General features: G+C 41.0%; 1 protein-coding gene across 1 annotated transcript; it reads left to right on the top strand.

Annotated features, from left to right (window-relative positions):
• Positions 1–15,552: 15,552 nt before the first annotated feature.
• On the top strand, positions 15,553–85,936 carry efna3b (ephrin-A3b). The gene is made up of 6 exons (XM_086038970.1): positions 15,553–15,988; positions 16,221–16,438; positions 71,572–71,864; positions 71,968–72,033; positions 73,850–73,927; positions 83,117–85,936. Exons 2-6 carry the CDS (start codon positions 16,329–16,331, stop codon positions 83,233–83,235), a joined length of 666 nt encoding a protein of 221 aa, XP_085895096.1. The 5' UTR covers positions 15,553–15,988; positions 16,221–16,328; the 3' UTR covers positions 83,236–85,936.
• Positions 85,937–121,896: the final 35,960 nt, after the last annotated feature.

Here is a 121,896-nt window from a genome sequence, read left to right as displayed (position 1 = left end):
CCCTCTTTCCCCGCCCTCCCTCCTAAAATAACACCGCGTGAAGCCCACCTGGACCAGTCCCGCTTTTACTTACTCATTCTCGCTCTCTCGCCTCCCTTTATCTTCCTCTTCTCGCCAGCCTTGTACTCTAACTGTAAGCATTCTTCGGTCACTTCACCTTGAGAAATAGCCCCTCCGTCTTTTGTTTTGCGTGCGTTGTGTAGCTGACTGTGTAAGTGTTCTGCCAGCAGCCCACCCGTGCAAGTCTCCAGAGTGGTGTATTGTGACAGCCCATTTAGTCATCCTCATCATTAATTTCAGCAGAAGGCTCAAGAATGAGCGGCAATACAAGGCCGCACCTGCTAAGTAGTCAAGTCAACATGCTTCCTCCCCCACCCCCCTCCCGAGCGGAGGTGTTGCTAAAAGAAATTGGGAACGACAGGAGACAAACCAAACAAGGAAACAAGGGAAAACGAGACGCGTGAAGAACTTCCCGTGGCTGTTGTGCTGTCTCTGCGATATGACAGCTAACGTGGTTTGGGGTAAAGGGTCTACGGAGGCGGGGTCGTTTCATGGCAAGGGCAAGCGGGGTGGTCGCCCAGCGCGCATAATTCTTGGGGGTGTAAAAGTTGAGGTTGCACAGCTCGGTATTTGACCAAAAGTTGGGCAAAGGCGTCAGTATTCTGGCTGCAGTCATGCAGGATGTCATGCAAGGCATCACGCAAGATGTCAGTTCAGCTAGCGTCATAGGATTGCATGTGTTTTGTGCTTTTTCTTTTTGTGGCCTTTTTCAACACTTCTTTCAAAAGATAGAGCAGCCTCTGGGCAGCACAACTGCCTCATAGTCCCCCCCAAAAATCTGGGTTCAAATGTCCATTGGGATATTTCTGTGTGCGATGCCTGCGTGGGTTTTCTCCCACATTTCGATAACATTGAATAGAAAACTCTAAATCAGTGATTCACAACCCATTAAAGCCTGAAGCCCCTCGTGAGACATCTCTCTAAAACCTACGCTCGTCTTTGGAGTCACCCTTGAAAACCTGACTTTGATTGACCTGATTTTCGCCACATACAAAATAATTAATATCTCAGCCCCTGTAGCGGATAGAAACATAATTCCAAAGAAATTTGAGAGCTTAGGTGAGGCTTGCACAAAGATGCAAGTGAAGCACTATTTTTAATTTTAAAAAAAATCGAGTGGTAATTACCATGCTGTATTCTCCTACAAAGACGTTGAAATCGGCATTGTTTACAAACATATATCTTAACCATACGTCACGTTTGGATGGGTTCACGGCTTTAAAGTCTGCCAGTGTGTCGTCTATATCACTGACTTATAGCAGAGCTTCCGCGATCGACGGCGTCCGCCATTACTCCTCAAAACAATTCTGGATATGCTTTGACAACTCATGACACCGTCACATGTATATTCTGATGCATTTCATTGGCTTAGAGACGAAAGAATTTGATTTAAAAAAGTCCAGTCATTCAATCCCAGGAACTTATTTATATTTTTTATCAAATTTTGTCAAACATTATAGTAAAAGAGGGTCTGAAAATGTCTGGCAGTGAATAAGTTAAATTTGTAAAATAATTACGTTTTCTTTGCAAATTTTCCTTGTAAATTTGTTTTATCCACCCATCCACCCATCCATCCATCCATCCATCCAATAAACCCCCCCCCAAAAAAAACATTTCAGTGCAGAATATGTTGGGGCTTCAAAATGTTGTGAAAAGAGCACCAGGAGTAACATTTTTTTCCATTGCAGTTAGTTGAGTGTAATTTTTTTTTTTTTTGTGATTGTCCAGTTTAGATGATATTGGTGTTTGGGCCTAAAAAAAAATAATAATAAAAATAAAAATCGGAATAAATTGGAAATCAAATAGCATCCAGATTGGATGTGTTCAATCTTATTGGTTCCATTAAAGCCATAGATAAAGTTTTCTCTGTTCTACATCCTGATTGTCGCCAATGGCCCCACAGTCCGTATCTTTGTTTATGTGAATGGGCAGACAGTTCTGTGATGGGACAATTAAATGGTGGGCCACAAAAAAAAGAAAAAAAAAATGCAGGATTTCTTGATAGGACTCTAAAGCTGTAAACTAAAGATACAAAAAGAGAAATAGTTGAAATGTTTGAATGCCGCTTTATTATAGTAGTGGCTCTTATGGTGACAATGTGATCATTCAATTAAGATTTGGAAAGAGCGAGACGTGTGGTTGTTGTAGAACCAGGGTGAAGATGCTGTGTATTGCGTAAACAGAGACCAGTCTGCAGTAGTTTTCCATCCTTTTAACAGTCACTCAGTGCTCCATAGTACACGGTTGCACATATGCAGTCATAAATATTCCACGCACGTGGGTAGCCATTACCCATTAGGTCCCATTGTTGAAAATAACACAGATGCTCTTCAAACTCAGTGCAAGATGAAATATGCTCTGTGTGTGTGTGTGTTTACATATTTGTGAATGCAGTTTGTGCTTTTAGCTACTGAGCGAGGCATAAATGATTTGTCATCTTCCATCACTCTCATCTTGCGGCCCCACTAAGAGCACCCACACAGCCGTAATACACCATCAGTACCCAGAATGCATTTCAGCCTTTACACGGCTTCATGGCTGTCAGCACAAGACCACATAGTCGTCCTGTAGTTCATACTCGTAGCAATTACGAATCAATTCATCGATCTAGGTTAGAGTGCAAATGGTGATAAAATGGGGAGGAAAAAACAATGGCATCCGTTGGGAATGTAACAACCTCCGCCTCCCTGCCCAGGTGTGATGTCATCATCTGTCGCCACATGGAGCGTCCTTGAAGGTGTGGAGGTTGTCTCTGCTTAAGACTCGGGGAATATGTAGCTTGCTGTAACCTTTCACAACAAAAGGAAATATGTAAATGTGACCTTAGGCGTCAGTTGCAAGTTCAACATCTTCCCGCTCATCCGATCCGGCTGCCCGCTCGGTTCGGAATCACATGCGTTGATGAGATGTGGATGTCACACTGCACCAGATAGATACAAGCGCAGTCTTTGTCCATTCTGGGTGACTGAGTGCCTGCACTTTCCTTTTCTTTATTTACCATTCTTTTAGATGCATGTTATACACTCAACGCAACCAAAAGAACAAAAAGGCCACTTGTTGTAAAATGGAGAGCGATTTCTTGAACCCAACCCCACCCCCCGCACCCCCACTTCCACGACTTCACTCATCAAATTTGACCTTAATACATATTTGAGCTGCAATGTGTGCTTAAAGCTCCACTGACTGGAATATATCCCACTGGGTCGTCACATGCCTTTTCCGCGCTGTGACAACGAGGCACTCTAAAGCAGCCACCCCAGCGCAAAGCCCCTGTCCGCACACTGGCTGTCACATTGAACTTTTTGAAAGCATTTTCCCATTACACTTGGACGCACTCATGGCCAACAGCGAGGCGCTCTAATGCAGCCATGCCAGCACAAAGTTGACTTTTGAGTTGGTTTTCCTCAAGCATGTGTAAACTATAGCTAATTCTCAGAATTCACTTTACAGGGCTTTTAAATAATGATGTACATGAATAGATGATAGTTTTACGACAAAATAAATGAAATTGGGTATTTCTTTATTTGTGGCACATCCGATGATTTCTCACTAGTTATGTATAATGTATTTATTGTCAATTAAATTATGGAAAAAAAACCTCATAATGCTTACTTTACATTTAAGACCAAAAGACATGAAAATAATTATTTCTCCTTCAATCTTTGTTGTTACAAAGATAGCAGACATCAGTCCTGAAGCGAAACGCATTGGTGTCATGTGATCATGAAACACTCTTGACGCAGCCAATCAAATTGCTCGGATGAGATTCCCTACACTCCTCATACCTGCTACCGGAAGCCTTTTTGCACATCATTTTTGCTATCATTTGTTGTGATTTATAAATAAACGTCATTTCACTCCACTGCTTCTTTTTTCTTCCCAAATCGGTGGCAGCATCAATATGCAGTATATAGCAATAATATGCATATAGTTATTGATTGCAGTGGAATGGAACAGCACTAAATTATTCTGAGGTGTTGTCGTATTGCAATACACGAGGGCCAAAATATTAGGGACATCTCTCTGTATTGATGCAGTGCAAATTGCAACCGTAATAGCAAACATTGTTGAATTCATTTCTCTCTGACAGTGTCAAGTCAAGTCAAGTTTATTTATATGGCCCTTAAAAAGAGTCTCAAGAGCTTCACGGGCCAAGTCACCAAAAGCCAGCGAGATAGGAAGCTGCTAAGCCTTTTAATATTTTATGAGTAATGAACAAAAACTTAAAATCACATCTTAGACAGACCGCAATCAACACGTCAGCATGTATTAAGTTGAATTGGCCAGTCTAGCTCAAATATAAGTAGCTGATTGGGTAATTAGTTAAGGTAACATGTTTTGTGTTGTTGTTTTGTAATATAATGCCTTTACATGTCCATAACTCCTCCGCTTCACTGACACAAACTCTCGGTGTGATTGATCATATTCTGATTCATCTCTGAGCAAAATTGCACAGTCACTGAATGCACCAGATTCTTATTACCTGGAAGAGCAGTAAAGGTTTTTTTTTTTTTTTTTCACTTGTGTATGCGTCATTCAGATACTTCTCTCAATGCTCTTGTTAAAAAGATTTCTTCTTAGGCCGAACTGGATATGAACATTCCCCGCAGGGCTGCAAAAGGAGGAAATGATTAAAGAAATAATGTAGAGAGGCGTATAACATCACCCCTTTTTAAAAATCTTATACAAGTGTCCACTGATCAGTTGGGGGTTAAGGGCTTTACATGAACAAATATTCCTTCGAGGGGTCTTAAAGATAAAATGGGAAACTCAGCAGCACTTCAAGTCTTGAAGGAAAAAGCGCTCCTCCATGAGCTTTCGTGCACCAGCTTCTGATGTACAAGTTAAATAAATAAAATCATTTCTTCATGGTAATTTTCGTCAAACCTGCCAAATGCTGCCTAAATATTTGACATGGAAGAAGACCAGATCAGTGAGGAGGGAGATCAAAGGAAGTGCACACGCGTGTGTACGCGGATGCGTGTGTGTGTGTGTGTGTGTGTGTGTGTGTGTGTGCACGCGTTGGGATTGTGCAAGTAGTGATGAAACATTCTGAAGTGTGATATTTTCAACACCATCAAATTCCCCTCCGTCTTCTATGCACATGGAAGTCATCTTAATGTCTTTGGCTTGTGTGCGTGTGTGTGTGTATGTGCGCGTGCATGTGTGTGTGTGTCCCGTCAACTGCTTTATTGTGAGCATGCTGCTAAAGCTGGTGTCTGTCTGAGCAGGGAATTCTAGCAAACGTAGCGAATTTGGGGTTTTCTTCCAAGGTTGCAAATCGTCGCTGTCCGGTGAAAAACACTTATGTATAAAAATGTTCGCGTTAATGCAATGTCTGTAACGCGGAAACACCATTCACGTAAAAATAAAACGAAAAAAATTGACGTGTTTTTCACGACAGCGACGAAATACTGTATGTTTGGAGACATACTTGCCGCAAACGTTTTTTCTTGTCGTAAGGAAATTTTGAGCATGTTCCTTTTACAAAGTCTGACGAAAACCCCAAATTCGCTGCATTCGCAAGTATTTGTCGCTCTGTGAGGTACCAGTTTAAAGGCTAAAATCTCTGAAGTCAGGTGTGCTGTTCATGGAGACACATTGTGACAGTCTACTTCTTTCTCTTGCAATTATTTGCTAGCCAACAGCCAATCAGGGTGAGCACTTGTCACAGACGGCCCATTCATTCAAATCAAATCTAAAAATCTCTTAATTCGTTTAATTAATTAGGTCTAAACGCTGCTTTTTTCTTAGATTTGTCCCGGCTTGTATTATGAGTGTGTTGAGCAAGGTTCCGCATATGTGTGCATTTTATTTTGGAAAACCCTGACTATGGATGGTATGACAAAAAATGACTTCAAAGTTACCAAAAGTGATGCGAGCATGCGTAACCTTATGAGCTAAGAATTGGAGTTTATCAAAACAAAGCTAACTTTAGCCTGAAGCTAGCTCATTGCCAGGAGTTATCAGGACACATTTAAGCTAACTACTTTTCACAGACAGCGAGTTGGAAGAAGACGAGGGTGGACAGTAAGTCCCATAGCACCATAGGCGTGGTGACTCAGGCGGTGTGATGGAAAATTCTGTAACACGAACCTCTTGTCTTTTCCCAACTTTGTACATACTTTATAAGCTAGCTCACTTTTCTCCCCATATTAGCTCACATTTTTTCAGAAAACTCTGGATTTATAAATTCCACTGTTATTTTAGTAAAATAATCAATGCATGAAAATGTTTAGCAAGATGCTGTGCTCATGTTCAATCACAAAAATGATGCGTATCCCGTACAGACACATCCAAAGGGGCGGCAGCAACTGTCGGTCTGAAATAAAAAAAAAACCCACTGCTGTGTATTTTTTTCAGAATGATTTTAACAGTTTAAAAAGCATCAGTTAGAGTACATCTGAAATATGATATTTTTTCCATAGTTTGGGACTCTCACCTCCTGCTTTCCAGGCAGAACAGAGAATATTTCTAGAGTGTGCGTTTAGTGTTGTTATTTTTTCACAAATATGGGAGTAGTCAAAAATTTCATTCAAATGCATCATTTGATGTAAAACAGACAGAATGTTCGGCCAGCCTGGCGGGTGGCTGTGTGGGGACCCAGTAAGATTTCTTTTCATGGCGCCCTAAATCGTATAATAGATAATATAAAACTGGAACTGTGTCATCTTGAGACTAATAAAAGCTTAGGGTTAGGGTTAGTATTGGTATTATAAATTGAATAATAATGATGATATCGACATGTTGACAAAAGCTTTTTGCTTATGAAGGAAAAAAAGAAATAAAAGGTGAAAAATAAAAGAAGAAAAATAGCAGAAAATAACATATTTTAAAACCCAGAGGATGTTTATCTGTGTTCTGGGGCTGCTTTGCCACATCGGGGATTGGGTGTTTTGAACCTGTGCAGAATACAACGGAAGCTCAAGACAACCAAGGCCTTCTGGAACTAGATGTGCTTCCTATTGCCTGAAAGCTTGGTCTCACTTGTATATACGTTCAACAGGATAAAAAGCCATAAAACCATTGTGTGTGCGTGTGCGTGTGCGTGTGTGCGTGTGTGTACGTGTGTGTGTCCATCCATCCACCCACCCGCTTCTATTCTTCCCAATTCCCGTCTTCTTCGCTCTCATTCTGCTCCAACAACAAACAACGCACAATTGTATTTGTCTTTATCAGAGGGTTCATTTTCTCCCACCCTCCTTCTTGTGTTCGCTCCTTTTCGTTCAATATTTCATGCTGTTGAGAACAGATCTATTCTGAGCTCTCTCTCTCTCTCTCTCTCTCTCTCTCTCTCTCTCTCTCTCTCACACACACAGTGCCCTCCACCTTTGATAAGAAAAAAAAAACTGCTGCCACACATCACTCTTGCTGTCCTCTCACTCCCCCCTCACTCTGTATATCTCATTGCATTCTTAATGGTCTGTGCCCCATCAAACTTTTTACGCCCCCCCCCCACGTCCGAATCCATCACCTCCAGCCGCCCCCTAGCCTCCCGTTGGCTGGGTTCGCGTGACTGTTCAAAAGTATCAGCTCCTCCTCCTTTCACTCCTTCTCTCCCCCTTGGATTCCTCTCCAACCAAAACACAGAGAAAGCCCTGTTCTCTCTTTTTTTGCACCTCCCCGCACAAGTCGCTGTCCCGCACTGGTCCATCTCTCGCTCCCTCCTCCTCCCTCCTCCTTTTGGCTCCCAGCCGGCACCGGTGTTGTTTTAGGCATAGCGGTGGAAGGTAAACAGTGAGATTGAAAATTCGTGTCAGTCAGTCGGCTGAGAGAGAGGTCCCGCGAAGGAGGGAGAGTAGCAGAGGTGGCGAGAGGTGAGGAGGAGGGGGGGGGGCCTGAGTATGTCAGTACAATTTACTAACACAACAGTGAACAGCGAGGCGGGCCAAGACGCGGAGCGAGAGGCGGGAGGCGAGCTAAGAAAGACTCCCAAGTTCACGCATGCCAGCTTACAATGTAGCCTACATTCACACGCAGGCCTCCTATGGCGACTTCATATGTGTATTGTTTATTTCCCCAGGCCCTGAGAAGGATATGAACTCTGCAAACGGGTGACAAAGCGGCGATTAGATTTCGAGGTTGCAAAAAAAAAAAAAAAAAGGAGCATTTGACAGATGTGCTGTTTGGCCGGCAACGGGGTGAAAATGTCATAAGAGCCTCCGTGTCACGGCGTGTGCACTCAGCACCAGCTCGTTTCTCATAATAAGCCCAACGCTAAAGTAATCCAATAGCACTGCAGCCCAAGTCCAAGCCGGCCGATTAGAATTGACAGGGGCGTTTGCTGGAACAAGTCCGTTTAAGCAAAACCAAATGGAAAAGCAAGAAGTGTTTTGGTATTGCAAGGAGGGGAAAAATGGTACCTTCTGCACCTGATTTACAATCTCTGTCAAAATGTAACCAAGCAGAATATTTACAAGGCAGGCTCCCCACAGTCGCTCGACCGTGCTCTTCAGGTGAAGCACATTTTCCCCATGTGCTTTCCTTTGGGAGAACCCGGTCATGCATTTTGAGTTTTAGCGTTGTATTTGCACACAAGGGGGCCCAAGAAGAGTTTCGTTAGCAGGGATTGGACAGTGACATGTAGTGTTCTTATGCAGAATCTGTTTCCAAAGAGCAGAGACCTTTTCCAAATCTTAACCAGGAAGTTGTTGTTGTTTTTTTACTATTGTTTTATATACTTAAATGATTGTTTAAAGGCGGAGTTTGTGATTCCCAAACCCCATTTTGTACCTCCCATTTTATTTTCAGACACAGAAGGCTTGATTGACGAGGTGTCAGTCATGTGTCGTGGACAGACACATAGCGGACACGCTCCTTCAGCCATGCACTGATCTGTAACCTTGTGCTTCGGGAGCTTTGCTAAAACTATGGTGGAATATCCCCCGCCGCAAAATGTTTATATAAATTGTCCATGCTTCTTTTGCCAACAACTAATCTTAGAACTAGCAAATAGATGCAGTGCAAAGGATTCAGAAGTGAAGCATTTCTGCTTGATAAGTGTATGACCCCTTTTTGATTTTTAATTGATGGTGCATTCCAGAATGTAAAACTTAAAAACATTCGTATTTAATGTTAAAATAACACTCCATTACGCATAAGTCGCACTACCATTGTAGCAGCCGTGGCTAACGTTGGCTTGTTTACAATGCTAATGCTAGTTAAGTATTGCTGGTACTGCTGTTTTGATGGAGCTAGCTATGCATTCCACGTGACATCTTATCACAGCAACACACTTCCATAGTTGGACACCTTGATGAATGGCAGTGTTTAAAAATCATGTTCGGGCACATAAGTGAGGGGCGTGGCTTTGGTCAGAGGTTTGATGGGGGCGGATCAGTGAAGTGGGGCTACATTCAAATATTGTTTAAACACCGCAAACTCCTCGTTTAAGTTTCAAGACCGCGCCGCCTTTTGGAATTAAGTAGGGATGGGAATCAATCGCCAAGCACCATTCAATTTGATTAGGATTCAAGAGGACAATAAAAGTGTTCAAATTGATTATTTGCATTAAGCAGGGAAAGAAAACAACAACACACATAGCCTACGGACAATCTGGCCTAATCTGATCATTTTTCCTTCCTTGAAATCAAAATCAGCAGAGGGACGATTCTCAGTTGTCTCCAAATGATTATCCTGAGCAATTATCCTGTGATGTGGGATGTGTTATGAGGGATTCTTCTTCCTTACCTCCAGTCCGTAAGCCTTCTCAATATTCACGATGGCAATCATTACGTGTGTGTGGTCAGTGGCCGTCGTCTGTGACTGTGAAGTGAAACGGAACAATAGTTGTTTAGGAATCTCGGGCTGTTTCCAGAGCAACTGGTTGTGGTGGGCGATTATATAATGTCACTCTTGAGTCATTTACCGCAGCAAAAATGACAAAGAAAAGTTTGCTAACACAATCTAGTTACCAGATAATCTAACAGTTAAAACTACTAGTTTTTCGTCTTTGTATTTTCAAGCAGTCAGGAAGCCTTATGATGCTCTTTTGTGATTAAGGGCTATACAAATAAAGTTGACTGGATAAGATTAATTCACACATCGCTAACATAAAAAAGAAAACAATACTACTTATCCTAATGCTCAATACGTGATGGTCGTTCAAATATTTCTGTGTGACTTTAAAGGGGAAACCAACTCCAATATTTTCTTTACAATATTATGTTCTATGGACACCTACAGTACTAGTCAAAACATTGTATTCTGGTTAATATTGTGTTTGTGGAAAATGAATTAAGCAGCAAAATCCACCCGTTTTTTCCCAACTCAGGCGGCAGCCATTTTGGCACTTGCTGTCGACTGAAAATGACATCATAGTTGCTCAGGGCTCAGGTGACGATCAATCGAGGCTCACCTGTTTTCTGTGTTTGTGAGGTTCATGAGCCATGTGACGTTCGCAAGCTAAACTGTGATACAATGACACACTATCAATCTGAATAAAGTGTTTAAACGAGTGGGGCCGTATGCAACACAATATTTTTGTTAAAAAAAAAATTTGAGTTGTCTTCCACTTAAAGTTATATTCTACGGAAAATTTTGATCAAATTGCAAATTCTACAACCTCGGGGTTCCTTTTACTTTCAAAGGAGGTTCAACTGTATCGACTCTAGCTAAGAGCTTGATGATGAGTAAAGCCAGCGTTTTTTTTTTTTTTTTTTTTAATCTTTATTTATTTTTTTTTTTTTGCTTGAATATGAAAACACAGCCAAGGGACATTGTCAACGATTTTCTTGTCTACTCTGTAAAAACAGGGGTTAAAGTTTCTCCAAAAACTTACCCCATGGCTTTTTTTATTCATCATTCTCTTCATGTTGGGCTACGGGCAACACAATCCCAGAGAAGATTCAAGTTAGTGCCACGACTCCGCTGCCACCAGCACTTGGTGATGAAATATTAAGCCTCTTGGTGGTTGGTCCATCAGGCTCCATGTAGAAATGCAATGATGGAGTGAGTGGACGAGAGAATTCCTCATTAAAAAAAGGAGAGAAGAAGAGGCGTGAGGTAGGACAGGCAAAGCAGGCGGAGGCAAAAGAGCAGCGCTAGCAGGAATGACGGAGTGAAGAAAGTTTGCGTTACGGGGGAAGCAGACGACGACGGTGGGATTCCCCGATGGCGTCTCATCCTTTCTCCTTTTGTTCCTTTCTTTTTTCACCCAATAAATCATTCTGTCTTCCCTTTATCCCAGCAGGCGACACAAAAACCCAACTTTTATTTTTGCCCACTCCTGCCTCCATCCACGTCTGCCCTCCCGCTCACGTAGACATCCACTGTGCAGCAAGGGAGGGAGGGCTAATTACTGAAGCTTTTACCAGGTCTCGGCAGGCAGGACGGAGTGCATTAATGTCTAACTGGGGGATAGACAGCCTGCGTGACAAAGTGAAGACTGTAATGAATGAGTTGAGAATTGACAATGGAGGGCAGCGGGGGTCAGGGAGTGGAAATGATTTGAATCATGCCGTCGCCTTTGCTGTCACGACACCCGAGCACCTGTGGGAAACGCGCTGGACAGGAACGGTAAATGAAGGAATGGCTGGGGTTGCTTCATCCTAACCTCGCGGGGCAGGCATTTAGAGTTGCAGTATATATCATTTTGGGAACCCATTTTGTGAAGCTTCAAACTAACCCCTCAGCGACCCACAAGGAGATAGAGGTGCTAGATAAAGGCGTTGCTTAGATTACACAAAAGCAAGTTTGTAAACAATGATGAGCCCTGAAGAGATTAGCCTAGATAAGCGGTTCTCAAACTTTTTTTTTTTTTTTCCTTTTACACTAAACACCGCCTCAAAAAATACTTGGCTCCACCAAGTACCAACATAATTACCAACATTAAAGCGTAGTGGACCCAAGTGTTTCATCAAAAACGAGAGAGAGATTTTAGTACTAAAACATGCATTTGTTATTTTTGTTAACCACTGTAGAATTACGCACAGTTTGAACATTAACATTGAGCTTGAATATAGAAAAATATGCAACTGAAATAATGACTTCATTAAATGTGTATATGTAAAACAAAAACAAAAAATCTAAATGATTTAATGCAAATGTGATGTATGTTAGAGTTGAATACAACTGAACAGTACTTCCAAATGTACCTGTCTGGATTAAAAAGAAATTGAAGCCACTGTATCATTGGGACACTTCGAACATTTCATTCAGTGAGTCTTTTGCGTCCCACTAGAGGGAGCCCTTGTGCCCCCTTCAGAATCACTGGGGATAATAATACACAGAATAACAGCAGTTTTGTCAATACTGGAAAACATTTTGCAATTAAACAAAATATAAGAACGAAGAGCACCGCAGAAGCCTTTGTCGATACAAACGCTGTTTCCTCTTTACTAAACATTTTCTTGTTAATGCTAAAGAGTGGTTCTTTTTGTTGGTTGATTTGGACACTGCTTTCTTCAGTTCATCCCTGAAGAAAGTTATCAATAGGGCCACACTGGGGGAAAAGAAGTATAATAATTACTCAGAATAATAGAACATAAGTTTTTTTGTTTGTTTGGTTTTTTGTTTCTGTCTTTCTTTCTTTTCCTTTTATAAGAAAAAAGTCACACTAATAGGATTAAAGTTGTCATTTTAACAAGCGGATGTCAAAATTCCCATTTCAACTTACACACAGTCTGAGACCTGCAGCCAGCATCTCTCTCTATAGCAGACATGTCCAAAGTCCGGCCCGGGGGCTAAATGCGGCCTGTGTTGAAATTTCTACCAGCCCGCAGCCTCTATCATAAAATGAATAATGAGTGGCACGTCAATAGTGTTGACATCAGTACAGTGCTTCCAGGACAAGTGGAAATTGTCAATTTTTTTCCACAGAAATACAAAAAAACAGTCTGTCTAGTTCGCTAAGCGACTGTGGCTTTTTCAAGGAATTCATTATCAAGCGTCACTACCAGACGAAACATGAAAACTACGACAAGGTGACTTGTAACAAATGCTGTGAAAAATTAAAGCAACTTGAAGCTGAATAGCCTCCTCCACAAATTCCCACCTCACCAAATCTGTCCGTCTTTGCAAAAAATGTGGACATGCCTTTATTACCGTTCTATATTACATCGATTTTTAACTGTTACACTTCATAAAATTGCACATTTGTTCTTATAAGATGCCATTTTTGGGCCAATTTTTTTTCTTGTAGCTTTACAATATGTATTGTTATAGTTTGATTATTTTTGTTAATTGATTTGCGCAGTCCTAAAGCTTTCAAGAACATTTTAATGATGAAAAGAATAAAAACAGTGAAAGCCTTGGCTTTCGTTTTAACAATGTCAATTCAAAAGTGACTCACATTGCAGATGTGCTTCACTAATTATATATAATTAGCAATTTGACATTCAACATCCCACAGAAATGGAAAACGATAAATTAAGCACTGTAATAAAGAACTGCTTTTGAATTGCATGTCCTTGTGCACATTTGTATCAATTGATTGGCATCACAAGGGGACGTGTAGTAGAAGGATGCTACATTCCATTTCAGACGCCGGTACCACACCCCAAGATGGCCGATAATACAGGCACTACATTTCCCAGCATGCCCGATAACCCCAACAGGTGTGGCTGCTTAAGCCACTTGATTGAAGCCGGCGTGGCTGGATTTAAAAAGGGGGAAATTAAGGAGCAGAGAGAGTGTGGGAGGACAACAGGAAAGAACCGGACAGAAGCAAGAGGAAGAACAGAGTCCATGTGGAGGAAAGTTGTATTTTTGAATTTTGAACAGTCTTTAGTTGGCGCCTTTTGTCATCTTCCAAACCGCTTATCCTATATAGGGTCGCGGGGAGTTGCTGGAGCCTATCCCAGCCGTCAATGGGCGAAGGCAGACTACACCCCGAACTGGTCGCCAGCCAGTCGCAGGGCACACATAGACACTGTCACTGAGCGGGAATCGATCCCACGCTGCCCGCACACAACTCAGGCGTGTGTACCACTACACTATCAGCGGACTGGCGCCTTTTGTATTTTTGTCAATTTTGTTTTTCCTTACACCAACTGACTGAAAGAAGATGATAAATCTTGATTTTTGTTGAAACTCTGGCCTAAGAAGTCTCCACTTGCCCTGTCAAACCTATCGATGTCCCAATATATATATATATATATATATATATATATATATATATATATATATATAAATGGAAAGTAATTTGTGTACTGTACTATGAATCTAATATGGGTTGCATGCATGCTTTACAAATATTGTGACACTTGGCCCTTGGAGGGGAAGTGAAAATGGAAATAAAAACACAGGCTTTTGTAGTACTGACAGCTTCCACTTTTCTGGGAAGATTTTCTACAAGATGATGGCGCATGTCTGTTGGAGTTTTCATTGAGAAGAGCATTTGTGAGGTCAGAGGACAGCGATGTTGGACAAGAAGGCTTGGCTATCATTTATGAAACTCCAGCCAGGGTGAAGAATTGCCAAAAATATGTTCCCAGCATTTGGATATGACTAAGACATGTCTTTGTTATTATTATTATTATTATTATTTTAACTTGACAGTATATTGCTCCTTACCGTTTAGAATATTATAATCACTACTAGTATACTAGTACTAAACATTTTGGGGGGGAGGGGCATCCACTTCATTGCCTCCTAACTGGAACACGTAAGAGGGAGCACATATTTTAACTCCTGGGTGGCTCCACTGGCTGCCTGTGCACTTTGCAGTTCAATTTAAGATTCTGTTATTTGTTTTTCAAATCTCTAAATGGTCTCATCTCGCTTTACCTGCTCCATCTCTACACTCCTTCGAGTGCTTCAGGTCAGCTGCTCAGATGTTCCTGGAACAATCTCGTGGTGCATATTGGAAAAGCCCTATCAATGCATGTCCATTCTTTTTAAAAAGCCGCCTTAAACCCTATGTTTATTCCATAAGGCGAAAGACTATGAGACTATGCCCTTGTTTTGTGTCTTATTTGTTTTTGTTTTTAACATTGTTGCTGTTTTTGTGTTTTTCAATTGTTATATTCGATTCTCTTGTGTTTTACGTTTATGTATAGCACTTTGTTTCAGCTGTGATTGTTATTAAGGTGCTCTATGAATAAAATTGAGTTGGGAACCGTACTTACACTTTATAAAACCAGTTATTTCTTCTCATACAGTTTTATTGTTTTTATACAATGCAGTGCTATTTTTCTTTTTCAAAAAACATTTCAAAATGGGGGCGTTTTTGGGTGGCTGGAATGCAATAATATCTTTTTTAAATTATTACAATGGGGGAAATTGCTTTGACAGAATAAATGGTGTTACGGAATGAATTAAACTCGAAAGTCAAGGTACCACTGTATTTTAAAACGTAATGGGTGAGTGAGTCAAGGTGTTTTTCCAGCCTTGAATATGTGTGTGTGCTTGTAGAGTGCATGTATTATGCATGTGTGTATGGTAGTAGGGGGCGTGACCATGATGAAAAATGGGCTCCAGATGTGTCCCTTGGCTGCAGTCAGACGTATCTGGCGGATGATGGGTGGAGTGGCTGACAAGAACTTGGAAGTGGCAGCCAGGCGATTCCCGATGTGCTTGCGCCACCACGTAGGAGGACTGCGCCTGTGACGTCGGCGGCGGTGGGCGGAGCCGGCAGAGTGTACGAGCGCTGGCTGCCAAAAAGGAGAGATACACGCGGAGGAGAGGAGCTGGAGGCAGGCGGGCTCACCGGAGGAAGCGATGCTTGTCGGATTGAGCCTGGGATGAATTGTTCCGCTGCTTTTGATTGATGGCAGAAAAGACAAATCAAAAAGCAGCATCTCGTTCAAAAGAACTTGATAAGGACTTTATTTTTTTTGAATGATTTTGACAACAGTGCCTAATTTCCACGTCAACTCTTTCGCCTTGGTTCCTGGAGCGTTCCATGCCCGGAGGAAGAACGACCTCCCTCGTTGAGCGTCCCCGGTCACCTGCGCTCCTCTGGCGGACTCAGCAGCAGCAGATCCCGGTGAGAGAAAGGAAGGACCACCTCCAGCTTTTTAAAACCTACACTCATACAACAGTACAGTGGATGATTGCTTTGGGAGTGTGTGTGTATGTGTGTGCGCGTGCCACTTCGCATCACAATAGACTTTTTTTTTTCCATGTATCAATTTTTGCGACACTCATTTAACCAAGAGCACATGCAGCACTCAGCTCGGTAAGCGATCATTTGATTTGCCCTTTTTGCTGTTTGACAGGCGTTAGCTGGGATGTTTGATTCGCGTTCTTTGGTGGGCTGAAGGCACCGAGCGAAAGAGAGAGAGTGAGAGTGTCCCGACACACCGAGGGGAGGGGGATCCGAGAGCATGGCTCTGGTACCGCTGTCTCTCTGGGTGCTAACGACTCTCACCTGGGCCAGCCCGCTCCAGGGGTCCGTCAGCAGGCATTCCATTTACTGGAATAGCTCCAACATTCAGTAAGACCTTTTTGCCTTCTTTGGTTTGTGTGCGTGCGTTTGTGTGCGTGTGTATGGAAGAGAAGGTTATTTATTGTCATCCTATTATAAAGAAGAAATGTGCTGGTTTTCTGCCCGTTCTTTTTTGCTTTATTATATCCCACTGGGATACTTTGGATTTATAGTTATTCATCCACTGCGTCCGCTGCAGAGGTTGTGTGTGCGCGCGTCTGTGTGCATAACAGTTTTATTTGCAACATGTCTCAAATAGGCCAAAACAATATACAAGAGAAACTCTAAGGTCAAAAAGCAATCCTTTGACATCCATTTTGTTAAAATTTAGAAAGAAATAGAAATGTTAAACTGGCGCCTGCATACTGTACACACATTTGAGTAAAATTTTAACATTAACTGTCATACAAGTGTAAAAAGAAGCTAAAACGCCTTCATTTTAATTCAACTGTCATTTAAAAAATCTAACTTGTCATGAAAGTGTAAAGAGAAATTAAAGAGGGAGAAAAAACCTTATTGAAAAAGTTAATATTGTACATGTGAAAAAAGATCATCCATCTCCGGCACAAATTTGTGCCTTTGATTTGATGAAAAAGAAAGGGCAAACAACAAACAATCAGAGACAAAGGCGTGACTTAGAGGTTTCAATCATTTGTCACGCACTTACAGGCACACCCCTGCGGCCTCGCAAAAATGAAAACTACAAACTGAAAATATCTAATGTACTACTGTCAAGTCATCTTGTCTGTTGTAACAAATGCAACAAAACATGTTTTTACCCAATTGAATCCTCCTTTAAACACATAAAATGTAAAAAAAAAAAAAAAAAAAATCTGATGTACTTTCGTTCGTGATTGTATATGCTGCTCCCTTTCAATGACACACCACAAAAGGCCAAAGAAAAAGCCACCAGACACCCCTACAGTTAACCCCCTGCTGCTTATTGAGCTAACGTCTCGCATGATGTCACACGGTTTGATCTCCAGAGCTTTGTGCGACATTAAAGTCTTGTGTTTTACTTTGCGATTATTGTACGACTTTAGCGGTTCCGCTGTATCCATGCGCCCCTTTTCCATATCCCAGCTAACCTTGAGAGAGGGGCGGGGCACATTCTAAATGACCACTCACTTGCACCTATGGACAATTGAGTACATGCACGGTCCACCTAGGAGATTGAACTACGAACCTTAGAGCAGCGAGGCAGACTTGATGACCACTCCTTCACTGTGTTGCCAGGTTCAGCTGAATGTAATCTGTGATGTGAGGTTCTTTTCAACCAGTTCTGCTTTCGTCCCTTTGGAATGTATGAAAAAATCCAGAAGTTGTCTCGTGGGATATATAGTGGTTCTCTACTACCATTCAATTGTAGTTTTTGCCTTAGTCTTTACATTTTTGTCCTGTTCTGGACCATTTCACTTGCACACACGCACACAGCTTTTGTCTTTTCCATATTCTTTCCTTCGCCATCCGCCACGCTCGGCCATGCAGGAAGAGAAAGACGAGCAAGAGTCTCTCTCGGCGTCGTCGCTATCTGGTTCAATTAGGAGCGCTTCTTGTGGCTGACCCCATTGTGTTGTAGCAGTGTCACTGTTCAGTCTCTCCTCTCGCTCACTCTCCTCATCTCCAACCCTCCTGTTCATGTCTACACTCACTCCGTTGTTCTTTTTGTTGTCCCGTTAATCCTCTCGCCCCTCGTCCCCTTCTCCATTTAAGTCATTCAGCTGTCTGTTTTTTTTTTTTTTTCCCCAACTTCAGCCTTGTCAGTAACACTAACATCATTCTTATCGTGAGTAACTAAAGGTGAGATTTGACACCAAAACAAGATAAGTTTTCCCGGCAAGGTCACAGAATATTTGAAAAAATCTAATTGAGTTTGAAGAGGTTCAAATATTCCTCCGTCTGCCCATGTGAGTCGCATTCTCCATCCTTCATATGTACTTGACTATTTCAGTTTGTTTGTACCTCCTCTGTGCTTTTATTGGGCCCCTAAGACAAAGAGATGAACTGCCGCTGTCAGTTTTTATGACTGCGCTTATTAAAGATGTAAACAATATGAAAACTCAGCTGGAAAAAAATCAGGCATTTAGTCGTCAGTCTTATCAGTCAGCCCTTTTCGTTTTACAACAGGAAATTTAGGCATAGGGGAAATGGACGTGGACTTTCTCAATTATTAACATGTTGTGTTGTCCGCATAGAACTAATAAAAACTCTCAACCAAATAGATGCTATTCTCACCCAGGAAAAAAAAACAAAACAAGTTTGCAATTACCTCAGTTCCTGGTTGCTATCGTTCACACGCTGACATTAAAAACAGAACTGCGGAACTGTTTTGGACCCTGTTGCTAACCAAAACAGCAGCACCTCCCAAACCGAAACATGTAAGCAGTCTCTCAGATGAAATACAGAGACGTATAGGGAGTCATAAACAAGTACCCTGTGCGGTATTTTGGAGCCTTTTAAATATGCAGGTATGACATTTTGAAGAACAATTAGCCTGGAGACTCTCATCATTGGTTGCGCCACAATACTGCGTGTGTTTATTTTCATGATCCAGATTGGGATGGACTAATTTCTTTGAACTATTGCTGGAGAAATTACACACCATTTTTTAAAATGACATTTTTGAATCTATCTGAATGTTCTGAACTCCTGTTTCCATGACAGTGTTGTATTGAGCAGAATGATATGCCAGGTTTTACAGCTGCGAAGTGGACAGTAGCAGCACGCCAGATTTTTCAAAGAATCCAGAATGTTCTGCTTCTTTTGACAGCAAACTAGTTGGGACTGAATCAAGTGTTAGTAGTTACTTTGTAGCGCTCTCCATTTTGAATTGACAAGCCAGTAAGTCACTCCCAAGTAAAGATTTCACCAGTCAAAAAATGCATCATGACGAAGAAAAAAACATACAGTAAAAATTGCGAATTTTATTTTACAAAAACAGAGACCATGAACTATAGAGCTCGGACCCGCACCCAAAATCCCAGTTCGCTAATCGTGGGTACGTTCGGAAATACGCTCCAAGCGCACAATGCTTTATTGTGACCGTTCGGAAACTCCAAGCATTGTTCAAATGTACCGTTTGGTTATTCAGAGCGCCCCCAAAAAAGAAGTGCCGGAACCCAGTGCATCAGGCAGTACAGATGGAAACGGTTCAAGCACGAGCTTCTGATTGGTTTATAACAGTCTGCCTTTGGATGTGAGTAAATAATGGCGAGTACCGATACTGCGCCTCTAGATACCCGATACTGGTATCGGTATTGGTGCATCCCAATTTAATAATGTTTTTTAAATGCCTGCCTCCTGTTAAACGGATGCCTTGTACTCTCTGTACTTGAGTAAATAAACTTCCAGTCCTTATCAGCTAATTGGTTGCATTTGAATGGAAACAACTGACATGGAATGGCAGGGAAAGTCGCAGCATATTTTATTGAATCCCACCAGCATAGTGGCTTCTAATACCTTCCTAATTCCTTATATTCTTGCAAGAATAGTTACACACACTGAGGTTCAGAGATGGGCACTTGACCCTTTTTTGCCGATCCGGCCGCGGCCCTCCACCCTTGACCTGGGTACCGTTGCGGCCGCGACCCTCCGGCCATATCCATAAATATTGTCGGCCCCCGTGGTGCATTCTCTCCTCAGTGTGGGAAACTGTATGTCATCGCAACATGTGACATAATGGACCGATCAGAGCAGAGTAGAAAGAAGCCTAAAAAGAAGCCTTTCACTGAGTAGGCTGAGATGAAATTTGGCCGCCTCGCAAGCACGTCACATGCATGAGGGCCGATTAGTGGGCCGGACTAAAATCCACTTCCGGCCATGCTTAGTCCAGCCCTTTTTTAAAATTTGTCAGCCCCTACCCCCCCGCCCCCAAAAATGGGCATCCGGCCGGGCTTGTTGGTCCGACCGGTCCGGCCCAGGGACGGACTGCCCAGCTCTGCTGAGGTTCTATAGCAAAAGACTTGAATACATGTTATTAAAAGTTCGATGTAATTGGGTGTCTTTCTTCACTGTGTGTATCACTTGGCTCTCAAACAAAGGCTATCAGAGAGCAGCTTAATCTGTAACCTGACCCTCCGGATTCCTGCGCTCTCTGCCAATCTTCCTCCCAGCGGTGTAGCCTCCTTCAGTATGTCTTTCAGAAAAAGACTGCGCTTAATTAAAGAACACTGCATCTCAGTAGACCTGCCTCATCCCTGATCTTCACGTCTTCCTGTCTCCTCCTTCCGTGCTGCGCACAGGCGCAGTCTCAATGTACAGTACGCACTGAGGGTGGCCATGAAATATATGAGATGTACAGAGATATATGTACTGTATATATATATATATATATATATATATCAACCAAACGCATCCTTTTTTCATACTTTTCTATTATCTTTTGCGTTGTTTATATGGACAAAAAAAAAAGGCTTTCTCCTTTTTTTTCTTTTCCTCGTTTCTAATTCACATAAAACTATCGGAACACCCCATGGCCCGAGGGGCGAATGACGAGGACGCTGCATAGACATACCTATCATCCCATCTATCTGCACACATAGACACATACGGTAGAGGTCCCTCTTAGCCAATGGGATGCCAGGAAGATGCTCGGCTAGCCAATGGCAGAGCAGCTATGAGTATGTTGCGTCCAGGAAACCCCGGAGTGGCAGCCCATACTCTATTTTTACCTTTCGTATCTTGAAATTCCATTCGTAACAAGAGGCAATATTTTCCTGTTGAGGCGTTCCGTAACTTGAAAATTTCGTATGAAGAGACGTTCGTAAGTAGAGGTACCACTGTACTTCGGTTTCCTCCCACATTCCCAAAACATGGATGGTATGTTAATTGAACACCCCAAATTGTCCCTAGGTATGATTGTAATTATGATATATTTGTGTAAAATCAGTTTGGCTTTAAAAGATGTGGATCAAATCGTTACATCTATATGTATATCGTTACATCTATATGTATATATATATATATACATATATATATATAAATGTAAACATTTACAGTACTTTCAAGTTCATTCACATCCAATCGTTCAACTTTAAAATCAAACTATGCCCGAATGTTATCGAGATACGTATCGAATGGTCTTTACTCTATCATCCATCCATCCATACTGTATATGCATATAGGCGCAGTGCGACTGAATGAGCGTTGCATATTGAGGATGGCCATGAAAGTGCAATGTAACCTGTCTCGTCTACTATTTCATACTACTGCTTCAACTCCCCTTTCAACAGCGCAATCCCATTTGCAGTATTTGTCGTATATATGCACTGGACTCCGCAACACCCACTTGCTGTAAAGGTTGTTGTCGGAGTGCGTGTGTCTCGCCGCCGGCGTTGTGGACTCTCAGGAGTTTCTTTCACTTGGCGGCGCGGCGTGGAGGTTTCCAAGGCCAATAATAAGCTGCGGTGTAGCTGTCAGTCGGTGCGGTAAACACACTGTAAAAGCTGCAGGCTCCTCATCCGCATTCTGACCCCCCCTGAGCTTTCTCATCAACCTCGTGAGACAGACTGTTACCGAGGATTAGCTGCTTCATAAATAGATACTACGTGTACTCGAATTCATGTCCGGCAATATGCTTCATTTCCTGCTTTTGCACAAAGCCTATCAGTCACTTGCCGCCATTGTCCCTGGGCGCATTCATTGCGTGATGGGTTGTGTGCACCGGCGTACGTGTGTAAGTTGGGTGTCGGCAGTTACAGATGTTGCTGCTCGCTGGCGGGTGACGGAAACCAAAACAAATCCATCAGTCCATTAAATCGTACATTATCTTCCACCACCTGGCAATTAGCCACCGCTGTGTTTGTGTGCGCGCGCCGCGTGTTTATGCGTGTGAGATCTAATAATGCCGGAGCTTACTCATTTGCATACCGGCTATCTGGTGATATCTCTTAATTTAGCATCGTTAGGAATGATTTCATTTTTTGGGGTGTTTGCGTGAAGTCACGTCACGCGTGCTGGTTTCCATTTTGTATTTATGAGGACCAACTTTCTAAAAGACATTTGAGCGGAACATATACACATACAGTGGTGCCTCGAGATAAGAGTTTAATTTATTATGTGACCACGCATAACTCGAAAGACTCGTATCGCAAATCTTCTTTCCCCGTTTAAATGAGTAGAAATGCCATTAATACGTTCCAGCCTCACCTAAAACTCAACAAAAACAATTGGAATGGGTTTTTAACGGGGAAAATAACACTTTTTAATATCGTACGTTATATGATTAAATAGTATGTGAAGAATTAAACAGTTTTTGCTCCATGATTAATTCATTATGGCTCCTTCTCATTTGTGCGACTTGGCCATCGGGGGGCGGTATAATAATGTCATGCAGACACAAAGAAAGAAGAGTTTCACATCGCATAATAATAGATTGTGATCAACTATATGAGGATGACTAAGCATCTTTGGATACTTTGAAAGGTGCCATACACAAATGAGTACAATCGAGATATGATATGCAATCGAAAAAATAATCAGAAAGTAATCACCAGTTACTCAATACTTCAGTAGTTTATTCCCTAATGGTGGTACTCACCCTTACTCAAGTAATCATTTGGAGGACTGCAGTTTACTTCCACTCGAGTCATTCTAAAGTATCTCTTTTATCTGGGTTACTTGAGTACATTTTTCGCTACTCCACCCTCCACCGTCTGTTTTTGACTAGCAACCAGTCCAGGACGTACTCTCGCCTCTCGCCTGAAGTCAACTGGGTCTAGGCTCCAGTTGCGCGCACGCCTAATGAGGACAAATGTTAGAAGATGGATGCACTGAACTGAACAAACTAACTAACCTAACCTTTCCTTAGTCGCAATGATTCTGTTTTAATCATAGCAAAGCTAAGAGCACCGTGATAATAATACTGATCGTGTTTGAACCAACGCAGTTATTCATTCACACTCTCGATTTAACACAATAGTGTTGATGTGTGTGTCTAGAAGTGTACCATAGACATTAAACAAGCCAATCAAGCAGCCTCCTGACAGCGGCGCAAGCAATCCGTCTCCCGGCCCCACTTAGCACAACAACATTTACATTTATGAATATGTGCACAAAGGAGACTATTACTCACACACTATCTTGTGGCGTCTGTGTTTTTGCGCGCGCATTAGTATGTACAAGCCATCCATCATGGACTTTTTGCACTGTTGCTAGATGTCAGATAGAACCTCTGTACGCACGCACGCACGCACACACACACACACGCGAGCTCAGCAATCATCATAGCAGTTATATAGATCCGGCCATGCGAGCGGTCATTAGTCACAAATAATAAGGCCTTGCAGCGTGCGAGGTTTGGAGTTGTTTAGGTTTTCGGGAGTAAAGTGTTAGTAGTTTTTGTTGTGCGCGTGGCGTGCCGCAGACACCTACAGCCGGGCGCCATTAATTAGAGACAATAGGGAAAACACCTGTGTGATGGATGACTGCTGTTGGCATAATAAGACACAGTGGTTTTCTAGCCACTAAATTTGGATGTGAGATGAGGAAAGGAGGGAAAGGAAGTCATCGTCTCGACTTCTGGACTTTGCGACGAAGGGGAGGAGTTAGAAGTTGCTCTTCCGTCACCATCTTATAACTATGAGAATGTCATCAAGTTGTCGCATTCGATTCGGGGCGAATCCACGAGTACATTTTTATTGGGTCACGATTGTCCTTTGGCACACCACCAAACAAAAATGTTACCAAAAATAAATATAGTGAAATAATTATTATGTGTGGTGTAAGCGGAAGAGCGTTTACATCACCAGCCATAGATAGATGAACAGAAGATGCTATTTGTAGGAAACAAAGAATTTTCAGACAGATTCAGTAGAATTGGATCATTTCCTTCAATGTTTGGGAATCACTGCTGTCAGCTACTTCATTCATTGTCAAGCACACACACAATTTCCCTAACAAATGGCTTTGGGTAACTTTTTTTACTGGTTCTGTCAATGATATGTTGCTGGTTTGGGTGCTAAATTTCTAATTTACCTCTCAAGATGGAGAAAGTTAAGAAAACTGTTGTTGTTTGTATGTGCGTGCCCTTTTAAGGCTACTTTTTGAAAATGTCAGCCAAGTGATTGACAGGTGATAAGTCCCGGGGTCCCGCCTCTCGCCCTAAATCAGCTGCCTCCATGACCCTAACGGGATTAACTTGTTTAGAAAATGAGTGGATTTAAAGCTACACTGACACCAAAACCACATTTTCCCACACTTTACAAAACATCTACTGTAATGGTATACACACAAAGTTAAAGGAAACCACCTCTCTCTCTCTCTCTCTCTCTCTCTCTCTCTCTCTCTCTCTCTCTCTATATATATATATATATATATATATATATATATATATATATATATATATATATATATAGAGGTGGTTTTCTTCAACTTTGCACATGGTGCAAATGGGATCTCCTTTTGTGTGCTCCTTACGTCACATCTAATTAACTTTTCCCTTAACAAGTCCTATATTATGCACACTTACACGAAAAACACTCACATTGATGTGAATAATAAGGAAAGCCGTAAAAATCCTGCTCTACTCGGTCTTAATTGACTGTTTCATTCCCTCCCGTGCTGATGAGTTCCTCATCAGAAGCACTTCAGTGAAAATGAAGTATTGATGTCCAATGCTAACTGTGATTGCTTTGAACTCAAACGTTGGCTCAGAAGGTTTAAATAATGTAAAGGCCATTAAATCTGGATTTGCAATTTGATTGGATGACAATTGAGAGCAAGGGACTGATTCAAGGACATCACGTTACAGTATTTGAAGAAACCAGGCAATTTTTGCTGAAATATTTGTGAGGAAGTTTGGGCTTCTGCAGCTCGAGTATAGAAGATCCACTGGGGAGACTTTCTACAAGATTTTGGAGTGTGTCTCTGGGATTCTTTGGTCCAAACCCACCCAAGCAATGCATTTACGGAACGTAGTTTGGGCAATGGACCTTCACCAAACTTTTCCAACAAAGTGAGAAGCATGAATAAAAGTGCGCGTACATGGGGACAACCTGCTTTTTTGGCTTCTGAGATGATTTCCTACTCTTCACATCGTTTTCGTACAGTTAATTTTATTGAGCATTTATACATTTTATTTCCTTTGGAGAAAAATGGCACTGATTTGATTCAGTAGAATGGTGCATTATATCGATTTTCCCGTAAGAGCATGTTGATCAGAACCAAACAATGTGGTTGTACTTAAAAGCGCAGCATGACAGAAAAGATGGATTGCACGTTTTTAAAATGCCTCAAACAAAAGAAGGATGGCCACATTTATTCGATGCTGTCACTAGTCATGCTACATACACATCAGTAAAAACTCCATGGCCTGAAGCACTTTTTTCCACCACTGACAGCCAAATCGACGACTGACCGCCTCTCCCTTACCCCTTTGTTTTCTGCCGCGTTTTAGCCGAAACGTGGGGTGAAACGGGAATTTATCTTCCCCACCCATGTGTTAAATTTGAACAAATTGCCCACAGAGAACAAATCCCACAGAAAAAGCCTGGAGGCAAATAAAACACACACACACACACACACACACCCGTTGTGAGTCACACATACACGAACACACACACACACACACACTTGTTGTCAGTTGAGCTCAGCTTCAGTGGCGTAATCAGGTGCTACTAACAAGGCCATGCTGTTTACAACCGGTTTTCAAAGCACTTTTATACATACATACATAACGTGTATGCATGTGTGCATGTGCTGTATATATGTAAGTGCCTGTGTGTGTGTGTGTGTGTGTGTGCGTTCCTAGCCACTGCTCTTTGAGCTTCTACACACATACGCACACAGCAGATGCTCATATGGCGTGTTTGCAGCGTGCAGGCTAATGATGGCAAGTCTGCAGCCTTATGCTGAGCCTGGTCACAACAGAGCTGACCGGGCTTGAGTTAATAAAGCCTACCGACACCACAATTAGGGTCCATCCTCTCGAGGAACGTAGACGTTGTCGTCCAAGCCACCTGCCCATCGAGAGGTGCAACTTAATGACACTTAATGGGGTGTGGTGGAAACCGAAAGGTTGCACACAATCTGTTTCCGTTTGCCGTTTCCTCTGGAAATGACGTTTCCCACGGGAGATAACAGAAATGAGAATGATCTGGTCTAAATCGGGGCCACCTTAAAACGTAATAACAGTACAGACAATGTTTAAAAGTGACATTTGACCCGTCATACACGTGTAAATCAGTTAGCACAGTATATGTGGCAACGTTTCTAAACAGACTTGAAAAACATGCAGATTGAGATTTACCGTGTATGCCTGGAAGTCTTCACCTAAAAAAAACGAATCAAATTTAGCGATTTTTCCCATTAGCTCTTGTGGATTTAGCCCATATTGTACTGAGCAGCACTCATGTTTGTGCCACTATTCTATGTCGCAGTCAGGTACATTTCCTGTTCTATGGTTACATATATTTTGTTATACAGTTAGTGCCTGTCAAAGTAAACATAAAACAAAGAGAATTACACCTGCATTTAAAACAACCTCATAGATTTGCCTTAATAAATTCATTTTAGGTTAATGCTAACAAACAATGCAAAACACCATTGAGGGGCTAACGAATAGCATCAGTGTCATGGTGTTTTACCCTTTTAACTCATTCACTGCCATTAGCGTATTTATTTGTCTTTTCACAGTCCGGCCTTGAAATCCAAGGAATTTATTTGCATTTTTTTTCAAAATTTTTTCAAACGTTAGGGTAAAAGTAGGTCTGAAAATGTCTGGCAGTGAATGAGTTAAGCAATGGATGTTTGAACACAAACAGTGGTGCAATGCATGTAGTCAGATAATATAACAGAAATAGAGTGACTCTAACTACCGGCAACAAAGTCCTTGTGTGTTTTAATATACATGGCCAATAAAGATGATTTTGATTTTGACACTTTTCCACTTTGCATTCACTGGCACTGTTCTGTGTGTGGTACACTGTAGTTTAAATGAAAGCCAAAGAAAAAGCAAGCTACACCTGGGAAGTTGATCTTCTTGGTGTTCATGTAACTAGGATATATTTGGAATAGTTAAAAAAGCCAAAGATGAGGTTCCTAAAGCTTTCTGGAGAATGCCAGTAGACTTTCAAATGGTCCAATTTTGGGGGGAATTTGAATTTTGAACTTGATCTGTATATGTTTGTATCTGCCTAATGGAGTCGGAAAGAGTAGAGCAATTTTGAGCGACACTTGATTATGAGGGCAACGGAGGTCCTCCAGTCAACAAACACACAGTATGCCGATTCTACCCGCAGAAAAAGCCGACGTCTTTAATTGAGGTTTTATCCATTTAAGCTGTCACAAAGAGACCAACGCTGAAAGCTTTTCAACCGCTCTCATCGCTTTAATGACGCACATCACAGAGTTAATGTGTCTGTGTCTGAGCTTTCTTTTTTTTTTTTTTTTCCTCCTCTGAGCGAAATGGCCTGGTAATTATGCAGAAATTGGGATACGGCTAAGTGAATTATGACCTTTTTTCAACGCCAGGATTTAACAAGTCACAGGCGAGGTCGGGCCAGGGCGGCGGGCCTGAAATGTTTGCCTGATGGCAAGCGACCATTACATTTGTTTGTAATTAGGAACAGAACTTTCACATGATAGTTTACTGCATCTTGGCCTCATGCATGTCGTGTCTTTGTCTCAGCATGCTTCTTCTTCTACTTTTGTTTCCGCTCTTGCTGTCTGTGTGTGTTAGCGCTGAATTCACTGACACCCTACACACAAACTCTCCTCTTCCTTTACGGCCCTAATGTTGGCTTCCCTGCATCACTTCCTCCTCTTCCTCCTCACTCTCCATCGCACGACTCTCAAGTCTCTCATCCGTTCAGACGATCGCTACTGTGTGTGTGTGTGTGTTTGTGTGTGTTTCAGTGATTCCTTCCTGCTTGTTTATGAGGGATTAAGGTTTTTGGCTTCCCATCCTGGAATCGATAAATCCCGCTGCACTTCAATAAAACTTTAGAATTTGCACACGTGTGAGTTTATTGGAGTCACTGCGGAAATCAATTTACAGCAAATTAACGTTTTTGTTGATGTGTTTTTTTTTTTAATTGTATATATTATACTCATTATGGTCCCTCAAGGGGGAATTTGACTCTGCGGTATATTTTGTGTTGCACAGCACACATAGGACTGAAAACCACAAATGTAGGGATGTCAGAGTGAAAGGGGCCTCTTGAGTTGGGGGATGCTTGCTCAAGGGCAATCCAGAAAGCAGATTAGCATCTCTCCAACAACCCGTTTTTACATTTTATCCGCAGTGGGACTCAAAGCTGTCTGTTTCAGATTGTTACATTTGTTGATAATTAGGGGTGTTTGATACCACTTTTCTTCAGACCGAAACCAGTACGAGTATTGAGTCTTTCAGTACACACTGATACAGAGTACCGATACCATTACTTTTGACGGATACAATTTAACACAATAACAAAACAGTATGAACAAAACCTTTGTTTTTGATGCAGAAGAAGCTTTGACAATGTGTCAAACTGCCGCAGTATAGCGCCAACTACTGCCGAGGAAGACTTACTCTGTGTCAGATTTTCTTTGCTTTAAGTATTGTTGGATGGTATCAGCAGCCTCCACGAGTACCCGATACCTAAAAATAAGGCAGTATCGGCCCAATACCCATACCTGGTATCTGTGCTTATTCGCCCATCTCTACTGATAATGACAATTTGCTTCCTTATTAGGGGCATGGCTGGAGTGTTGGACCAGATTGCACTCTTAAATATTTGATTAATAATACAGCAACGATTCAGTTGCAAAGTGAACATGTATAATTGACGTATTTCATCAAATGTTGTGGCCTCCGCGCTAATACAGGAAATGCCATGTGTCAATTGAAGTCATTCAAGTATCCCAGTGAGCAAGACTGAAATATAGCCACAAATGGGCTCATGGATTCTGCCTAGCGGCATTTAGAGGGGGGATGTTTATTTTTGTTTTGTTTTGTTTTTTAACTTAGACATGTTCAGATCCTCTTTTACCCTAACGTTTGAAAAATATTTAAAAATATATAAATAAGTTCCTGGGATTTAATGGCCCGACTGTGAAAAGACAAATAAATATCTCCTTGGCAGTGAATGAGTTAAATAAATATTGATTGATTAACTCTTTCAATCCCAAAGACATATTTATATGTCAGGATATATAAATATGTCTTTGGCACTGAATGAGTTAATTGATTGTGAAAGCAGCTCACATTTTTTTTGCCAAAGGGCTTTTGGATTCATGTTTGTGAAAATAGAATCATGTATTTTGTGTTATTTTATCATGAACTGTCTATATGTCCATTGGATATTCACCACTACTTTATTCCATATGAAATCATCCGAGACTGAAAATGCAGGATTTATCAGTTCTCTGACCTTAGTTTATTTTTTATGATTGATGACTGATGAGAAAAATGATCCAGTCAGAATCCATAATGTGGCATGCGCATATCCATAGCGGCTCTGTAAATTGAAATAATATATTTCGCCATAGATGGCTTGTGAATAAATGAGCTCTCACTCCTGTGAAATAACTGTGCGAGTGAAGCCAAAATAACATTACCGCCATGAAACGCTTCCCCTCGGTCCATTGATATGCAACATTGCCTAGGATGCAAATCACATTGCTACAGATGTATATCATCATATAAATCATCATCTGCATCCCGCCCCCCCCCCCCTCACCCCTCCCCACCTGCACAGCCAGCTGTGTGCATCCATGTGTGTGTCCGTGCACCTTGTAGCATCATTTGGTTTGATTTCTTTCCTGCGCAAATGTCAGCAGCTGCGCATGTGAGCGAGGGATACTAGCTGGCCTAAGTGCAAACACCCACGCTGTCTCCCGTGCTTCCAGGCGTGGAAATGCGCGATTCTTTTCCGTAGTAAGACGGCATATGAATGAGAATTTATCATCTCCCTTTGCCGTGTGCATAATTAAAGTCCAAGCTTGGCCCGCAGGAGGTGAGCGCTGTCTTTACCGCGCATGCCTGACGGGGGTGGCGGGGAGTGGGAGGTTGTGGGGTGTGTGTGCCAGTAAGATATGTGTGTTTTGGGGGTGTTTTAGGGGTTGTTGAAATGAATGCACCCTGGTTCAAAAGAATTCTGTGTCACTTCCCGGGAGAAAGGGAAGTAAAGATAGTGGCGAGGGGGGAGATGTGGGAGGAGATGTTGTGAAATAGAAAGTGTTGTGTGGAGGAAGCAGAGTTTATACAGCCAGGCAAGCACCCCTCCCATCCCTAATATGTGCATATATATATATATATATATATATATATATATACTTATTTTTTTAAGTCACAAATACCTGATATTTGAGCACGGGGGTGTAGACTTTTTATATCTACTATAATTTTGCTCCTGTTTTTGGAATCTCTGCCTGGTGATCATATTTTATGATTTATTTAATGTGGAAGTCAAGTCAAAAATGTTCTTTACTATAATATTTTGTATGTGCACCCACTAGTCTAAACACGGCGTTATGATTAATATTTGTGGAATATGAGTGAAGCAGCAAAATTCACCCTTTTTTATCCGTCTCTCTCTTAATAAGTGAAAATAGAAAATAAATAAATAGTAAGCAATAAAGAATAGTTTAGACCATTTCTTGGTGCTGAATTTACTTTAATTTGTTCTTCTTTATGATGTTTCTTTTGTATTGTATCAAGATTAGAATTTTTTTTATTGTTTTAAATCAAGTGATATTGTTTGGCAAAATTCGAATTTGCAGGTTCATGTTTACTGAGTACTTTTTTACACTTACTCAAGTAGTTATTCGGAGTACTACTTTTTACTTAACTTGAGTCTCATTATTCTAAAGTAACAGTACTCCTACAGAGTGCAATTTTTGCCTATACTCAACCCACTTCTGGCCACCATAGCCTGGCTGCTATCACTGAATTAGAGTTCCACTGTATGTGAGAAGTGACATCACACAGTCCTTTGTTGGTTAAGGCCCAATTAAATAAAACACTGACTGATACCACCACACAAACCGCCCACTCTGTGCATGTTCAAATGTTCTTTCTGCATCACGTTGGATTTTTCCACAGTATCAGCTGAGATAATCAAAGGCTCCGTGACGGCCGAGTAGGCGACTGGTGCATTTTACTGTGCATCAGCCGCATCTTTCAGCCTCTGTTGTTCCTGGAGGGGGGAACAAAAAAGAACACAACAAGACGGACACACACCAAAAAAAAAAAAAAAGCATACTGACGGAGGGCAAAGAGGAAGGAGGGGAGGCAACGGAAGAATAGCGAGAGGAGGTGCCCTGCAGAACAGTACTGCCAAAGCCGAGGTCAATTGTGAGGAAAATGGCCGTTCACCATGACCACAATAGCATGTGAGTGACAGGAAGGACTAAAGCGGCACGAACGGGCTTATCCTGATCACTCAGGGCCTTGACTGTGGTGGTGCGATCACAATGCCCTGGAGATCTGTCCTTTTTTTTTTTCTTTTTTTTGGAAGGGCCCGATCACAGAGCACCCACGGTCCCAAAAGCTTCGGCCCCCGCAACGTCCCTGGCATTACCATATCAATGCCAGCCCGCCTCTGCCGCCAAGGAGCAGTGTGGCGTGCCATAGTGCCTCCTGGTTAGCGGCGCCCTCTGCCTTCACGCCGCCATTCAGAAGGGAGTCAATGCGGACTCAATGCAGAGTGGGAACGGGATGAAGCTCGTTCCCCTAGGATGAACTCGCGTCTGCCGCCGTGTGTTATGTGTAGAAAATCGGGATGAACAATTAATCAGGTTCCAGTTGGCAGTTTAGTAGAATGGACTTTTCAAATGGCGAAGGCAGCAATTTGGAAAACAAAACAAAACAAATCATTTATTTCGGTCAGTCAGTAGGCTTGATTTTTTTTTTTGCATGTATTTCATTATTTATTTATTTATTTAGTATCTTAAGTAGGTTCAGTTCTTAAGTGCCGTCCTCATGTTTACATTTCATTGTTTCAGGTAGCATGAAAAGGTGAAGCGATAAAGCCACAGATTTGTTTGCATTATTGTTGTAATTTAATTTGTGACTTACTCACTTAAGTTTATGCCACACTTGTTTGGTAGAATTTTATGAAGTTGTCAAAGTGTACGCTTAAAAGACTTTAAGTCAAAGTGTTTAGGAGGGGTGTGGCCTTGCGAGTAACGTCTGGAGCTGGAGTCTGTAAGGCTCCGTTTGAGCGTCACTGCATGAGCTGTGGCCTCCAGCAGCTGCTCGCGAGTGTTCTCATTTTCCTTTTGTGTTTTTAACTGTGCCGTTTTTATTTTAAAGCTGAAAGTGCACTTGCGACTGTTGCTCTCATTACAAGAGCATTACAATAGAGTGGGGCCTTGACTTACTGGTTCAATTTGTACCATGACCATGCTTGTCATTTAAAACACTTGTATCTAAAATATTTATTCCCATTGAAACAAATGTAAATGCCAATATTCCAGCCCTTTACTGCGCTCCTTTTGTGTGAATATAGATACATGCAGACACACTAGAAGGGTTTAAGTGACTTTCTAAGATGGAGTATTATTAGCCATTTTTTTTTACAGAGGATACAGAATATATGACTTTGAGTATTGTGAAATTGTCTGTGTTCCCACTAAATATCCTTAACTCAGTGATTTATAACACTGTGACACGATGATATTGGTTAGCCAGCCTAAAGCATATGCACTGTGTGTGTTAGCATTATGCTAGTCGACTTTCCTAAAACAGTAATGTGGTTGTTTTAAATACACAATGTGTAATTGACTTTGTTTTATTTTTAGTATGACAGTGAACGTCAACAAGGAGTGGCAATAAACAGCTGGACGCCTCTATTTTGAAGAACAGTTTACGATTTGCCAAACTTTTGGGAAGTGAGTTGAGTTGCGTTTGCTGCCACCTTCTAGCATTTGGACCTCAAATTTATGTTCGCAATTGAAAGCAAAAATTCGGCAGTCCAGCATATTGAAGAATTTGTTAGCCGGGTCACCGCTAAGTCAAAGTGCCACTAAACGTTAAATGGTCAGGTTTACATGACCTGAAAGTTTGGTAGAGATGCATTAGTAAAAAATCGCTAGCTTGTTAGCTGTAATCAGTCTGGACCACGGCCACTAACCTGCAATTGATCCATCAACCAAGTTACTGTGTATCAAGGACAACCCTGTCTGAAACATTTTTAAAATTTGCTTCCTACGTTACATTCAACACTGAAGATATGCTTTCACTGTTGCTTCTGTCTGCTTGCATTGTTTTTAACTCCTTCATGTCCAAGCTGAACACCACATGTGGACTGCTGTATCCCTCCTGTCAAACCACCATATTGTCTTTGCACATGTATGATGTTTTTATACTTCGAGTAGCACTTTATGACAGTTTTCCTTTCTTCAAAAGTTAATCGTATGTTTGCTATGATTTAGGGAGGAAAAAAAACATTTACAGTAAGTAATGGGCACTCAAAGTGTGTGCACATATTTTTGGGGGGGACACATTTTCTAGCTATCTAAACACATCTGTGTTTGTTCTTCCTGTTCGTGACCTGATTTAAGTTCTTACTGGATTACACCAAAAAAGCTACAAGTCCAATTTTGCCTGATCCCGGCGTGCAGAGGTGCAGCACGGGCCTATTAATTTTTGGTGACAGCTGCTCCCCAATGGAGGTCCCTTAAGGAGGCTCGCGGACCTGGAGTCATTAAAACAAAATGTTCAGGACAAAAATTTAGCCCGTGTGCCTTGGCGGAGTTCTGCTTCCCTGCACAGCTGCTTGACTACATTTAACATTATTGCAGAAGTTCAGTGTCCTGACCGCCAGTTAACGAAAAATAGCACAACAGAAGTACACCGGTAGAATCTGATGAAATGAGTTTTTTGACTGTCAGAGATTGTGATCACTGTGGTTTTAGTGTGGTTCATTTAGCTTAATACGGTAATCAAAGCAGTATGTTATGGTCGAAGGTCTGGATTTAAACGTACCGCGGGGGTCAAAATCGTATCTCATCTAATGTGAATGCCATCGGTTGCTCTCAATTAAGAGTCAGAGCTGGCGGATCATTTGTGTGAATATTTAACAACCAATCTGTGTGATAGTGTAATGACTCCGGAGAGCTGGCTGGTGGGAGCGTCAGCAGCATCGCAGCTGCCGTGGTCCCATTGCTAGACTCCAGGGCCCCAGATTAGTGAAGCATGAATAACTACTTGCACATCTCTACTTGCTGACTAGATCATTAAGTATGTGTGTTTCAGAGCAGCAATAGTTTTTAACTGTCAGTGCTAAAATTCAAGATTAAAACTTTTTTGGGTTTTTTTATGCAGTGATGTGGAAACTGCACTGCATGATATGATAAGTGATGTGAATTGTAGTAGAGTAGATATAGAGGATATAACAGGCACAATTAAGAATAGCAAAAGGATGGAGGAACCAAGATGGAGGATTTCAGAACTATTCATAACTGTGGGAAATAATGCATATTCATCTTTTAGAATGTAATTTCTGTACTTAATTTACTTCATAGTTTTAACCTTAAAGCGGAAGTCAACCCAAACATATTTTTTTCAAGAATATGTTCCCAGCAGGCCCACTATTTGAAACACGACATTCTGATAATTTTGAGTTTGTGGAATATAAGTTGAGCAGTAAAATGCACTCGCTTTTAGCCATCTCTGGGGGTGGCCATTTTGTCTTATGTCGACTGAAAATGACATCACAACTGCTCACAACGACCAATCACGGCTGACCTGTTTTCTGAATCTGGGCCGTGATTGGTCCTTGTGAGTAGTCGTGATGTCATTTTCAGTCGACAGAAGACAAAATGGCCACCCCCAGAGATGGCTAAAAACGGGTGCATTTTGCTGGTTAATTTATATTTCACAAACTCACAATTAACCAGAATGCGATGTTTCAACTAGTGGGCCATCTGGGAACATATTCTTGAAAAAAATGTGTTTGGGTTGACCTCCGCTTTAAACATCAATGTTGAATGGAATAGATGCATTTCAGTGCAGATTTCAGTGAGTCGTGGACTTAAGTAATAAAAAGTGTGGGATAGAATCTGAACTGCATTTTTATACAATTATGTCATCGCAAACTGCTTTCCCAAAAGAAAAAAAAAATCCTTATATTAGCTTTAAAATGCAATTTGGCCAATGACCAGTTTATTCCTGCGAATTCTTATATACTCCCACGGAATGCTGTTGTTTTAAGAAATACCAGACTCCTGCAACCCTGGACCTGGGAAGAAAATGGATGATGCTCTAGTTTTTCCTTTTGTATATGACGGAGAAGAGCCAGAGGATGAGAGTGAGTGAGGAAGAAGACTGTGAAGAAAAATCAATGAAGAAAAAGTAACTGGAGAAAAAGTAAAAGTTGCAATGAGACAGCTGCGATATTGGCAGTGGACGTCATGCTTTGTCACGGAGAATCGGAGGCGAGGGCCAAGATGCCGTTTGATGTCCTGGTCTTGTTTTAATCTGTCAGTCAGCGCACAAACCCGACAGCCAGACACGCACTCACACGCACCGACTGCATTCCCTGGATGTGTTTCCGCGGAGTGCTGGGAGGTTATCATGCATCGTCAGGTGCCAGACCGACTCAGCAGCAGATTTGTCATTTGTAATTAGAAAGAAAAGGGGGAGCTTTTTTCTTCCTACCTCAGCTCTCTCTCCAATACTCAGGATGACTCTCTGGGTATTGACAAATAAGACACGCATACACACACACGCACACACACATGCCAACACCCATGCGCTGACACATGTTTGATTGGCCAAGTTTGATTCCATTAAGCCGAGTTAGTCAGCGAGGTGCCGGGATGAATGTTGATGGCCCCTCGGAGCCAAATGGCATGTGAATCAGACACTCATAAGTAATTGTCGCACAACCTACACACAATTGCGCACACACACACACACAACAACAATGCCGATCTGGTCTTGGGTATCTTTGCGGTCACGGTCTTTGCAGCTTTGAGTTCCGGTCACGGTTAAAGAGGCTTCCTCGCAGAGGAGATGCCAGTGTGGAGTCTTAAGAGGGGAGCGGAAGATAAAGCCAAAAGGGCTAAAACCGTGTGGGGGTGTAGGTCTGGGATGGACCAAAAGGGGGAGGGGGTGACGATGGAGGCGGTAGGTGTTTTTTGGGCGGCATGAAAGCCTGCATGCTTCCATTCCTGTGCGCCATTGACGCATTCTAATGCTAAGTGTGTATTGCAGGGCCCGCTGGACTGTGGCTCTGGGAGTGCATGGTCTTTGATACTCACAGGACCCTCGCATACCATTCATATGCACATCTTGTCTTGATGTCAATTTGCATATACAAGCTGTATATTTTTAGACTTTTATGTAAATGCTCTCTAGGCATTTGCTCCAGTGCTAGATGGCGTGGATTTCCATATCAATGTGACCACGTTTCAGGTTGTTTTTAGCATTGTGCATTCTAATTCTAAGTGGGCCCTCAAGGAGGAACCTTATGGATGTTAGCATCTGCAACAAAACACGTGATTGCTACTAATTGGGCGAATTACTGTAAATGAATGTCGACTCAATGGCTAGTAACCCAATTCCTTTGCTGTTGTTGAATGGGTGGAAGGATTCTCTGTCAGCTAATCAACATGTGTGTTTAGCGCCACCCTTTATGTAACTGTTTCACATGAGTTGGTCCCCTATGGAGGGTGTCAAAAAGTGGTACATTACAGATCACACACCTTAGTACAACGTGCAACATTTTTACAGCTTCAACTCCAAAGTCTTGGTCTTCACTCCGCCTCGATTACAAGATCTTGATGTGCTGACTCAGTCTCAACTTCAATGTTCCATATTTGGCCTCACCTAAAAGATTCTGGAGTCTTGACTTGCCCACAACGCCAAAGTCTGGATTCAGCCTCAACGTTCAAGGTGTTGGTGTCTTGAGTTGGCCATCACTCCAAACTCTTGACTGTAATCCATTTTACAAATCTTGGTCTTAACTCATCCTCCGCTCTGGAGGAAAAGTTGGACTTTTCCTCAGTTTAAAATTTATAGTCTTGACTTTGTTGCTACTCCAAAACCTCAAGCTTGACTTTACCTCAGCTCCACAGTCCCTGTCTTGATTCAGCTGTCATGCCAAAGTCTTGATCTGACTCAGCCTTAATGCCATAGTCTTCCTCGCTCCATCCCAACTCCAAATTCTCCATCTTGACTTTAAATCATATCCAAAGCCTCTGCTACAAAATATTGGTCTTTGGTCTTGATTCGGTCTCAATTCCAAAGTCTTGGTCTTGACTGGACTGCAACTCCAAAGTTTCATACGGTTCCAGAATCATGGCCTTGACTTGGCTCCCGCTCCAAAATATTTGATCTTGACTCTGCCTCGAATCCAAATTCTCTGTCTTGATATGGCCATTGATGCGGTCTTGACTGTATACTACTGTACTACTCTATATTACAAAAACCTCAGAGGGTACCACCCAAATTACAAGCTATGGTACCACTAAAGTTATAATCCACAATGATATGACAAATTGGGCTAATTATTTGACCCTGCAGTGACTGTTTGGGTCCTTTCATGGACAAAACAAGGGAAGACCTTTTCACATGTTACGTATATATCAAGTGTCAAGGTTACAAAAGCACACTACCTCAATGACAAAAAGTTACATGCTAAAATAATATACCCCACTGGGACAATTATTGGACTCTAAGGTAACTGTATGTATCTCCAGGGTCAAAAAGGTAAAGGTATGTTCGCAAGCTGTAAAAGTCAAGGGTATGAAATCAGTACCTTTGAGTGAACTACCAGTGAAAATGGATTATAGCCCTAAAGGTACAATATTACACTTTTTTTTTTTTTTTTTACCACATATGAACTGAAATATACTGCTTATTTGGGCTTATTTATTCCACTTCCAGATGTATGTGTGTTCGGTATGTGAGGCATGCGTGCCCCAAGGTCTCCAATTCAATATTGTGTGCTCTGCTTTGTTTGCCGTGTGCTCCGGTCCCCGACCGATTACGGCGTGAAATTCTGCACACATTGTCAGGCGGTGGGGAGTCTCATATGTGGACGGATGCACACAACAAAACGCACATTCTCAATAACGCGGCAAGGCGGGAAGTCAGAGAGGCCAGTTAATGACTGCCGGGCACAAAAAAAGGGAGCACCAGTGTGGCGGTGTCAAGGCGTCGTGACAGATGCTAGTTGTAAAACTGCTCGCTCACAGCTTTATTGTTATGAAAAAAAAGAGTAACGATCAGATCCAGCAAGATTGATGCACCTCCTTTTTTCTTTCTTTTTTTTTTTTTTTACAAACACACACGCACACACACAGATATAATCCCCCACTGATCCCAAGGGAGTCCCTCCTATCATTGACCCAACTTTAGCTTGCATACTTGACTCATTTCTCCTTGTTTTTACCCACAAACTTTATGTCTGCAATATATTTGTACGTGATTTGGTGTGCTAACAATACTGTAGCTAAAGTGTTGTATATATAGACTATGTATAAATATATAGTCCCAAACCGGGTCAAGTTGACGTGTTGTGTTGGGTTCTTTTAAAAAAGCAACACTGCCTGCTAAGCCTGCAAAACACTGGTGTACTCGTTTTCATGCCGTTTCCATTTCACTGACGAGAAGGAAAAAAAAACACTGAAAGCTATGAGCGGGAAGTGGAAGACGTTCGTTCTCCTCCTAAAATAACATTGCCTTATTTTGCCATAATTGTTTTTATTGTTACATAAACTACAGTATTCAGTACTGTATTCAACACAAACAGACCACATTCATTTTAAGTATTAGCTATCGTACTAGCCTAAATAGCATGCTAGCACAAACTGATGACACATCACACATGATAGGACAAAGGAAATAAGTGCACTAGCAACTAACAAAAACTGTTTTGAGTCATTTAACTCATCTTTTGACATTTAAAAACAATATAAATGTCAGGGTATAAAGGAAAATCTAGGAAAGGCTATTAGTGGCTACATCTGAAACGTACTTTCATTTTCGACAGAGCACGAGGTGCATTCAAGCCCCGCCATAAAACAGGACATCTTAGAGTCAGAGTAATAATTTTATTGTTTTGACCACAGCACAAAAACAGTGAATAGACGACATTTTCACAGTATTTGATACAGCACTTGTATTGGATCTTATTAGGCTGTTAAGCTGTTCCTAAAGTTGTGCCCAGTGAGTGTACATCCAGAAGCAGCCGGCACCTGAATACCAGATATAGTCACCGTTGTCGCTTTCACCTCTGAGTGTGTGCCCGTGTGTAAGCGTGTGTGTGCGCGCCCCATGTGTGTGTGGCCCAAGTCGCTGGAGGTGATTTGATGTCATTGTGATGTCGTAGAAGAGGCAGGCCTCCCGCTGCAGGGAAATGCTCAGGTTCACCTGCCTCTCCGCCACCATCCATCATTCTCCTCTTAGCAGACGCTCACCTCATTATACTTCCTCAGGTCTTCTCTTCTTGCATCTCAGCTCTCACTGTGCCGTCCCTTTAAATGCATGCACGTATCCCCAGTGGTGGGAAGTTACAAAGCGCAAATGTTTTGTTACTGTACTGAAGTCGATTTTGAAGGAATCTGTACAGATGTCGGTATTTCTACTCCTTACTTGGTCAAAATAGGCTTGTTACTTTTTTCAACCCCTGCGGATGATGACATGGATGATGAGATTAAAAGAATAAAATTACATTAAATGGAGAGAGGTAAACCGCAGTTGAGATCTAGATCGATTGATTGATTGATTGATTGATTGATTGGTTGATTGATTGATTGATTGATTGATTGATTGATTGATTGATTGATTGATTGATTGATTGATTGAGATCTTGGGCCAAGAATTGCAGCTCCAAGACTGATGTTTTGTCTTGTGGCAGCCTAAAAACCACCATCTTCAAAAATTCTTAATCTAATTTGAAAAAAAGAATACGCGTAAAGTGTAGCTTTTCAGTTATCATGACCTCATTTCGCTTTTTTTTTTTTTGTTAGTTCATAAATCCTAACGTTATCCTTTCATAAAAGAGGGAAACTATTTAGTGCGCAGTAGTTTTTGGTGCCAAATGATCAAAAACCTTTTACTCTTGTACTTAAATCTTGAGTCAGAGTGTCATTTGTTTTTGTGTAGACTCCTCATATTCACTAAATGAGTTGAATCAGTACTTCTACTTTAGTACAGAGTATGAGTCCTTTTTCCACCTGCGTATGTATCCCCTGTCTCTCTGCACAAGCAAGGAGCCAGAGAAGTATTATTTGTGCGAGCGTGTCTCTGTGCTCTAATTCCGATTATAAGGCGCCAATGGGAAAGCGATGGCGGTCGGACTGAACACGCGCTGTGTCTGCGCACTTAATCAAATCGCTCGGCCGTAATATTGACTCATATCACCGTCTGGCGACATTGCCGTTTAATAGCGTGTGTGCGCACGGCCGTGCGCGCGTACGTTGGTGTGTATGCCTTCCGAGGACTTATGCGGCTTGCCGGAGCCATTACACTCTAATAGGCCTAGTGGAATGCGCCGTAATGACACAATAAAACAATTGAATATGGTGGAGTAGAATTACTTTTCAAAGTGGCTGAGGCCAGAAGCAATCTAGGAGCAACAAACACAAAGTAGAGACGAGGCTTATTAAGAGGAGAAGTGAACCCTTGGTCTGTTGCCACCACCCATCTAACGACAATTGTAAGCAAATGTCTTGCAGGTGACAAAGAGATGATTTATGAAGGAACACGTGATGGTCAAGTTTGAGCTCCATCACTGCTCAATCACACCAAATTGATCCTAATCCGTCTTCCAGTTGCCGGGTGATAAACCAAGCAGGCAGTTTATTGTAGATTAAGATGCAAGAAGCAAATGTCAGAATTTATTTATGCTTTTTTATATGATTTAAACTTTTTTGCAGCAGGATTAATGGTGCCTCATAAAGTATCATTTTCTCCCCTGAATCCGGAAGAAAAAGAAAGAATTACATTTTAGAGACTCACTCTATCATTGTCATCATTTATAAACGTACCTGAGGAGTGCTTGGAATGTAATGGATTGGAAATGGTGGAAATTTGTTGTACTGTATTTTGTGCGATATTTCATTTAATGGTTCACCATCTTGCCCAAGGACACTTCGACTGTAGACAGTCAGAGCCTTTCGGTTACTGTACGACCCGCTCTACCAATGGAGCCACAGCCACCCATTGGGTTGGACACGTCATTTCGTACGTGATGATATACGGTACATGTTTTCAAGACTGTTATTTTGGCCAATCACAACAGTCACTGGTTATCTAACATTGCTGTGGGTTGAAATCTTGGATGGTGAAGTTGTTACTTCAAACCTCCATGTGTGCTCATGTGATTTAATGTCACATTAAGGAATATAAAAAGGAGCGGACGCTCAGCCAACATGCTAATACGGCAAAAGAATGCGCAGTCATCATGTCAGTTGGCTTCATTTTGCTTTTCCGGACTACTTGTGTTAAAGTTTTGCTCAAGGAGAGCCCACTTAATGGCATACGTGTGTGATGTGACTTTGTGGGGAAAAAAAAGAAAAGAAAAAAAACAAGTCAAGGCTTCTTGCGAGTAGATTATCTTTGTGTTCAATTAAACAGGTCCAGATTTCACACTGAGTGAATTGGTGGGTAAATTGAGAGAAGATCGTTATTTCAGTAGTCATACATTTTGTGATGTGCTGTGTCATTTTTCTAATGTAAAATGGCCGCCTTGTCTCAATAAAGGTTCGGAATCACCAGCGTAGATAACCCACTAATGGGATGCATTAGCAGAGTGTCTGTAGTTGTCAACAAATAAGACGTGAGAGCTTCTGCAGTGGTTATCATCTGCTTTCGTGCAAAATAACTACCAGGAGGGCCATTAGGGTGAGACGCGCATCCATATTTGAAGTGGGCGGGAGCCATATGCGCCAATGTTGCTTTGTTGGTGCGCACATCCTCTGATTCACCTAGCAGACAGAATGCGGTGGTAGGTGTTACGTCTGTAACTCTCTCCTTAGACGTCGTCATTCTTTCTCCCGCTTTGTCCTCCCGCTGGCCGTGCGCGTGTCTTTATGTAATCATTTTGTAGAGATCTGTTGAGAATTAGAGATCGAAAACCCATTTGCGGAGGTTAGCCGCGCACGCTTGGCCTATTTGTCTGCGGTGAAATCGAAACCTTGCCCTCCACTGCCCTCTACCTTTTCCCTTCTCTCTCCCACTGTTCCCTACGTCTCTCTCTCTCTCTCTCTCTCTCTTGATAGGGTCATAATCCCGCCATGGTGGGTGGAGAGATAAAGTGGAGAGATTAGATGATTGGGAAGAAATGAGGGAATTTGTTAAGGATAGTCAGATGTACAGTGGGGTTGTTTTGTGCAATAAGAAGCAGACGGTGTTGGGGTCAAGCTGCATTAGAGGGGGAGACGAGGTGCAATGCTTTGCCGGTGAAAATGTGCTTTTTCTCCGTTCTTGACTCCCGCAATGAGAAGAAAGATTTTTATAGATGACCCACAGAGATGAGAACTTTCAAAAATGTTTATCATCTACTACATGCTGTATAGGGGCTCCCCGGTTTATCACGGTCACAGTTCGACTTTAGACGGATCTGATCGGCTGGGCCTGATCGGCAGATCTTCGCATTTTATACAAAATAATTGATTGGCTGTAAAGTCACAATTTTCCCAACATGAAAAAATGGGTAGTAAATTGTTGTTTTTTGTTTGTTTCACCCAGTTTGCCAGTTACATTGTTTCATATTATTCATAAAGTCCTTCCCTTTAATAGACGGCAAAACATGCTGGATTAATTGATCGTTAGTTAGTCCAATGCTCACCCCTTCTTGCAACAAATGTAATGTATTCTCTACAGCATTTGATCAATTCTTCTGTGGTAATTATTTTAAAATGTCAGTGCTGTTTTGCAAATAAGTTGCCTCGCAGGAGTGAAGTTTAGGCATTGTTTGTGATTGCATTTATGTGTCTGGGGCTGAATAATACACATTGGAAAATTAGAAAAACTCTAAGTGGAATAAAATGGTTGATCACTTTTTCTCAATGGCAACATGTTGTGGGTAATTGTTTAATTCTAGTCCTCTAATTTTATGGGTAAACAATTTGGAGTCCAGGTGCACTGATTTTCAATCAGTCACAACAACATGCTTTCATTGACTGGTGGTTGCTGAATACGTTTTGAATAATTAATGCGATCTTGAATATTAGATTAAGCACCGCTACGTCAGACTTTGATTGAATGGTGTAAATTGTGCAACATTAGAAGTCGGCACGTTTTACCCTCAACTTATATATGCGCAAGATCAATTCAAAGCAAATTGAGTGTTGGGTGATTGAGCAGAGAGAAGTTAAAAAAAAAAAATGACAGCAGTGTAATGATAGAGTGAGACATGAGGCTTTGACCTCGGCTAACAGTCGTCTATTAATAGTTCCCGCTAATGGCTGTCACTTTCTAACACAGCCTAGCTGAGCGTCTAATTGCCATTCATCAAGTTTTTCACTTCCTGACTAATGATCCTACTAAATTCTTCAGTTATGGGGCAGAACAGAGCAACTTGTTGTCTGATCGACAAATGAGTTGAAGCAGTGTTGAACATCATGAGTCATTGTGTGGATTTTTTTTTCTCTCAAAAAGTCTCTGCATCAGGTTTACAAGGCTAACGTGGAATCAATTTAGCATGCTGCTGGGTTGGCGGTGGGGAGGGCGTAGGTGTCAATTACTCGCAGGTTTTCGCTATTCGCGGCGGGGCTCGGTCTCTACCCGCGTCAATATTGGGAATTACTGTGTTATGCGACATTGCAACGTTCCTAGCAGTCAGTCCTACCTCGTATTGTTCAATGTCCTGCTCTATGGTTAGCATTACACTTCCTCTTTGCCATCAATGGCAGGCACCATTAGTGATATCACAAAAAAAAAAAAAAAGAAGAATTTTTACAGAAATTCTTCATTATACAACGTTGTGAGGTTCAACTGTATACAGTATAACATAATAGCACAGTGTAAAATCATTTTCCTCAATAATCAGTGGAGGATTAGCTGAGTATAAGAAAAATGTAGCCCTGTTAAGCATGAACAAATAAGTGGAAGGCCTTTGCTCTGTCATGTGTTGCTGAACAAAAGTAACGCTTCTTTTGAAGGACGACTCAATTCACTTCACCATGTCGGCTTGCTAAAAAGGGGTCACTTTTTCCCTTGCGCAATACATACTGTATGAAGAACAATACTGTATGTCACACCCATCTCTTTAACAACCCAACACTTGTTGAAAAAAAAAAATAGAATGGAAGAATGATGCGTTCAGCCCTGGCAGCAGCGAGATGCATAAAACGCCATCATACAATTGAGCCGAGAGGATGTGACGGAGGAGGGATTGGGCGAGTGGATGGGATGACCGGAGCGGAAAGGAAGTGGTGTGAGTAGGAGGACGGGAGTCAACATTTTGCGATGGAGCGAGGTGAGAGACGAGGGGGTAATAAAGGAGAAGATAAAGGCTGACGCTGCACTTTGGCGCTTGGTGGGAGGTCTTTGTCTCAGCTCATAACATAGTGCTGATGACTGCGTGTGCGTGTGTGTGCGAAAGAGGGAGAGAGAGTCAAAAACACACTGAAGCAAATCCACTGTGAAAGAAATACAGTACTGTACTGTACGGCCCTTTCCTTCTTGGTGCTTGTATGAATCATCATGTAGAGTGGTATCCAGTACTGTTTGTGGAGTAACTCCTCTACCATGTGTGTGTGTCAACTGATTCTGCCATGTTTGTGGGATGATGCCATCATGCTGTTAAGTGATTCTGCCCCCTATATGGAGTGATTCTCCCATGTACTGTAAGTGGAGTGGTTCCACCATTTTTGTGGCATGGTTCCTCTGCCATGTTTGTGGAGTGTTTCTGCCATGTTTGTTGGGTCGTATGGTGTTCCACAGGGTTCAATTTTGGGGCCCTTAATGTTTTTATTGGATTTACTGCCCCTGGGATCCATTTCAAGAAAGTGTGGTATTTCCTTTAATTGTCTTGTTTGTGGATTGATTCCTTTGTGTGTGGAGTGATTCCACTGTATTTGTTGACAATTCGTTGCCGATTGTGCCATATATTTGGATTCTTCCATGATGTGGAGTGCCACAGCTATATTTGTGGGGGGATTCTAACATGTTTGTCGAGTGCTTCTTCCGATGTGTTTGTCGTGTGATCCCTCAGCCGTGTTTGCGGAATGACTCTTCGGTCTTGGTTGTGCAGTAATCCCTCCGTGATGTTTTTGGAGTGATTCCTCTGTGCTTGTCGTCTGATTCTGCTATATTTGTGAAGGAATTCCTCAGACGTGTTTTCGGAGTGATGCCGCCATGTTAGTAATAGTAGAGTCTTTCCATCATTTTTGTGGAGCGATTACTCTGCGTAGTTTTGGAGTGATTCAGCCATTATTGTACAGTGAGTACTGGGGCCCGATCGGATAATCTGCCAATTATGGCCCTTCAAACATTGACCAAAGTCATCAACCAAATGGTCTATGTTTGCCGATTGTTTTTACCTTTATGTACTCTAACCATTTACAGCAGTTGTACACAAGTAGCACTGGTCTCACTATTTATTATGCAGAATTATGTACCATAACCTGGTATCCTCAAATATATACAGTATAATGAAATTTGTTGATAAAATCATTCTGTAGACCTGTCATTCAAAACAAAGTTAATCGTAATTTTTACCAGCAATGCTTAGGTGGGCAATGTGCGAGGAATTGACCGGTATGTCACTATTGTACACACAACCTATGGACTAATTTCTCTACCATGTTAGTGGAGTGACTCCTCCACCATGATTCTACCATGTTTGTGGAGTCACACACGCAAATGCACACACACAGAACATGAGCCAAGCAACAAGGTTCCTGCAGCTCCAAACATTACCATTTGTTATCATGCTGACTTTTAAAGCCTCGTTCTCACCCCTCTTTCCTCCCTCCATCTAATTTTTCACTTTTTTTTCTCCTATGCACCTCTTCAGCTCAGTTTCCCCATGCAAGATGCAGCTAATCATAAAAAAAAAACCAAAAAAAAAAACACTTAGGACAGACAAGAATGTACGTTTATGCAAAGACAGCATTTACTCTTGGAAGCAGTGGACCACAACCAATTACAAGCGGTCCAATTACTGTCTACATGCAACACTTGATAGCCAGGAAAGCAGGAAGGGCTCTGTTCAGCCTGCGTTGAACAGCACTGAGATTTAAGTGAGAACACCAGGATGATTCGGTCTGCTAGAGTACGTGTGCGAAAGTGCGTGTGCCGGGGTGTGTGTGTGTGTGTGTGTGGCTGGCTGACCTGTAGGCGATTCCCTGGTTGGCTAATGGTCTTCTCTGATTGGCCCGCTGCCGGTTTCATCATATTTCACCATTCCGAAACAGACCTTGTGGAACTGTAACCCACAAGTCTCTTGCCATCCCTCCTCGTGTGTGTGCGGGCGTGCGTGCGTGTGTGCTTGTTCAAATTATTCTGGGGGGACTTGAATCTGATAGCAGTCACATTGCCGGCACCCACATTTCTGTGGTGACCAAAACTTTCCCCAAAAAGTAAATGATGAAAGTGTGTGCATGTATATAGCTGAATTGTAAGCCGAGTGTTTGGCTGACTTATATTCCGCTTGGCAGGCTGTGTGGAAGCGTTTTTTTTTTTTTTCCTCTTTTGTTTCGGAGACTGAACAAAAGCACACAATGTTTGAAACAGCTGTCTTCAGCATGATAGAGTCTCGCGCTCTCATTCTCTTGCTCATTATTTGCACTGGTGGACATGCATGTACGAATCACTAGTCCACCGGTAGGCGTGTATGTAATTTAATGAGCTCGGATACAGGAATTTTCACAGAAATTATGCCTTTACAAATACAATAATGGTCAGGTTTGGATGTAGTTTGTGGTTGTAAGTAACTGCACTGCATCATACTCTTCTTTATAATTTACCACCGTATATAAGTACACAAAGAGATTTTCGTATGATGCAGTGCAGTTCTACACCATTGCAATTTGCAACCACAATAACAAATGTATATTTAATATCTCCAGAAATCAAAAAATGAAATGTATGCGATTATGTAGATAAATTGTTTCGTCACGATGTGGAAACAATGACTTTTCTGCATTTAAGGGCTAAAGTGAGAGTATTGAGAATAAAGGCGTATTGTTGTCGTGTTTATGTTCTTTTCGGCCAAATTAGATAATTCTGCAGTTTAACACGAGTCACTATCATATTGATGTATCACCCGATTCCAGCAGTATAGGCACCGATCATTATTTCTTACCTTCTGGTTTTTGTTCCTTTTACTGCTTCTTCTCTGACTCATGAACACCGCCAGGTACATAAACCCCTCAGATGCATTAGTACAACACATATGTCATTTTTTTCTTTCTCAGAGAACTTTGACTTTTCCAGGTGTGTTTTTTATCTTCAGGGGTTTTAATAATTTACTTTCAAAAAGTGAAAATGTTATATAAATGCGTCACAAATGACATGAGTGAGAACAGATTCCACTCTTCTGAGAAGACTTCCAACCAGATTTGTTTTGGGGATTTGTTTTGGTTCAGTGGTTGAGGTCAGTCCGTGCTCTCATTTTGTTCCACATCACACTCATGCCGGCGTGCCTCTATTACAGTGGCATGTGGTCAATACAGGACGCTATAGGGCACTGGCCCACCACTCAGCAGAATCACCTTCTACAAGACAAAAATTAAATAATCAAAATTAAATATTGAAATAAACATATGTTGAAATGTATGTACTGTAAATCTATTTTTAGATGAGCAGTTGTTATCTTCGTCTCTGTTTTCTGATCTTGTGACAGCCTTCCATTCTGGGCCGCACAAATATTTACCCATTGACTTTCGTTAAAGGTTTGACATGCGCAATAGCGCCCCTTCAATGCAATAGATAGGACCAAGGAGGGGCATAACATTCCAGCAGATGAGCAGAAGCGTGACATGAAAGCTTGTACTGATCAATCCATAGACAGACTGAGCGATACGAGACACAAGCTCTTTGGCTAATTCTGCTTATCAGCCTCCATTTTCAAATGTCTGAATCTGGCCCAGCATGAATTAAGACAGGTATGACTCATTTATTTAATGATATTAATCACATATCGCTTTGTATAGCTGATGACATGTTTTTTTAATGTATTTATTTCATCAAGTCACAGCATGTCACCTCTCTACTTCAAAGGTGTGTTACAAAAAAAGGGTGTCTTGAAGTCTTTCTCAGGGCGCATGGGTAGCAAAAAACAATAATATATTTGCCCTTTATCCACAGTATATGTAGTCGATTGACCAAAATTGGTAAATAACATTGGTTGCTAGCTTACTCTGAAACTGCTTGAATTTTACATCGTAAACATTTGGATGGATTCCCATTGGATTTGCAGACCACAGCCCATTCCTAGAAGCTGTCCAAAGACTCTTGTCTATAAATCGCATAATGCACCCATACTTTAGTGATGATAAATTGTAGTTAAAGTGGAAGTCAACCCAAACATATTTTTTTCAAGAATATGTTCCCAGCAGGCAAACTAGTTGAAACACGGCATTCTGATTAATTTTGCGTTTGTGGAATATAAGTTAAGCAGCAAAATGCACTCGTTTTTAGCCATCTCCGTTGGCGGCCATTGTGTCTTCTGTCGACTGAAAATGACATTACAACTGCTCTCAATCACCAATCACGGCTCAGATTCAGAAAACAGGTCAGCCGTGATTGGTCCTTGTGAGCAGTTGCGATGTCATTTTCAGTTGACATAAGACAAAATGGCCGCCCCCAGAGATGGCTAAAAACGAGTGCATTTTGCTGCTTAACTTCTATATTCCACAAACTCAAAATTAATCAGAATTCCGTGTTTCAACTAGTGGGCCTGCTGGGAACATATTCTTGAAAAAAATATGTTTGGGTTGACTTCCGCGTTAAATCCAGCAACCATCTCTGTGTACATGACCTTGTGTCTACATAATTCATTGTTTAGCCCCTTTGAACTAAATGCAAGCCCATTAGACCATTTTAACAAGACCCGCAGGTGGCGATGAGCTAAGACTACAAGCAAATGGAAGCATTTTAAATTATTTAAAGTTACTTTACTCTCCGCTACAAACTTCACTTCAGAGATAAGTCCCCTGTCTTCTTCCGCCATTGGCGCTGTGATCCTCATGATAAACAATCTAATGGACGGATGCCTGTTGTTTGTCTGAACCCTGGCTTTGAACGCCACAAACCCGATGCCACCGTAGATGCGGAAAAGCGAACCAGCGACATTCTGCATTTCAATCGGCGACTGACGGGGGAGGAGTGATGTCGGAGCCAGACAGGCAAGGAGATGAAGGGGGTCAACGCTCGGTAGATAAGCAAAGCAGATGGAGATATTTTACATTGGAGCAGATAGATGGATATGACAGGAGGGGACAGGGCGAAGAGATAATGACTCAGATACGGAGGCAGGTAAAACGACAGGTGGCGAAGGGATTACAACTTTACACAAGAGTGGAGAGATTGGCGGTGACCAAGACCAGAAAGAAATTGCGTTTGATGGCAGTTGTGGCGGAAAGAGGGGAAAGAAGTCCTTGCCAGAGGGAATTGCGGGAAAAAGTCAAATTCCTAAGCCAGCTGCCTCAGAAAATATACCAGCGTCTTTTCTATGTGTGCCTAAAATTGGCTGTCAAATGAGGTCCAGAGGAGCTGAGGTGAGCAGGTGGCACATCTGCCTTCAAAGTGCACATTTACAATTTCAAACCAGGAGGCAGCCGGGAGTGCCCGAGGGCCTTCCCAGGGATGGAGGAAACTCAACAAGGTGAAGTAAGGCAACGAGAAATAACCAGGCAATGCCAACTCTCAAGGCAACAAACATCCAAAGCATGTGTTTTGAAAATGAAGGCTCTCTTATCTGCACGCCAATAACGATTAACCCCGTGAATCAGTCTCCACACAAGGAATCCATTTGCAACTCATTGATGAGTCCTATTAAAGCATCTTTCACAGTGGAAACCGTAACCTCGAGAGTCATGTGAAACTGTTCAGGCCGTGTTTTAAGTCACATTTTAACAAGGTTAACTTCCATACAGTAAAAAGAGCGTATCAATCAATATCATTATCAATATCAATCCATTAACCTTCTCAGGGCCACGGTTGAACTGGAGTCAACAGCAGCTGACTTCGGACGAGAGGCGGGGTACACCCCTGCCAATTGCTGGGCAAAAAGAAGTTAATCACTGTTAATATTAAAAGACAAACTGAATAACATTGTGACAGTGTCAATCAAAATTGAGCAGTATTATCTTTATAAATAAAAGATACAGTTCTACTTTTCTCCATCCCAAGTGCAGAATGCTGCTTTAAGATGCCAGCAGGTTCTTATCGGGAAAGGGTAAAAAGTTAGTGGTTTGGTCCAATGTGATACAACGCTGCCTTTACTTTACCACTACCAAGGCCTCCGGTTACTAGAGCAGCAGTATCCGGAACAAACAAATCACACTTGAGAAAATGTCAACGTCAAAATAAAGCCCATTTCAAGGCACCATGTTCACTCATTTATACATGAATTTGTGACATCATGATAATAAACAAACAGACAATTAGTTAACACAAGCAAGTCATGGATAACTAGCTCATTGATTTCATATCACAGAACGAAACGACCCGACTCAGTGTGTTGAAAGAACAAGGTTAGTTACATCGACCGTCAGCTATTTAGTTGCCGGCTAACAAGAAGCAAGCTACATTTTCCTGGTGTTAGGTTTCGCTCAGACTGCAGGAAAATGCGACCCAAATCTGATTTTTTTTTTTTTGCCCATAAGTGACCTGTATTAGATGTTATTTTATTTTTTTTAATGACAGTCGGAATGGCTAAATTCAGATATTTTTTTAAATCCGACCTCTCTCCCTTTCATACTGTATACTAGTCCTAGATCGGACACGTAATGCGATCTCCATCTCATCTATCTGTCATCTCCGCACGGGTGGGAGAGAGTACTTGGGACGGATATTGACCATTGTCCATGCAAAGCTATTTTGAGTGACAGTGTTGACTTTATATTTTACTTTTATTTAATCTCACTTGAAACATGAAGCATAAAGTGGACATTTGTGTCGATAGTTGTAATTCAGCCACGCAGACGGTTCATTTATTGCACCTTGCTGGGCGTTCCGTTGGATGGAGCTGGCATACCATGGACGCACTTTGGTGACAGAAAGTAGACTGCGGAGACGTAAAGAAAATACTGAGAGGTTATGTGTGTGTGTGTGTGTTGTACAGAAAAGAAAGATACACTGTACATTGATGTTTTGGGAGCGAATAAAGATGTTACTGTTGTGGGACAGCTGCTGATGTAATGCATTTGGATTACGACTGCACATTTCAAGTGAGCAAATGTACACAGCTGTCTTGCCTGAATGTGTGTGCATGAGTGTGTTATTGCATATGCGCCGTCAGCACAAAGTTGGCACTCAAACTGATAAACCATTAAGCTTAGTGTGTGTGTGTTTATGTATGTGCGTGTGCTTTAATGATCTTTTTTTGACGGTGGGTTGGAGCGGATATTGAGATGGATGGTCCATATGCTCTTTATGCCCCATGCATATTTCATCTTGGGGCAGCAGGGCGGTGCTGGCAGGGCTTCTATGGCGTTGCGCCGGGATGTGCGGTGGCTTTATGAGCACTCACAGCTCTTGCACTATGCTTTTGAATAAATGGCCGAGCATGAATAAATACAGCACATTTCATAAGGTGTTAGGAAAGATGGGGACATCTTGGTGAACCTTAACGCTATATGAAGAATATCAGCTCCTAAATGGACTCTCACCCCGCTGTTTGATTCATGACATAGGCGAGCAGCCGCGTCAAAGTAATAACCTGCACTCTCTTCTTTTGGGGAATAAATGCCAATTTTGCCTTTTCCAGTTCCATTTGCAGATTGTAGTCATGTTTGGCCAAAATATTGCATTTGCTTTAGAGTGTTGCTTTACTCTTGCTATAGAAACAACTAATAAGGAGAACAGGGTGGTTTTTTTTCTTATGCCTCAATAGTTAGTTAGTTAATTAGTTAGTTAGTTAGTTAGTTAGTTTTACTTTGATTAAATTGACTATTTATTCACTTAATATTAGTTTCTCTTCTTTACATCTCAGACCAAATGTAGTCTCCCCCGAACAATAGCTTATTTTAAGTAATTCTCTTTAGTTAGCTAGCTAGCTACTATGCTAGAAGTAAAAATATTAGCTAGTTCAAAGTTTAGCTTGTCATCTAAATGGCTCCAAAAGCGTTTTCTCCCTAGCATTACAGTTGGTTGGTCATTTAGTTAACTTATTCTTTTGTTCATTTGTTTCAATTGTAGATTAGCTAGTTAGCTACAACATTTGAATTTGATCTCATTAGACTGTTAGCTTGTTTGCCAATTAGCTACAAAGTATAACAGGCACTGGTTGTTATTTAGGTCGTTAGTTCATTTGTTTGTACGTTAGCTGGTTAACTATAAGTTCATATGTTCTCGAATTTGAATGTGAGCTTTTTCGCTAATTAGCTACAAATGTTCTTCTAATTATTGCTCTGAGTGAGTGAGTGAGTGAGTGAGTGAGTGAGTGAGTGAGTGAGTGAGTGAGTGAGTGAGTGAGTGAGTTAGTGTACAGGCTGGACTTAGTGTTTTAGTTATCTAATTGGCTGGATAGATACCTAATTAATTAATTAGCAGGTTGTTTTGTAAGTGAGTGAATTAGCTAGATAATTATTTAGTTGGACATCTAATTTTGTGCAAAAGGTTGTTTATCGCCCTTCATTTATAGTCCTTAATAATGAGCTAGCATGCTGGCTTATTACGGTGGGTTAAAAAAGTATGATCTTCAGCATTATGGATCTACAGCTCTTAATTAGTAAAATTGCTGGATTTGGTAACTCCTTAATTGAATAGCAGGTTGGCCTGTTAGATTTCCAGCTAGAAATGGAATATCTTTATCCCACTGGATTCACTGCTCTGTGTTAGTTAACGGGTTGACTTGCTTGTTAAGTTTGTTAGCAGGTTAGCTCATCAGAATGTTGCTTAAATATGGTGCAGACTGTGATACAGCATGTTATGTCATGAGAACCTTTGTTTAGTTTTTTTTGATTAGGCAAAATATGCTCATTTTATTTTTGAAGTCACTATGGTATCAATAAATTTCATTTACATACACCTCCTGAAGTATGAAGTATTTTTTTTTCTCCCAATAGTGAGCCTTTCATCATTCTGCAATTTCAAACTATCAGCGATCAGGTAGTAAAAGGTGCTTGTTGTTTTTGTTCACGGCTTCTCATGAGAGGCGGCATCCAGTCACATTGAGCTTCAAAGTCAGTGAAAGCAGGTCAGGTCTTTGTGTGTGATGTTTTATTTAATACCCACTCACACAGGTCCGCGTCAATGCACATTTTGCTGACTGTCACGTGATGATTGACAGCTGGCCACCACACCGTTAGACATATTGACATCAGGAGCGAGCAGGGGGGTGAAGGATGGACGGTTGGGCGAAGAGACGACACATTGACGGGCCAGTGGAGGGAAGAGGAAGGAGGGAGCCTCAGGTGTCGGGGAAGAGCGCCGTCAAAAAGATTGAACATGAAATATGAAATGCAAGGAGAGACAGATGGGGGAGAGGCTGATAAGGATGGAGAGACAGAGGGGGGAGAGTGATATGGAGGTGGGAAATGAGAGAAGGATGTTCCACTGATGGACTGTTGAGTCTGACAGAGTCGGCCCATGTTCACTGGAGAGAGTCACCAAATCACCACCAAGTCGTGACAAAAAAGAAACCCCACAAAACACACACACATTTTCGCACACTGGCAGACTGGAGTACTCTCCCAAATATATCAAATTGCTATATGTGAGTGGTTGTCTGAGACAGACAACTATCACACTTGCACCATAACTGAGTAGAAGGCAAGGAAAGGCATATTTATTTATATGGCATATTCATACACAAGGCAACTCAATGTGCTTCACAATGGAAAAGAAACAACACTTACAAGCATTTACAAACACAACAGATAAGAATATTCAGAAGCAAAGCCGAGAAAAAAAAGTAGCTTTCAAAAATTACTAGAACGTAAATTGACAACATTTAAACACATGAACAGAAATCTGTAGAAACATTTAAAAGTAAAGAAATAGTTGTCTAAAATATGGTAACTAAAATGAGAAAAACATGATTTAAAAATGTTTAGAAGAACTTAATCAAAGGTGTGTGAAAAACAGCAAGTTTTTTTTTTTCATTTTAAACAGAGCGCATGATGCCTGCACTCAACCACAAAGCGTATAGTTGACTTGTGTATAAGTCAAACTTTTTCCGCATTGTCTATGTGGGAAAAGTTTTAGACCTTTGAGTTCATCTCTTAAAAAGTGGGAGGAAAAACAGAAGTGTTGCGTTTATAATTTTATTTATATTGTGTTCTTTGAAGCGCTTTGTTGCATAATGCAGCTGTTGTGAAAGCGCTATATAAACGAGTTGAGTTGAGGTGAATGAACAACGACAGCTATTCGTGAGGAATATGGAAAGCAAAAATCTGTGAGTAATTGAAACCCCCCAAAGAGTTTACTATCCCCTATAGATGCCATTTTGGCTGCAGCAAAATACTATACTGTATTTGAAGCTCTTTGACTCATTTCAACATTTTCAAGATGGCACAAGATGATTAAAAATGACAAATAGGGGAATTTCTAACTACCAGTAATGCAGGTTTAGGTTGCCCTAAAAAAAAAAAAAAAATTCAAATAGATGAATCCACAAGTAGCGAATCGGGAATATGTGAGGGAGCGTTTTCCTTCTGATGTTTTGACCGCCGCTTAAACGGGGCCCAAAATGATCCACCGTGGCTCCAACATGAGTCACACCTCCCCCACTAAGAACATTAGCGCCTACGAGTTTATTAACGGTTACCTGTAGGGTTGTCAACTTTCTCACTCCTAAATAAGGGACAGGTGCACGTTGCCACGGTGGTGTGACCATGATGTATGAATTTTGGATTTTTTTTTCTAATTTTCACGTTAATGCAATGTCTGTAATGTGGAAACCCCATTCAAGTAAAAATAAGAAAAAATGAAAAAAGTGGACATAAGTGTTTTCAACAAACTGGAAACATTTTCCTGTTTCCCTTTTTTGAAGCATCTATGGCCAAGGAAAAGAACACTTCGGTTGGGAACAGATCATCCAAAATATCCTTGACAGTCTTTGGTCCTAAAACATTCATTATAATCATCTCTGCTTTTGTTCTTCCCAGCCGAATCTTCTTCACAACATCTAAGTAATTAAATAAGGCACCATTGAGCTTGACAAGGCAGTCAGTGCTGTTGTAGCTGAGTCCGTGTTTTACCGTATGGTACGCATATGAGGCCTCACTGGCTGCTATTTTGTCACTTTCTGCTGTAGATGTAGCAAAAAAACGCACCAATATTGCTAGCACCTTTCGCTAGCGTAGCTTTCTTGTGCATTTCTGTACTAGCATGCTGAGTTAGGTCATTTTCACCTCCGTGTCCTATTGAAAATTCCCGGCGGCATAAAGTGCAGACGGCTTTCATTGGGTCTCCACTTACAGGCTTAACCCATGACTTCTTGGCGTCCCGTTGCTTGTTGTAACTGCACAGGTTTATCCATGTTTCCATTTGCCAAACCGACCACGACAACATTACACATTACCGCATACATTGTTTGCAGGATTTGGCGCATTTGCGCTGTATAGGGCAGGCTTGCACTGCACGTGATGATGCCTGATGCCTGTCATTGGATGACAGGTGGAGTGATTGACGCTTGATCTGAGATTGTCGCTTTATCTGATCTAGGATCTGTAGACTGCAGTTTTATGTATTTGCAAGAGTTTATAGTCAATATACGGGACATTTGAGGTCCCGTATGGGACAAACCAAATTAGCCCAATATACGGCACGTCCCGCCTAATACGGGACAGTTGGCAACCCAAGTTACCTGGCCCAATTGTGATGTGCATTTAGCTAGCTAGAATTCGAATAGTCCTCTGGACTGTCCATTTTAGAGTGCCTCGTTGTCACTGAGAGAAGGTGGAAGAGCGAGACAAGAGAAAAAAAAATCAGATATGACATCCAATGTGTGGACAAGTGCTTCGGGCCGGTGTGGCCGCTTTACGGCTCATTATCATGCCATGGGTAAGCCCTGCAATGACCCAGTGGGATGTACAGTATTATGTGGAAGAATAATAAAGATGCTAGCTGAAATAGCATCTATCTGTCCAGGTTGTAGTAGCACATTCAGAGGGCACGCCCACAACACTTGAAAATGGAGGGTTGCTTGAGTTTTCATTATTTTGAAATCTCTTTTTTTTTATCATTATTATTTTAGGATATTTTGTTTTAAATCATTCAAATTTAGCATGGTTTGTGGTGTGTAAAATTTACAAGGTAGGGACTTTAAAGACAAGTTAACCAACTAAAATGATAGCAAATTACTCACCTTGCACTGGTTTAAAAAATATTTCTGAAATTAATATATGTTATTTAGTGTATAACGTTAGCATCTACTTGGCAAAATGGATTCGTGTATGTAATTCATAACGGTCTGATCTGAGATTTTTGAGCCATATTTTTAACGTCTTGGTCTCTAAACCACCGCACTGCAATGCTATATTGCTATATAGTGTTTTCTTCAACAGAGTTGGGGAAAAAAAAACATTTGGAAAATAGACATTATCCATGCTCACTTAATGTGTGTCATACGCATACATCTCACACAGTGGGAAGTCAGCTTGTGCAGAAAGCATAACAGTTCCAGCAAGTAGAAAAGAAAAGAGTCTGAGCATTGTTTTTCCTCGCAATGTTGTGCTCCATTGATTTCTTTGACAGATAATTATTTTTCTTAATGGCCAATTGAGCTCGAAACTCTTAAATGAACAATCTGTTCCAATCTGCAGGCTTTCACGTCAACAACAACGCGTGAATACGTTTCATTTATTCCACCCAAGTCCCTGTGCATCAACACAACAAAGGAGGGCGTGTTTCAATGTCGAACCAACTGAGCCTCAAGGCTATGCTAAAGAAAAAAAAAAGAAAAAAAATACGAGTGCCACCTCGTTAACATAACATCCAATTGTTTTCAGTTATCTTGGAGAGCATAGCATACAAGAATGATAATGGACCACATGCTGCTTCACCATGTCAAGACAAACACATGATGATCTGAGCACATGGGGCATATTTATGGAGACATTTTTGGACAAGGGCCTGTTGTGTCCCCAGTGCACAAAGCAAGATCCATAAAGGCATGCTTGGATGACTTCAAAAGGTTAGTACGTGAGGAATTGTCGTGGTGATCCGAATTTAACCCCATTTAGTGGAGAGAAAAGCACAGCAATGAAGGCTACTCCTGTTGGAAAGGATGTTTTTTAAACCCTTTACTTTTTAAAACAAACTGGACACGAGGCTAGTCGTACGCTATGTAGTTTTGTTGATGTTGTTGGCTCCTAATATTGTGCCTCCCCCCTCTGCTACTTCCCAAATGGATTGAGCATGAGTTTCCCATTTGCTTTGAATGGTTGTGCTTTTATTTGTAGCGGGATAGAGATATGGAATTAATTTAGTTGGTGGTCGGCTTGAGGTTTTGAAAGTGCTTGGCCTACTCCAAACTGTTTGTTTTGGCTCTCTGCCAGATGGATTTATGAAGGAAAATATGTGTATAAACAAAACCATCTGACACGTCAGATTGATTAATTGTTTTCAAGCTCGCAAAGTTTAGTCGCTGAAGTATCTCAACCCTTCTGGATCCTATGAAAAGAAAAAAAGAATATCGCTGTATGTCTGTTAGTTTCTTGTAATGCGTTTTCTGGAATCGGCAGCATGCGCTCAACAATGTAACAAGGCGGTGGATGACAACGCAACACATCTTGCTATCGATATACGGAGCTAAAAAAAAAAAGATATGGATTGCTCTATAGTGTCTCTAACTCAATAATACAAATCACAACGTTTGGTATATGGGGGATGATGAATACTTCCATTTTGCATCCAAATCTTGAACCTAGCAGACGTAAAAAATGAGACATAATGGCAAACAAACTGGGTGCAAAGGCATTTTGCCTGGACCCATACACAAAAGACCACGGCACCATATTGTAAGAATATCTCCTGTGTAATGTATGTGCTTGTGATTGAAGTCACATAACCCAGGTTATCGTCTACAGTCCACAATATACACTCAGCCTCCTACACTGCTTTTAGCCTTGTTCTTTCTTCATTTTGCAACCAAAGGGAAACGGAGGAAAAGTGTGTCTCGTCTAAAAGAAGAAAAAAAAAAACCAGGACCGAACACAATTTGCCACAGTAATAGCTGATGATTTGTGATAATGTGCAGCAGTAATAAGTGCTACTTAATTAGCCATTAGGGAGTCTGAGGAGGGATGTGGATAAAAAGCGAATAGATGGATTTGAAGACCAAGCAATGAACCCCCGCAGCCTCCTCCTTCCTTCCCCTTTTTTAGGGCTACAAAAGCACCATGGCGAGGGCTTCTTCTGTCACCATGGCGACTAACGTTGAAAGCCAGCTGTGGTTTTGTCTTGGAAGCCCATTAGGACTCTTTCTTTTCAGCTTAGTCTCCTCGGACTTACAGTCATCAAACTCGCTGCTCCGTGTCTAACTCTGTCGGAATATACGACTTGGGTCAAATAGCTGTGGCAAATTATTCTGACCCAGTTTGAAACATGTCAGTATTTTTTTTCTTTCAGTTGGAATAAAGACGACTCTTAAGGTTTGTTTAGGTGTGGTTAGAGTTGTTTAGTTCATAGTAAGTTAATTGTAGGTTTGTTTAGGTCAGGTTAGTTTTGTTTCTGTAGGTTCATTTCGGTTGTTTAGGCTTGCTTAGGCTAGGTTAGGTTCAGTTCATTTATGTTAGGGTTGTTTAGGTCAGGTTAAGTTAGTGAAGGTTCTTTTAGCTTAGGTTGGTTTAGATCTTGTTTAGACAATGAATGTTTGTTTAGAAAGTAGGTCAGACCAGGTTTCTGTCGAACTGTTTAGGTCAGGTTAAGCTACTTACAGGTTACAAACCTATAGGTTTGTTTAGGTTAGGTTCATTTAGGTTAGCTTCATTCTGGTTGGGTTTGTTTGTGTCATGTTAAATTTCTGTAGGTTATTTTGCCTCAGGGTTGTTTAGGTCAGGTTAAATTATTGTAGAAATTGTTTAGGTTACGTTTGGGTTATGTTAGGTTTGTTTAGGTCAGGTTGGATTAGGTTTGTTTGCCGATTAGGTTCGCAGCCATGGTCAATTAGTTAAGATCGCTGTGTGTCACTGTGGGCAACTCAGTTCAACTTTTTTTTTACATTTGATTGCAAAGTTTACTCAATGCTTGTAAACTTTTCCTGGGCTCAAAAGTGTTATGGCAAATCTAAAATGGAATCTATTCCCCATCATTTTTCTGTGTGAGAAAATTAAAAATGAACAAATCCTAAAAAATAGATTGTGCGCTTCCAGCACAGTGAGCAAAGTCACAGGCTCAAAACCTTTCTTCATATGCAATGTCTTTTATGAGGCAGATATTTTCCACCTTTCCACTTTAAGCAAATATTATCTGCGCCAAGACTTTTTTTCTAACCCCACATCGTCTCTCTGCCTGGAAAATAATGTATTTTTCCATTGGATCTAGTATTGAATGTGGCTTAGGAGACGGTCCTGAGTGATGCTGTTATCGTTGGAAACGTTGCTTGAGCTCTTTTTTTTTCCCGAAGCTGTGATATTGGAGCCTTCAGCGCCTGACCCAAACATATCAGTCAGTGGGACAGAGGACCGTCATGCTGAGCCAGGAAGTAGCAGAGTGATTGTTATGCGGCACATTGATCAGCTTTCACAGGACGACGCTGCACGATCAATCTGGACCACTCTATACACTTGTGGATGTGTGTGTGTGTGTGTGTGTGTGTGTGCGTGCGTGTCACGTTTGGGTGTTTTTGGTGTGGTTGTTGCGCGAGCAGGGTCAGGCGGGCTGTTGTGTTGTTTGGGGCAATGGATGCGAGAATCAATAGCTGGGTCAGAGGGTAATGTCTGGCTGAGTGCTGAGTCCATCCACGGCCATCCGACTGCATCAACATCAATCATAGCAGAGCTTTGCCAACAACGTGCGCACCCTCTCGCTTAGCGTACGTCCCCGCTCGCGCCGGCCGGCCGCCTACGTCCGCTTCCGACGTCGTTCGCTCGAGCGACGGCTTTTGGAACACCGACAGCGGCGGCACACTGGGGTGGAGAGGCCTCCCCCTGAAAAGATTGATGGGAGCAAAGGGACGGAATAAAAGGAAGGGATTGTGAGGCTTTGCCAGAGAGAAGTGACGAGATACGCCGGATGCTTGTAAAGTGCTTGATAAATAAAGGTGAAAACAAAATCAATAAGCAAGCAAATTAAGGGCCGAAAGCACTTGTCAGGCTTTTATTCACAAGCAACATTTCCCTTTAATCACCGCTTAAGTCCTCGTTTGTTTTTGGGTTTTTTTCACCTACAGTATGTCTGTTCCTCTCACTTAGTTTCCTCTTTGAGTCTCTACTTCGTCAATTCCATGCATGTTTGTTGTCCAGCCACTATGTACTGTATGTTTGATCGATTAGAAAAATGGTGAACATGCGTGTTCATGTCAGCACGTTGGACTAGTGGTTTGTGGCGGGCTGTCTGCCTCACAGTTCTCTTTCAATCTTGGCTTCAGCTTCCTTCCACATCGCAGTAACAGACACGAGTGCTGAAAGAAGGATATCATACGTTGAAAAGTACACTTTCCTTTATATTTTTAACGGTGTAAAATTAATATGGATAGAATATTCTGGCCGTCAACCAAAAAAGGTTTCTTAACTTTTCCATAGATTTTTATTTTGTTTGGAAACACTAAGAAAATGAGTTGTTTATTGCATAAAATAAAATGCTAAACTTATTGAAATACAGTAAAGGTTTTTTTTTTTGTTGGACAATGACGTTTAAAAAAAAAAAAATACCGTGGAACATGTAAATTAAATGAATAAGCTTCTCAAGTCGCAACATTCTGCAGGAACATCAACAGATTAGCTGTAAACATTAAATGTGTTTTGCTTGTCTTTTGTTGAAAACAAAGCAGACACAGAAATAAATTTACAGTATATATTGGTTGGAAGCATTATTATTATTATTCTTTGCGTTTCGGATTTAAACAGTAAGCAGCAAAAACATGTACCGGTAATTAATCCAATGATTGTCAATTTTCCCCATTGTTAATCCAGAAAACCAATTTAAACAGGCTGACTCCACATTTTCCTCACTTCTCACTACAAAAGTGTTCTAGTGCTTCATGTCCCAATACTTTTGCCCAAATGGCACACGTTCAGGGGCTCACCGTTAGCTTGGCGCGGCTTGAACACGCCTTTGTGTTGCGCCGTTGATATGTGCGAGTAGGGAGAGAAAAAGACAGCCAGGATGATGGATGCAGGAAGAAGAAGACAGGATGCTGTGAAGATGAGAAGAGAGCGAGGGAGAAAGGGGGAGCGAGAGAAACACGGCAGGAGAGAATGAAAAGATTTTGAAGCTATAACACTTTTATCAATAACCACCAATGGACCATGAGTAGAGAGAATACGTGTTGTATCACCCTTGAAAGAAGGATATTCTAGCCTGTTTGACACACTCCAGACACCTATTGATTTCTACTTGAAGAAAGTACACCCATCAGCCACTTCATTAGGTACACGTGCGCAGCCAATCTAAGAAGATCAAACAAATGAGGCGCATCAAAAATTCTACCCCTTTCTTTTGTGAGGCAAGAAGGCTCGGGATTCGAGGACAGGAAAGCAACAGTGCTCAGTCAAGTAGCTCCCTGGTCTCTTGAAGACAGATGGAAACGTACCCACTATTAGCCTGATTTACTTACGGGTTACATGTGCGAAAACGGGCCAGTGATAATTGCAAAAAAATTGCAAAAAGATACATTCATTATCTAATTATTAAATGAGATTAATTTGAAGAATTTAGAGCACACAATGTGATTTAGCAAATATTAGATGAATTGCGCTGACTTTGGGATGACTTTTCCACTCGTGTAAACATTTTTGAAATGCCAGAAACAATAAGTATTGTGACATCCGGAAACAAAAAGTATCTTGACATCATCTATTCATTTATGAAATTTTAGAGCTTCTGAATGAATAAGGGCTGACTCGGATGCCAGGCATAAATTTTGGGCCATATATGCTCAGCTACAAAAAAAAAAATTCAGTCCTTTACACCTGTTGCCAACAGCGCATGCAACCTGTTACTGTAAACACGCAATTTAACACCCGCTAAATGAGATCTTAGTAAATCACCCCTATGTTTTCACTTTCCTCAGTGTGTTGGTTCTCTGGCCCTTTGCCTTGTTTGACTATATTGATATTGTCAGTGTTTATACAATAGATGCTCTTTACTAGGTCTTTGGATGCTTTGTCTCCTGGGAGTCACTCGGGTCCATCAGGCATATGCTGTTTGCCCTTTGCTGTCACTTCAAGTCTGTATCCAGCTTTTGTTTGTTTTGGCTGATTATTATACAGTAAGCCTTCAGTGGTGTGACTTTTTTTTTTTTTTTGCCTTTTTCCGGCTTCTCGGTCAGTATCTTTATATCTTTCTCACTAATCAGATGAGTTTTGGCCCCAATGTCAGTTTTTAAATGTTACAATTGTCCCATTAACTAACGGCGCTGTCCATTTGTCATCTGCTACCGTACTTACAGTCTCTCCTGATTCGTTTATTCTTGTGGACAATGTGATGACATCCTCATCTTTATGAAAAACGTTTCCCTCAAATCCTCACTGTCGTCTGTGTCCTCCTGCGCTGTGTGTGTACATCCTGTCTCTTCATATTCGACAGACACTTTCTAGAAAAATGGCTTTCACTTAATGCACATTTTTCTGTAGACATGACATTGTGTTGGCTTGTGTCCTGCAACCGAACACATCTTTCTGATTGTTTTGATTCCTTGTGGCGCTGCTTTCAAATCTACTGCGCTAGCACGGACTGGCAATTCATTGGGAGTGTTCAGAAGTGATCCACCCCCGACTATGTGACTGAAAAGAAGCAAAAACCTGGCATTTGAACGGGGGTGTGTACACTTTTTATATAAATTGCAATTAATGTTGTAATCAAGTTCCCTGTGCAGTCTTAAAAATGAGCTTACATTATGTGAAGACTGACATATGATCACTACACAATGTTGTGTACATCTGTGTTTATATTCCAGGAGGATTCATTTGTTATACCCAATCTGCCTCCTTTCTTGCCGTGTTAAATTTTATCTTCACTTCACATGAATTGTCATATACCATATTGTTAAAAATGCATACACATAAACACCTCACGTCTATATGCCTCCCTCTATTTGCAGCTGAGTAAATAAACGCCACCTGCCACTATTTGCTTGTAGTACAGCTCGTGTGCAGTTCTACATCTGTACAAACTGTAGCCACAATAAACATTTTTGTCTTTGTTTTGATTATAGATATTTTGATCCAGCTATTGCGTTAGATCTCATTAGAGTGCGAAGCTGTAGCAAAGACAGCATCACTATCAAAAGGCTATCAAAGTTTTTAGCTCTCATCTGTATTTATCCAAGGCAAAAACATCAGATAGAGACTGAATGGAAGTTAGGACACAAAGATGATAAAAAAAAAAAAAAAAGACTGCTGAGCTGAGGGAGCTGGAGTAGGAAGATTTTCCTCGGTGTTTGATGGTAGCGTCAGTCATGCTACACATGTCTGGGAGTCTCCATTCAGCAGGAGAGATGTTCCCTTCTATCCTCCGCTCTGATGCCTGATTGGAACCTACGCACACACCCGCGCCGCACAGCGCACACACAATGTTGGCATCTCTGTGCTGGAGTAAGATGAGATGAAGAACGGTGGCCCCGGGAGGCTGAATAGCTTTTAAATGCTGAATAGCAATGTTTGGAACATGGCTGGGCCACTTTGAAGATAGCACGGACTTACATCTATTTGGGCACGTTTCTACGAAGCAGAACATTTCAGCACATTTTGCTATTCCATTGTTAATCAACGCTTTTTAACACCAACCGCAGTGGGATGCCATACCAAAGCTATCAGTTGTTATGAGACTTCAGCTCAGTGAGCATCTTAGGAATGATCTCCACAAGTGTTTTGCTTTTGCTTTGACTATTTTGACCCACCACAGACTGCTACCAGTGGTGGTATCAAGGAAAAGTATGATGATAACTACAGATGACATCACAATTATCTGACTAGTCATTACAATATGAGCAATGCAGTTAATCAAATACCAATCACGCAGTTTGACAAAGCAGATACTAATGTGAATCGGATGTAACTTTGACTGTTAGCCATTAATGTTTCCTATTCAGTTGGCAAACCGTGCATACAACCAAACTAACATTTGACATGTACTGTCAAATGAACATAAAGCAAAGAATATTACACATTGTGTATTTAAAACAACCACATAGCTTTGCCTTGTTGAAGTTCGCTTGGATTAATGCTCACAGTCCAAAACGCCTTAGAACAGGTTAACAAATAGTATTGTATTACGGCGTTATAGCCCTTAGGCGACACACATATCAACACAAATGACAGAGCAACACATTTAGACAAACAATATAACAATACTCTCAAGCACATTTTCTTTATCCTCTGCGAAGAGTGAGTAATATTACTGCGGCTTACTGTGGAGATGTGATCGGCTTCATGTACAGTGGACCCCCACGTTACTTGCAGTTTGGCAACCACAGATTTGGATATTCGTGGATTTTTCTTCTTTTTTTTTCAATATTTTTTTAACATTTGAGGGATTTATTTAGCTTTTTTTTTTTTTTTTCCACATCCTCCCTCATGCCCTGTTTTTTGTGGAAAATTATATTTAATGTTTAATAGTGTTTTGATGTATTTTGATGTTAAAAACAAATATTATATATATATATATATATATATATATATATATATATATATATATATATATATATATATCCATTGGCGTCATTCATACACTGATTTTTTTGCTATTAGCGGAAAGAAAGGCAATCTTGGAAGTCTACCTGATTCACAGAACGGATTGTGTTTGACTTTGGCGGTTCCGCTGTAATTGTATTCTATAAAATGATGAATGCGTATGACAAAGACGTGTGTATATAATCAGATGAAGATGAATTCATCGGTAACGCCGCCACATCCACGTCTGTTTAACTGGCTCGGCTCCAGTGACAGGGCGTGTCATCTATAGCGATGATGTCGCGTGATTAGACCCCTGTAACTCACGCATGGATGGAACACTTTGTCATTATGGTAAATAGAAATTTAATTGTGCGTTCTGTGAGTTAAAGAGATGAGTGAGCCGGCAGCAATCCTAGTTGGACACGGAAAATCAGACATAAAGCAATAACTAACTTTAGCTAACTTTAGCATTAATTATGCGGACTAAACTTGTAGCCTTATAAGATCTAATTAGTTAAAGAATAAATGAAATATCCACACAGACTTGTATGACTAAATGATGTTAATATGCAGTTACATGTGTAATTCAATGGTGGACAGTTGAGCAATTATCTCATTCTGCTTTGTTCTTGTCTTCCTAATGGTCTCCATGCCAATTTTTCAAGGGTGCTGATGAGATCATTCCAACATTTCCAATTAAGACGCATTCTCCCGAACAATCCCCGAACAATGAGGTTTTAATAAGACCTTGGACAAAATGTACCTGTTAATATTATTTCCCACTGGAGAGTGTTTTCAAAAGGGCACTGGTGAGCTTTTCTACCTCATCCACCAGAGCAGCAAGACTGGTTAGGTGTGGAAAAATGATATAAAAGTGGGAAATCCACTGCGCACAAGCGAATAACGTTGGTTCCATTGTGTGCAATTTTTGATAAAAGGGGTGTTGTCTGGGGAAAGTACATTTGTAAGGCTTCCACACAATAAATCCAACTCTAGATCCACCCAGATAATAAAAAAAAAAAAAACATCTCATCTTTGTTAGTGCACAGAACTAATAACAGACCTGCTATTCATGTATTTTCTCATAAAATGGCAGTGTTTGTTTACTCCACAGCAGAGGGTCGGAAGACTACTTAAAAACTCTGTATAGTAAATTCAGAGATTTGTTTCTCAATACATTGTACGTGTAATTGCTAAAAACGCCCAAAGACCGAGAACTGTGTAGTACTCAACTGTGGAGATATACTGTAGCATTAAACTGTTTTTCACCATTTCAGTTTTACTGATTTTTTAGGGGGTAGGATGGGGGGGGTTCATGGCTAAAAACATTATGAGTCTCAATCTATGCATCTTCCCTAGATAGTCTACCGTTGTGGCTGCTTCAAAGCGCCTTGTTGTTGGCCATGAGTGCAGGCATGTCACGAAGAGAAGGCAGAAGAGCAAAGGAAAAAAGGTTCGGCATAACAATCAGTATGTGAACTGATGCTTCAGGCTGGCATAGCCACTTTAGAGTGCCTCGTTGTTAGCCGTGAGCGCACGCATAGAGAAAGACGGGAGAGTGAGGGGAGGAGTATATCTTTTTTGATACTTTGACTTGATAGCCAGCATATGGAGAACGGCTTTGCTCTAGTGAGCGCCTCGTCGCGGTGCGGAAAAGCCCCGTGATAACCCGGTGGGGTATACTGCAGCCACCAGAGGCTTTAAGCGGAAACATCATCATTTTTTTTTAGCCAGGTAATATTATCACACATTTCTTGTATTTGCAGGAGCGATGGAATGAGAAGTGATTCAACATGAAACATGAAGGGAAGCAGAGACAACGCCACTCTGTTTCCTTCCCACTCTCACTTATTTCCCAGGAGCATTTTTATGTAATAAACTCCATCAAAGCAAATGGAAATCCATTAGGCGCATTTTGGAATAACACGAAAATCCATTTTTCCCCGACACTCTAAACGGACGCACTTTTATGGAAATCTGTCGTTGAAATGTAAAAAGCTCACATAAGAAATGTGATGCTGACAGGTTGGAAGGTGTCACATTAAATTTGCACAAAGAAACAAGTGCGTAACGTACGCGTAAGCTTGTGGTGGCCCCATTTCATTCGGAACGGAGAATTTTTAAGTCGCACTGCTATCCGCTTGGGTCGGATTTCCCTCTTAACGTCATCACAGAGCATATTTAATAAAAAAAAACGTCTGATTGTGCTACACAGTGTTACTTTTTATCATGACTCAGCTTCAGAAAACAGGCGAGCCGTGATTGGTCGTTACCTGAGCCCGGAGCAAATGTGATGACATTTTCAGTCGACAGCAAGTGACAAAATGGCTGCCCCCTCAGATGGCTAAAAACCGGTGGATTTTACTGCTTAACTTATATTCCACAAATGAAATATCAATCAGAATGCCGTGCATAGACCAGTGGTGGCACATGAAAAATATTATTGTAAGGAAAATTTGGGGCTTGACTTCCACCTTAAACAATCAATCGATTACTACACCCATTCCATTTCCCATTACACAAGCATATTTTCTGAAAGACGATTTTTTTCACCCACTACAGTTATAATGAACATCAATTATATGTAAATTTTCTCGGCCTATTGTATTACAAACACATTCAACTCAAAATTTCTGTCATTCACTCTTCAATTGTTGTTAACTTCGAACCTTATTTAACGTTGAAAGGAAAAAACAAAAAAAAACGTCTGTTGTTGTTTTAGCCGGTTTGATAGTAATATTATTGTGTATCTTTTTCTCTAACTGCCACTGAAATCTTCAGGCTCCCCACAGGGGGAACCAGTGGAGCACACATAGTAAGCCGCTAAATAAGCCTGAAACTTCCAAATGACCATGGCTTGCCAATTTGGATCATTATATCAACTTTTTGTGTACTCACTTTGTACTTTGTGTGGTTTAAGTGTCGTGCAGCATTCAATGTTTCAGTTAATTTCCTCTCACTACGTGCCTGTTATTTTGTTGAACATCCGTTTTTGATTAGTCCGCAGAGGCCCAACTAGACGGATGGTTTAATAACTTCCTTTATTCCTGAAGCCCCAAATCACTCATTCCTGCAGTATACAAACTCATTATGCTTTTGGGCTGGTCTTTTTTCTCTCCGCATGTTCTGCTGTTCATTATAGTTGCTGGGGATCCTGGTTTCAAGATTAGCTTGATATTGTCCTGCGCTTAAAATTGCGTTTTGCATCCCTTCATATTTGGTTGGATCCACACCTTAAAGGGGTCTTTCCATCCAGTTTAGAAGTCAGTAAGATTTGAGTTTGGTGCTTTGATGTCTCACGCACACAAACGCGCTCACGCACACGCACACACACAGAGTAAATGCTTGTCCACAGCAGAAAAGCAAAGCAGGTGCGCGCGCACACATTCTCACACACACACACACACACACACAGCGGGGATGGTAAAACCTGCTTTTATCTTAAGGCGGGGATTTGCTTCCAGATTACTCAAGATGCTCTGAGCTCATTTCCCTCGCTTTGTTTTTTCCCGTTATTCTTTGCAAGTGCTAAAACTCTCCGTTTGGAGATTTTTTTTTTTCTCCTTTTTTTTCCAGGCCTGCTCTGTTTTAGCTCCCACCGCTCCCTTGGTTGATCTGCATTCAGGCTTCCTTGGTGGAAGCACCCCTCATTCTACCTTGCTGTCTTTTTTCAAGCCTTATAAATACCGTCGTCTCCTTGAAATATTTTACACTTTATTTCGTTACACTGTTCCAACACAACAAAAGCTCCACTGCAGCAGAGGAGAGACGACCTTCACCTTTAACCCTCGCTACAATGGCTCTATTTCTGCTGACTCATAAAATCAGCTGTAAACACGAGAAGAAAAAGACTCAACCCGTAACGAACCGTATTCGTGACTAAAGTGGTTGTCGACAATGCGCTTACAGTGCTATGAGGTGAATAAAATGCACTGTTTTTTCCCTCCAAAACCATTAAGCAAAGAATGAAATAATAAGATTAGTTTTGCGAGCTGCGATGAAAGATTTCTCTACCCAGTGGCCCAAATGTCGCGAAAAAAAAATCTGCAAGTATTAGATGCCTGCCACAAAGATTTGTAATGGCATATGGATGCGACAAGATGGTGGCAAAGCACTACTTATGTCTATAAATGAAACTCCTCAACTTACCTGTACATACTTCCTTGACAGCAAGATAGCCCAGATGGTGCCCAGCCTGAGTATAAAAATATGAATTTACAGAACATAGGTTGAAAAAAAAAAAAAAAAAAATCTGCAAATGGATGAATTTGCAAATACCGACTCACAAATATATTGGGGTTCGCTGTTCACTGAAATCAGAGTCTTATTTAATCTATGACTTTCTACACCGGCGGGATGACAGACATATTTCATGTAACAATAGTAAGGGACAAGAAATTAATTAAATTCAAGAAATTCATTTCTTTCCCCGGTTTTTTTTTTTTTACTGTAATTGTCCTTCATTGCTGTGAAAAATCGCAAATTGTGAGACTTTCTTGTGATTAAGGGCCATATAAATAAATTTGACTTGACTTGATTTGAGTTGACGTCATACCAATTATAGTTCCTCACCTTACAAAGTGCTACCTTGCAGGTGACTCTTGAGTTACACAACACACAAAAAAAACCCAGTACAAAACTACAAAATCTTCATTTCCACATCTAAAGACCCTTTTCCTTTTTGCTGTAATCCTTCTTACTACATAGCCACATGCTCACAAAAAAATACAGCGATTGCCCAGGGAGAAGAAGATCTAGCAGAGGCAGGAAGCAAAAGAATGAATGCCTAACATTTAATTACTCCTTCATGTGGCTATAAAAGCGAGGAAATGAAGGGGAGAAGGACGAGGGTTTGAAGAGAGCGGTGAGGGGAAGACACTGAGAGCAGTGTTTCGATCTTCATTTAATAATTGAATAATAATCTCCTTGGAGACCTGACCTAGAACCAGTGAGTAGAGAAACTGCAAAAGGCCCTGCGTGACACTCTGCTGCCCCCTTGTGACTTTTCAGCAACACACGCACACGCACATACACGTTCCCTGATGGAACTTTCAACTGGCTGCATCATACTGCCTGTTCTTGAATTACGGCAGATATGAGCCATGGTCAGTCATGGGAGGAGAAAGATGTCAGGAAAGAATATATTTCATTTTGTCATTTCACCTAAGCAGACACACACACACACACACACACACACACACACATACACACACTGCCAGACCTTATCTTCTTGTCAGGCATACTTTCGTTTAGATGGCGAGCACTGCATACTTTTTGGGTTGATGTACGAGCATTGGGGTTAGGGGACAACGTGGCGCTGACTTGGAGAAGAGAAGCGCTCACCCCTGGGTCCTGAGTCCATTCTGAAGCACCGACAAATACACACATTTACTTACACATTTGCTTTGTTTATTAAGAACTCGGTCGATATAGCTCAGATCTGATGCACAATGATGTATTGTGCCGGCGTTGGCGTGTCACTGCTTTTCTCAAATCAACAAATTGTGGAACCATGACCGAGCTTGACTTTTTTGTTGTTGTTGTTTACTTTATCTGTCTGGATATGACAATTCTAGTCATTTCCATACTTTTCCAAAAGTTTTTTTGCAGGTCTGTACTGGATGCATAAACTTCATGCCTGACTTTTAACAATACAGTAGAGGTGGGACAAAATATCAATATTGTGATGTCCTATCGTTTTTAGATGAATTGAAAAGGTTATGATATAATTTCCCACAACACGATAGATGATCTCTAATGGCATACTAGTGTGCCACTACACCCTGATAGGGAGTAGTTACCTGTAGATCATCCTAGATGTTGTCCTTCAATATGGTGCAAAAGATTGCATTTTTTCTAAATTGTCCAATAAAATCAAATACATCAAATAATTCATAAAGTAAACAAAAATGATGAACATTTTTAACACGACTTCTTATTTGTTCATTTTCCAGCTAATGTAAAAATATATTTGGTCAGGATATTAATCAGTGGGCTTAACTGTACACATTGTAGTTAGTGCATGTATTGCATATAAAGGAATATACACGAGACTATCTATTGCTGACACCGTGGATAACAAAATTAGAAACAATACACAAAATTAAGTCAAAAAGCAAAATCCAGGCAAAACTAAAATGTACACAATAAATATACAAATATACAAAAAAAATACATAAAAGACAATGTAATGAAAATAATATACGTCCTTAAAAACGATCCCCTGTAAAGCCACCTCTGCATCTTGATCCAAAGCAACTTTGTGTTGATATTTAGCAATGTCCTGTTTTTTGTCTTTGTGTGTCCAGTCTGCGTCGCGAGGGCTACACGATGCAGGTGAACGTCAACGACTACTTGGACATCTACTGCCCTCACTACAACGACAGCCAGCGCATGGTGGGCACCAGCGAGCAGTACGTGCTCTACATGGTCAGCTACCGCGGATACCGGAACTGCGACCCCCAAATGGGCTCCAAGAGGTGGGAGTGCAACCGGCCGCACGCCCCCCACGCCCCCATCAAGTTCTCGGAGAAGTTCCAGCGCTACAGCGCCTTCTCGCTGGGCTACGAGTTCCACGTCGGGCAGGAGTACTACTACATATGTCAGTATTCCTTCTCCATCCTCATTCGTCAGTTTTATTTCATGTCATTATTAGAATCTAAACATCAGGGTTTGGTGTGTTTTTTTTGTTTTGTTTTTTACAGCCACGCCGACTCATCACCACGGCCGCAGCTGCCTGAGACTACGTGTGTATGTCTGTTGCTCCACAGGTGAGTCTCGCACTTTTTACACCCACAATCAGCATCCATCTGGGTTGAGCCGACCACACATACTTGCTGTACCCACACGAGCGCGCCGTTATGCTTCGCTGAGGACACCTGCTGTCTGCACTGCCACTAAAAAAAGATTTTGATTAGATTTTTTTTTTTTGGGGATTACTTTTTGTCAAGGTTTAAAGGGGACATTTTAAGGAAAATGTACCTTTTAATTGTTTGTATGCAAATAATGGAGTCCCTGAAGTCCCTGCCCACCTGACAAGTGTGAAATTAAACAAACAAGTAAATCTGAGCCTACTGAAAAAGTATCTGTGAGCAAGACCTTCAAATTTCCATCCTACTGCTACATGACTGTGGGGCTAACTTAACATAATACCACACCAAGGTTCGGCACCTATGTAAGAAATTTAATTGATAATGTTTTTAAGTATCAGCGGCTTGTTCATGAAGTAAAGCCTTCACATGGGAAAAAAACAACTTCAGAAAGAAAAAGCATATGAAGTGTGTTCAAATTCTTATTCTTTGGAGTATTTTTGACAAAAGCAGGCCACAGACATTTTATGAAATACGGAAGCGTGGGACTGCCAATGTGGAGGGGTTGAACGTACTTGTAGGCTAAATGCTATAAATGTTGTATTTTTTCCCATGATGCCATGGGGTATTGACTTGCGCAAATGGGTACAAAAAAAAAATTGGGAGGGGTATTTGGCCCACATTATACCAATATGTTTGAAAGTTAAGTAAATCAACATGGTTAGTTCTTATTCTTTATGGCTTCATTATTATGTGTGCAATGCATGTTTTCCCGTATTGACTTGCGCATGCGAATACTTTGTAAGCACATTTGAACATACTTGCAAGTTTGAATGTATCTGCCAGTGAAAAATGTTTATTCCACATTGGCAGTTCCACGCTTCTGTAAGTTGTTTTAAATTGTGAAAAATAAAATGCATGTCTCTTTTTAAGCGGTAGTGTAAGGATACTCACACCAGGACAGAATTTGCATGTACACACACGTACACGTTTTTGTGTTTTTCTGGGCACATCTGCTGGTTATGTACTGAAGGGGACCCAATTTTTAAACATGGATTTTGATTCGATAATCATCCACCCATCCATTTTTTTATTGCTTTTCTCCTCTGCCGCCTGATTAGAAAATGCAAGTTACGTCTACACACACCTCATACACACACATGCAGTCTAAAACAGGTATGGTGTGTTAGTAATACTCCTGCTGAGTTTTCCCTGCAGTGTTTCCACACACAACTCTCGTTGCCGTTTTTCCCTCTCTTCTTTTTTTTGTTCTGTCCTTCCTCCCCTCTCTCTCTCTCTCTCTGACTCAGCAGCAACAGTTCTTTGATGGTCATCCTTTCTCCATCCCTCCCCAACCATCATCTTCACCCCTTGTCAGAATCAATTTATTACTGCTATGTGTGGTCAGTGGGTGGCTATGTATATGTAGTCTTAACCTCTCTCACTGTCTCTGACACACGCACACACTCACACACTTTGATCCCTGGCCTTTCCGGTCTTTTTAACTTAGCCACCCCTGAAATATTAACCTCTCCTCCATGGCGGACTCCGTCGCCCTTCATCTCTTTTCACTCCAAACATCCCCCCCCCCCTCTTCCTCTGCACTCACAGTGCTGCCATGGCTTGTCAGTCAGTGCGCTCCTGGCCATTTTGTTAACCCCCGTGCTCTTCCCTTTGCTGCTCTCTTGCACGTGTCTGTCAAGATCACCGGTTAGAAGTAATTAAAAGCCCTTTGGTCAATAGTTTAACCCTTGCTCCCTCGCCCTCTCGCTCTTAGCCTCCGATGTAGACGACGAGCCAGAAACAACAGAGGCAGACTACACGCTTACACCGGGCCTAAAAATGGACGACGTCGGTGAGTCATTTTCTTCTTCACACCTGAGCGAGTGTTGAAAACATCTTTGAGGCACATCTGGATGTAACAAGACACACTCATACTTGTTCACCCTGGAATCACAGCTGGGTCGTCAGCGTTCATGCCAAATGTCATAAAAGAACATGAACGTCATTTGTTCCTATAGGTGGAATTCTTTACTAACAAGGCACAATTGTTCGCTCTCAGATGGAAATTGTCTTTAACCAGAAATTACAGTTGTATGCTATGAAGACCTGTATTATTCATCCTCATGCCAAATTTTGAGTTTAGGTTATTCTTTATGTGCCGGATGGGTAAGTTCTGGCTTAAAAAGACACAAGAATGTCCCGAAAGATTGTAAGGAAAGGCAAGGCAGCTTTATTTATATTGCAGATTCCATACACAATGTGCTTCACAAAGTATGACATTTAAAAGCATTTAACAAACAAAAAGGTGAAAGAAATTTTAAAACAAAGCAAAGAGATAAAAAGTAGCTTACAAAAATTTTAAAGAATATATAGTGCAAGAACAAGATTTAGGGGGAAATAATGATTTTGAAAATGCTTTAAAAGACCTTAATCATAGCTGTGGGGGGAAACAATCGTTTTTAACCTGGTTTTAAAAGCATTCACACTTGGGGCTGACTTTACTTCTGTTTCCAGTTTATTCCATTTGCATACAGCGTAACACCTAAATGCTGCTTCACCATGTATGCTTTGAACTTTTATTTTTTACATTGTGAAATATAATTTAAAGGATCGTGGTAACTTAGCATAGCATAGAATCGAGAGCTGTGATTCAAACTCAAACTTTTTTAATCAATTCAATACACGATTGAAATTAAAGTAAAATACTGCTGAACCGCTTTGGGGCAGCGATTCTATTGCTAACCACTAGCGAAAACTCACTATTGGTAATTGATAAAAGCCAAAAGAAGATCCTGCTAGTGGCGAAGTGCTCTGATGAATTCCAGTAGAAAAGTTGCAGCACTGAACATATCTGATATGAACCTTCTAGTTCCAGGGACAAATGTGATGATTTTGAAGCCGAATTGCTATACTTGATTTTTTTTCTTTTTCTTTTTTTTTAAATATATAATCATTCAAATCTGTCAGGGTTGTTAACTATATTTCCATGGTGTATCAAATTTTCAATTTTCAAATTTTCACTTATCAATTCCGCACAATCGACCAAATTCCTAAGAATAAATCAATTGATTATGCCCTTCCCTATATTTGCATATACTTAACACTCATTAAAACAATATAGAACGTATTTGATTCTGACTCCCAAGGCCGAACACCGCTGAAATCAGCAGTGTGTATGACAAACATGATGAGTCGATTTGAGACTTTTGGCCCCGACTTGATTGCATTGTGAGCGTATACAGAAAGGCTGGATTTCTCCCACCGTTACAACAAATTGTCAAGCCCTATGTTGCGCAGGATTACACAGCAATTGATGTCACAGGAATGATACTAAATCTATCAGCGCTGATTTACCGTTGGCAGCGATGCGGGTAGTAAATCGGTAAGTGACAGACACAATTAAACGTCTTCGCCAATGGTGCGTTATGTCGCTTTCACGCGTCAAAAACAACAACATTGTGCTGCACCCGGCCAGGTCTGGTTATGCAAGCAGCCACGTGGGCATCAATCCTCATCCTGTCAAGTGTTTGCACTCTTCTGTGGCAGTTTATAAAATGTGCTTGCTATTAATCTGTGTGTGTGTGTGTGTGTGTGTGTGTTTGCCTCGTAAATCAGTCTGTTCGTATAACTGTCATGAAAAAATAAGTCATCGCTGCTGTGGCAAATGACTGCGGGTCATATGAACTCGTTGCGATACCTCATACGTTCTGTCGTGTTCTTCTTTGCCCCGTATATCTCTTTGCGTATCATAACAACTTCCCACCCTCATAGCTCCTGCATGGGGGGGATTTTCGGGGGTCTGCCAAACCTCTGTTCGTTCACCTTTGGAAGTGTCTCCCACCCACGCCCTCTCCCTCTGAATCTTTAGCTATGGATTCTTTGATGTGCCATACAGTATGTTTTCATTGCCTGTATGTTTTCATTTGCAAGGAATTCCTTATAAACAAACATGTTTTTTGTTCAAAATTGTCACACCCAAAAAAACAAGAACGACCGGAGTAGAAGGCGAGTGAAGAGCGAGTACTGCAGACAAACAAGCGCATAAACAAACTCGACAAGCAAAGGCGTCTCCTCGACTGACATCTAATTACACTTGTCGTGACACTTTTTTTAATTACTGTTATTCACCTTTCACACTCAGGATAGCAGCCAGCTTCAAAGCAGCCTGCTTGTTGTCACTGTCTCCATTTAAGCCTCCTTCTCTGTTTCCACACTTCTGTGATTGGATTTCATCTGGCGCAAGGTGGCGTGAGCAACTCCCCGAGAAGCATGATGATGCTGATCTGCCCGTCACCAGGGTTCAGGTTTCAGCTCCTGACCAGCAAGCCCGGCCATTAGCGGAGAAATCAGAAGCTTTTTTCCTTTTAATGGGCTTTATTATTGCAGCAATTACCGCTGACGACGTGTCGGACGACCTCTTCCAGGAACATCAGGAGGGATGTCACTGATGAGAATGTAATGTTAGTCACTCGGCCGCTTTTAGCATCGACGGCACGTAGTTTGCATCCAGTGGCTTTTTATTTTAACTGCAATTACATTGGCTCCAACTTTGATAAAGTGCAACCTCTGAAGTTGAACACAATTCGTTCTGAGTCTCTGGTTGACTTCCAAGTTGTTCCCATAGAGATAATGTAACCAAAAAAAAGGGTTCCGGGCTCAAACTGTCATTACAAAAACATTATTAACCGCACAAAGTAAGATTTAAAGTTCTTAAAGAGGAAATCAACCCAGACATATATTTTTCAACAATATGTTCCCAGCAGGCCCACCAGTTTAAACTCGGAATTCTCATTAATATTGCGTTTGTGGAATATGAGTTTAAGCAACAAATTCCACCTGTTTTTAGCAATCTCAGGGGGCGGCCATTTTGTCACTTCTGTCAACTGAAAATCACAACTACCCAGGGCTCGGGTAACGACCAATCATAGCTGGCCTGTTTTCTAAAGCTCTTTTTCCACAAACGTAATATTTATCAGAATGCTTTGTTTCAACTAGTGGGCTTGCATAGAATATATTCTCGAAAAAAATATGTTTGGGTTGACTTCCCTTTATGTGTCATGCATTAAAGTTGATCACTATACAATACCGTAAATGAAATAATCCTTAAATAAAGGAATGATGCTCACCCTGTAATCATAAGCCGACATGCGCTGAAATTTATTTGGCGATGGGGGGTGGGAACGCACCGGCCGTTCTCAAACTCCCAAAATTCACGATGGCCACGCAATGAACACAAATAGTGCATCAACACATGTAGACAGACAATGTAATGTGAATTCATCATCATGCGTTTAATTCATCATCCATTTAATTCTTTACATTCTACTTAATTATGTTATTATAACATCGTTTTTAATATAACATTTTATAGTGTGCTATTTTCTTTTTTAGAAAACTTGTTTTTTTTGTTACATACAATTTTGGTTGAACTTGAACAATTTTCCATTTTTAATGGTCCTCAATATTAGATGAACTGTATTCTTGGACTGTTTTCAATATGAATAAATAGGATTCAATGTGTTTTTTGTAAGTAATAACACTGAAAAAAAATGATGCTTAGGGCTATGTGTGTTCAGGGCGAAATGATGATGAAAAGAATATCATAATGAACTGAATCGCTGAGTTCATCAAGTTACCCAACTCACAAGCATCACAAATGATTGCTGCTGTCAGGAATTGTTCTGATTGACGTTTGAAGTGACTGAAGTCAGTGAGGTCGAAACAGATTTCTGGCCCATGTTGGGACTTGAATTTTCACTCTCACACCCCATTGGGGCAATTTTCTCAGACTATAAAACTATTATATAAATATTTATGTCGTTTCACAATACCATATCGGTAGCAAAAGTTCAGCTGTTAAATTTAGCCTGCGCTCTTCTTACATTTCTATTCAAACGGCCGAGTGTGTTGTGCTAAGTCACTGGAATGCCCGAGGACACTTTTTTCCGACAACTGGATATGACCTCAAAGAAGATTTATGTAGTCAAAACAGCTTTTCATCAGTTTTCAGTGCGCTGCCGGATCCAATTACATAACATTGTACAGGTTGAGCATTTTCAGTGCTCTCTTTCAGAGTTATGTTTTGTAAAATAATACACCTGTAAAAGACGATTCTCCAGATAAGTACAAATATAAGCCGTTGCTGCTAACACTGACAAATGAAATCCAATACAAAAACTGTATCTAAAACTGCTTTATAGATACAATGCTAACTTTTGAGAGATACTGTAGGTGCTGTTGTTTTGGTTAGCAAAACAGCAGTACACACAGTGAATATTTAGTGTGTTGCTACCAACATTGTTTATTTGCCAACTCAATTTTTGCATGGCTGACCTTTTTTTTTTTTAATTTCCATCCATGTCCATCCTCTCAAAGACCCATTAATATACAAATTCTGTAACTATGTGTATGTTTATAAAGTGGATATTCATGTAAGAGTATATTATTGGTGTGTTGTTACCAGCATGTATTTGGTTATTTGCTAACTCAATTTTAGTGGTATGATGACTTTCTTTATCATGGCATTTCATGCATATACATACTATACACAACTACCCGCTTCCATCGACTGAGAAAAATAAAATGCTGTTATTATTCAGTGCAATTTAATAATAATAATGAAGTCTATTTTCCCTGTTGAATGCAGTACAAGCAGCATAGCACTTTTATTTACTTGTAGTATACAGAGTACTATCTGCACCTGTTGCCTACTTTTTTCTATGGATCTATATTTTCTAATATGAGTAGTATGTTTCCTCTGGACTGTTGTATTTTATCTTAAATCCATTTAATAATTGTTTTATTTTGATTAGGTTAAAAAAAAAAACATATTTATCAATATCGGATGATGAAATACTTAAATTGTGATAAATATTTCAGCCCTATTTTCCAACTTCATAGTAACATGCTTATTAGTTAACAGTTGAGCCTGCATTACTTTACACTTCAATTGATTTTGAACAAAGACTAAAACTCAGGAGTTGCCAGTTTCATTTGTGTGCTTTCCTTTAATCCTCCAGAGTGAATTGTTTGTGTTTTATTTAGAATTTAAATCCTGTGTTGCAGAGTAACTTTTGTCAGAAATAAGCAAAAGGTCTCATCTTGAAAATGATCTTTGGTTTAATAGAATTTTAAGTACTACTGGTATCGGTCACTTGTTATCGGTATAGGTGATTACTCAAGAGTTGTGTACTCATACTGGTATTGGTCTGAAAACTAAATACCGGTAGTGTTGAACATCCCGAATTTACAACATACATGTATGTATGCCAGCATAAGTTACTGTCTTTTGCCATATCCTTCCTGTCATTTCGAGCGTCACTCAAAGTGGATCAGGTTATGAAATCAGGTTATGATTTTGCCCCTAAAATGCAGTCACTCATAAAGATGATGTTATATATTCTTCCTTCATGTCAACGTGACAGTGGCGCCTTCATTGTTTAAACTCCTCAGATACAACGGACCAGTTTTCTAGCCCTCATGTCACCTCGTGTGAGCAACTAATTACGTGTATTATGTTTCACATTTGCGTGTATGTGTGTGTACGTGTGTGTGTGTGTGTGGGGGTGGGTGCGTGTGTGTGTGTGTGTGTGTGTGTGTGTGTGTGTGTGTGTGTGTGTGTGTGTGTGTGAACTAGTTGTGCAAGATACTGTGCTTGTTTGTGTCTTTAAAAATTCATTCCTGCTCCCGTCGGTCTCTCGCTGCCTTCCACAGCGGTCACGGTGTCTAACGCAGGGGTGGCTAAACTTTTGTGCTCAAAGGTTACTTTTGATTTTTAAAAAGAACAGATGAGGCATCTGGAGTTTAAAAAAAAAAAAAAAAAAAAAAAAAAAAAAAAAGGAAAACGTGCACATAAACAGAATTGATGGTCATTTTTTCATTTGATCATTATTTACCAATTTTTTAAATAAAATTGACAATTGAAATAATAAATAAAATAAGCAATTGGAAATTGTTTATTTTACTAACATTGTTGTGTTATTCAAAACTGTTTATTTTAACTGTAAAACAATGATTCACAATCATATGAAATTTACAATTAATTTAATCGTGATTAATTTGCAGTTACTTAACTCATTCACTGCCAAAAACGTTTTTATATGTCTTTTCACAGTCCAGACATTCAATCCCAGGAATTTATTTATATATTTTTTATTTTTTTAAAAAACGTTTGAGTAAAAGAGGGTGTAAAAATGTCTGGCAGTGATAACATTTTATTTTATTGCTCAGCCATTTTTTGCTTTGACTTGCGAGCAAAAGTGTGAGCTACGAGTGCTGTTGAGTGGCAGTGAACTCAACGCATTGGAAACAAGCAGCAGCAATACTACCAAAAAAAGAGGTTTCAAGCTGCTTATTGCCAGTTGAAGTTTAAACATAAAACTATGCGAATTACACATCGTGTATTTAAAACAACCACGCAGCTTTGCCTTGAAGCAGTCCGTTTAGCCTAATGCTAACAAACAATACAAAACTCCATAGACAGGTTAATGAAGAGTGTTAATGTCATGGTGTCATAAACCTTTAAGCAACAGATGATTGAACACAAATTGATTTTAAAATTGCAAGGATTCTGACCAATGACAGCAATATATTCTTCATTCTCTGTGGAAAAATTCAACATGTCTAAGTAATTGTGACTGACTTCCTTGTGCATATATATGTTTGTCCCAAGGCGGTCACAACAAAAGTCCATTGCATTAAGAGCATTTTTTTTTTAACCTACAATATTATAGACTGCTATTTTTCTTATTGAAAAAATGCATTATAAAATATTTTGGGGTTTTGAGGTCAGGAAAAAAAAAAGTCCGCTGTATTAATGAAGGACTCCTGCTAACGTAAATGACCAGTGGACCTGATTAAAGAACCGAGCTGGCCCGCTGGCCATACTTTGGCCACACCTCATTTAACCAGATCTCTTGGGCTGCAGCGAGTTCACCAGATCACAGCAGCGGGAGACAGCAGTCCGTGTTTAAAAGCAGGTGTCGGCTTGTCATTACATTAGTCTGCTGTCTGTGTGAGCCGCTGAGCAGCTGCCAGACAATAATATTGGCCTTTTTTTTTTTTATTTGAGCACCAATTCAAACATGAATAATAAAATGTCTGCTCCCCCGCCTTGTTAGTCGGCTGGGTCAGGTGTGTCTGACCGCACGTCAGGAAGTACGGCGAGACAAAACTTGGTGTTGCGGCACTATTTCTATGACTTTACCAGGTGTGTGTTTGTGTGTGCGTGTGTCTGCCACGGGAGTGTGTCACTGCAGAACAATAGGAGCTCTATAATAACAGCTGACACGCGCTGCGTGTGTCACTCAACCGACTGTCTGCTTTATTTTCTAAACATCACTGGACATTTTTAGGCATACCTGAACAACCTATTAAGACCAGGTACAAGATGTAGCAAATACTCTGCCTTCACAAAAATAAAAATACCCAATTTTGATTGTGAATGTTTGAGCGGTATTTGTTTAACAATATATTTATTGTGCTTCAACTTTGCAGTGGTGTCTGAATTATAGTTTGTAATATTTTCAAAATATTTGATTGTTCTCCAGCTTCTGCAGACCTTACTGATAATATGAGCGTTTGAATCAGGTGTGTTGCAGCAGGGAGACATATTGTAGAAAATCATGCAGGATACCGGCCCCCGAGGACTGGAATTGCCCACCCCTGCTTTTAGCCAGACACCTGCGTGACTGCTGGCGGCTGCAGATGTAAAGACAAGATGAAACCCATGTTTAGGTTACAAAAAACATGTGGTCCTGACCGTAGCAGCCGCAGCTTGACAGCTTTACAGTAATAACTTAACAGCAACATTGACCTCCTTTCAAACTCCAAGAACAAACGCCAAACTAGTCTTCATATTTACTGTCAATTGCATTTTACAATTGGGTCATCCAGTAAGTGTTGCCACCCCAATGGGACGCTTCGGGGGTACGGAAATGACAGTCCATAGGACTTACAAGCAAAACATCCATCCATTATCCAACCCGCTTCTCCTCACAAGGGTCGCGGGGCGTGCTGGAGCCTATTCCAGCTGTCTTTGTGCAGTAGGCGGGGGACACCCTGAACTGGTTGCCAGCCAATCGCAGGGCACACAGAGACAAACATCCGCACTGACAATCACACCTAGGGGCAATTTAGAGAGTCCAATCAACTTACCATGCATGTTTTTGGAATGTGGGAGGAAACCGGAGTACCCTAAGAAAACCCACGCAGGCACGGGGAGATCATGCAAACTCCACACAGGGAGGCCGGGATCGAACCCACGACCTCTGAACTGTGAGGCGGACGTGCTAACCAGTCGACCACCGTGCCGCCCCAAGCAAAACATGGCGCTATTAACCTAATTACTTATATAATTAAAGCGATGGTTTTCAACAGTCAACAGAAGTCATGTTTTTAGTGCTTTTTTTCCGTCATTGCGTGCAATTACACACTTTACAGTGTTATGATTCATTCTGTTTCGCATGAGATCGCGTGAGGTTTGCTTTTTCATCTCAAATCTCACTTGACTTCAGGTCACAGTTAAAATTGATTCATAGGTTGTCCTACTTGGAGTTAAAGTGTGTTTTCATGAGTTGATTTTTTTTTCGAAGCTGGAAAAAAGAACGGTTACAGGTACTTGTTTTCCACCCCATTTTAAACTTGAACATATTTGATGCAATGCAACATTTTGTATCTCCCCAAAGATTTCTCAAACAGAATAAGGACCACTCAATAAATAAATAAAAACGTGCAAACCACGCAGTCCCTGAACATAGAAAAACAACCGGCCTTCTTGCTACTCCCAACACTATACAGTCAAGCAGCTCAAAAAAACAACTAAAGTACCAAGGAAAATGTGGCCCAAAAGTAGTGTGTTTATATACTATGTGTGTGTGTGTGTGTGTGTGTATGTATATATATATATATATATATATATATATATATATATATATATATATATATATATATATATATATATATATACACATATATACATATATATATGTCTGGGTTTTTTTCACACATGTAACTGCAGATTTTTCCCTCTTCTCTCCCTCAGATGAATTTAACCCTTCTGTCCCCAAGTTGGAGAAGAGCGTGAGCGGTAGCAGCCCGTCCCGGGACCGCCTCCTGCTCACCGTCACCATGCTGCTGCTGGCCGCGCTCTTTGTCTCCTAGCAACGGCCGTCGCATCAGCGTCACCATGCCAACGAGCCTTCGGAGGGTGGACGGTACAGCGGCGGGCGGGACAGTGAAGAAGCAGTCTGTGTATGTGTGTCGTCTGTGTGCGTGTGCGCGTGTGTGTGGGTGTTGGTTCATGCACGCCACACAAAGCATTTATAAAAGTGGCAACATCGGACTGAAATTATTAAATAATTGTAAAAGACAAAAAAAAAAAAAAAAACACACACCATTAAATCCACCCACGCATTTGATCGGCTGGTTCACTTCCTGTTGGTTCGTTGCCATAGTTTCACGCAACGGGACAAGTTGAACTCAAGTGAACTGCATCGAATGGATTTTTTCAGCATTTCAATGGGAACAGTGTGGAGAGGTAAAGGACTAGTTTTTTTTTCTTCCCAAGCAGAAGATTTTTTTTTACGTCATCTCCACTCGCAGTCAAGCCGGGGGGAAACATTCGTAAAAGCATTTAAATGTCTGAGGTTAACAAAGCACATGCGCGCACAGTCGCGGCAGAGCATCCCTGCATGTGAACATTCAACAATACCGAGGAGGGATGAAGAAGTGCGTTGGCGTTGCTATGCTCGACCACAATCTCATTGGCCATTTTATCATATATGTACGTGTGGGTGTGTGAGCGGATAACAACATCCCGGCAACGCATCCACACGCTTCATTCAAATGCAAAAAACGTATTGAAAAAAAAATGCTAATCGAAAGTGGCGAGGTTGTGTCCATTCAAAAGTCAACCACTACACCGATTATAACAACTGCTTACCAAGAAGAGCATCCCCATGGCAACTAGCACCTTATTTCACCATGGTTACCACTCCCCTGCCAGACAACCGGATTCGAGTTGGGACGGCCTGACAAACTCTCCCGCTCACCCACCTCACAATCTAGCGGCATGTGAGGCGTTCAGGCGTGCGTGTAAATCTCAAGACTGGACCGCAAATGAACATTTACATGTTTTGAAATGTAATGCAAGTGGAGTTTTCTTTTTTCTACAAACTTGAAACTCAGTGTCCTTCGGCGTAGCTTTCGTTTGATTGTTTTTTTGTTGTTTTTTTTAATTATTATTACGTTTCTGTGACGTGTCTCTGTTAATAGTGATGGAATACGATGGAGCCATATGTCAACTTGGGCTGCAAGCAGACTGGTTCCCAAACCTTGAGGTTGTCAGTGTTTGCAGAAATGTCATTTCGATCCAACTGTTCTACCTAAAATGAAGCTTGAAGCATCTTCACACATGTTGCAGCATGCCGTAATATAGTGGAACCTCTGAAGTTGAACACAATGTATTTGTCGCTTTTCTATTTGGCATTAGAAGCATTACTGGTACACTTCTGTTGTGACATCACAAAAAAAGCCAAAGAAATCAATTCATTTTTGGTTAATTCTTTTGATGCTAATGGACCCGAAGTCTAATCTGGAAAAGCATATTTTCCATTTTTGCTTTCTAAATTGTTTACTTTAGTGTGGGACAAACGGAAGTTCCTGTTGCCCTTAAGGGGCGGGTTATACACACCAAAAATTGCTGTTCAGTTTGGACCTTGATTTTCAGTTGCTGGTTCCATTCACTTACAGTACAGCAAGGGAACAAAAGCTTAAAGAGAAAAGTCAACCCACATTTTTTCTTGTGTTGTATGAACCCCCGCTAGTCTAAACACAGTATTTGGATTAATACAACATTTGTGGAGTTTTTGTTAAGCAGCAAAATCAACCCATTTTAAAACATCGCATGGGGTGGCCATTTTGCCACTTACTGTCGACTAAAAATGACATCACAGTTTCTCTGGGCTCAGGTAACGACCACTCACGGCTCACCTGTTCTCTGAAGCTGGGCCGTGATCGGTCATTACCAGAGCCCTGGGCACCTGTGATGTCATTTTCAATTGACAGAAAGTGGCAAAATGGCTGCCCCCTGAGATGGATAAAAATAGGTCCATTTTGCTGTTTAATTCATAGTCCACAAAAGCAATATTAATCACAATACCCAATTTAGACTAGTGAGGCAGCATTGAACATATTATCATAAAGACAAATTTGGGGTTGACTTTCACTTTAAAAGAAATTCCTTACGTTTCATGTAAACAGGAAAAGATTTAGTAACATTCAAAATGAAACAACAACAGCTCAAATCTTTTCTTTTTAGTAGGGTGCAACATCAAACAGAAGCAGATAAATGCAACAGTAAAGTAACAGTCACATTATTATGCGACAAAAACATTGTCAATAACAAAAGCATTTGTTATTAGTTTGGCGCCATCTGAATTTAGTAATCATTTTCATGGCTACTTTTGAACCGGAACTAAGGAAAAATCACTAGAGGGTTGGAAATGGCCTTGAATGTGTCACCTGTACTTTAGAGGTTTCACTGTATTCTCTCTCTGACAGTTTCATTGAAACACTACATGATTGACACAGACTGGATTGTTGAGCTTGTGTGGAGGGCTTTTTTTATTATTACATTGTAGTCTGCTTTTAAAAGAATGCGGCCTTTGCAATCACCTTTAGATGAAAGTACATTATATATATATATATATATATATATATATATATATATATATATATATATATATGTATATATGTATATATATATATACGCATACATGCAGAACTTTTTTTTTTCTCAAGACCTTGTGTGTTGTTCTGATCATATTAGGATACAACACTTGCAGTGTGTGATCCAGCCCAAGTGTATATATGGCTATGAGGGTGGGGTTGGGGGGGGGGGGGCTCACTCATTCTTGCACTTAAGAATTAGGACACAAAAGAACGTATGTGTGCGTGTGAAAGTCTACGCGGTGTTGTCTGGTGAGGCAACAGAAGCATTTACTAGTGTTGGAAACAACAGTTACAATCATGTTTACCTTTCGACTGGAATGACTTTAAATGTAAACCGAACAAACAAACAAACAAAGCATAACAACAGAGGTTCTAACCATGAGTGCGATAACAAAATAATACAAATCCTACTTTTAACAAGATGTGCTTCTGCCTCTTTTATTTGTCTCAACAAACACATCAATACAAACTGGTTTTGTCTTTGAGGATGTGACAAAATGGACCGGTAATCCAATCCAGGAGGACAGCTGGAGATGTTGCAGCAGAGCGTGTGCGTGCTGTGTAGATAATGTTGTCAGATTGGATTTTTTTTTTTTTCCATATCAAAGTTGACACTCTCCCTTGCCGGTAATGCCTTTACACGCTTCGATTATTCCACAAATAAGAGCTTGTGTCACCTGCTCGGCACGTGAGCGATTGCAGATGAAGGAGTCGTTGGAGAGCGGACATGTTTGTGCAACTAGTTGAATGTAGCTTTGCGTGGCCTCTAATTAAACACAAGTCATGTCTGTTGTACTGTTTTCAATGGCATCCACTTGAACAAATAAACAGCTGGTGCCACTAGAGGCCTGATTTACCTAAGGTTTGCAAGTGAAAAACGGGCGCAAGTTTGATGTTCTTCCAGTTGGGATTGCATCTGCCGAACGTGCTTTGGCAGACAAGGTAAGCGATGTATTATCTGTAATGGTGTGTTTTTGCTAGCTTGTCAACCATGTTGTGCTATCAATGTGAGGCCTGGTTACTACCCCTGGCACTAGCAAGCTAAGCTAATGAAGCTAGCTATGGAAGCGCTTGTGGCACTTGCAAAAGTGACGTGGCAAAGTGACATTGGATACAGCTTTGCAGTCATCCAGATAGTTGGTTCAAGATCCTTTTTGTCTGCTCCAAGGTAAGCAATGTAGGCCTTGCTGCATGCTATGTATGCTAGTAGACAGAATCATGTTTATTTGTTTTCTCTTTAACTGTCATGACTTCATATCAGTAGGCCTTTTTCAAGCACGAGGGTTTAAAATTTAGCAGAGTAAAGAGAAACTTTGGATTCAGAGGGAAAGACAAGCGCGATGACAGAGTAGAGAGACTGTTTCACTTACAGTAATGATCTCAAATGGTTGACAGCTTAGTTTACTTTATCTGAAACAGCACTTCTCCAAACATTAGCTGGAAGACTGTAGGGGTTATCAAGGTAGGTAATTAGCGGTAACTGGTGAATTGAGACTTTGTCCCCACCTGCATTGTTGTAGACAAACACCACACAGTAATTTGCAACTTTTTGATGTTGGCTGTCAATCAAATGTCTCTAGTCAAACAGAAAGCACCGTAGCAAACCAATGCGCTAACTGCGCAGCCGCGGTCATGTTCAGAAGTGTTTGATTTCATGGGAAAAGAATCAGAGAGTGTTCGGGAACAATGTTGCTTTTCAATATTGCTGTCTTCCACCATCCACGATTGTGTCTGTTTGATGGAGTGGATGTAACCTTGTGTTCTGCTTCAAGCACTACTTTATTGATTGGAAGCAAGAATAAAATGACACGTGAATACTGCTGATGTTCTGTAGTTAGTTTCAACAATTTTCCGTCGACCATAGAACAGATTAGCTCAAACTTTACACAAGCATTTTGCACAAATGAAGTTGTACGCTCACACCGTTGCTCACATCTACATGGGCAAAATTTAGTAGAGTTATTTTCAAAAATATTTTTTTTCAACCAATTAATCAATGTAAAGAAGGTAATTCTGTATGACCTAACACTAATATAGAATTTGTATTTATTATGTATTTTCATTGTTTTTTTTTTTAGGTCAGCATCAGTGTTTGTTGATGAGAATGGCTTGTGATGAATTGTCCAAACGTGATATAGTTCTTAAAATTTTGGATGGTTTCCTACTAAATTCTCATAGGAGTACACACACAAGCAAAGTAGCAGGACAGAAGATAAACAGGAGGAATGACGCACTTTCTTTGACTAATGGAGCTTAAGAGGAAAATGCAGTGTCAGACGTAAAACATGACTCATATCATTTAAACCCATTACCTTTAATTCAGGTAATGTTTTACCCCTGCAAAAAAGCAGGAAAGTGCCTCAAGGAGCGACGGTGTAATAATGATGACTAATGGCTGACAAGTATTATTTGTAAGAGGGAGGAAAGAAAACATTGAGGCGTTTGATTTAGTCAGACGTGATAATGTTCAGCCTTCGTGATGCTTTTGCCTTTTATTTTCCTTCATGTTCATTTGCAGTGTTAATCACGTCCTCGTTTACCCCCTGTGTGTAAATAATCAGAACATTTGCATTGAGAACCATAATGATGCGATTGAGCCGATGGGTTTCAAATCAGCTTCGTTATGTTCATTTCACTATTGGGATGGATAATTGACAGCCTATCGGAGCATTTGATCCTGCAAATGCAGTAATACACAGGCCCAAATAGGTTCAACCCAGTAATGATTTTTGTCTCTTGCATCTGGGTTTACGCAACATTTTTTCAGCATATGTCTGTGTGTCTCATCTGCTGTCTGTGCGAGTAGTTGTCTGCGTGGCTACTGTTCATGATGTGTTCGAGGGCAGCTCGGAATATCCGTGTTGCAACAGGTTTAAGAGGAATTGAATTGTTTTAATGGCCCCTAGGCGAGACGTTGGCTAGGTCAACACCCTGGACTGGTCACCAGCTAATCACTGGGCACATATAGACAAACAACCATCTACACCTATTCCTCTATGGACAAATACCAGATATCGGTACTCGTCGCAAATAATTTTAAATCGGGAGAGGGTCACTGGGCCTGTGCCAGACGTTCGGCCTGTGTGGTATGCTCAACAGTCAGTCTTTTATTTCTTTATTTATTGACTTTATTTCCAGCTCAGGATAGTGCTATGATATGATGTCCGATTTCTTCTTCTTCCTCTAAGTCATGTACGTCATTTTTTGGGTGCCACCCAGTGTTCAGACTGAAATATCACAGTTGAATAAAACTGTGACAAACTTGTGTTCGCAAAATGTAAATGGTAGGTAGGTACTTCTAAATGTTACTTTGCTCTTCACTGCATTATTTGAAAAGAAGTTGTACAATCACATATTTTGATTGAGAAATGGGAAAAAAAATAACAGAAAATTGTGATAAATGTCAAGCAATGTTATGCTTTATTATGATATTTAGGTCTCTCTTTAAAATTATCTGTGATTTGGGGGAAATTTTGTATGTATCAAAATTACTAGTGGTATCGGTGCTTTGTATCAGTGACTACTCAAGAGTTGAGTACTGGTGGTCTTTAAAAAAGGTGGTCTTTAATGTCATACGTGAGCGTTCAGACTTCATTTTAATATATTTATTTCGGTATTGCTCAATATCTGTAACTACAGAAGAATTGTGCACTACATAAATACTCCACATATTAAAAAAAAAAAAAACTAGTACTGCAACAAACAAAGACTAAACTAAACTAACTTAAGTATTTTTGAAAAAACTAACAAACTTGCTCTAATAACTAATTAACATTAACTGAATTTTAAAAACAAAAGTCAAAACGAAATAAAAACTAACAATAATGAAACATCCAAAACTATTATAACCATGAGCCTAACATGTATGTTTTTGGAATATGGGAGGAAGCCGGAGTACTTGGAGAAAAACCCATGCAAGCTTGGGGATAGAATGCTAACTGCAGACAGGAATTCCGAAGCCAGAATTTTAACCTGCAACCTCCTAAGTGTGAGGCAGACGTGTGATTATTTAATCAAAATGTTTGTATCTGTATTTTAAAATACGAAATGTTTGTATTTGCCAATGCGTCATAGCTTCACTTTCTTTTCCCCAACAAACTGCAGTACTACACTTAGCCACTGGGTGTCACTGTAAAGCGATCAACGGTGCCTCTCAGTTGACTCCTTTATAATCTTTCATGAGGACGAACAAATCCGTTCAAGGAACAATGGCCATTGTGTAACTAGAGTCACTGGGATTAAACGACAGATTTGCTTTATCGGGTTATGATATAACCATGTTTGTGTGTGTGAGAGCGCTGAGTTCATGGACAGGGAAGGCGACAATGTGTGGCTGGAGGCCAAGGAGAGATGTGCACTCCAACACTGCGCTGACAACAACTATCACAACTACTATGGCATTGAATGCATTATCAGTGACTAGTCAAGGTCTTGCATTAAAAGTCACAGAGGAAACGTGACTTTCAATCCGTCTTCTGTGTACTACCTTGTTGTGTTTGCATCCACAAATAGTCTCAATCAGAATGTAAAGTGGATGTGAAATGTCTACACACCCCCGTTCAATGCCAGGTTTTTGTGAAACAACACCACGATAAATCAGTCAACGTTTTCCACCATTAATGTGAAATGGATGTCAGCCTTTCGAGAGAGGCAACAAAACTAAACCAATGTGATAATGTAGTTGCACAAGTGTGCACACCCTTGTATTACGCGGGTGTAGATGTGTTCAGAATTAAATTCAAATTCATGTTATATTGAGAGCACACACTTGCTTCCATATAAAGAGTCTCTGATTAACCCCCAATAATGTTATGATGTTCTGGTAGGCTTTTCCTTGAAGCTTGAAGATTAAGGCTAAAGCTGACTGTTATTTGGTATTCATTTAGAACTGTTCATAATTCACTCCGCCCAGTTCCAAGTGAGGAAAAACAGCCCCAAAACATGATACTGCCACCACCATACTTCACTGTAGGTGTGTTGTTCTTTTAGTAATGAGCCGTATTGTTAGTACACCAACCTTAAATTTTAGGATTATAGCCAAAATATTCAACCTCTGTTTCAAATGTTTGCAAAAACACACTTTAAATCTCACAAATGTGGGAAAATTTGTCATGCTGCAATGAAACCGTTGTATTTTTCCAAGCAAAAGTCATAATATTATTAAAATCAAAGTTGACAGGAAAGGAACTTCATATTGTAGCAAGTGAATTAAAAATAATATTTAGGAAAAGATGCCTTTAGTCACAAAAAAATTGGAATATGTTCTTGAAAATATGTCTTTAAATGGGGGGGGTGTATTCCTGTAATACTACACCTTTAATTCTTTTAAAAAAAAATTTTTAAAAAGTGACATTGTAATAACACCAGTGCTTTTAACTGGCCCAAAGCTACAGTAGGGAGGAGGAGCAGGTTTCGAGTGTATACACTTTTTAAAAATGATATGCCAGTAATTTATTGCAAATTATTTTACGGACCCCAAGTGACGCTTCGTGGAGCGTGCTGCATGGCCCCCGGTTTGGTAACCTCTAGCGCAGCCATGTTTTGTAAGTGTTCCAATGACTGCCTTGACAGCAGGGAGGGGAAGCCCTCACGCTTCATCTTTTAATTATTTCATGTTCTCCACGTGAAGCCACCTTTTGATTCAAACACCTCTGAGCCGCTATTAGCATAAGGTGTCGCATGAATCAATCACACCATGTGGCACATGTGCTGGGCCTCGTGCTTTAGGTGCGCGTTTGCTTGTGTCATCGCCGCTTATAAATGGACCGCAAAGCAGAAGGTTAACAATCACACATTATCACGTTGCGACTTGAGAATATGCGGTTTAAGTTCTGTTGGGAAATCTGGACTCGCTTGTAGAGGTGTCATTCGTCGTTATAATTGCCTTCAGAATATCTTGTGTTCATTCATTTTTTCCCCCCCCCGCATTGATGATTGACGGACTTGCGGACCTTTGATGTTTACTGACGCAAGCGCGGTTAACATAACATGGCGGACTGGACGACAGATGATTAAAGTTTGGTTCGGCTTGAAAAAAATGACGGATGATGAATGACGGACCGGCAAAGTTTAGTAAAATGCCCACCTCTTTTATTTTCTTTTAACAAGTTTAAGAGTGTTTTGATAAGTGTTTTGTATGTCAGCTGCATGTAGGTCAGCTACGTGAATGAACCAATACACTATATGTACATTTGGGGCTGCTGTTTTTCATCGGGATTTTTTATGAATATGATTTTTTATTATGAGATCCAAATTAGGTCTCGATCAAATGTGGATGAAATTAAATGCCAGTTTGGCTGCAGTGTAAATGCTACCATGGTAAAAAAAATAAAATAAAAAAATTCATGGCATACACAGGCATTGAATTGTTGACAAATGTATTAGAAAACCTGTCAGAAAGAAACCATCTGGCATCATGAAGTGCTTTGACGCCGACTGTTAATTCAAATTCATCTTTTTACACTCAAATTTACATACACTTTAACCCCCAAAATCTCAAAAATGATTTTTTTTCCTGTTCAGAAAAGCAATCAAGTGATATTTGTACATCTTAAGAAAAAATGTTTTCCTTCTTGTTCCTCCATTTTACTTTTGTTTTTGTCACACAAAGTATGAAAATTACAATTCAACTATTTTTATCACTAACAATACCATTTGAGTTGAAGAGCTTCTACCACACTGTTGTATTAGCATTTCATAAATTCAAATAATTACCTCTGTGAAGCACTATATGTATTTATTATGCATTTTAACGTAAAAACGGACTTTCTGGAATAATCGAATGTGTTGTTGCTTGTTACTTCTGCATTGGCAAGCACAAGTCCGAAGCGCAGGAGTCAAAACACATCACATGTAAGACTGGTGGAAGAGACCCACGCAACAGTGCCACAGGTTAGAGGGTGCTGAGATGTACGCTACATTGCAAAGGTTTTCTGCGTTTCTCTGACTAAATAATGCTTGAATCTCCTCGACAAAAAAGAAGCATTAGCAGGAAGTGCCTCAAACTATAAAGTCAAACACGTTGGCGCTGCTCCACAACAGGATTGTTCAGCCTTGGCAGCAGTTGTACAATTTTTGTGTAATAACCTTATGTGTGATTAATGCCTTTTGTGAAGCACTTTGAATATAATTAGGAAATCACGGAGTGTTGAATGTGCACTGAAAAGAGCTACGCTACAAACTACAGTTGCTTTTTTTTGTGTTTATTTATAATGACTGCCCGCATTTATTCAGCTGTTTTGTGGTTAACCTAATCGAACACTCCCCAAATTTGATGAGTGTGTTTATATCCTGGTTTACTATATGGTAAACATCTCAGACGCAACCTAGCAAATCACACACAGTAGTGACCCCGGGAAGGTAAAAAACGTCAAATGCCACTGGTTTCAACAATTGTTAACAACATCAACAAACGTTAAAACGAACACATGCTGTAAAATGAGCGGGAGGTCTGCCATTTTAATCACATTTTGACCATTTCAAATGGTCCTGGGGAAGCTTTTGAATTTTCAAGATGGCGTCAAATTTGATGATTTGCCATCCAAAACTAAGCTCTAACTAATAGAAGCTACAATCACCCATTTTTTAAGGTGGATCCTCAAAATAATGATGATGAAATTTTAGCGCCCCCATACGGAAACTGCTTAGCATCATAATGTCACCAATCTGTCCAATGGAGGCTCATTTGGGTGAATTCCCTACTAGGAGTTGAAAGTACTAACCCTGGAACTTCCCCGAAAATGGCAGTCTTCCTGTTCAATTATGGGGCTGGCAACTTGACATTTTTGCATGTGCACTGTTATGATAAACAGATCCACCTAATTTTGTGTCGATAGGTGAAATTGATGTCGGGGGCTCACTTTTTAAGGGTTGTGACTCGTGATGGGACCCTCTCAATAGATTTTCACCAGGATACACCCTCTAACAAAAATAAATGCCCCGCCCCTTCCCCCACACACAAAAAAATACTCTGAGTTGTAAACGTAAATGGTTATGTAGCTATACTGTATGTACCCTGCAATTGCCTAGGGATCAAGTCAGTTAGGATAGCCTACATCTCACCCATGACCTTAATGAGGACAAGGCGCATTCATTTAAATTTTGGGGGACACTTTTGGCAGTTTCACATGCCCATGAAAGTTGTAAATGTCACCTTTTAAGCACCTTTCGTACAATGCCCGAAGCATGTATCTTAACTAGTGTGTAGGCAGCTCCTCTGTTTCTACTGATGCAATGCAGCGTGAAATGCTAACAGGATTTGAAGCTCTTTTAGCCAGTCACTTTAGCTTCTGTCTTGACACAGAACTTTTTTTTTTTCCCTGTAAAAATACAGCGCTCGAAGAGCTATGGCCCTGTCTCGACACACCGCTGTGGCAATTTTCTCCTCTTACGCGCAAGCAGATTCCACAACACAGTGGATGTTTTTCTCTTCTACTTGATCTCATCAAACAGAGTCACTGAGCTGACTGTGACAAATGGCCCTGTCACTGTATAACCTCCATTTCTCTCGCTGTCTTCACTGTTTGGACATTTTCCTTTCCCCTCCTGACGGCTCCTCCCGCTTATGGATGGCTTCATTTTCACACTGTCTGCACTAGTCTCAAGTTGTTGTTGTTGTTGTTGTTGTTTCTGCTTCCTTCCCCTTCCTATTGGCTGCTTTGACTCTGTCACTTGCCCTCAGATTGATGCTCGGCGAGTTAGTCACCGACCGGTTTTTCCCCCTCGACGCATAGCCTGCCCGCTCTAAGTTTAGCTATAATCCTCTATTTGTGAGACAGCATCTGGACGGCATGAGCAGATGGCAGGGTTATATTTATTCTGCCTCTCACGCTTGGTCAAAGCGTACTTGAACGCAGCCGCGGTATTTAAATACTGTAGAATATACAATCATTCACAGTACTTTGTAATATCGCTTGTAAAACTTTAGGATGAGAGCAATTAAAAGTAAAGCAGGTCCCATAAAAGGGCACATATTATGGAAAATTGACTTTTTATAGAAACGTCATTCTCTGGAGTGCCTGCCCACCCAGCAAGTGCAAAATTAAAGAACCAGGGAAGCGTTTTGCTATCTGCTATCTACCTCTGAAAATGTGTCTGAGCGATCCCTTTTATTTGTATTTGTTTAGTTAACTTCGCTGGTGTCATTAAAGATGTTTTGACCTCACTGGATTCATACTCATTCATTTATTCATTCAGATTGGGTGGGGAGTTTGCAAATGTCAATATTTAATCAGGTTGTTAAAAAAAAAAAACGGCTACGTATAGACAAGGCCTTAAACATAGTTTAAATTCATGACATGATTTGTTCACCCCTCACTTTCTTCCTCACTGCTTGCCCACCTCTCACACAACCCACTCTCCCCACTTGCAAAGCTGCTCTGACTCAAGCATGTGATTGGCTGATCTTGTCACGGGGGAGTTGTTACAATTCACACAATTGGCCTGTGCATTTCCTGTGTTCATACAGTTGCTGCTGTATTGACCAGAAACTTTTGTCAACATATTTAAATAGGGAAACATTTATCACACATACGCTGTAATGTTCTGTATAAACACGAACAATCACTCATTCATTATTCAACTTTGGACACCCCCGAACTTAAAAAACGAAATGGTCTCTGCTAGGAAAAATATTCACCACCCAGACATATGTTTTCGTTTACATACAGTAGCTTGTGCAGAGCGAGCACAGGTGTTAAGAAGAACAGACTGGTTATCAGATCGACTTAATGGCTTTAGACCTAATTGATTATTCCGAGTGGCGCAGCGCCGTGGTTTAAATGTCCTTCCTTAGCCCCTAATCACCATCTTATGCGGCCGCAGATTTCAAGAGAAACAGTTTCAGTCCCAGGGTTGGCATACGAGGATTATATGTCTTAACTCGTCATGCTTGAGGATTTGTATGTGGGAGAAGAACAACTTGTGAAGGTGATGTAGTGTATGATGTGCGATCTCTTGTCTGCGACAGGGGAGGTCTATTATCTTTTCTCTTCCAGACGTTTCGTTCTCTTTAAAACAGTTTGCGTCAGATAAAGAACCTTATCAATCAAGTCTTTTAACCAATTCGGAGGTATTGTGTTGAACCTGAATAATAGGATTCCAGTGTGAGTTGTCAGTGTTCTTCAGTGAATGCCTTTCATGACAATATTTCTTCCAAATGCATTAACTGACATGACAGTCACGATATCTCTTTGACAGCCAAGGTCAGGTTTGCACAACAAAGACAAATACATTTGAAAAGTTTCACATTCTCAAAACTATCCTAAAAAAGAACTGAAAACAGTAACGTAATAAATAAGAGTAATAAATGCCAGACCGGTAGTTGCTGTCACACAAGCGGGCACACACAGTCTTATCAGAAAGCATTTTTCAAATGCTGTTATATCACATTTAAGTAATCTCCGATTGTTGGCCTGCAATTGGCTGCCAACCAGTCTAGGGTGTACCCCACTTCTTGCCCAAAGTCATCTGGGTTAGGATCCGGCTCACCCGAATAATGTCTGGGATCCCACTTGGAGATATGACAGGGGAGCTTGGCCATCTGGGAGTGAATCAAGACTCTGAGAAAAAGCAGTAGAGCTCCAGTAGGAGGCCTTGAGGCACACCTAGGCAACTGGAAGGGACCATGTTTGGAAACTTTTAAGTATCCCCACAGTCCGCTGATAGTGTAGTGGTACACACGCCTGAGTTGTGTGCGGGCAGCGTGGGATCGATTCCCGCTCAGTGACAGTGTCTATGTGTGCCCTGCGACTGGCTGGCGACCAGTTCGGGGTGTAGTCTGCCTTCGCCCATTGACGGCTGGGATAGGCTCCAGCAACTCCCCGCGACCCTGTATAGGATAAGCGGTTTGGAAGATGACATGACATGACAAGTATCCCCACGATGGAACTAAAGGAGATGCCGGAGACTGATAAGTCCGAGCTGCTTGGACTACTGCCGTGTGTCCTAGATAAGAGGAAAGAAAATAGACGGATGGTCGGTAGTCACATCTGATTCGATCCTTGTCAATGACAAGTCAAGAGATCTCAAAGTTAGAAGTAACCAACAGATAACCCACACATGACGCTCGGTAGTGACATGACAAGTAAGACGGGTGGAAATCTGTCATGCTTGTCTGAGTCATCCACGATGACACGCATGCACGCATGTTGAGCACTTGAACCCACACGGCCTCACACGGCGCGCACTTCCACTTCAAGCGCCGACTGCTTTCTTTCCTGTGAGGCATCCCCACGCCACCAGCCTACAAGATTTCCACGTGTTGATTACCTCTTAATGCAAAGCGCCAACTGGCGCTGCAAAGCACGCCGACACGCGGCTGCAAACGGGTTTCGATGTTGCCGCGCCACGCGTCACATTCCCACCGGGGATGACGTCGCCCTCACGTGCAGCACATGCGTAGGGCGTATCCACCCTCTGACCTCGAAGCTCGCGCATGAAAAGGATTCAAATCAGAAGCAGCATGCCGCTCAACGTGTTGAATCAAAATCGACAATTGCCAGCGAATTTCTTCGCTGGGTCATGCCTGTTTACAGAATATTATGTAAATGTCCCTCTGATATTTCAATAATAGAGTCATTTGGCACTTGGATCTAGGATCACACATTAGACATGGGTGCTGTTTGATCGGTCCCTAAGAACATTTTGATACTGACAAAGTCCATAGAGCCACTGTGCGTGTGTCCATTGTTCCTTCATGAATCAGCACCAGTCCACTTGGCTGCCGAAGGGGTGTGATGTCCGATCATCTCATTGGTGTCCAAGTAGCAAAATAAAAAGCTTATTGGTGTAGTCCACCGGTTTTCTTTGGGTGCACATAGATGCAACCTGGTTTGGGTGGACAATGGGTCTATGTGGCATATGGCGTTATGTCTACATGTTGCGCTGTCCCTAGATTTCCTCCTAATCTCTCAAGCGCCTCATCGACGACTTTTATGTCCTGGCTCACACAGACGTCATTTCCTTTTTGCCAAACTTGTAAAGTAATTTCCACTTTTATCCACACAAGGCCTTAACATGGCTGATGACTTCCAAACAAACAGCTGAGCCGTCTGTCCGCTACACACACACAAACTCACGCACGAGGGCTGTGAGCACGTTGCAAGTTGCTGAGTACTGCTTGAACCAAATCGAGGAATTAATGAGGGAAGGAATAACAGGCTGCTGTGGTAGTGTGTGTGTGTGAGACTTGCTAAAATCTGGTCTGGCTGTGATATAGTGTGGATTTTGTCGTGACAATAATAACACAGCGCCGTCTGATTAAGGCAGCGATGTGCAGAGCAGGGCTTTGTGAAGGGATGCACGTTGCTTTTTCAATTCAGATGAACTTTTAGCGCTGGCCTCAATACATTTTATTTTGTAAAAAGAATTTGATTTCAAGTTCTGTGTAATAAAGCCATTGTTTCTGTACTGCAACTCCTGATGAGATTGTCTTGGCCTTTTTCAATTTGAATTTACGGTTGGTTAGTCGTTGTTGTTTTGTTTGGTTTGTCGGTGAGGCGGTCTTAATCAAATTGAGTAAAGCAGTCTGGGACATGCACACACACACACACACACACACACCTGTATCTGCACCCGCAGCATTATGCGGACGAAAAAAAGAAAGCGACTTTGTGCCATGCTGTCATTATTGTGTGCCGGCCGTCTACATTTGTGCGCATTCCTGCACGTGTACTCATTGGCGCATGCATGCACGGGAAGGACACATCCACCCTGGAACATCAGGGTCACGATCCCAACAGCACAGTGGCCTAAGCCTGTAAAATGAGTGTCTGGTCCTGTGCCCCCCCCCCCCCCCCCCCCACAGCACACAAATAACCTCTCTCATTTAGACAAGACATTCACTAAACCTCCACTCATCTTCTTATCTCATGTAATTACAAAACAACATTGGCTTAGCGCTGCAGTGGCTGCATACATCCAAAAGCTTCCGCCTCTCCAGACTGTCTAAAACTTACCTCAAATGATTGAAAAATGATGGATTATGCTGTATCATTATTGGCTGTCACATCTGTACACTTTGTGCACTCGGAAATCGGTCCAGTCTAAATACAGCATGAACAGATTTTTTTTTTCTCATTATGGGTATAAATGTACCCAAGATTTACAGATGATTTCTTTACTGAATGTAAAATAGTTTTAAATTCAAGCAAAGCCTTATTTTAAAAGTAATGGTAGTCATTAAATATCATGTCTTTTGAATAACAAACTGTCATGCTAGCAAAGGCCCATTGATAATAAAAACATTTCATTTTTTTCATTTGGCACTAAGAAATGTGCTACAGCAAACAAACCAAAAAAACCTGTTCTGGGAGTAAGCCCTAACGATAAGTGGAATGGCTGACAGGTAGAGTAAACAACAACTTCATGAAAAGTGAGTCAGACGACGCTAGCCAGTATGATGAAAGACAGTAGAGGAACTCAAGGCAAAGCTCAGTGGAAGAATAAATTAAAGCTTATGCATAAAGCATTCCACATTGTGTTAAGCATGGAGGAGACAGTGTTATGATATGGACAAGTATGGCTGCTGAGGGAACATGCTCTCCGGTGTTAATTGATGATGTGACTGCTGACAGATGTAAGAAGATAAAATTGTGAAGCGTATAGTTCTATTCTAGCTGCTCAGGTTCAAATTATTCCTACAAAAGTGACAGGGCCGAGGAGCAAGGACCCTTAACTTACTGTGAAGGCAACTCAACTTTTTGAAGGCAATTAAGTGGGATTTTGTTCAATGGCCAAGTGAACAGTGCTTAACTTTTAGTTACTGAAAAGAGAAGGCACCAAGAAAACTCACAATTTGGTGATGCTCATGGACTGCCCACATCTATCCATGAAATTAAAATAAATGGTTATATTTACAATTGTCTCACTCTATCCATTTATTTTTGAGCCGTTGGACTTGGAAGTACCCTGCACAAAATGTTCAATGCCATATTTTTGTGTCATCTACTAAATTGAAGATGAGAGTCTACACTTCAATCATATCTCGTCAAAATCCATCCATCCATTTTCTATGACGCATATCCTGTTAAGAGTTGCAGGGAGCTGGAGCCGATCCATGGCTGACTACAACCTCAGCTAGTTGCCAGACAATCACAGGTTGTGGTCCATCATAAATCAGAGTTGATCCCCCTTTCATGCGGTGTTCCGCAAGGTTCAATCTTAGGGCCCATCCACACTTCTAAATCAGGGGTACCCAACCCCTGTACTCGAGGGCCCCGATCCAACATGTTTTAGATGTCTCCCTCCTCCAACACACCTGATTCAAATGATCAACTCATCAGCTCTGAGGAACCTGATACTGATCCTGATCACCCTTGCTCTACATCCTTTCTCTCAGAGATGTCTCGGCAAATTTGGAGGAATCTCATACCATTTCTATGCAGATGACTTCGTTTTATTTTTCTTTGAGCCCAAAGATAAGTACACTGCATAATCGCATGACTACTATTAATGGCAAAATGACTCACAACTCACTTCAGTTGAATACGGTAAATGCTGATGTACAAATTGTTGCTCCCTACAGCTTGGCTCTTCAAGTTTCCATCTGCTTCAAGTCATTAAAAAAAAAAAATCTGACATGCTTTTACAATTTTCTCTTCACCCGTCTCAAAACTTTATGAGACCTTATCCAAAGTTCAGAATGCCACCACTAGACTTTTGTCTCGATCCCATAGGTTTAGTGACATCACTCCCATTCTGTTAACCTGGCGCATGCTCCACTTTAATTTTAGGATTCAGGACAACATTTTAACAGTACAGTCCTCAATGGTCATTCTCCTCCATACTTTGCGGATCTGTGGTCTGCTGACCGCCTTTTACTTACTGTCCCACACACAAGATTGAAAAGGTGATGGAGCCTTAAATATTGTGGAACGCACTTCTATTTGAGAGAAGTGCTGCCTTTTCTGTGGACGCCTTTTAAACGTATTGTTAAAAACAGAAATTTGTTTAGAAACCATTAATATATACAAAAAAAAATGCAAAAGAACAACTGTGCCACATTCATTATCTCGAGCGAATATAAATCATGATAAAAACATCATTCGCATCAGAGATGCTGCTTATTAAATTAAATGCATTAATTTGTGAAGATTGCTACAGATGTGTTTTGTTCGTCAAACTTGGCTTACTTTGACCAACCAATCAGAGGACAGAAGCATACTGTCATGGAGGGCCAACACTCTGTCCTTGTCGGGATCAATTTGATATCTGTTTGGTTGAAGAAGCAGACATTTCTAATGTAATTTAAATTACGTCAGCCAGCACAATTGATTTGAAAAGCCTTGTGTGGATTTGATTGACATGGCATTGGCAGCACAGAGAGGCTTGGGATGTGCTCAAATATTTATACGAGATGCACATAACAGGATGGACCCTTAACGGCTCATTATGTCCTATTGGTTTCATAACCAACCAACTTTCTCACTGATCTGGCCTGACCTCTGACCTTCACATGCCATGAATACCATCTGGTGCCATATCTCCAGAATGAGATGTGTGGATGGTTTACAGTGGCCATTGTGCGATCCAGACATGTTTATCCTAGTGATTAATCTCTGTCAGTACGGCTGATATAACCTCCTGTGTGCATTCAGGTCCAAAACATATTTCATAATAAAGACTAAGCCAGCGTTCATCTTCAGCGTTCCAATAAAAGCATTGCGCTTCAATGCCGTGCCGTACTGCGTCATGTTGCAAAAAATAGAATTGAACTGCATAACATGCTAAAGCACATATATAGCATGCCATCAGTTTGATCTGCCCTATGATTATACTGTATGTTAACTCGCGTTGCTTAAATGGAATTTGCTTTGCAGAACGATTACAAAAGCAGCGATTTAATGGTCTTGTTTTCTTTGAGGGAAAAACAACACATCTCGGATCAAAACCAACTGTCTTACTCTTTTTGTTTGTAATTGTTGGCACAAGAGAGCTACTGCCGCTTTGCATCGCATGCAGGTGGTAACTGTGTGAAGCAAAGAAGCAGATGTAATGTTTTTGAACCCCCAACAGCTACCAGCTGCGAATGTGCTGCCTCTACTACTGTGCGCCTAGTAAATAAATATAATTATTGTTTTGACTGCTAAAATTATCTTCAACAAGCAAGGACTGGTTCGGAGTGCACAAGCTTACACATACAGCAGACACAAAGTTCATTTAATGTAATTAAGCTAGAGGATTTTAGGACACGTGGTGCTATTTGTTGATTCCAAGTACATGAGCTGTATAAAACATCCAGCCCTTACAAAGATTTTAATTTTGGTTCAAATGGGCAACTGTATTTTAATATAGCAAAATGTTTATTACTGTGGTTGTAACTTAACTTTACTGTTTTGTTGTAGTTTATTTAAATTCTTGAACATTTAAAATGTTAATCTATTAGGGATCGTGTTTACATGTTTTAACAAAAAGGGACATTTTTCCAAGTGGAAGCAATTATTTTTACATAATTGTGAAAAAAATATGTATTTCTATTATTTATGTGGAAGCTAATGCAAATTCATGCGCAAGGAAAAAAAATACTGGACAAACTTTCAAAGCTTGTTTGGTATCATGAGAAATAAATCAAAACCCGGAGGGGGAAAAACAACAAAATGCGAAACTTGATTTGAATAATGTTGTTGTCATTTGTCTTTTCTATAAGCGAAGGGGTGGGGGTGATTGCTTAAAATTGGAAATTGGATTTTTGAGGGGAAAACTATCTTTTACATTTTATTTTGACGACCATATTGTCCAGCCCTATGTACAATAAGTACATGAGTGGAATATCTTGATATTTCTCTTGTATTGGATATTCTGGGTTTTGCTGGTGTTCCTAATGTAGCAGTGAGGATATAAACACTCACATCTTACCTGTTTAGTTAGGGTTTTTAAAGTGCAACAAATCAATTTCTTTCATATCTACAAAACAAATGGCAACAGCAGGACCTTTTTTTTTAATGCAAACACACCAAGTCATCCACTTAAATACCACCTCTGATTATTTTTCTTCCTCAAAGAGAAAACAAGCACTTAGCTTATGAACACAAGATAAATGTGTTGTTTTGTACAAACATGCAATCACGGCCCAAGATTTACTATTCGTGGCTTCAATGTGGACAGCAGTCGTATATTTGTGTTTCAAGGAATATGGATTGCTATGACGATGATGTACAATGGAACCTCCAAGGTCAAACGCAATCAGTTCCGAGACACTGGTTGTTGTTTCACCATACTAAATAAATAATGGACTGTTATTTTGTTAAATTCTTGTAACCAGAAGAACCTTCATAACTAATCAACAATTTTTAATGTAACATTTTAGCGTTAATTATTCTACAACAAATCTAAAAATAAGACAACTGCAATCATTTTTAAGGGATCTTAACCCCAACCACTACATGATATACAGTACAAAAAAAACTATAACAAATCTGAAAATTTGATAGAATTCCACATTTTATGAACAATTGGGCATTAGATTTCAAATCATTCATGTAATATAAAACTGTGAGACAAATCTACTGTATATTTACCACTCTACCTTTGGTGACAAACAGCTAGCAAGAGAAGCTAATGTAGCAGTCCTATATCTTCACACAGTGCTACTGTTGGGAATCACTCTATCTAATATAGTGCCAATATAGTGCCAAATATACTCAGTTTGCCATTTTGAAGTGCTGTTTGTGTTGGGAGTTTAGGTTATCCCCTTTTGTGCCCTCTAGATAACTTATGTTGTGATTTGGCACTAAAGACATCAAAGTGAATTGAAACCTGCCAAAAATAAAACATGTAACCATGCAACATGTAACTTAACAGATGGATATTCATCATTTTCTCATGTTCCCGTTCCTCCCCACGATTCTTATTTCAGAAAAAGCCACACTAAAACACGGAAAAATCCAAGCGCATGCAGTTAATCCTTTGATGCTAGCAGAAAGTATGTCTTGTGAGATATGTCGATAGCTTGCATTTTGGCATGTCCCAAATTTGCACAACATTTAAGACCATAGATCACAGTTCTTAGGTTTGTTGTCCGAATATGTCCACATTTCACATTCGTAACACATGTGTGTTAGGTTAAGTGAAAACTCTCAAATGTACTTATGTGTGAGTGTGATTGGTTGTTTGTCTGCACTGAAAAAAGGTTTACGGTAGTTGAAGTGGTTGCACTTTTTACTGCCTCTCGCCCAAAGTCAGCTGTGATAGGCTCCAGGTCACCCATTAGCCCAGCGAGGATAAACGCTGTACAATAGAAAATGAATAGATTTCGGACAATGTTTTTTTGTTTACAGAATTTTTGGTCAAGCTCAACATTTCTGACACTTTAAAAAGCGTGACCTTGGGGTAAACTTGCAGAACCGTGAATGGCATCCCTCGTTAATAAAGATTTTCTCCTTTGTTTTATAAGCTTTCAGTGACTTAAATTAAAATCTGTACTAAGCGGAACTAGTGTCACACACTCGCACACAGACCCAGATAAAACAACAAAGAGACAGCACACACACACACACAGATAGATGAATCCCCTCATTAACACGCATCCTGCAGGCTGCCCTTGATTCATTTTGGCATCAGCGGCATGTTAACATGCACGTATATTGAGGGGCTATTCATTCTAGTTTGCAGCCTATAAATAAGCCAGTGCCCTCCATATGTGGCACGTCCAGAAATAACCAGTAAGTATTAGAGAAGAGATTATATTGGAAGATGGATGGCCAGACAAATGCATAATAAAGACGGAGAGGGAGTTAAAAGGCGGGATTACACCAACAGCAGTAAGTCAGCAGGGCAGGACTGGAGGTCAAGCATGATGAATGGAGGGATGGACGGAGGAAAGTAGTAATCTGGGAACATCTGGAGTGTGGTGACACACTCATGGAACACCGCACAAACACACTACTCCTTTTACTTCTATCCGCATGTAGGTAATAAATTACGTTTTATGCATTAGCCAAAGGAGATGCGTGCTTTGACTGCTCCCTTTTCTTACTTCTGGGCTGTAAACAGCCCAGCAGTCATTACATGTCAACAGCGGTGGGAAGTAACAAAGTCCATACAATAAATAATACTCTGTTACAGTGCTTTTTCATGTGGCCGCACTTTACATGGGTATTTATTCTGCTGGCGGCTTTTTAGTTAAACTCCCTACATTTGAAAACAGATACTTGTTTACTTTGCCAAAATAGGCTTGTTACTCTTTTCAACCGTTGTGGATGACACAATGTAAAAAAGAGGTCAAATCAACCGTGACTGACAGTTTGATTGCGATTTATGGCGACTTAAATATGATGATTTTGATTTTGAGATTGCATGGCCTAATTTAAAGGAGGAGTTTTTGTGACTTTTTTGTGATGTTTAGCAAAATTGCGAGTATGACCTGATGGTAGTAGATGATTGAAACTATCTGTGGCACCTTGTCTTTCTTGGCAAGTTAGCAACAAACAGTTTCTATCTTCCATTTACCATTTTAGTTCCAGTTAATGTGGTGTAAACAAGACATTACTCAATCACTGTGACATTAGCACTGTTTTCCTGATTGTTGTTGAGTAATGAGATCATAAAATAGCTTTAACAAGCAACCAAACCTGTTTTGTAACCTCAAGTTTAAGGAGGTGAAATGTTCTTGGCAGTTGTTGTTGGATTAGGTGATGGAAATGTTTATTGTTTACCGTACATATCAATTAAATCTGTAGATAAATGTCAATAATAGGTGCAGTGCTTTTGTCCATGACGCGGCAAATCAATTAATCATGTATTATATTAAAGTCAAACCCCTTTTGTCGCAGGGGATATGCTTCACACTGCATCCCACCACCCACATTTGGTAAAAATCCAGAGCTGGGCATCTCCTAACCGCCACCGAGTTCGAGTCTGCATATTTGAACGACCCACGCGGTCCCAGTCGGTCTGAGCCAGCCAAATGGCGTCGAGAACGGACTTAACCTGTACCACGTCACGCGTAGGATGCCCCAGATTGTTTTTATTTCACCAATCACCATGCTGTGAGTGTGTGTGTATGTGTGTGTGTGTGTGTGTGTGTCTCAGTTGTTTTTGTTTGATATTTCTTCTTTGTTTGACGGCATGTCTGCTCGTGCAGCGCCTGCATGTGATGTCAAGATTATGTTCTCGACGCCGATTGGGGACGCCGACAAGGGACGGACTGGGACCACGTGGGTCGTTTAAATATGCAGGCGGGAACTCTGTGGCGGTTAGGCGATGCCCAGCTGGCCCCACTTTTCATACTGATTTGCTGATTTTCAGGCACGCTATTTAAAGATGCAGAATCAGCCAGTTCAATTTGTCTGAGGTTTGAGAAGTCACATAAGCGTGTGCTAAATTCATCTACTTGCATGTACCTCTCCCACAATGTGCAAAATGAACTGTGCTGTAATTTAACATTTGGCAGACAGAATTGTGGTTGCTGTCGGTTTGTAGATTGTCTTTCACTGTTTCATCTGTTTGCCCAAGCAATTAAGTTTGTGCCGGTTTTTGCATTTGCAAACGTCTTTCGTGCGGTGTTCCTCAAAGTTCAATCTTAGGGCCCATCTACACTCTACATCAGGGGTATCCAACTGTGGTCCTTGAGGGACACTATCCAGTCTGTTTTAGATGTCTCCCTCCTTTAACACACCTGATTCAAATGGTCAGTTCGTCAGCAAGCTCTACAGAAGCCTGATGATGATCCTGATCATTTGAATCAAGTTTGTTGGAGGAGGAAAACATCTAAAACATATGCTTGATAGTGGCCTTCCAGGACCGCATTTGAACACTCCTGCCAGTCAATCAGCCCCTTTATAATGGTCAACAAACAGGTACTGTGGCTCTCCCTTCCCCTATTACAGTAGGTAAGTATACTGTAAAAAAAACAATTGAAAAAATGATCAGTACAAAAAACTGTAATATAATGGGTTACTATCAAAGTTGTTCTTCCCTGTCTTGAACTGATTCTGTTTTCTCTAAAAACTCACTTCTCTCGTTCAGTTTTTACATCAACTCTTGGTTTGGCCGGAACTAATGGCCACTTAACCACAAACACACACATATACACACACACCCCTAACCCACTCTCACAAACACACATTGGGCTAATTGTTTCCCTTTGGAAACAAACACAATTGTGTTTGGCTGCACAAACAAGCAGGAACGGTCGTGACAGACACAGAGACGCTGTGATACGAACACACAGCAACAGGTCAAACGGAGATGGCGTGATTGATGCGAGCCTGAAATGATAGAGGATGGCGTGGACAACAACACACTTTGGTTTTCGTCGCTTCTGACCTAGATGTGAGAGCTAGGCCACACTGGTTTCTTGTGTTTGCATCGTACAGTGCAATTATACAGTAAATTCTAACTTAGAAAAGACCAAGTGATGTCTTCTCTGCAATAACCACTAGACTAGACGTGGCAGTAACTCAATCTTTTATTGAAAGAAGAGATATCATTATAAAAATAAAAATAAAAAATATCCAGTTCACGGAAGACAGTTTCCTGCTAAAAAATGTTTTTTCTTCCTGAATCTACTGGATCGGCTTACATCACGTCTCCTGAAACCAAATGAAAAGCCCCAATAAAAAAAAAATGAAAAAAGCCAATGAGCACATGCAGGCTGCAATTAGCAGGCATTGAGGAGTGTCAGTTCAAGCAGCGATACTACACCCATGTCACAAAGGCTTCACGTTTCAGCGCCTGGAATATCGCAGACCGCAGCGTGCCATCACATACGGGCCCACGCAGCAGCAGCAGCACGCTTATGATTGAGTCAGACAATGGAGCAAAGAGCAGGTTGTGAGGTAAACAAGTGTAGAGTTTCCGATGCTTGTACAGCAAAGTGTAGTATCAGTGACCAGAAATGGATTACACACATGCATGATGTCATCTTGGTTAAAGAGTGATAAGGCAATGGAGGGAAACAATTGTCAATATTGTAAGTATGGAAAATTGAGTATGCTTTTGAATAACTCCCAGTGCGTGTGTAAAAGTTAGGGATGTGCCTCTTGGGTTTTCGGGTGAAATTTTAGGATTAAACTTTTTTTTTTTGTCTCTAACATGCTGATGACAAGGAATGGGAATTGAAAAAAAAAACCGGTTCCCAGTAATTCAATTCCTGGGAATCATTTGTTTGCTTGCCTGACAATTTTACTTATCGATTCCTACATCACAAATGAGTGATGACATCACATGCGGGAAGAATGTTTTGCTTTTAAACTGTTCACGGCCACCATACAGTATAACCCTCTATTGTTTATATCGTTATATAAATGTGTAGGGTGTTGTGTCAGCGTTTTTGCACCGCTCGTGTCATAAGTCTGTAAACCAGTCAGTCGGCCATGAGAGCCAATCACAGTTTGTCAGCCAATCAGAGTCTGTCTGGCAAAGTCAGCTCCACCCCTTTTTTAAAGCTTTGTCAATGATCACATGAATCCACCTCCGAACTCAGTCATCCATATCCCGTTTGTTCCTGTGGTTGGTTGTCCGACCGTCTGCATCCAACCGTGAGTTCTACTTTAGCGCGTTTGTTTGCTTGTCCCCGTGGCTGTTGGGGAAGTGTGAGTTCCCCGTCCTGCGCTCTGTGAATTGCGGACTACGGCTGGGATATCCAACACAAACTAAAACAAACCGCATTGCTATGTAGAACAAGCGCATCTTCAAATGTTTCAGCAAATCGCTGCCGCGCCACAATTGAGGGTGGCCACCTTGTTGCAATAAATGTTTAACAATATTTTAGTTATTGAAACCATTTTGGGGTTGAAATCTGAACTATTAAAACAGAAATGGAAACATGCACAGTGAGTTTCTGAACACCCTTGTACAAAGCTGTAGTACTATTATATTTTAATACAGCTTTTTTATCGCATATCTATTAGATTAGTGTACCTAATAAAGAGCCTAGCTGGTGCGCCTATTAGCATGTTACAGCTGCACGAAAAAAACATTTTGCTGTTGTTTTGCTCTCAGGTTTCAATAATGGAACTTTAGAACATCATATCTTGAAATAAACACCATCTGATCATTTTATAGTGTGACAAAGTTTGTTCAAGTAAAGTACACAACAAGGAAGTGCTGACATTTGCACAGACAACAACAATAGGTGCTGTCTGACCTCATTCGTCAGCATTAAAGAACTTAAAATATCCATCCATTTTCTATACCTACTGGCGTCCTCATTAGGGTCCCACGGTACAAATAGCTATTTATTCTCACAATCACACCTGTGGACAAATTAGAGTCTACAATGAATTTAGAATGTTTTGGGAATGTAGGAAGATAAACCTGGAGAAAAATCACAAAAGTCCACAAAGGAAGGTCTGAACAAAAGATTCGAACCCAGAACCGGTGAGGAAGGCGTGCTGACCGCTGTTCTGTTCATACTTTTTCAGATCAACTTCCTTGTAGCCAAACAAAGTTTGGACTTTAAGCCACAGAGATTTTTTTTTTTTTTTAATAGAGTGAAGGCAAATAAACTGTATCCATCCGCCTAACAAAAGCAAAGTCAGGAACCACTGAGGTCAAACACAACTCTGTGCTTTTCCGATTTGTTCTGACTGAACTTAATTCAATTTGGATGAAGCATGAATTATACGCTGATCAATATGCACAGGATCATGCTAGTGAAGTGAATCTTCTCATAAAGATTCGAACACAACTCACGTTATGAACTAGGCCATATTGTACTGAGCAGCCAGCACAGAGACAGGGACACATTTCTTTCTCAGATTTTTATTGTTACCATCACAGTTTGACTTTTAGTTTTCTTTTAAAAGCACTCGTATCCTTCTGAGGCATCAAAAAAACAAAAAAACAAAGAGAATGTTTGTGGCCTTTACATAGATAGATGGACGCATACGAAAAGACGGACAAACCTTTTTTTCGCTAAGGACCAGTTTGTTGTAATACAGATTTTTCGCGAACCTGCAACCGTTCAGGGGTGCTGACATATATTCAAGAATCGTAATGATTCGTCGCAGGGAGTGTTGTTCAGTGGGTGATGACGTAAATTCCCGATTGGGACGTATATATTCAGCTCCAATTTTTTATAAATTTATTTAATCTACCTGTGCGGCCGGTACCAAATGTTCGCCCAAGGACCGGTGGTTGGGGACCACTGCTTCAGATGCTCCCTGATTTGTATAATTTGTTCTGACATCATGCATCGGTTCAACTTTTTGGGGAGTTTATTTATGCAACTTCAGTGGCATATTCTTCCAAACGTTTATGACTTTAGAGGTTCCACTGCATTTGTCTGGTTGATTTACTTCATGAATAATGCGTTACAGCAGACATACTGCTCAGCATCTGTCCGCCCTACGGCTGTATTGATGCACAGATGTTTTTTTTCTTTTCTTCATGAGCGTTATATTATAGTTGAAGTGTGTAAAATACAACTTTATATTTGCATTTTAAACATATTCTTATCTCCCTCTTAGTTTATGTAGTGAAACATGACCCGCGGGGGCATTTTGGTCAATAAAGAGTCCAAGTTACTTCTTCTACATGACCCAGACATCTCCCGCGTGGGTAACAACGTGCCCCGTCGTGCTCATTACGCTCTCATATGCGTCAGTTATTCTTAACACCCTCAAATCGATACACTCATGAACCTGCTTGTGTTTACCATCAAATACTGTGCTGGCACTGCAGGCGATAGAGCCACGCGCTAATGCATGCATGCACAAACAATAGTTTTCTTTCATAGGATTTAATAGCCTCTTGCAGATACAGAAAGAAGCAAACACTTTGGAATACTTTTGTGTGTTGGACCAGAACAACACAGCCTCCAAAGTCTGCTCTTTAGAAACTCCAGTGAACTTTGCCCGTCCACTTGTCCGACAATAAAAGTTTTATTGAGTTATGATAACGAATACAGTGATGCATACACTCCTTCTCTTGTTTTTTTTTTATGCCTTCCCATAACCTGTGTGTTCATGTGCGTGTAACACGCCCACACTTGCACGTACCTAATGGTCCTCACGGAGGTCCTAATGACCAAATGCACGTACGCTCCCGCGTGTAACTGTAGCAGTTCGTCACACAAGTGATTGTTATTGCGCATAATATCATCCGTAAGCCTTTCAGTAATGAATTCACAGACTTGTACGCATGTAGCCCCAAGGGGAGAAAAAAAAAAGACACAGCAGTTGTAGCTCCTCTTATAGCAGTAACTGCGTCTGTAGTTGCCATGGTAACCCGGACTTACTGGTCTCTCGGCTCTCCTCCGCTCAGGCTTGACGGAAACATGAAAATGTGTCTTTTTGAGACATTTGGGTGTCTTCGCTTTTTGCCGTTAGCTAGCGGCTGTAAGTCAACCATGTCTGATCCTGTGGACCTGCCCACTTAGTGGACTAAAGCAGGAGTCCCCAACCACTGGAGGGGACTGCTACTAGTACATGGACCGTTTAGTACTGAGAGAGCGTGAACAAAAAATATTTTATCGAGCGTCAGAGTCTGAAAAATGTTCAGTGAGGTGTGCCGCTGTCTGCTCTCAGAAGGAGTCTTTACCAGCCTACTTGCCCAAAGGCTAATTTGTGGTGGGAAACTGCTACAGGTGATTCTCACACTACAGGTCGTTACGCAGAATATTAAGCAATAGGCTTGTAAATGAGCCAATAAAGTCTTCAAAACTGCTACGGCACATGGAGATGGGCTCAGAATTCAACTCAAGGCAGAATATCCAGAGATTGAGAGTAAAGCACTGAATTCCCTGCCTCCAAATATTTTCTAAACTGAATTTTTCTGCAATTACGCTGACCAAAACAAAATTACCCAGTAGACTGGACATAATTAACACACATTGGATGTGTTGTATTTTTAATAATTGTTTGTATTGTTTTTCTTCTACACTGGTCCATTAAAATACCGCTTTACGTGACGGGACGTCAACCCAAACATTTTTTTTTCAAGAATATGTTCTATGCAGGCCCACTACTTGAAACAAGGCAATATGATTCATATGAAATATGAGTTAAGCAGCAAAATCGACCCGTTTGTAGCCATCTCAGAGGGCGGCCATTTTGTCACTTCTGTCGACTGAAAATGACATCACAACTACTCAGGGAATCGGGTAATGACCAATCACGGCTCACCTGTTTTATGAAGCTGAGCAATTATTGGTCGTTATCTGAGCTCTGAGGGTCTGTGATGTCATTTTCAGTCGACAGAAGTGACAAAATGGCCGCCCCCAGAAATGGCTAAAAACAGGTGGATTTTGTTGCTTAACTCATATTCCACAAACCCAATATTAATCAGAATGCTGTGTTTCAACTAGTGGGCCTGCATAGAACATATTCTTCAATAAAATATGTTTGGGTTGACTTCCACTGTAAAAGGGATATGAAATGCATTTGAAGAAATGCTGCCCTTAATATAACTGTTCTCATATTTCTGCGTAATTCTCACAAGCAAAGGCACACTTCCAATAATACAAAACAGGGATGCTTTAAGCCGCAGTAGTTGCTGTTTGTGCGGTTGCTCTTAAGCGGGGCTTAGCCTACTGTTGGATGTCTGAAACTATGGTCACTTATGAGCATGTAGGTCAGAGCATTACACAGCAACTTTGGCACATTTATGTATTTATCTGGTCTGATCTTCGGAGGTCAGACAGGAACAATCGGGGTGACGCTGTCCGCCAAAGGGCTGCGTGTGCGCTTCTCCGTTGGAGCACTATCTGTTACAGCGGGCCTAAATAAGCAAGAGGCAGAACGCCTCATGGCTCAAACCCAAAGTGTTTACTCATGCACCCCACCCAAACGCGCACACCACCCACAACCCTCAGAGACCAGCCACTTCCACAACTGCGTATGTATGGATGTGTGTATCGCCCAGAATCTTTTAAACGTGCCATGTCACGTGCTGGACCTGACTCTGACCCCCTGGTAAATATTTTACTCATTCGCGTCTGAGCAAAATCTTGTGACATTTTCATTTTTTCATTTTTTTTTTCTCTCTCCCTCGCCAGTCACCCCCCCCCCCCCCTGCCTTGATAATCTGCTTGGTAACGGTGAGCTGTTTCTGGGGCCATCCAAAATACATTTGACAGGGATCAAGTTACCCTTAACCCTCATCTTGCCCCTCTCCCTCGTCTTCCTCCATCTTTCCCGCCTGCCCCTTCCTTCATTCCCGCTCGTGCCAATTCCTCCTGTTTAATGTCTTCCTTTTAAAAATTCCCTGGACTTTCTGTTTCCCCCGTGGACGCTGTAAAATGTATGGCATAATTAAAATCACACACTCTTAATTGGACCTTTCCCAGGTCCCATTCATAATGCTTAACGTCACACCTCTCTTGGATTGTATGCATCGCTGTGTGTCACTGGAGGCACAAGTGGCAAATTAAGGGGAGCCAGAACGCAGTAAAAGCACAGCGCTGTCCGGACACTGTGAGAGTGTGTGGTGCTCTCATTAGCCCGTGCCCTCTAATGAGAGCCCCGGGGGGGTTAACACCTATAGACAGGGCCCATCTATGCCAGCCTGGTTGTAATTATAGCGGCCAGTCTCAAGCACGGTGCGTTAACTGGCTTCCCTTCGCTCGGTAATTACAAATGTCAGCGCTGACCTATTGTTCGTCTCGGCCCATGTCTCTTTCTCGCTTCTCCGTGGAAGGGGGAATTGAACCAATGACTGAGTCCCTAGGCAATTATTTCCAGTGTGGTCACGCTGGTGTGGAGGCCGGCAAAGGAGTGATAGAAAACGATAGTCCCAAGAAGAAGAGTGTGGAGAGTCCACGCCGCAGCGCGCTAGCCACAGTGGCAATGTGCAGTTTGCTCCTCAACGATATTGAAAATAGAGGAGCCGAGAAAATAGTCGACTTCCCCTTTGACCAATCCGTGCATTGTTTGTGGTCTCATTTTTGATACAATGAAAAATTCACAGCGAACTTCTCAGGGGGATCGCTTAGTTTCCTATTTACTCGCTTATTGGCAAACATAAGCACATTGCAGGATATTACAACCTTGAGATTGCTTGACTCAAGGGCTCTTCTTTGCCCTCGAGGTTTACCGATTACTTTCACATTCATGCCATCCTCCAAGGTTGCTTTAATGAAATTTCAAGCTGGCTGTATTTTATTTCCTCCAATTTTTACACTAACAAAAATGCGTGGTGGCTGAGCGGAGGCGGATGGAATTCATTTGAAAAGTTGACAGTAAAAATCCATATCGGTGCTGCGCGCTGGATTATGTGAGTACTAAAGTCACCCACAGTTGCCGGTGATTTTTAAATCCTATTTTGGTTCAGGGAGTGGAAATAAAAAGCAATATGAGCAATGGTGACACCCGTTGGAACTGACACTTTCTGGATTCATGTATCAAAACGTCGAAATACTAACATTGAAATGTATTTATTTGTTGCATATTCATGAGATGAGAATGTAAGGGTGTTCCGAAACAAACCCCAAATAATCCATTGTCTCATACTTCCATTTGGAGTCATCGTTACCTAATCTGACATGTGTTATTGACTGATTTAGGCCAAAATGTACAGTACTTCACAATGTTGTCGTTCACACCAAAGCGACTGACGTCAACCCACTTAAGTGTAACAACCATTGATCGGATTTCCTCTCACACTGACATAAGAAGGGGCGGAAAGCACTTTCAAAACCATGAAATCATAAGTGCTAAAAAGTTCATTTCAAGACTCCTTCCCTCCGAGGCCGGATGACAGCAAATTGGATGGTCCAATGACCCGTCCCGCTTGGCTGCTTACAGTCTTTTCCCATAAGCTTATTATAACTGGAACTAGACCCACCTGCTGCCTGTAATGTGACTGGATGTAATTGGACAAGAGTTTCTTTGACGAGCTAAGTAACCCTGCGCGGTGGTGTCCTTTAGCTTAGTCTTTGTTTAACCCAATGACCCGTCCTTCGATGGTATCAACTCTAACCTGACCACCCTGAAGGTCGTGTAGGGTTACATGCCTCCACTGTATGGACGTTGTCAACCAGGAGAGCCTGGACACACAAAGTTGGTTCCCAATAGGAAAGAGGTCGCATGAATACAAAAAGATTATAATGGTTTCAGGCCATGGACGTGCCTGTGAAGAAAGAAAGTTTAGCATGGAAGCACACGCACGTTGGTTGAAATCAAAGCCAAATATGTCCAACACACCCAATTTTTGTTACATTTGTCATTCCCAACCTCCCTTTCTTTGACAGATTCAACTATGATCCCGGGATATCGCACGATGCGTCCCTGTTTTTTCTGAGGGTGTAGTGCATGGCACAGGGCCAACACATGGCGGTTGTGCACTTCCTCCCTCGTTGACAGTCCAACACGGTCCCACATCACACAATAACATTCTGTTTGAATGAGGAGATCATTCTCTCTTTCATTGCAACCAAAAGACATTTAAAAAATAAAAAAAGAATATATATATATATTTTTTTTAAATCCTTCCCAATCCCAAAAGGCTCTTTGAACATGTCTTTGTGTGTGTCATACTCAATCAACGTTGAAGCGGCGGAACACTCCAGTGTGGTAGAGGACGCCATCTGTGAGCAGTTTTGAGCTTGAGATGAGACCACCCTCTGAACTTTCTCTCTCTGCCTGTTTTAACTCCAAATGTGACCTTCCAACAGGCCATCACCTGCTGTCAGCAGCCAAGGATGCACGGCCTCCGACTGCTTAGGACGCGTGGATCATTTCAGTGGATGCCTGTCAATAAATCACTCAAGTCAAGTAGGCCTCTTAGTATGGGTGGATGACCCTCAGATGATCAGGTTCGGAATATCCCACCGGAACATGTTGAACATACTGTGCATGTGCACTATAAACCATTCAAACCCCAAGTAACTGTGTCTTGTGTTTTCCCAAGACGTTACAGTAGACATAAATCATAGGAAAAGTTGAGCATTCCTGTATTTTCCATTTGGTAAATGGATGGGGTTTTTTTTCAAGCCATATCACCACAAAACCCAGAAATGTCAAGAGTCCTGTTGAAGGCATGCCCACAAACATGACAGACGTGCTGGGCAGACAGGAAAAAAAAAACATACCGTCAAACCTCTAAAGTTCGATCCTGGCTGCTGGTCTGATGTGTTTGGATTTTTACGCAATTTGCCCTCATTGGAAATAATGGAAATATTAGTTCCAGGGACAAGCACTCTCATAAACCCTTTGACTAGGTACTTTCTCAAGGTTAGAAAAAAAATGACCATTGTTATTATGCATCTTAGGGAAAAATAGAAAGTACAATAGGTGTTTTTCTCATTTGTGTCACATACTTTACACGTACACATGTGTCTTAAATGTTCTTCCACTAAATGACAGAAAGTAAAATACCTGTGTATCCAACGTTGTGTTCTAAACTGGCCCACATTCCACACTGAGTAAGTCCATTTGTGAGAAAATTGAAACAAGATCCCCCTTCTTTCCGTACGTATACTTTTTGTGTCGTTTAAGTTTGGTGGTTTTCCGCGAGCTCTTTCTATTGTAAAACAGGTGCATTGGCTCAAAAAAGTTTCTAATTGGGAGACACATTTTGGAACATTAATAGCTTTAATAAATTGTGAACCGCTACTTTTTTTTTAACATTGTAAGATTTGAAACCACTTCTCAAAAGGACTCTCATAGCACAAAGAGTTGTTAACAAAGGTCAGAGATGAGTTGGGGAATCAATTTTTAAAATGGCAGTGCAAGTCATTACAAGTTCAGAAAACCCATTAAGCTTTCCTTTGTTCGGTTGTGCCAATGTTGCAACCTCCCACCAATGTTATTGAGGAGAGCCCCAAATCACTCAAAATTATTATTATAATAACACTCTCAAGTAAAAATCTATTTGAATATAATAGTAAATTTATATCGATAAAGATAAGATCACATCTTTTCTCTTCTCTTCTCTGAGCGCAAAGCTGTCGGAAGTGTGATTTTGGCCTGTATCTTATGCACTTTTCAAAGCAGTTGCAGTATTTTACATCTTGTGTAAGAGAGCATAATAATTGTAGGTGTGTGGCTAAGAGCTTGAGCGTGGGTGGAATTGGCTGGGTTGGATTAGCTGGCGAATGTAATTTCACATTCAGGTTTCATCCTAGTGACACTTCAAAATTTTGGTCAACAGGTGCGGAAAAAAAAAAAAAACAGGTAGTAATGATGACAATCTATTTTTCTGTCCATATGGTGCGTGAGCGTAAAGTGAAAAAAGGACTGGCCCTGACATGTAAAGTGTGAGACTGAAATTGAAAACTAAGCGATTGCACAATTATGTAACGAGCTTGTCTAGGCCAGTGATTGAGGATGAATAATAAAGAACAGGAGGCTGTGATAAAAAAAAAAAAAAAAAAAAGACCAAAACAATGGGACAATAAAATCTAAGGCACAGCAAGACAGAGACATTACTTGATGAAAAGTTAGTTGGAAACTTTTGTAATGTGTAAAATGCATTGGCGGGCCGAGCATTTGGTACCTGGTCCTTCCATTGTGATTTACAGGATTTAAAGTCAACACAAACACATTTTTTTCAAGAATATGTTCCCAGCAGGCCCACTTACACGACATTCTGATTAATTTTGCGTTTGTGGAATATAAGTTAAGCAGCAAAATGCACTCGTTTTTAGCCATCTCCGTGGGCGGCCATTTTGTCTTCTGTCGACTGAAAATGACATCACAACTGCTCACAACAACCAATCCCGGCTCAGATTCAGAAAACAGGTCAGCCGTCACGCAAAATTAATCAGACTGCCGTGTTTCAACTAGTGGGCCCTCAGGGAACATAGTCTTGAAAAAAATATGATTGGGTTGACTTCCGCTTTAATCCACCTCCTAATGCCGTCACTGTAATGTTGCAGTTAGAAACCATCGCGATTATATGACAAACCCAATATACAATATAACAGCACGCACCTGTCGGTCACTTCCACAACATTCCTAGGAGATCATGCAAGATCATGCAAACTTGGCAAAGTTGCTAACAACGCTCAACTCTGTGGTGTGTTAAATTTAGAAGACATGTTTCTTTTCACTTAATAGGGATATTAACCTCTACATACACTACTAGAAGCAGTGCAGCCACGAGAAATGCTACGGAATGAAAATAAAATCCTGTCGAGAAGAAATTAATTTAATTTCATGAAACAAATGTCGGTTGCTAGCTTGATAGTGTTTTGCGCAGCAGGGAAGGCCTTGCTGACCCTGACCGCCCACCGCTGGTAAAATGGGATTCAGTCTACAAGTGAGGATGTTCTTAACTATTTTTGGAAGGGGTCAAGTAATGTGTGCATGCATTTTAAGAATGCTACCATATCCATGACACACATTCATGCACTTTGCCCCTGCACCTGTAACATACTAACCTTAGCAAGTGTGCGTGTCCGTGTGTGTGGGCGCTTGCGCCATTAGCGCGTTTAGCAGCGAGGTTTTATCGTCTTGGCTGGTCCATGTGTTGATCCTTTGGGTCTATCCATAGAAACTGTTAGCATAGCTCGCGTGTTTCAGGGTTGTTACCCCGGTGAATTAATGCATTAAAGTCAGACATAATGCAATTACTACATAGCTGAGCAGCGTTCAAACAAACTTTGCACAATTGTGTCTACAGGGATTCGCAAGCGCAATTTATGAGGTCAGGTGCTGATGTTTTTGCGATTATCTGGACACCAGTTTGTGTTCCACCTCATTCCGAAGGTGTCTCTGCGAGCTCGGGGTCAGGGAACCTTACGGGCCGGTCAAACGCTTCCATGCCAAACTTGGAGGAAACAATTCTCTGGACTTGGTCTTGAGCACTGGGGCAATTTCGTATTTAGACACATTCCAGAAATGATTCTAACATTGCAGTATTTTGGTTTCATTACAATCAGAATTTGCCAAGTATGTTAAAATAAACCCAGGGTTGGCAACAAGCTAATATTATTACAAAATGTATATATAGGTAAAATATACATTTAGGATATGCACCCAAATGTATAAAGTACATAAAGCCATGATATTGACAGTAATACTGACAATGTAGTATAATGACACAGTAAATCAGAGGTATACAAAATGTGTAATTTACAAGAAGATTGATCCATAATACACCACAGATAAATGTAAACAACGTACTGTATATTGCCAAACATTACATTGGTCAAATCATTTTCTGGGCTTGTTTGAGCTTAGTTAGATAATTAATGCGGGTGTCGTCTGATTTCGCTCTGTTCTATTTAGCAGAAGTTCCAAAATAATACTTTGAAATAAGCAAAATCAATGTGGGTCAATATTGAGGATCCATTTGTAAAATGAGGTCATAATGTGATACATTCAGGAACATTTTAATAGACAAAAAGATTATTTTTGTATTAAGAGGATTACACCAGGCCAAGAATAAATACTTTGTTTTTGTTTTGTTTGATGGTGTAAGAGGATTTTATATATATACAGTAATATGAATATGATTCTTAAAATCCTAATTAATAAAAAAATTCCATATGTTGACTTGAGCTGGCACATTATATCGTATGTCTGCTATGATCTTTTCTGAATGTGAGTTAATGTTGAATTTAAATGTATTGATTATCAGGCTGATAATCTACAGGACCATGTGGCACACCCAGACATAAGTGCTGAGAATTCGAATGGTTTGCAATAAATGAAGTCTTTTTGATGAATATGGAGACAATTTTCCATTTGCTTTTGGTTTCGTTTGACTTTCTGATGAACATACCAATGTGCATCATCAATTTTTGTGACGGAGATTTTTATTTATTCAGGAGAAATTTATATTAATTATTTATAAGACACTCCAATTAATTGACTTACATTGGTACTTCATATTAGAAATATTATCTGTTGTAATTGCATTCCGTGTTAGGAATTTACCTGATCTGTGAGTAAACGTTATAGACTGAATATTATCGGGCTGAGTACAGAGCCGTGTGGCACACCCAGATATAACTGCTGAGAATGTTGATGATTTGCAATAAACCGTTGTTTTGACAAATACTGAAACTATTTTCCCTTTGATTTTGATTTCATTTGACATCTCAGTGGAATCTCACGTGATTGTGATTCTTGTGAGGGTTGAGAGTTGCTGACGGTCTGTGGAAGCGATGCATATCGCTGGCAACATATGCACACATACAGTAGCCATATCGGCATCCATGAGCGGCCCACGCACAACCGCGTAGGCCACTCGCACTCCGCCCCCCCATCGAGGTTATGTCGGTCCATCTGGGATCATTAGTACTGCGGTAATGAATAGAGGGCCGAGGCCAGGAGCATGTGTTGAGAGGAGGGAACAAGAGAGACACGGAGAAAAATAAAAAGGACAATGGAAAGGAAGGATGAAGGAGGGTAATGGATTTTCTCTTGACAAATGCACTGCCTGGGGTCGAGGCTCTCAAGAAAGAAGAGAAGACGTAGAAATCTGGTGCACACGGGCCTGAATAAAACAACAGAGCAGAAAAGGCAACAATTGGAATGTGAAAGTAGCCCGCGTGAGATGTACTTGGTATGTTCTGACCACTGAGTGAACAGATGAATAGGGAAGGATGGAGCGACAGCAGACACAACAGATGAGCCGAGAGAACAGACAGGAGGGCAGAGGAAGGAGATACGGGAGAACAAATGACAGCCGAGCGGCGCGGTTAAATATTTCACTGGTCGTGTTGGTGCTTTTGTGCGCTCGAGTGTGTGTGTGTGTGTGTGTGTGTGTGTGTGTGTGTGTGTGCATGAGCATGTGTGGGAGTACTCAGGAGACAGAAAGGAGGACAAGAGTGGCGGGAAGGGAGCCAACGAGCCAAGTGTGTCTGTTGACTGGCCCGGTTAATGATTCCTTTGGTTTGAATAGTGAGACAGTGTTGGCCCATCAGGGAGTGAGAGGGGGAGAGAAGCTCATTTACCCCCTGACGGCGAACACACGCAATATTTTTCAACTTTATCTACATGTGACTTCATGTGTTGCACTGTTAGTCACAACAGCAGTTTCAAATTCAAAGCACAAATGGTGTTTATTTCTGGTGCCGAGGAGTAACAAAGTGCAGATACTTTGTTTCTGCACTTAATTCGATTTTTCATGCACGCGGGTACCTTAACCTACGAGTGCCCCAACTTACGAGTTGTCCATGATCTTACTTTGAGTTGAGAGACAAAATTTGATTTCACCGGATGCACTTTCGGATATTTATTAACTGTGACAACAGCCAATCACAAATACAAAATGGAAACACTCACAAGGAGGATGGATCAGAGGCTATTATTGAACTAACTGCATTGAAAAATGACCAAATGACCAAATAAACATAATTTTTTATGCTGTTGCGACATGTAAGGCGTTTCTTTTTCTTCTGCTAATTCCGAGCGCTAGGTAATTTAATAAAAGTAGGACATTTATTTTCAGAAAAGTTTTTAAAAAGTTTTTGTTGTGTCAAGTTATAAATCTTGGATTGCATATAATTGACTGTGAAAATACATTTTTACTTTTGTTCTTAAGGGTGAAGTCAAGTCAAAAAAAAAAATCCTTGCAATAATATATTCTATGTAGCCCCACTAGTCCAAACACGGTATTCTGATTAATATTGCGTTTGTGGAATATGAATTAAGATGAAAAATCACCCCGTTTTTAATCCATCTCATGGGGCGGCCAGTGCCTAAGTGCTCAGGTAACAACCGTCACATGACCAAACCAAGAAAACCGGTGTGCGTTTAACCGTCATTAGTTGGGAAGCAGAGAATATACGATTTTAAAGAAAATATTTGAGAAGAACGCCCCTTTAAGTCCATTTCACAGTACAAAAATCAGTCCTTCTAGTTTTACCAATTCATTTTTACTTAAGTACAGATTGTGAGTACTTTTGCTACCTCTGCTTATTTCTCACTGTGAACACATGGAGCACTATTCATCATAAGTGTGCCTCGCAGTGCATGAATGCAAGACCACCTGTATGCAGATGAATGCGTGCAAAGGGGGGAACAGAAGACGTGCCTTTGTGGTGCCAGAGAGGCAGCAGCTTGTCAGAGTGTGCCGCTATGAGCCAAAGGGGCTCAAGCCTGCGGGGGGCCCGGGATAAAGGCAGAGGGCGTCGGGGTGACAAGCTGTCCATGTGAGCATGAAACAATGCCAAGTGTTAACAAGCCTAAGCTGGCGGTAATGACAAAGATCGGCTGGACAAAAGGCCGCCATTTGAAATGCAACCTGTGATCCGCT

Source organism: Filicampus tigris, chromosome 8 (genome assembly GCF_054856515.1).
Source record: "Filicampus tigris isolate MCC_2025a chromosome 8, RoL_Ftig_1.0, whole genome shotgun sequence".
Lineage (NCBI taxonomy): Eukaryota > Metazoa > Chordata > Actinopteri > Syngnathiformes > Syngnathidae > Filicampus > Filicampus tigris.
This window is presented reverse-complemented; position numbering and strand designations above follow the sequence as displayed.

Excerpts from the sequence above, each read along its gene's own strand:
- efna3b (XM_086038970.1), top strand. The coding sequence starts at position 16,329 with ATGGCTCTGGTACCGCTGTCTCTCTGGGTGCTAACGACTCTCACCTGG. Across the intron at positions 71,865-71,967 it reads GCAGGAGTACTACTACATAT|CCACGCCGACTCATCACCAC; the intron begins GTCAGTATTCCT and ends TGTTTTTTACAG. Across the intron at positions 73,928-83,116 it reads CCTAAAAATGGACGACGTCG|ATGAATTTAACCCTTCTGTC; the intron begins GTGAGTCATTTT and ends TCTCTCCCTCAG.